This window comes from Phocoena phocoena, chromosome 11 (assembly GCF_963924675.1).
Source record: "Phocoena phocoena chromosome 11, mPhoPho1.1, whole genome shotgun sequence".
In the NCBI taxonomy this organism is placed as follows: domain Eukaryota; kingdom Metazoa; phylum Chordata; class Mammalia; order Artiodactyla; family Phocoenidae; genus Phocoena; species Phocoena phocoena.
Window position 1 is genome coordinate 92,922,007 of NC_089229.1, and position 121,896 is coordinate 93,043,902.

The window sequence follows — 121,896 nt, forward strand, 5'->3', positions numbered from 1 at the left end:
GCGGGACGGGCACTTAGCGACAAGCTGGCGGCGGCTGCAGCAGCTGCGCGTGCAAACTCCGGGACTTACCTTACTGTCATCCATCTCGGCAGACAGGCCAGCCCGGCCGGGCGCTCCCTCCCCCGGCCCTCCCCCGGCTCAGCCGGCCTGGCCCGGCCCGGCCCCAGCCCCGGGGGAAGAACGGGATAAGGTTCTGACTGCCTCCTCCTCTCGCCTAACAGTTCGCTTCCCTGATGCCACAGTCACGGGGACGAGGGACCAGTTCAGGGATGGCAGAGCGGACCCTGGAGGCGGCGCAGAACGCCTCCCTTCCCCGCGGCTGCCTCCTCCTCCCCCTCCATGACAGGCTCTGGCTGTGTTTACAGACGCCCTGGAGAGAGGCCCGGACCGGAGAGAGGGCGGCAGCGCGGCGCGCCGATTGGCCGCTTCGGCTGCCGTAGCACCGCGGCATTCTGGGGATTGTAGCTTTCGTTACCGCGGTCTCTGCGCGGCGAACCAAAAAGGAAACTACGATGTCCACAGAGCCTCAGAAAGACGTCCGTTTTCCTGCCGGCGAGCGCTACGCAGGAGGGGCCGAAACTACGTTTCCCACAATGTTTTGGTCCCTGGGTTCCAGCGGTCCAGGCGTAGGGAGGGGACCCTAGAAGCCCCGCAGAGACGGACCTGAAGGAGGGCCCCTGGGAGCAGGCCCTCATAGACACCGAGGAAACCTTATTTTAAAAATTCAACCCCCCCCAAACAAAACAAAACAAACAAACAAAAAACCTAAGAATGCACAATGGTGCAGCTCCTTCTGGAAACCATTTGACAGTTCCGATATTAGACATCGAGTTACCATATGGCCAGCAATCCCACCGGAAATGACACCGTGTGTCCCCACGAAAACTTGTGCAGTAACGTTCTGTCCTAAAGGCGTTATTCTTAGTAGTCAAAAAGTGGAAACAACCCAAGTGTTCAACAGTGGATGAATGGCTGGCCAACTGTGGTATTTATATTGAAAGGAGTATTATTCCTCAATGAAAAGGTATGAGGTACTGATACATGCTGCAGTGTGGTTGCGCGAGGATGAGCCTTGAAAACACACACTGAAAGAAGCCAGACCCAGAAGGCCACATATCGCGGATTCCACTTATAATGAAATGTCCGGAATAGGTACATTTAAAGAAACAAAAAGCTGGTGAGTGGATGCAGGGGGGCTAGGGTTGGGGAACAGCAGGGAGGGAGGGGGGCCAGGAATGGGGAGTGGTTTTTAATAGGTACTGGGTTTCTTTTGAGGTGATGAAGCTGTTCTAAAATTGATTTAGGGATGGCTGCACAACTCTGAATATACTAAAACCCACTGAATTGTATACTTTAAATGAGTGAATATTATGGTATGTGAATTACATCTCAATAGTAAATAACAAAGAATGTCTTGGCATCCTCCTGATCTAGTAAAGTCAGTGAGCTTGTTGTTTTGGCCTGTGTTAGGCCATTGAGAATTTGACAAAGATTGTCTTATTAATGTTATTCTGGAGAGCCCCTTTGACTCACTCCTTTTCAGACTCCTACAGCGCTTTGCTAAACCTTTCCAAAGTTCAAATGAGGTAGAGTTCCCAGATTTAGCAATAAATATACAGGGGCTTCCCAGGTGGCGCAGTGGTTGAGAGTCTGCCTGCCGATGCAGGGGACGCGGGTTTGTGCCCCGGTCCGGGAGGATCCCACATGTCGCGAAGCGGCTGGGCCCATGAGCCGTGTCCGGAGCCTGTGCTCCGCAACGGAAGAGGCCACAACAGTGAGAGGCCCGCGTACCGCAAATAAATATACAGGACACTCACATTTGAATTTCAGATAAACAAGTACCTTTTTAGTATAAGTATGTCTCATACAATACTTGAGACACACTTTTACTAAAAAAAGCATTCATTGCTTATCTGAAAGTCAGATTTAACTATGTGTCTTCTATTTTATCTGACAGCTCCAAATTGAGGAAGAGTAATAATAGAAAAGCAGAATTGTCTCTGTCCGATCTGTACAACGCTTCAGAGGAACTAAAGCAGGTCAGTCCCTCAGAAGTAAATGCCGCCTAACCAGGTCATCATGTGGGGTTGCAACTTTCGGCCCAGCCAGGGTAGGGGGGCATCTGTAACCTCCAAACTGCATTCCAGGCAGTCTCAGAGACGTCTAGCCGCATCCTCTCTTATGATCAGGGGAGCAAAGCCTGTGCGCCTTGCAGGATCTTCTCTTCTTTCCTCACCTAATACCCCTTTTCCGCGCCCAGTAAGGCCTCAGTCCTCCTCCCCAGCTATGCCCTTGCCACCACTAAGCCCTCTTTTTCGGGGTGGAACTGCCTTTCCCCCCGGGGGTTAGTCCTCTGTCACTCTGTCTGCATCCCTGCTGACAAAAGTGCGCCGGGCCCTCAGGAAGGAGGACTAAGACGTTTTGAACCAGGTGATGGAAATTTAAACACGTGCTAGGGAAGTAGTATGTACACCAACTTCAGGAGAGTGGTTTTCTCTAGGGAGGGAGAGAGAGAAATGATGGAGAGGGTCTTGCGGTGGTTAGCTGTAGATTTAACTTTTTTTTTTTAAAGAATGGTAACATTTTTATTTATTTATTTATTTTTATATTTATTTTTGGCTGTGTTGAGCCTTCGTTTCTGTGCGTGGGCTTTCTCTAGTTGCGGCGAGCGGGGTCCACTCTTCATCGCGGTGCGCGGGCCTCTCACTATCGCGGCCTCTTTTGTTGCGGAGCACAGGCTGCAGACGCGCAGGGTCAGTAGTTGTGGCACACGGGCTTAGTTGCTCTGCGGCATGTGGGATCTTCCCAGACCAGGGCTCGAACCTGTGTCCCCTGCATCGTCAGGCAGACTCTCAACCACTGCGCCACCAGGGAAGCCCTAGATTTAACTTTTTTTTTTTTTTCGGTACGCGGGCCTCTCACTGTTGTGGCCTCTCCCGTTGCGGAGCACAGGCTCCGGACGCGCAGGCCCAGCGGCCATGACTCACGGGCCTAGCCGCTCCGCGGCACGTGGGATCCTACAGGACCGGGGCACGAACCCGCGTCCCCTGCATCGTCAGGCGGACTCCCAACCACTGCGCCACCAGGGAAGCCCTAGATTTAACTTTAAAAGAGATGAAGCAAATATGTGAAATATTGTGGTGGAGTGTAGGGTGTATTGTTTTCTTCGTATTTCTGTACATTGAGAAACTATAAACATCCTCACTTTAGAAAGTGTGGAAATACTTTAAATTATTTACTAAAAATTTAATTTATAAAAACAAACAATCACATCATAAAATAAGACTTGGTAAAGGGAAGAAAATCTTATGAAGAAGTATTGTATAGTCATATGTTAAATATTTGCTGAGAAGTACCCAGGATTGGTAACAAAGGGGTGAGGAAGAACAGAAGAAAAGTATTTGCTTCTGTAAATTTAAATCCTCAAGGAGCCTATAATCCAGGAAGGAGAAATTCACACATATGGGAGACTAAGAACAATCACTAAACGATACAGACCAAGTTTCATATCTATGTGCTAAGTTGTTCAGAGTGGGTAGGGAGAGCCAAGCATCAGGCTGATTCATGGGAAAGGAAAAGTGAACACAGCAATTTTTTTTTTAAAGGAGTGGGAGGAAGCTTAGATGAAGAATATAATCTCAGGGTCCTGGACATATTTTGTATACATGGTTTTCAATCTTTTCTCCCTATATTGCCTTCTCGAAAGGAACCTCCGAATCATTCAGTTCCTTTGAAAAATGCATATAATTTTCTCCTCCCTCCCCTCCCCACCTTTCCTCGCCAGCACACACAAAGACATTTCATGTGCTCTCAGACACCCCACATAGAGGCACTGTTGGCCTGTGATGCGTCAGGTCTCTGCTGTTGCTGTGGAGTTTCTTGTAGTGAATTCCTAAGCAGCATGGCACACACCCACTCCTTCTTGATCTGCATGCCTTCCATGCCCTCATCTCTCTCTTTCTCCTGCTCCCCTTACTGCTTGGCTAAAAGAGCACAGGTGTCTAAACAGAGCCAAGATGATCATGTTACTCCCTGGGCCACATGGGTCTGCTTGGCACTAGCCCCTGGGGAACATCAGAGAGAAAGGAAGCTCATTAAAATAGCTTGTTAGGCTCCAGCTGGCTTTCCATTAAGTTTGACACATAAGAGTCTAAGAATTTAAAAATTATCCAGCCCTTTCCAAACGTTCAATGGAAATGAAAATTGGTTGATTCAATTCTGCCATGCAAATTTGTGCTAGACTCATCTCCAATCTAGAAATAGCAATAATGAACAACAAAACCTTCCAAGAAAGAAACAAAGGTGGCCGTGAAATCGACCACGGTAACTTCTGACCCACCTTAACACACACCATACATTTGGGGAAGAAGGTATCCCAGAGTCACCCCAGAAGTGACCCGTCATTACTTCTCTGTCCCTGGCCTGTCTTCTCAAAGAGTTGATCATCTGTGGCTGAGTGATAAAGATTTTTAAAACGCAGCATGGTTGTACAGTGAATTTGTGGATGGTCCCGATTATGACACAGAGACAGGGAAAGAAAAGGAGGAAAACTATTCAAAGAAAAAAAACAAACCACTGATTGAAGAGAGGTAGGGGGTGGCATAAGATTAAGAGAGGAGGGTAAGGGAACAAAAATTAACCTTATTTAGAAACCACAAACAAGGGGAACAGTACAATATTCTACATTCAAGAATGCCATGGCTACATTGATATGTAAATTTGGCACTAGAACAACAGAGTATTATTGCCGCTGATATGGTAATCTTCAGAGGTACAGAGAAAAAGTGGGTGGGTCATGTGAAATTCATGAAATGCTTGAGGTGAACTCACTGTTGAAGTTTTAGTCCTGTTTTGTTTTTTGTGTGTGTTTTTTCCAACGTACTTTATAGATAAGTATTCCTCTGTCCTTTTTGTTTCCGAAAAGTTTAGCTTATTGTCATGAGGCTATAAAATATTCCATTTCAAAAGTTTGGTTCTGTTCTAAAGGCATTTTGCAAAATGCTCCCCCCCACCTTTGCCTACACGGACAAATATGCCTACATTTGCATACAGCACAGTACCTATTTACTCTGCATTGGCTAGAAAGTTCAGAAGCAAGAGCCTAAAGGAACATTTTCAGAACGAGCACATAATTCAGCCTCCAACTTGTCAGCGGGAGCAAAAGAAATAAATGATGCCGCAAAGGACTGAAACAGTCTGTTGCCGAGGAATGAAAAAAGATCTGATCAGCATAAAAATAAGGAAGAGAAAATGAAGCTCGAGGAACCAAAACCTTCCACGTTCAAACTTTCCCTTACCTCTTCCCCTTCACCAATGTACTGAAAGTGTCACCTCCAACTCAGCAACAGCTCTTCTCAGTATCCTCCCAACTACCGTTTCTACTGAAAATACTAAGCCTTATGTACCTCACACTGTAGGAAAGAATGAAGTGTGCCCTTGCTTAAGGAAAAAAAAGGGAAATTATTTGGCCAATAAGCAACTGTTTAAAACTAAACCACCCTTCATAAGAGATGGCTTGTTAAGCATCACTATTAGTCATTTACACTTTTGTATGAATGTGCTTCTTTTTTTTTTTTTTTCTCTCCTTGTATTTGCTACCTGACGATTAGGTTTAGGTTTGGGAGAAAAGAGGAATACACATATGGGTTTGAAGGACAGGTGTTCTAAGAAGGGGAGAGATCAGTGTAGATCTGATTGCTGTGCTGGAGCTTTGAGCATTTAAAGAGCAGCCCAGGGCTTCCCTGGTGGCGCAGTGGTTGGGAGCCTGCCTGCCGATGCAGGGGACGCGGGTTCGTGCCCCGGTCCGGGGGGATCCCACGTGCCGCGGAGCGGCTGGGCCCGTGGGCCATGGCCGCTGGGCCTGCGCGTCCGGAGCCTGTGCTCTGCAGCGGGAGGGGCCACAACAGTGAGAGGCCCACGTACCGCAAAAAAAAAAAAAAAAAAAGAGCAGCCCAGTAAATGGTGGATGCCCATGAAGGTTAGGGCAGGGGAGATAGGAGACAGATGAAGAACCAACAAGTGACCAGGTACCGTCTTTCACAATTCTTCTGAGGGTTTACCCAGCAGACACACGTAAGACAGGCACATTTATTCTACTGACTCAGACCTGAAGAAGCTTGAACTTACCACGGCACTTGTGACGGAGGAAGTAAAAAATACTCAGCCTGCATGTTTGCTTAGGGACATTTTTTTTTTTCAAAAACAAGCCTCCTTTCATCAAAGTTCACTTTTGAGGTTTTTTCCAGTTAAGTTTTGGTAAACCCAGAGTTGTTTGCTGAATAGAAATCTGACAGGGCTCATCTTCCAGATCTTACATTGTTAAGGAACAGAAGACTGGAATCCTGGGTTATGCAGGAGAAAGCATGGTTTTGGTACCTGTGACTTCAGGAGAGCAGCAGGGGTCCTATTTCTTATTTTATGAATAGCCTTAAGTCCTCCAAATTTTGCTTCAATATTCTCCATTTCTAAGAAAAAAAATGCAACCTAAAATTTACTATTGGGACTCTATCAGACTTACTTATGACCGTCAAGATGTTTTCAAAAAGCTCCAAACAATATTCATGAGAATTTAAGTGTTAATATTTCCTGTCTCTAGGTGTTATCTACTGCTAGATGTAAACACCTTTGACTCTTTCTGACATTACTTTTAATATTATGGATATTCTGATTTTTCTATTTGGTATCACATATCTTCATTTATTTTTTGACTCGTTTACATATTCAAGAATCTTTACAGCATATTTTCAATTCCCTTAAAGGCTTCCTCATCTGCATAAGAAGCCTTCCATTCCAGATACATCTTTTTTTTTTTTTTTTTTGCGGTATGCGGGCCTCTCACAGTTGTGGCCTCTCCCGTTGCGGAGCACTGGCTCCGGACACGCAGGCTCAGCGGCCATGGCCCACGGGCCCAGCCGCTCCGCGGCATGTGGGATCTTCCCGGACCGGGGCACGAACACCGCGTCCCCTGCATCGGCAGGCGGACTCTCAACCACAGCGCCACCAGGGAAGCCCCAGATACATCTTTAAACCATTTTACTTATACATTAGAATTGTTTCCAAAAACATTTAAGCCTGAATATGGTTAATGTCAGTCTTCTTTGGTCAATACAATGGTGCTTGAATGGTATAGCACCTCATATTTTGTGAGATAAAATATAATATTAGTAGTAGTAATACCACTCAGTTTCCAAAAATGTTTGCATGAAATTTATCACGTAGGAATTAAAGGATTGCCACATGGAATTTGACCGATTGTGCAAAGGGTATTTTTGTCACCAACAGCAGTCCTTTGGCAGAACGGCATGGTTGTCCTTAAAAGTTAGATAGCATCGTTCTGCTGAATAGCCGTTTCTGTCTCTGTCATTCATAAATGTGTCCAAGTCATTAAAGATTTTTTTTCTGCTTGCTATATGAAATAGTTCTTTAAAAATATGTATTATAAATGTATCTCAAACAAGTTTCACAGGACATCCTTTGATCCTTGTAAACAAGCCATGGTGATTGTGCCCTCACTGTTTCTGGTCTTCAGAGAGTCACACCGTGCTATTTCTCAGCTGTCACATATCCAAATGAAATGTACTGTTTTAAAAAGTCCCCACACCTGAGCCCTGTCAAGTTTTGCAGTGGACTCTTCTGAGCGGTTTCTGACACCATCACCTCTCTTTCCAGGGACAGTCACAGAACTGCCTCAGTACCATCTCCCATGGGTGTGGATGTGTGTGGAGCAACCACGGTTCTGCTTGTCTGTGTTTTAATCTGAGTAAAAGAATTATTCTCTTTTCATTTCTGTTCCAGACTTTTTGCTGCCCAACATTTTCTGGGGCCTTCTAGAAATTTCAGGGGATGGATTAACCACAGCGATCTATAGGAACTTTGTATAAGCATATACATATTTTCCATGCAATTACTAAGCTCTTTGTGCCCTTCATTTTTTCCCTTTAAGTCAGATCTTTAAACAGCCACTTTGTCTCCCTAACAAGATAAACCGTATTATCAGAACTGAGAGTTTATACAACTAGCTAATTTTGTTACAGGGCTCATTTTAGAGTTCAGTGTAGGCATGTAAGAGTCTAGTTTGTTGCTGCACCTCTCCCGACACACCTGCTGCTCTCACGATTATGAGATTCAAAACACGAGTAGCAACCCTCTCCTTCCGCTTTCTACCAGGAGTACATACATACATGTCATTTCGAATTTTACAGATTCACTTTACATTTCAGCTCTAGTCTCTAGATGTTTTTCTAAATCAGAAAAGAAAGTCATTTTGTCTTAAGTGATGCTGCCTGCCTCAGACAAGCCTCTCGCATGGTACCATGGCCAGTTCAGGATGGCCTTGCACTGGCTGATGCGCACATCATTAGAGGTTGTGCAAGAAATGTCACTTTTGCCTCAGTGTCTGGCACCTCTGACATCACCGTGGACTCTCTGACCCTCTCCTCTGTGCCTCACCCTTTCCCTTTTTTTCACACGGTTCTTGCCTTGTGCTCTGTTCTTCTTGTTGTTTTGTGTTTTCAGACAGCAAGTCCTGGGAGGCGGTTATCCTTTCCCTAAACGTAGAGGATTTTCTCCAGTTTGTTTTGTCTTAGAAAACTTCAGGTCTTCTGCCGTGTTTCGCTTTGATAGCCTCCTTTCCCACTCAGCATGGAATGTGTCTGTTGATCAGCTCTGTTCTGGCTGCTGCAGGTGAGACTCAAATAGAGGCCATCTCCCTTCCTGCTCGTCACAGCTTCCAGACAGGATCACACCTCCCCTTCCCCTAGCCTCCCATGTCCCCCGCAGGGTCCCAGAGGTAAGGGGGGAGTGGTCCTGGCTGCACTTGCCCGGTTTCCTGCCCTACAGTTGTGTTTCCTCCTCACTTCCCATCCCTTCTCTCCCTTGTTTCTACTCCTAAGCCAAGATGCACTTCTCTCGTCGCCTCTGAAGCAGGGCTTGATACCCTCTCCAGCTCTGCCCTCCTTCCAGCCAAGCGAAGGGCTAGGTACCCGCACTGCTGTACTCGTTTCCACAGGTGCTGTTACCAAACTCAGAAGAGGCATTTTCTTGCGGGATTGGAGGCTGGTGATGGAATCCCTTGGGGGGGCTGCCTCCCCAGATTTCCCTCTTTAATGTCTCCAGCAAACAGGTGGTCACTCTACTGGTAGTAAATTCCTGGGTATTTTTACCCAACACCCCATAAACAAAATGGCAATGTTATTGGCCATGTCATATAAGCAGGTCTATTGAGTAATGTCCCCATTAATCAATTTGCCAAAGAAAGCAGGTTGTTATCTCAGCTTGTTCGGAGGGAGGCTAGCTATGGGAAGGAAGAAGAACTCAGGCATCAGGCTTACAAGTACGCGGTCAAGATTTAAATGATACCTAATCGGTGACTTGGTGCGCTGTGAAGTGAATCTTTCCCTACGCAAAACTCCACTGGCAGTACCGTTGATTCTCTCGTAATTGCTACAGGAACCTCACTAGATTCCCCTGGGGAGAGCCTGTTGCCCTGGGACTGAAGTAGCGAGGAGATAGAACCCAAGAGAGATGCAAGTTTTACCAGATTTGTCTCAATATTAAGAAATGTTGTACTACAAAGAAATCCTTCGGCTGGAGGATGACTGATTCACTTTTTGATCCATCCACTCATTCATAAAACACCTTGAGCAGCTCCTTCTCCCCAGGCATCGTGCTTTATGCTAGACACACCAAGATTCACGAGGCAGGGTCTCTGCTCTCAGGGAGCTTACACACTGATGGGGGATTCTCTAAGTATGTGCAGGATAGTGTGTAAAGTGTGATAATAAAGCTACACATAAAATACAGAGGGGATCTAGGGGAAGTCTTTCCTGAAGGGCTTATTTCTGTGCCAGGTCTCAAGGGATGAGTACAAGCTTTTCAAGCAGGCAAGAAAAGAAATGTTTTCAAAGGCAGCCTGGTGTGAAATTACAATGGGAAAGCGCAGATAATTTGGTTTGGGTGTAACACAGGCATCTCAGGAGATGGGAGGAGCAGCGTCAATAGCTAAGGCCGAAGACATACACAGGAGCTAGATGATGAAGTGCACTGAATTCAAGCGGGGACTTAATTTGAAGCTGCTTGGGAGCCACTGAGAGTTTAAGCAGGAGAGTAACAATTAAATCTGGGGGAACTTGGCTCTTTCACATGCAGTTGGCAGCTCCTCAATAGCTTTTCCTTTATTTTGTAATGTTTTATTATATTATGTCATGCTTGTAATATACGTATGCTATACAATGGTATGGTATGTGGGATTTACCATTGTAGTCTAAGGGCCTGGCGTCTAGTATGCTCTTACTAATACCTGATGACTGATATAATTTCTGACACAGTCTCTGACCCTTGCTTAGATGTCGGTGGTACCGGCAGGTGGTACCGGCCACACCTCTGGGCTCCCTTTCCCTCCAGGCTCTTTCTATCACCCACAAGCAACAAGTGACAGAAGAATGGTTGGGATGTCTCCATGGGGGTGCATTGCTGCTGCATGACAGTGCCCAATACATATTCTAGAGATTATCTCAATCCCTCCATCACCCAGAATTTTCATTCAACCAATTGTGACATCTCTGGGAAAGAACATTTTCAAAATGTTAGTGAGACGTGAAACTCACTCTGGAGTGAGCTTTTATTTTCAACTTTCTTGAACTATGTCCCTTTTGCAAGGTGACAGACTAAAATTTCTCAGTGCCCTTCATTTTCCCCACACCATGCCTGTAACAAATATCACCAAGAAGAGATGGATGGGCAGATGGAGTGAATGTTAGACAAAGAGACTGAATTTAGAATCTTCCATTTATTCAATAAAATTGAAAATATGTTATTTAAGAGACGTGGAAAAAACCCCTCAATGTTGTCTACAGAAACTTTCCTTAAACAGATAGAATTTCTCTTTTTGATTTGTAAAAGTAACAACAACAAAAAAAACAGTACTTTTTATTTCAGAAGTAATATGTGCCCATGGTAAAACATTCCAACAGCAAAGAGGCTCATAAGGTAAAAAGTAAAACCTCCGGACTCACTCTCCAGAGTTAACCACTGTATAACCTTCCAGAAATGTTGGACGCACTACAAGGAGTATGGGTATCTCCCTCTCATTTTTACACAGATGGTATTAAATTACACACACTGGGGCTTCCCTGGTAGTGCAGTGGTTAAGAATCCACCTGCCAATGCAGGGGACACGGGTTCGAGCCCTGGTCCAGGAAGGTCCCGCATGCCGTGGAGGAGCAACTAAGCCCCAGCGACGCAACTACTGAGCCTGCGCTCTAGAGCCCATGCGCCACAACTACTGAGCCTGCGCTCTAGAGCCTGCGAGCCACAACTACTGAAGCTCGCAAGCCACAACTACTGAAGCCCGTGGACCTAGAGCCCATGCTCCGCAACGAGAAGCCACCGCAATGAGATGCCCGCGCACCGCAACGAAGAGTAGGCCCCGCTCGCTGCAACTAGAGAAAGCCCGCACGCAGCAACGAAGACCCAACACAGCCAAAAATAAATAAATAAAATAATTTTTTTAATTATTAAAAAAATAATAAATTACACACACTGTTGTACATTTTTTTCAATTAAAAAATATGTACTGGATATTATTCCATATCATTGTATACGTAACACTCTCCTTCACTGTTGTTTTTCTTTCCTTTCTTTCAGAATCTACTATTTGCTTTACTTTTTATTTTGACTAGCTAAACAATGCAGAAATATTCACACAACTTTGGTTATACATCTTTCGGTTCTTGTGTAACTTTATCTATAGGACAGATTCTTAGAAGGAGAACCTCTGGATGAAGTACATACACCCTTGAATTTTGGCAGATATTGCCAAGCTTTCCTCCAAAACAGTTACAAAAGATGTATTTCCACCAGCAGTGTATGTTTCCCTAGTTGCCAGACAGCATGGTTTGTTACCAAACTTTTAAAGCTTGGTATGTTAAAAATGGTATCTGGTTGATATTTCAATTTGCACTTATTGAATTAGCAGCGAGATGGGGTATTCTTTGCATATGTGGTGGGGATTTCCTTTTTTTTTTTTTTTCTGAACTACCAGTTCATATTCTTTGCTCATTCTTTTATAGGTGGTTGGCTTTTTTCTTATAGATTTCTGAAAGCTCCATATATATTAAAGGAATTAGTGCTCTTATCATATATATTAACCATTTTGCCCAGATTGTTGTCTGTGACTTTGTTGATTGTATTTTTTATTCAGAAAATCCCATTTTTCAGTAGTCATATGTATTCATCTTTTCTTTATGACTTCTGGATTCTATGTCATACTTAGGAAAAGCTTTCTCCATGACAAGATTATACAAAGATTCATTGTTTTATCCTAGTACTTTTATAATTGCATTTTTGTATTTAAGTCTTTTGTCCACCTTGGATTTATTTTTGATGTGCAGAGAAAAATAGAGCTCTGCTTTTATTTTTTTTTTTCTAAAAGACTAAACCTTTATCCCAACACTGTTCACTGAATATTTTTCCTACTGATTTGGAATGCTCCTTTTTATCATAAACTTACCTTGTTCGCACTTGGGTCCATATCTGGACTGCCTACCTTTCCGCACTGACCTGCCTCTTTCAGCACTATACTATTAATTAGTGTGCCTTTAGAATGTATTTTTAAAGATCTATTGGCTTTGGGCTTCCCTGGTGGTGCAGTGGTTAAGAATCCGCCTGCCAATGTAGGGGACTTGGGTTCGAGCCCTGGTCTGGGAAGATCCCACATGCTGTGGAGCAACTAAGCCCGTGAGCCACAACTACTGAAGCCCGTGCACCTAGAGGCCGTGCTCTGCAACAAGAGAAACCACCGTAATGGGAAGCCTGTGCACGGCAACGAAGAGTAGCCCCCGCTCGCCGCAACTAGAGAAAGCCCACGCGCAGCAACAAAGACCCAACACAGCCAAAAATAAATATATAAAAAATAAATTAAAAAAATTTTTTTAATCTATTGGCTTTAAGGCAGTGGAAATACTCTACGTGATATTATAATGATGGATATATGTCATTATACATTTTCCAAACTTATGTAAAGGTGAACCCTATGGTAAAGTGTGGATGTTGAGTGATTATGATGTGTCAATGTAGGTTCACCCCTGGTTAAAAAAAGAACCGTTCCAGCGAGCAATGTTGATAATGGTGGAGGCTATGCATGGGTGGGCGCAGGGATATATAGGAAATCTCTGTACCTCCCTTTCAAGTTATAAACCTAAAGCTGCTCTAGAATAACAAAATCTTTTTAAAAATAAAATAAAAGAATTTTAAAACTAATAGCACTAATTTCCCTTCGTCACTCTACTCTCATTCTTTTTTAAACAACTTTATTGAAGTATAGTTGATTTACAATGTTGTGTTAATTTCTTCTGTATAGCAGAGGGACTCAGTTATACACATACATATATATACAATCTTTTTCAAATTCTTTTCCATTACGGCTTGTCACAGGACATTGAATATAGTTCTCTGTACAGTAGGACCTTGTTGTTTATCCATCCTGTATATAATAGTTTGCCTCCGCTAATCCCAAACTCCCAATTCTTACCTCCCCTCCCCACCTCCCCCTTGGCAAACACGTCTGTCCTCTATTATCTGTGAGTCTGTTTTTGTTTTGTATATATGTTGATTTGTATCATATTTATTTATTTTTAAAGATTTTTTTTGATATGGACCATTTTAAAGTCTTTATTGAACTTGTTATAACATTGCTTCTGTTCTATGTTTTTTGGTTCCTTGGCCACGAGGCATGTGGGATCCCATCTCCCCAAGCAGGGATTGAACCTGTACCCCCTGCATTGGAAGGCAAAGTCCCAACCACTGCACTGCCAGAGAAGCCCCTGTATAGTATTTTAGATTCCACATATAAGTGATATCATATTGTATTTGTCTTTCTCTTTCTGACTTACTTCGTTTAGTATGATAATCTCTAGGTCCATCCATGTTGCTGCAAATGGCATTATTTCATTATTTTTGATGGCTGAGTAATATTCCATTGTGTATATATATATATCACATCTTCTTTATCCATTCATCTGTTGATGGACATTTAGTTTGTTTCCATGTCTTGGCTATTGTAAGTAGTGCTGCTATGAACATAGAGGTGCATGTATCTTTTTGAATTATAGTTTTGTCTGGGGATATGCCCAGGAGTGGGATTGCTGGATCATATGACAACTCTACTTTTAGTTTTTTGAGGAACCTCCATACTGTTTTCCACAGCTGCTGCACCCATTGACATTTCCACTGACAGTGTAAGAGGGTTTCTTATTCTCCACACCCTCTCCAGCATTTGTTGTTTGAAGACTTCTTAATGATGGTCATTCTGACTGGTGTAGGGTGGTACCTCATTGTAGTTTAGATTTGCATTTCTCTAATAATTAGCAACATCGAGGATCCTTTCATGTGCTTTTTGGCCATCTGTCTTCTTTGGAGAAATGTCTATTTAGGTTTTCTGCCCATTTTTCAATTGGGCTGTTTGTTTTTCTGTTGTTGAGTTGTATGTGCTGTTTGTGTATTTTGGAAATTAAGCCCTTATCAGTCACATCATTGGCAAATATTTTCTCCCATTCTGTAGGTTGTCTTTTTGTTTTGGTTATGGTTTCCTTTGCTGTGAAAATGCTTGTAAGTTTGATTAGGTACCACTTGTTTATTTTTGTTTTTATTTCTATTGCCTTGGGAGACTGACCCAAGAAAACATTGGTACGATTTATGTCAGAGAATGTTTTGTCTCTATTCTCATTCTTATATTTCCAGATGATCTATACTCAACTACCAATAAAAAATGTAACTGTATGCTCTGTTTGCATACAGTGACAATGGCTGGTAAGATGACTTAAGGGCTCAATAGCCACTATAATTTTATTGTTTGCATTTCCAGCATTGCAGTATGAACAGCATCGATTCATATCTATTCTACTGATTTGTTCATATGTATTATAATTCCTTCTTGTGCTTCCCCCAAATAAACTTTCGACTAAGGACTATTTGACAATCTCCCAGTGTTTACTCAGTCACTATACTGAACCCTTTAAAATGCACAGAAACAGGGAATGCTTATTGAAAGCCGAAAACACTAGGCCTGTGCTAGAGTGTAGGTAAAGAAAGTTCATGTTCATCCTACCTCTTCTCCCACAATCCCAATAAGAGCAGGATCCCAGAATCAGCCTCTACTATCTTTTCCTCCATACCAGGTATCTCCCATCTATGTATTTAGGGATGTAACTTTTCAGTCTTGGAAAAAGAGAGATTTGCCAAAAGCGTTAAGGATGCATTTGGAATCTTAGTAACTGTAGTCGCGGTGGCTGAATTCTAACCCACATGTGGTTTACCAGAGGGTACATCTTCCCTCTATCTGTGCCTCCTCCTCCTTGAAGTCCACAGGCATTCTGAAGGTCTCTCGAAACCTCTGTGAGTCACAGGTAGAGGGTTTAAAAATGAAAAGTCAGAAAGTTTGGAAATTAAATCCATAAGGAAGGAAATGACCACTGGCTTGTCGGTAAGCTCTGTCCTTCCCCATCATCATTTTCATTACCACCCCCTCTCCCTGACAAGATCTGAAAGTTCAAAGCTAGACATCACCTCTACAGGACCTGCCAAGAGAATTTCTCAGTTAGGCTCCCAACTACTAACTCTCCATCTTGAAGCTGCAGGTGTATTATTTTAACCACCATTCACAGAAAACCTGGGGAAACAGGAACTGACAGACTCCCTCATGAAACAGAATAATAAGGGGCTTTGACTGGTTTATGTGACCATAGAAAAGTTCAGAGCCGGTTACCTTGTGAAGACATGGGCTCTTCCTTTGATGACCTTCTACCGGGAGGCCTTAGATAGACTTCCTGCATTGGGCTAGAGATTGGACTAAATGATCTTTGAGTTGGGCTGTGTATGAGTCATGGAAAGTTTCCCCAAGGAGGTGGCAGCTGAGCCAAATCTAAAATGAGATTAAAGAGACACAAAAGGGAGAGAAGAAGAGAAAACAGCATTCCAGGTAGAGGGAAGAGTATAAACAAAGGCATGGAGATGCGATGATACAGCATAGCAGGAGATAGATACAAATAATTTAGTACAGTGTTTTCACAGTATTCAATGCCAGGTAACAGGTGGCAGGGGTGTTGTTGGGGAAGTAGGGAGTAGCCAGGTCCTGGGGGTCCTGGTGTCCCATGATGAGAAGCTTGGGTCTTATAAGTGTTTGCAGGGCTTTGAAGTAGATGAATGACATATGGTAACTGGGATAGCCCCATATATAAATATCATAGTGATGACCTTACCAAAAAGAATACAAGGCAATTTTGAATTTAACCTAATTGGTGAAAGCTGGTGAGAATCTTGCTATTTATATGCTATGGGATCATCATACCTATATTTTAAGTTTGACAAAGGTCGTCTCCATCTAGCTTCTTAAACTGGATTGTGACATAATTGGACTCACATATTGGAAAGATCATCCTGCTAGTGTTGCAGGAAATCATTTTAAGGGTATTGAGACTGAAAGAAGAGAAATAAGTTCAAGTGCTTTTGGAATTGTCTAGGTGAACGATGACAGAGGCTTGAACTAGGGCTGCAGGTAGAGACAGCTGTTGAAGACAAAATCAGCAGGTTTGCTAAAAGAGTTGGTTATATAATGTGGCAGCAATGAAAAGGTACCTCCCAGAATGGGTCACAACTGACTGATGACCCCAGCTTCTCTGCTCTGAAATCCATCCCTGATTCTTACTGAGGTCATGTTTCCCAAAGGCTGCTTCATGACTGAATGTGTGTGGCAGGGTTGGTGGGGGGTGTTGGTTGCTAAGAAAGGCCCACTCCTGGGAAATGTGGCACTTCTCTGATGGACAACTTTAGCTCCAAGATATTCCATCAGCTTTGCTGGACTTTCTTAGAACTGCACTGCAGTCTAAGATTCTTCGACTCCACCAACCTTCTCCCCTTCCTTCCTCCCTTCCTCCCTCCCTCCCTCCCTCCCTTCCTGTCTTCCTTCCTTCCTTCCTTTCCTCCCTTCCTACCTTCCTTCCTCCCTCCCTTCCTTCTTTCCTCCCTCCCTCCCTCCCTTCCTTCCTTTCCTCCCTCCCTCTCTCCCTTCCTCCTTCCCTCCCTCCCTTCCTTCCTTTTTTCCTCCCTCCCTCCCTTCCTTCCTTCTTTCTTTTTATCCTCCCTCCCTCCCTTCCTTCCTTCTTTCTTTTTATCCTCCCTCCCTCCCTTCCTTCCTTCCTTCCTTTCCTCCCTTCCTTCCTTTTATCCTCTCTCCTTCCCTCCCTTCCTTCTTCTTTCTTTTTATCCTCCCTCCCTCCCTTCCTTCCTTCCTTTTTCCCTCCCTCCCTCCCTCCTTTCCTCCCTCCTTTCCTCCTTCCCTCCCTTCCTTCCTTCCTTTCCTCCCTCCCTTCCTTCCTTCCTTTCCTCCCTCCCTTCCTTCCTTCCTCCCTTCCTTTCCTCCTTCCCTCCCTTCCTTCCTTCCTCCCTTCCTTTCCTCCTTCCCTCCCTTCCTTCCTTCCTCCCTTCCTTCCTTCCTTACTCCCTTCCTTTCCTCCCTCCCTTCCTTTCCTCCCTCCCTCCCTCCCTTCCATGATTCCTAAGGGTCAGAGCCACTGCATGGTCCGACGGTTCTTGCAGAGAACCTTGACTGAGTAAGCTTTGGGGCTCTGGACTCACAATAACCTCTGTGCAAATCTGGCCCCACCACTCCTAGATATGTAAGTTCAAGCAAGTAATTTAATCTCTTGGAAGTGTCAGTCCTCTCATCTGTAAAATCATGATACTTGTCGTGAGGATTAAATCAGTCAGGCTTATAAAGTACTAAGCACAGTATGTGGCACATAAAAAGTGCCTGATAAATGTTAGCAATTCTTATTATTAGATATGGGAGATGAAAGAGAGAAAGAAATCAGGGGCGATTCTTAGGTTTCTATATACAGTATATAAAGTAATCATAAGTATCTCACTCAAGTTAATTCTCCTTTTGCGTACAGCAGATAGCCTTTTGAGTACAAAAGAGATTAGGAAAGCCTTCCTTTCTTTCCTCCCCTCTCCTACGTTTCTTGACCCCTCTAGCTTTCATGGCTAATGGAGGATAAACTATAAGATGATCCATCAAAATAGACATAAAGAAGACTCCCCGACTCTGTGGTTTAGAGGGTGGCCTTTCACCACATTACTTCAGGCTCACCAGCTTCCAGCAGGAGACAAGCTCTGAGAATGTTCTTCTGCCCTGTGGAGGACAGGCCCACGCTAGAGCACCTTCTTGTAACGAGGGAGAAAAGCTATCTACCTTCCCCGAGGATCTGAAAAACTGGGTGGAGGTATTCCAAATTAAATGCTTTTTATAGAGTTTTATTTAGAACAGTTTAGCTGTTAAATATGCACTAGCAAGCACACGGCAAAGTGTGTCCTAACGCGCGATCTTCCCCTTCCCAAACACACTTACAGAGCTCAAGGCAGAACCAAAATCCAAATCATAGAATGGAACATGGAGGTATAAAACTAGCAAAATGGCATAGAAAGGGAAAATGTAAGTGCCTGAACAAAATTTTAGGAAATTTGTACAGTAAACCTGGGATGAGGAAAATCTAGCTGAAGCCCTTTGTGTGAAAAGTGCCGTGGGTTTTAGGTGATCTGCCAGCTCCCTGGACTCAACAGTGCGATTCTTGGCTTGTAGAGAAACGGGTGTGATCTCAGCCTGCGCAGTAGAAGTACAATATCCAAGTAATGGGAAACCTCAGCTTCCTCATCTGCACATTTAGGGCCTGGATGAGATGATTTCCGAGTCCCATACAGCTCTGAGATTTTATGAGTCTGTGACTCTCTGACTTTACAGTTCTAAACTTGAACTCCTGCATTTTCAGGAAATGACCACAGACAAGATATATAGGCTTGATGAAAGCAGATAATTCATTTCTCTGCTTAACTCTCTAGCCTGAATTCTCTCCAGTGCGAGAAAATCTTTTTGCGTGCTGATGTGCCCCACGGAGACCTCCCGAAGCGCACGTGACACAGGAGCAAAATTGTGTCTGTCTGTTTCACACCAGGTCAGGCTTTGCACAAGACTACTTCTCTTGAGGTGGCAAGCTTGAGCAACCAGTTTTTCCTGAAGTTTGCCTGATAAGTATGTTTATGATGAGCTGTACTGTCATTCTTCTATCTTGCCATAGCCTTGGAGGGCCCCTCCCAAGCTGACTGGCTGTCTAGTGACATTGGTAGTCAAGGATTTGGGATGCAGAGATCAAGGTCAACAGGGGACCATGACGGAAAGGACTAGAGAGCCCTAGGACGCAGGCCCCTTACTAGGCTCTCCTGCCTTTGGGCTGAGGGAGGGCATGGAGTCCAGTGTAACGGGAAGCCTGTGATGGTTTTGTGGGCAACCAGGGAGCTTGCCCCCTCCATCACTGTGGCTGCCATTCTCATCTGGACCCCCTCATCTGGCATTTTCCAGCACTTTAAACATCTTTTGAGACAAGGACAGCAAAAGAGAACAATCATGGGGAAAGCCAAGCTTTAATAAAAATAGAATTCCAAATATTTCAGCTGGGATCTCTTTGTCTAGCTAAAAGAGATTTAGAGAGTGGATCAAAAGACCTGCATCTCCTTCTTGTGCTGCAGTTACCCAGGTGTATGCCTTCGGGCAAGCCACTCAATAATCCTGGGCCCTTGTTTCCTCACTTGTAAAATGAGGAGAAAGCCCACCTGGCTACTTTCAAGAGTGGAGGAATCCTTTTAGCCGACCCTGGTTCACGGAGGCCCCCTGACTGAGGACCAGGTCATATACTGAGCAGGGAAGGAGTTGTGTATAGGCTTGCAGGTGAACTTCGTGTAGCCCATTAGGAGGACCCTAGAACAGAAGTGTTTCAGGGGCAATAAGCAAGAACTGAAATCCCAGGACTGCCGGGTTCCTGCCTCAGGTAAGTCCCTCCCAGGTAGTGGTTGAGTTTGTCCAAGTCTCACTTTCTTCATTCTGTCGGGCAGAAGAGGCCACAGAGAGGGGGGCTGTGGCCACCAGACCATGTTCTGTAAAAAGAGAGAGGTAGCAGAAAGGCCAGAAGAAGAGTAACCCCACAAATGGACCACAGCTGACTACCCCATTCTCTTCCCAGATGGGAAGGGGCCTGGGAGCCAGGGGCATCCCTGGCTGCCTGGGTTCTTTCCTCTCCTAGGCAGCACAGCTACTAACTGGGGCAAGGAAATCGAAACCTTGGACAAAAAGGGTAAGTCTAGGAAATGCTAAATTAGATGGGCTTTTGGAGATTTTTGTGGGATCTGTAGGCATTTATATTTTCAGGGGAGAGTCCTTCCTATTTTATTCTGGTACAATATACAAAACCTAACATTAACCATCGTAACCACTTTTAAATGTATAATTCAGCGGAGAGGCCCATTTTGATGACTTCAGCTCTCTCCCTGTGCTGAGGTAGATTGTGTAGTCTCTGCTGGCAAAGTTCTTGGTTGGCCTGTGGGGTCAGACTGCAGGGTCCTAGTGGTTAAGGTGGGTCTGGCTCCTGCAATAAGGAAACACCCCAAAATACCACATACACGACGGGAAATTATTCAGTGGTCATTTCTCCTTGATATGGGTGAGATCTCATTTGCTACCGTGTCCCTTTTATTTTTATCTCTGTTGTGGCCCTAAGAACTCGGCCAGACCCATGGCTTGCCTTTGGGCCTGTTTTCTTTTGTTAGGCTACATTTTTGTTCTCTGCAGACTCCTGGCTTATTCTGGCCATGAAAGACCTATTCTCCCTGGGATCTGACTTGCCTGTCCCTTCAGGGGTCCTGCATTGCTTCTGTGTCAGATGTGATGCTCAGCTTCTGCTCTCTACCTGAGCTCCAGTCCCATGTCCCTGACTGCCTACTCATCATTTCCTCCGGAATGGGACGCTCACTGTTCTTCCGAGCAGATTGTGACAGGTCCAAAAACAACCTTCATTTTTTTTTTTTGGCCACAAACCAGCTGTTCCTGTAACCTCTCAGCCCTTGTCAATAGCCTAAGTCATTTAGACAAGAAGCAAAGTCCTCTTTGATCTAATCTCCTTTCTTTGCTCTCAGCCATTCAGTCAGATGGCTAGGAACAATCAGATTTTCTTCCAACTATTGATCGTTTCTATTCTTCCTTTCCTCCTCTGCTCCCCACGGCCCGTGCCCATTTCTAGGTCATTACCGCCTCTAATGTCATCTACCGCTCACGTCCACTCTTATCTGATTCGACTCCCTGTGCCAGGCTGATGCCAGACCTATCTTCCTTCATCACGTCATGCCTGTTCGAAACTTGAAGCTCTTCCCTAACCCTATCTATAGGCTTCTTGCCCTTATCCGGCTGTTAAATTTCCCCTAATTTGATCCCAGTCTAGACAATTCCTCTGCCAGGCAGTTATATTGTAATGGAAAGTTTAATGGATTTGCGATTAGTTGACCTGCTTTCAAATCCCAGCTCTGGCCTCAGCAGAACTCACTGACTCTTGGAGCCTTGGATCCCCATTTGCAAAGTGTCATAGGGAATGTCACCAGGATTTAATGAGGTGTGTGGAGGCAAGTTAGCCTTGTGCTCAGAAACCACATTTGAGCTGACCGCCTTGGCTCAAATCCAGGCTTTCTCGCCTGGCAACTGTGTGACCTGGAGCAAGTTCCTTCATGTCCCTGGGCCTCCTCTCTTGCAGCTGTAAAATGGAGATACAACCAGTACATACCTCAGAGGTCTGTGGTGACGATTCAGTGAGGTAATGCATGTAAAGTGCTTAATACAGAGCCTGGCACAATGTAAGCTCCACTGGGCATAAGCTATTATTATGTGCAAGAGACCTGGCGCAGTGCTTGATACCTGCCCGGCACTTAATAAATGTTTGCTAGGTTTGCTGATGAATTCATTTTATCCGTGTGATCTCATTTCCCACTAATTCTTGCTCTGCACGTTCTTGTGCCACTCTTCCTCCAGACAGGCTGCCTGCCTTGGCTTTTCATGAATACATTTCCCACTTTTCTTGCCTTTGGTTACAGCATGCCTCTTTTCTAGATTGTCATAATTTATTTTCCCTGCCTATCCAAAGTCTTCCCACTCCTTTTTTTTTTTTAATTTATTTATTTTTGGCTGTGTTGGGTCTTCGTTGCTGTGCGTGGGCTTTCTCTAGTTGTGGCGAGCAGGGGCTACTCTGTGTTGTGGTGCGTGGGCTTCTCATTGCAGTGGCTTCTCTTGTTGCGGAGCACGGGCTCTAGGCGCACGAGCTTCAGTAGTTACGGTGCACGGGCTCAGTAGTTACGGTGCACCAGCTCAGTAGTTGTGGCTCAAGGGCTCAGTAGTTGTGGCACGTGGGCTCAGTAATTGTGGCTCACAGGCTCTAGCACACAGGCTCAGTATCTGTGGTTCACGGGCTTCGCTGCTCTGCGGCATGTGGGATCTTCCCGGACCAGGGCTCAAACCCATGTCCCCTGCATTGGCAGATGGATTCTTAACACCTGCGCCACCAGGGAAGCCCTAAAGTCTTCCCACTCTCTAAGGTCCGTCCTACACCCTGCCTTCATGAAACCTTCCCTCGTCACTTCGGTACATACTGATTTCTCACTTCTCTGAGCCAGTTACCTTCAATTTAGCATCTGGTACACTTAGATGCTCTCTCCTGTGTATTTGTTTTATGTCTTCAACTAGTTTGGAAAATATTCCTCAGTCTAGCATTGTTTCAGAGTACACAGTAAACGTAGTGAATATTTAAACTACTAGACGACCTTATCAATTCCCACTATCTCTCGGGATAGTTTGCATTCCCAGATTGTATTGAGGGTGAAATTTGGAGAAAGGGACAGAGAGTGTCTGAGGGTGAGGAAGGGTCTGGAATTCTGAAACAGCTTTTCACACCTAGAGTCTCTTATCAACAGAGTGGCACATGAGGGTGAGGAGATGGGGGGGCAAGGGTCTCCTAGTAGGTGGGCCAAGGACCTATGGCCTCTGGGCCAAAGGTTTGGAGAAATGCTTAAGCCCAGGTGAGGCAGACCATTGCTGACACAGACAGCAAAGTGTCCCTATTCGAATCTGGTTCTTGCTATGACAGGTTTTGCCTTTACCCAGTTTCTCAAGCCTCTTACATCTTTGCACAACATTTGCCCTATTGAGAAACCGGTTTTGCATGAAACCTCCCATGGCTTGAAGCAAACATCCATGATGGTGTTTGCATACCATTGGGGTTTTACTCCTCCCCTATGTGCCAATAAGGGTGAAGTGGCATTCAGATGACGTGATCTGAAGGACATCACTGCGGCCTCCAAAACTGAGAATCTTTGAACTATGTGAAAGGTTCCTACCAGGATTTCACAATGACAGAGAAGGCCAGGAAAGACTAAGTCTAGGAGGCAAGGTTAAGAACATTGTCTTTACATCAGTTTTCACGAAGCCTTCTCAGAGTACAGCAGCCACATTGACCTCCCCGCCTCTGGATCCTGTAGTCCATACCGTCTAGACTACACAGTTCAGTCCTGGTTGTATATTGTCTTCTAGAAACTGCTTTGTGTGTTAGTTGCAAGTTCCCTGAGAATACAGACTATCTCTTATACTTTTTTTTTAAATTAATTTATTTTACTTTATTTATTTTTGGCTGCGTTGGGTCTTCGTTGCTGCGTGCGAGCTTCCTCTAATTGTAGTGAGCAGGGGCCACTCTTCATTGCGGTGCGCAGGCTTCTCATTGTGGTGGCTTCTCTTGCTGTGGAGCACGGGATCTAGGTGCGCGGGCTTCAGTAGTCATGGCTCCTGGGCTCTAGAGTGCAGGTTCAGTAGTTGTGGTGCACGGGCTTTGTTGCTCCGCGGCATGTGGGATCTTCCCAGACCAGGGCTCGAACCCATGTCACCTGCATTGGCAGGCAGATTCTTAACCACTGTGCCAGCAGGGGAGTCCTCTTATACTTCTTTGTCGGCCCGTGTGGAGCCTCTCAATACGATTTAACTCAGTGCTGGGCACGATAAGTTTCTCAACAATAAATGGTGATGAATTTGTTTTTGGAAATTCAAACGCATAGAAAGTGGCTCCACAGAGGAGAATTAGAAGGCCTGTTTCTTCTTAAAGTGGTGGGTGTTGGAGCCCCATCGTCTCTGGTGTCGTTGTCAGTACCAGCAGCCTCCTTTCTCAGGTCAGGGAGTCATGACAGTACAGGCAGGACACACGTTTCCTGTGCTTTCCCACGTAGGAGAGAAAGATGTTTTACCCAGTGCCTGAGACCCCTTCCCGATTCCGCTTTCCCCTCCCAACCATGAAGGCCATACAGTGAGAGCTACGAGGGGCATCAGAGATTGGCTGACTCAGTTCCTTGATTTTGTAGATGAGGAAACTTGGGGCTCAGAGACGAGCAGTTGAAGGTGGTGGAGAGAGGATGTATAAGCTTTGGAGTCAGGTGGAACTGGACTTGAATCCCAGTTCTGTCCCTCTTCTGCTGTGTGATTGTGGGAGCATCTCTTCACATCTTGGAGGCTCAGTTTCCTCATCTTTAAAATGGGGATAATAGTGCCTACCTATGGGGGTCGGTGTGAGAATTAAGTGAAATAATGTGTGTAAATATAGTGCTTGGCAATAGAGATGCTCAGTACTTGTGGGCTCTCTCTCGTTTGCTTCTCTAGAGTGTCCTGCCCAAAGTCATCAAACAATTTAGTGCTGGCCTCTCCTGTTATTCAAGCTAAATATTCTTTCAATTACATACTAAGGCTAGCCTCTTACTAGAAAATTAAGATCAAGCATTAAAAATTTTTTAAATTACTTTCACTGGGGAGGACTTCCCAAGTGGTGCAGTGGTTAAGAATCCACCTGCCAATGCAGGGGACACGGGTTCGAGCCCTGGTCCGGGAAGATCCCACGTGGCACAGAGCAACTAAGCCCGTGTGCCAGAACTACGGAGCCTGCGCTCTTGAGCCCGCGAGCCACAACTACTGAGCCAGTGCATCGTAACTACTGAAGCCCGCTCACCTAGAGCCCGGGCTCCACAACAAGAGAAGCCACCACAATGAGAAGGCAGCGCACCTCAATGAAGAGCTGCCCCCGGTCACTGCAACGAGAGAAAACCTGTGCGCAGCAACGAAGACCTGACACAGCCAAAAATAAATTAATTAATTTTTTTAAATTGACAGTTTAAGGCAAAAAATCATATATTTACAAATAAAAATTACTTTCACTGGGGATTTGGACCAATTTATTTTGAGCTGATTTATATGCCTCAGAGATAACTTAAAAGACAGGAATACTGAATTTCAGAGTGAAATTCAAAGGTGTTGAGGTTTTAGCCATTTCCAACTACAGTGTTTGAACTCCTGGTACTCCTAAAATAGTACTGATGGCCTTTTACCCCTTTAAACAAAAGATTCCAGTCTCTGATATATGTACATGCTTTGCTTTGCAACCTGATCTTTTTCACCTGTCTTTCTCAAGACATACTCTGCTGTCCATTCATCACCAATTGGAGCTAAAACGAAAACACTGCTGTTAAAGTTCTTTTAAAAAAATTTTAAAATGTATTGGTAATGATCATGGGGGACTTGTGGGGTGGCTTAGTCTCAGAAATGAAACGGACATTTGTATCTTTTGTAAAATTTAAGGATTGATGATAAACCTTTCTTTCCCAAGCTGGAGAAGATTCACTGCGATCATTATTTCTTTGAAAATTTGTAGTTAGCTAATATTCATTGTGTTTGGCTGCAAATATATCTTTCAGTATGGAGCAGAACCAGGATTAGTCCAGAAGAAAAATCTTGGCGTGAAATACCTCCTAATTGTGACTATTTATCAGTCTCCAATTGTGGTTGACAGCTCATCATTTCGTGAATCATTTGGGTCCTGCAAGGCAGAGGGACGAAGCAGGGGCAAACCTCCCTGAAGTTTCCTTTGTGGAAGGTGTGGTGGGCAGAATAATTGTCCTTCAACGTCCTTGTCCAAATGCTCAGAACCTGTGAATGTTGGGCTACACTGCAAGGGAGGATTACAGTTGCAAATTAGCAGATTTAACAAAATGGGAGTATTCTGTGTTATCCAGGTGGGCTCAGTGTAATCACAAAGATCCTTAATAGGGGAAGACTGGGCAGAGAAGAACCAGGGACACGGTTGGTGATGTGAGAAGAACTCAACCCACTGTTGCTGGTTTTGAAGATGGAAGAAGGGACCACGAGTCAAGGAATGCAGGCACCTCAAGAAGCTGGAGAGGACAAGGAGATGCATTTTCCCCTAGAGCCTCCAGAGGAGAACACGGCCCGGCTGACATCTTGACTCTAGCCCAGTGACCCCCATTTTAGAATTCTAGAACTGTAAGATAATAAATTTGTGTTGTTTTCAGATACTGTTTGTGGTCATTTGTTTACAGCAGCAATAGAAAACTAACACAGTCTCTCCAAACAAAGGTTAACAGACCATCTTGCCCCAAAGGTGCTGCCTGGCATTCTGGGATTTCACGCAATCATGGGCAACAAAATTCCCAAAGGGACTGAGACACAGGGGGAGACTGAGAGCCATACGTGTTATTTATGTCACATAATTTATAAAGAGTTTCACTTAATATTTCCATTTAATCCTCCCATAAGTTCTATGAGGCGGAAATTTTTATTATTCCATTTTGTAAACAAGAAAGCTGAAGCTTAGAGAGTTAATTTTTTTTTTTTTTTTTTTTTTCCTGTGGTACGCGGGCCTCTCACTGTTGTGGCCTCTCCCGTTGCGGAGCACAGCCTCCGGACGCGCAGGTTCAGCGGCCATGGCTCACGGGCCCAGCCGCTCTGCCGCATGTGGGATCTTCCCGGACCGGGGCACGAACCCGTGTCCCCTGCATCGGCAGGTGGACTCTCAACCACTGCGCCACCAGGGAAGCCCCAGAGAGTTAATTTTTCTTTCTTTCTTTGTTTTCTTGGCCACAACGCATGGACCAGGGATCAAACCCGGGCCCTTAGCGGTGACAGCGCAGAGTCCTAACCCCTGGACCGCTAGGGAATTCCCTAGAGTTAATTTTTCTAAAGTCAGATAATAGTAAGTAGTAGAGTTGAGATTCACAGATGTGGTTCCAAACTCAAGGTGCATCACTACTTTGATATCTGTCTTGCCCGGAGAGCCATTCAACTAGGAAGTCGATACTTACAGAGATCGCTCATTAGTTCAGGTAATTTCTCGAATAAATGGAGGTTGTGGGGAGAGGTGCAGATAATACTCTGCAGGGGGTGTCCACTCTCCATATGTCTGCTTCTTATGAAATGTGGAGTCTTCCTAGAATGTACCTGTTGTCAAAAACATCACTGGCCAGTGGTGGCTACTTGCTGAATATTTTTAATTCCCTGTCCACCATGAATGTAAATTTCACATGGCTAAATTATAACTCAACCCCACCTCCCTCACCTCAATCTGACCTCCACCCTGACTTTGCTATTTCTTTTAAGAATTTCATCATTAACCCTGTCACCTAGATTCAGCAACTATAAGAACAGTGACAGCTAACCCTTATTGGGAATACATTCCAGTTATTGTGCTAAGTGGTTTAGACGTCATCCATTGAATCCTCCCAACGACCCTATGAGGAAGGTACGATTATTAACCCTATTTTATAGCTGAGGAAATTGAAGCTTATGTAAGTTGCCGAAGGTGACACCTTAACATCATCTTTTTTTTTTTTTTTTGTGGTACGCGGACCTCTCACTGTTGTGGCCTCTCCCGTTGCGGAGCACAGGCTCCGGACGCGCAGGCTCAGCGGCCATGGCTCAAGGGCCCAGCCGCTCCGCGGCATGTGGGATCTTCCCGGACTGGGGCACGAACCCACGTCCCCTGCACTGGCAGGCGGACTCTCAACCACTGCACCACCAGGGAAGCCCAGCGTCATCTTTAATTACTCATCTCCTCCGCCCTCCAGAGCACATGAATCACCAAGTTCTCTCAGTCCTTCTCTGTACTGTTTCTTGCAGTTGTTTCCGTGTCCATTGCCACTGTATCAACCTTGGCTCTTTTTGAGTTATGCCTCAGTTATTGCTAGAGCCCAATACAGTCTCTCTTGTTCTATGATTCCCCTTCCTCAGATCTTTCTAATATGCTTTGGTCAGACTAAGCCACCTAAAATCCCACTTTTATCCCATCTTTTCTGAGTTCAAACCTTTAAACTAGAGAAGATACGTCCAGATGTCCCCAAAGGTTATCTTTGGACAGTGTGACGGTGGCAATAATTTTTTGAAAAATTAAATAACTTCATTGTATTAAAATTAAAAGGAAAAACTGTTACAACTATAGGTTGAAATTATAGGGCCAGATACATAATAAAGATAAGCAAACATTATACCCTATAAGTTTGTAGGTCAAACTTCATTTGTTCCAGCATTGGGGAGCTCTCATTGGTCATCTGACCATTCCAAACATGCAATTCCACTTTTTAGAAGCAAATCTTTGCATTAAAAAAGGTTATGTAAATCTTCTTAGTGTCTCCATATATTTATAAACTTCATTACTAGTGGTAAGACAACAAAGGTATATGGTAAAAGAAAAACTGAGTCAAAATACTACCAAAGGATATAGCAATAAAAAACTTTTATCTCTCTCCCAAGGATAACCGTTGAATAAGGTGATTTGAATTTTCTTCTTTACACTTTACATGTTTCTGTAATTCACAGACTTTTAGCAATGGACATGTATTGCTTTATGATAGAAAATAAGACCAATAAAGCATAATTTTTAAAAAGGAACCAAATTATTGATCATTCCCTGCTACTTATAATAGAAAAGCTAGTTTTTTTGGCTGAGGCCCTGTGTAATCTGGCCCCAAAACACTTTCCAGGCTTATTATAAACTGTTGAATACAAATGTTCTGCTTCAGTTAAACTATTTTAAACACCTTTTCCCTGCTGTGTCTCCAACTGTGTGTTTTCTCTTCCTGGAATGAGCTTCCCCTTCTCTTTTAATATCCCAATTCAATCTATTGTTCACTATCTAAGTCTGTTCTACATACAGCCCTTCCTAAAAAGGAAGGAATCAGTATGTAGTGAGTATTTACCGTGTGGAATTATGCATTATATTTGATGCTTTCCTTGGTAGTCATTTGAAACCCACAACAGCTCTGGACGGTTGGTGTTAACAACCTTCATACTGAAGATGAGGAAACGAAGTTTCCCACAAGTTACGTAGCCAGTATGCGGCAGAGCTGGACTCTGGAGCTGGCTGTTCTGCCCCAGCTCAGACAGCCCTCATTTTTTCCAACTTCTGTAGCTTTTTTCCAACTTCATTATTTATCTAAGTTTGACCCATAATCATAAAAGTTCATTCTAAGAGAGTGGCATTGCTTGTAGTACTACTTCGAACTACTTATATTTTGTATTTTCTTGATCTTCTCCACGAAACCTCCTGTAAGAAAACTTGGGTTGAGTTCTAACTTGCGATTTCCTAGCTCTGCATCTCTGAGCCAGCTCCTTAAACTTTCTCAGCCTCAATTTCCTCCACTGTAAAATAGAAAAGAAAATAATAATACCTAACTCTTCTGGTTGTTATGAGAGTTAAAAACCCAGTATATACCTTGTACAAAAGAGCTGAGTGTTTCTGTGTTGGATTTAACATGGTGATATTAGTTTATTTTCAAATTCCATTTAATTATTAGTTTCTTTATAGTAGTGTTTTTTTCTTTTTAACATCTTTATTGGAGTATACTTGCTTTACAATGGTGTGTTAGTTTCTGCTTTATAACAAAGTGAATCAGCTATACATATACATATATCCCCATATCTCCTCTCTCTTGCGTCTCCCTCCCACCCTCACTATCCCACCCCTCTAAGTGGTCACAGAGCACTGAGCTGATCTCCCTGTGCTATGCGGCTGCTTCCCATATAGTAGTGGCTTGAGATAGTCCTAAAAACTCAGTGATCTAAAGAGAACTAGATGTTTTTCTTCAATACATTAAAACACTGACTTTACACAAATTTTAAAAAGTACTTTTTAATCAAAATAGTATTTTGCTGTTTGGTCAGAATATACTATCTTGCTGTTTAACCAACGTTGAATAAGAGGTTCTGTTACTAGTTTAAGACTGTTCCCAAAGGTAATGTTTACATTTATAAACATGAATTATTATTGAACGTTGTCATTTTTAGTCCAGAAAACCACTGAGCACTTCGAGAGCTACACTTACTCAGAAAATGGAAGAACCATTTAAAGATCACTGGTCTTCAAAAACAGACACCACTTTTTCATATTCTTTATATCAGAGGAAGAAAAGGACATCACTGCATTCACTCCAATTATTTTCCTTTAGAGTCAGATGAAAAGAAGCGAAATTCACAAATAGTTTTTAGCTTTGATTTACTTTCCCCCCCCACGACCGCTATCATTTATAGAAGAACTTTTCAGCCTTTTGAAAGATAAATACATCTGATGTTAGATATGAGAATTCTTTTATTCTTAATACTTTATTTCACAGTTATTAAAAGACTTGTCAAAGCAACCTTGACAAAACCCCCAAATGTGTGTTCTACATAACATTGAAAATCAAGTTTGGGCTGTAGATAGAAAAAGTCCATCCGCAACTCTCCTAAGATTGCGACTGAGAGATTCTCATTTCTCAGGGCGCTTCCCGAATACCTGTTTGTTATGAATCGTTTGATTAAAATAAAACAACCAGGGCTTCCCTGGTGGCACAGTGGTTGGGGATCTGCCTGCCCATGCGGGGGATGCGGATTCGTGCGCCGGTCCGGGAAGATCCCACATGCCGCGGAGCGGCTGGGCCCGTGAGCCATGGCCGCTGGGCCTGCGCGTCCGGAGCCTGTGCTCCGCAACGGGAGAGGCCACAGCAGTGAGAGGCCCGCGTACCGCAAAACAAAAACAAAAACAAAACAACCAAGTAGTCTGGTTATCAGGTCATTAGGATCTTTGTAGGATTGAAATGTCCTACATTTGCCTGAAGCTGGGCAGGATCTTTTTTTCTCCCCTTGATACGCAATCTCCTTGAAAAAATAGTTTCTATTCCACTGTTTCTCATTCCCTGGTGAACTCACTGCAATCTTGCAAGACTGTCTTTGGTGAAACCACCCTCTTCACGGCCACTTAATTGCCAAATCAAGGGAAGCTTTTTAGACCTTATCTTCTCTGAGTATTAGTTCACTTGAAACACACTCTTTCCCTGCTTGAAACGCTTTTTTCTTAGCATTCTGAAACAGCCACGTCCACTGCCTTTCTTTCTGCTTACCCGTGTCTCCACACTCTTGACTCAATCCTGGGATTACCTGGCTTTTTGTTTGTTTGTTTAAAGAATCAATTATATATTTATTTATTTATTTTTGGCTGCGTTGGGTCTTTGTCGCTGCGCATGGGCTTTCTCTAGTTGTGGCGAGCAGGGGCTACTCTTCGTTGTGGCGCGCGGGCTTAGTTGCTCCTCAGCACGTGGGATCTTCCTGGACCAGGGCTCGAACCCGTGTCCCCTGCATTAGCAGTAGGATTCTTGACCACTGTGCCACCAGGGAAGTCCCATACCTGTTTTAAAAATCTTTGGCTAATTGATAAATGAAAAGTCATCTAGTTTTTGTAATTTATTGTGTCTGTTTACATATTTGCCACACAAAAATCAGACATACGCTGATAACAGGGTTGTTGCCATTTATTCTTTCTTGGTTGTACATCTTAATTTGACGTTGAGGCTTTTCATCTCTTTCAGAGAGGGGATTGTATGTTTACGAACACCTTCATCTCCCTCCTTCCTTCCATTTGCTTACAAATGAGCATGTATTTGTTTAATTTAATTGAATGGAATTGAACACTTCATTCCCATTAGACTTTTAAGCACTATACTTGGTCCAGGTTCTTCATAAACCTTCCAGTGAGGAGCACGGAGCACTGTACTGAAAGATGGGAGGACCGTTTCTAATCCCAGTTTAGTCCCTAACTAGCTGTGCATTCTTGGGCAAGCCACTTAACCTATCTGGACCTTCGCTCCCTTTTATGTAAAGTGAGTGGGATGGCATCAGATAACGTCTTAGGTGTCTTCTTGTTCTCACGTCACAGAGGTAAGATTTTCTTCCAGAAACTTCCTTCAGAGGCAAACTCTTAGAATATTGCCTCCTACTCTGCCAGAAGAGTGCTCTCCTCCAACATAGTGTCACCTCTTTGAGGCAGAACTTGGTTCCTTCTAGAGCTGTGATTCGTTTGTATGGGACCACGAGCCCTAGGACAGTAGCAGCAACTACCATCCAAAAAACCCAGCCAAGACTTAAAGGTAAAGTAGGTCTTATTCGTTTTGTGCGTGTATTGAAAATGCTTTGAAAACCTGTTGAAAGCGAGGGACCCAGTCAGGAAAACACACATAAGCATATACGTACAAAATTTTAGGGGGCTCCTAGACCGTCTGAAGCCCGTCCACGTACTCTCTGGAAGCCATGAACCCTAGGCTAAGAATATTTGATTTGGGAACATTAATGGGATCCCTGGAGATAAAACAAAAATATCAGAAATGCTTACTTCCCATTGGAAGAGGGAGCTGCTAAATTAAATATTTATAGAATATTATCAAAACTCCCGTTTCAAAACTAAACTCTTATGCTTACTTGTAAATATCTTCTTCATAAACCAGGTCATGTGCTAACCTGCTTAAATCTTGCAGAGTAGAATGTAAACTCCTTACCGTGCATTGTAAGGTCCTGTATGGTCTGGCTCCTGTTCGCCATCGCTTTATACTTTTGAGCTCCACTGGCCTCCCTTTTGCCCTGGGAACATACCGACTCCCTCCCTACAAGTCACTCTGTTTCTGCTGAACAGTCTCAGTGACCTGCTGCCCCTGCACAGACCACATCCCTGCTGGCATTCAGGCTTCAGTTCAAGCGCCCCCTCCTCAGGAATGTCTCCACCAACCACCTTCACCCCACCCTCAACAGTGCGCTCTCACAACACCCAGTTTTCTCCAGTAAAACTGATCTTGTTACAGCCCTGGCTGTTTTTGCCTTCTCTCCCCATGAGAATGTTAGTTCCATGAGGGAAGGGGCCTTGCCTCTCAGTTATAACCGCAGTCCCAGAGCCAGGGACAGCGAAAAACCCTAAGGGGGACTTCTCTGGTGGCGCAGTGGTTGGGAATCCGTCTGTCAACGCAGGGGACACGGGTTCGAGCCCTGGTCTGGGAAGATCCCACATGCCGCAGAGGAACTAAGCCCGTGCGCCACAACTACTGAGCCCGTGTGCCTAGAACCCGTGCACAAGAGAAGCCACCGCAATGAGAAGCCCGTGCACCGCAACGAAGAGCAGACCCCGCTCGCCGCAACTAGAGAAAGCCCACAAGCAGCAACAAAGACCTAATGTAGCCAAAAATAATTAAATACATTAACAAGCAAACAACTTAAGGGGGTCTCAGCACTAAAGATGGCGCTCCTCTTCCATCTTTAATTCTGACCAAAAAACTTGGTGCGCCTTCCTCATATTAAACTCTAACTAGAAATAGTACTAAATCGTACGCTTACATGTACCAAAACAAAAATAGCTTCTTTCCAGATGATCTGATTGTAAGACCTTGGAGCCCCTGCTTTGCTGGCGCCCTAAATACATGAGCCGTTTGTCTGCTTTTAGGGAACCTAGCACTCATTCAATCCTTTAAACATACTGGAAGCAGTTTTAGGTTAAGCTGGCCTATGCCTACCAAAAACACCTTGCTGGGATTACTGATAGGAATTGTGTTAAATCTATAAACCGACTTGGGAAGAACTGACGTATTTACTATATTGGGGCTTCCAAGCCAATTATTTAGGTCTTCTTTAATTTTTTTTTAATCAGCATTTTATAATTTTCAGCATACAGGTCCTGTACACGATTTGTTAGATTTATACCTAAATACTTCATATTCTTTGGAGCAACTGTATCAATAAATGATACCGTTTTACATTTGTTCCTACCTGTTTGTTGTTGGCATATACAGAAGCTCTTTTAGTAGAACAAGGAGGAATGTACCCTTTAGTGAAGTAAACTTGTTCAATATTTATTTGCTGGGCTACTAACAAGCTATGTATCCTACCATTCATGTACCTCTGCAGTGTGCCTCTAAATCTCAAATTCAGCCTAATTCTTGATTGCTACACCCCAATCTCTACTACTGTTAGAAGGGTCTACTCATCCCTCACCTGAATACCCCTTATGCATTCCATCTCCATGTCTTCACTCCTGCCACTTCCCCTCTAGAATCGTCCCTCAGCTGAACCCTCTTACCCCAAACTAGATCTTAACTATCAAACCCCAGCTGACATCGCTCCTTTTCTCCACTGGACTCTTTTAACCAATATCGTAGGCCACTCAATCATTAATTGAGTTTTTCATTAGTTTTAATCCATGTCTCGTTCCCTAGTTAGATGATATGCACTGGGAGACTCCCATAATAGCTATCATAGCACCACATACATGGAAGGTGCTCCAACTTAATTGTTGTTTAAATGAAGAAAGTCGAGAGAGGTTTCAAGACGTGTCAGAATAAGGCGCCTGGAGCTGCAGCATCTAAAGAAGAAGTCTTCAAGATCCATGCTCTCCACCTCCAGGACAAGGATTCTCTCTCTTTTCCTTCCTTCCCCCAAATCCCAACTCCTCCAGCTAGTCAGACTGGAGATGCAGATCCTCTTCAGCAACCCCTTTGAAACCGTTCTAGAAACAGCAGGTCTATATGCGCAGTCGATTTCTAGAGGTTTTCTTTAAGAGCATAGGCAGTAATCCCACTGGAGCTGCAGTAACAACCCCTGGCCACCAGAGGGCAGGGCGTCGCGGGAGAGATAGCTTCCCCTCTGCAGAAGTCTTAAAGAGGTCAAAGGCAGAGGCAGAAAGTCGGCTCCGCATCCATGGCCTTCAGGCTTCTTTTACTGACCCGAGTGCTCAGCGCTCTCCCCCTCTCCAGATGGGCTCCTTTTCCTCCTGTAAAAGATGGGCCGGAAGTTCCTAGAGGCTTACCCTAATACTAACCTTAAATGATTATAATAACGAATGCACTTAAGCTGCAGGATTTAAAGGCAGAAAAGGACTATGGAGATGTTTCATCTTTTGTTAGATGAACCCCAAACCTGCTTCTCAGTTCTTTTACCAATCAAAAACGAAAACAGAACAACAGAAAGCCCCAGGTAGTGTCCAAACGGACATTCCCCAACAAAGATTGGCCTTTAGGGACCAATGTCCCAAATCCAGTACATTGTAAATGGAATATTTCAGGAGCTACTATTCCTACACACAAATTCTGGCTCATGGGGCAGTCCGCTCGCAGTGTGCTTTTCCGTCATTAATCACATCTTTGTTATGTGATATCCACGTGAGTACTTCTCAGGAGCAGCAGCTTCATGCTCAAATGCTCAAAGCACACTAGAATAAAGCTCCGATTGTCCTGTTCAGTGATTCCAAGTCCTGGTTTGTCACCACCTCGGGTCTCTAGTTTCCCAAAGTTTGTAACGTAGTTCCAAAACAAAGCTATTTCAATTAATCCAAATAAAAAATGCACGAAGTGTGTGAAGTTAAGTCAACGGGGTCTTGCTCTTGCACTTCGCAAGAGGCGGTGGACCTCTGGTCTGTGCTGCCCGATACAGAACACACCTGTGAAGAGCATTTTAGCCTGCTTGTGCTTACTACATTTACAAATGTAAATAGAAACAATAAGTAAATATAAGCACAGTAAAGTAACGAATGTAGGAGCATTCAGGTGAGGGCTTTCAACGGCAAACACACAGAGGGAGCGGAGCGCTTGACCACCTGAGTGTGATTTTTTTCTTAAAGTACCTGTAGCTTCTCTTTCCTAAGCGACGGCAGCGCCCTGCGTTTTAGATTCGTCACTTTTTAAAGAGCGATTGTAATGCTCTCAAATCATTGTTGGCGTTTCTTCACGCTGGGGAGGCAGCTGGAAACAGCCCAAGGAGGCGGAAAAGGCTCTGCGCCTCGCTGGGGCGCCGAGGGGCGGGGGGGGACACCCTGAAATACCTGTTGGGGCGCAGCGCTGAAGGCGGGGGGCCGGGGGTCGGGGATCAGGGGCCACGGGGGCGGCAGGCGGGCGCGCGGGCGCAGAAGGAGGAGGCCGCGGGGCCGACTCCCCGGGCCGCCCGGCTCCTCCCAACGGCGCCCGCGGAACCTGTCCCGGAGCCGCCGGGCCCCGGAACGGAACGGGACCCGACCCCTCCCCGAGAGGCCGCGACCAGGCGCCGAGCCGCGCTCCGAGCTCCGGCGGGCGCACGGCCCCGCCCGGCGCCCACCGCCCTGCCCTCGCCTGTCTCCTCCTTTCCCCGGGGCTCCGCTGAGTTCATTCACTGGGATTGGTTTCAAGTGACGCCATCTCTTTATTTTTAAACCAATGACCTCATCCGCGCTTGAAGTTTCCTGACCAGCGACTCTTTCTCTTTCCCCCCAACCCCCCACCCCCAGCCCCCCGCCTTTCCCCCTCTTTCTGGGTATCCCTGTTTGGGGGGCTCTGAGCAGTTTTCAAACGACCACCATCACCTCTCCCAACCCCCTCCGCGTCCCCGCCGCCACCTCCACCTCCCAGGTTCCTCGCCCCTTTCGACAGTGTTTTTTCAAGGCTGATCGGGGGTGGGGGGGTTAGAGAGAAAGAGCGAAGAAAAGTTGCAAACGGCTCCGCGCGTCCCGAGCCTCCCGCCCCCCGCGCCCCCCCCCCGCCCCTCCGAGCAGGAGAAGATAATATAGCGAAAAGAAGAGGAGGAGGAGAGCGCGACGGGACGGACGCGAGCGGGAGCGCAGCCGCCCTCCCGGCTCCGTCGCGGCGCCTCGCGGGTCCGGGAGGCGAGGGGGCCCCGCGGGGAGACGCCGTGACGACTTTCGTTCCCCCCCCCTCCCACGAGGGAGCTGGGAGGTCGGCGGCCCCGAAAGTAAGTGGCCGCGCGGACTGCGGGGTGGGAGGGCGCGGGCCGGGCTCCCGCCGCGCCGGTAGCGTGGACGCTCGTCCGCGCGCCCCGCCGGCGCTGCCCTCCCAGCGGCCGGGCCCGGGGTCCAGGGCGGGGTTGGGGGGCGACCGCGGGCCGGAGCGGCGCGCGCGTGGGAAGCGGGGGCGGGGGGGCCCTGCGGGGGGGCCGGCGCGGGGGGCGGGGGCCTCTGGCCGGACGGCCGAGCCCCGCCGCCAGGAGCCGCCGCCGACGCGGTCCCTTCGCGGGCGAAGCTGCTCACTTCCAGGCGCGACTGTTACACAACACGCCTGCCAAGTGGGGCCCCGGCCTGACGGTTCCCATTATCCCCAGCTCGCCTTTGGCGTAAGCCGCGCGGCCACCGGGGTGGTGACGGGGTTGCTTTCTTCAGTCAACTCGCTTTTCTTCCTGGGACCCCTGAGGCCCGGTGTTGGGGGCCCGGCCCGGTGCGCCAGTGACTCCTTTATTTACACCAGTCGTAAAACGTGAGAAAGGAAAAAGCCCAGGGAGACGACCGAAGGTCTGTGTTTATCATGTGTAGTTTCACGGAATGAAACACAGGGGAGGAAGATATTGGTGCAAAACTGAAGTTTTCAGGTGTTGCTGGGTTTATTTCCTTAAAACGACAACAGCAGCAACCCGGTAATTAACTCGAGAAAATGCAAGTAGATCTTAAAATGAATGGATCCTGCAAAAGCCTAAGGAAATGTATCAGACGTCAGCTGCAGAGATCCTAAATCAAGTCCTGGGTGCCTCAAATCGTTTGGAGAAAGCACACCTCCAACCAGCCTGTGATTAATAAAGTAGAGAGGAAAAACCTGTTACATAATCTCATTTGCCCTGGGGTTTGCAGTGCCGTCCCCTTGAATCAGGGGGAAGTGAGTTAAGATGCAGGGTTTTTAAACCTCTCTGAAGTTTTTATTTACCCAGTGCTCTGGCTGCCACTTCTGCTTTAAAAGATTGTAAGTAAATACTCTGCTCTTACGAGGGAACCAAACCTATCAAACCTGTTTAGAAAATGACCAGGTATGTTTCTTTCCTTTCCTTCCGGTGTGTGTGTGTGTGTGTGTGTGTGTGTGTGTGTGTGTGTGTGTGAAATTTACCATCCATGAAAGACCTTATGACTAGTATTTGGGGAACTTAGACTGTCAGAAAAATGCCTCTTTAAGCCACTCATCTTATGAGTGCACATAGGTGACAACTGTTTCCTCAAAGGATTTATGCTATTCTGAAAAGAAATTTTTGAAGTCGAGGTAAATTTTTAAAAGAAAAAAAGAATTCTTACCAATTGAATTAGTCACTTGTGAATTATTTACCTTTGCTTGAGAATCGTGTGTATTGGATAAACAGCTGGGGAGGCCGTAGTTAATTGAGACTTGTGGAATTCTGTGTTTGGTGAAGGCAGCAGCCTGGAGAAGGTAAATTAAAAAACTAAAAATCTGGGGCTTTGAATGGGGATTTTAGTCAAAATGTGACTAGGCACTGTGAAAGTTTTTTGTTTTTTAAGTAAAGTTCTGGAATTTAACTGAGTTTGATGACTGTGTGAAAGCTTGTTAAAACGGTTTTTGGGGGGTTAACATTTAACATCTTATGTAAAAACTTCGCCTAAAAGACACCAGCCCAAAAGTTGGCTTTTAGGTAAAAATAATTTGTACTTATCAAAGTTCTACATGGGGGGGAAAAGTAGAAATGAGTTTATTCTTAATTCTGCTGGTAGTATGGTGAATAACATGAAAAAAAATAGGTTCAAGTTCTGTAAATGCGCATTGGAATGTAAAATAATTGAATAGCTGCAAAGTGAAAACGGTCATGTAAAATTAAGGATTAAGGATCTCTTTGAACAGAAGCTTAATGGCAGTAACTGAAAAGGGGGCAAAAGAGAAGATCCTGTTAACCTAGTTCTTTCCCTTTTTCTTAAACATTAGAAACTCATTTGCGACAGTGAGGCTGAGATCAAGTCTGAGATTGGTGCAGAGTTTAGGCTGGGGTCAGGAGAAGGGCCAGGGTTGATGTGTGAGTTTGTCTTTTCTATAAATGCCTGTATCGGGAATTTAATTCTATAGAGTTTTTGGCCTATGGGATTATATATTGATGAAGCTGACTTACATAGCTGTTCAAAATTAATGTTTTTCTATTTTTCAGCCAATCGTAATAGCCCACTAAATATAATTTGCTAGCATTACCAGTGTAATATATCCTAGAAACCCAGCTTTTCCTGGAGTATCAAAAAAAAAACAAAACAACAACAGAGTTTTCTATCCGGTGTTATTTGGGCTGAAAATTTCACTAGATGTGTAATGTTTTTATAATGCTTTGCATTCTCAAGCAAATGGTACTTTAAATTAAAGAAGTAAATTAATATAGGGTAAGCTGATTTGGATCAGAAGCCCAAGAACAGGGAAGAAATAAATCAGGGGAAACAGAAACCAGATTTTATGACAGTTTTCAACAGATTGAAAAAACTAGTTAAAAAGGCTTCATAGGAAAACCCACAGTTGATGTTTGATTGGCTTTTTAAAAACAATTAACTGTGTCAAAATTTAAAACCAAGACAGATATCCACCATCATAAAAGAAAATGTTTCTAACGGTGGCTTAAGCAAAAATATAATTAAGAAAGTAAATCTTGCCCAAAGCCACATATGATATATTCCAAAGCCAGATGTCACATTTTTTCTGATTATGTTGTGTTGTGGATAATCTGATATTTTTGTACATTTCATTTAGCCCAGGTGACCAAGGGTTGGTTGGCTTTGTGAAAGGATATAGGGTTCATAAAGTTTGGCCAGATTTAAAGAAGCAGGCTCAGGCTTTAAGAAGGCGCCAGTCTCATACACAAACTGAGAAGTTTGAAATGTAATCAAATAAATGACTGAAGGAAACAGGAGTGGCTCAAAAAGGAGGATCTGAGGCAGATTACCAAGGACAGGTACAAAGAAATAATAAAAGCTTGCCAGGGCTATGATCAGGGAAGAAGGAAATGGGATACATCTTGACATGAAAGGAAAAAGGCATGAAAAGAAAAAATACCCTCCAATACCTCAGCAACAGGAAGAGAGTGATGAAACTTTACCTCCATCTTGATTGGGGTTAGATACCTCATTGTAGGTATCATCAAAAAGTCACAAGATTTTTTTATTACATACAAAAATTAACCTTGGGGGAGGAGGATGGATAAAGTGCATTATGAGTAGCTATAGTTGTGTATATGAGAATGTAAAGCTTGAAATTGACAAAGATAAATTTAAAAAATAGAGGGGCACCCCCTGCAATTTCAGTTGAGTTATTGAAAAGGGAGGGCTATGTTATAAAATGTTGAAACTCTTAACTAAATTGATTTCTGGACTGACTACAGATACGAATGAGTCAAACAGAACGTTTATTGGTGGTGTACTCTTTACACATCCTGAGGTGGATACCAAAGGTTAGGGGCACGGGTCCCTGCCCAGAATGAGGATTATGAGAATTTTAAAGGAGCTATATACATATGCAAGGATAAACAGTTATCAGACAGCTGGGAAGTGCCAAATTCATGGTATGAAGGAGAAAGAGACTGGAGAATTGGGGACCTAGTCTTCATAGGGATAGTAGAGTTTGACCCTGGCCTCAAAGGATGGTTAACATGAGTATGGAGGAAAGGAAGTAGGGGAGGTGAAAGGGAGAGGCCATTCATCCATCCATCTCTTCATTCAGCGGATTTGTTTGGAACCTCTGCTGTGTGCTAGACACTGTTCTCCGAACCTGGAATAGAGTGGAAAATAAGATAAGGTTTCTGCCCTTATGGAATTTACATTCTAGTGGGAGAAGACAGAAGGGCAGTAAACAAGTAAACGCTACATGGAAAATCTGATGTCAGAGAGTGATGTCTTGTGAAGATAGTAATGAACAGAGTAGAGGAAATTTTACAGTGTTCTTTTATAGCCCCACTTATTCTGTGAATAACCTATTTTGCCTGTGATATCCTGGTGGATAATGTTAAGGATATAACTTATTTGTTTGCAGTCCAAATCGACTTGAATAGACGTCTACACGTTAATTGACTTCATCTTTAACCAATTTTTAAAAAGAAACCTACGTAATATTTTGTAGATTGAAGCATGCACGCTTTGAGTTTTTAACTCCTTGTTAACAATTTGTATGCAATTCTTCTGTTATTTGCTAAGAACCTCATGTTTTTACAGTGAGGTTAATGTCATTCTTTACAGTTTACTTAGAGTTGTATGTATTGGGCTGTATACTTAGGTAAGATTCTCCATTAAGAACGGTAATCACAATAGTGCTATAAAGTGAAGCTAAACTCCAAGGACAGTTTGTTTTGATGGTACCTTGTATGAGAGCGCACAAAACAAAAGATGTACAGAAACTACAAGTAAGCTCTTCAGCTCAGTTACCAGAAAATGGGGTCAAGGGTGACACCCCCTCCAGGCCTCATCCACATGGTGCAGGAATCCGATGGTAAATTTGGGCTGTGTTGCGCTCTGTGTGGTTAATCATTCTCCTTACAGATTGATAGGGGAGTTAGTGGTCTCACCGGAAATATTATTTTAAACTTAGGATTTTTACTGTTTTTCTACAAGTAGTAGACCTGATACAAAAGTGTCAGTTCTGAAATGGGGAAGTCTGGACTCTGTAGCTGTCTGACTGCCAGGTTTTACTGTTGTTGTTGACAAGATGTCCTTTGTAGTGTCAGCTAAAAATTTCTTAGTGACTCGTTCATGTTTTTGGACACATTTATGAAGTACTTCTCAAGCATTTTTAAAGAAATGTGTTCTCTCACTCGCCATTCTTTCTGTAGTTTTAAACTTAAAAAAAAAATTATAGGTGGAACTGCGGTAAAGGATTTTCAAAAAGGATTTATATTAAGTGTATGTGCCTATAGAACCACATCTTGAAAATTGTTCTGTATGCACCTAACCAGTTTTCATCTACAATACATTCTGACACGCTTGGAATAAGCTTATGGAAAATAAAATAATTTTCATAGGAAGTGGGAGATTCTTTAACATTTCCTTGATTTCCTTCTAAACTAGATACTCCATTTAGAAAAGAACTAATTGTAGTGATAAATGCTCGGGGTCTGTGATGTGTGTGATCAAAGCTAATGTGACGTGTACTCTTCAAACATGTGGGAAGGACAGTAGAAATCAAATTTGTTTTAATATCTGGGTGATAGGTGGGCTAAACTTCAGTTTACAGAAAAATATAAATTGTAATGGTATATGGCAAGGTAATTAATATTAAATATCTCCATTCTTCCGCTTAAAATTAATAGGGAAAGTCATGTGTAGAGACATATACTGCTCATTGTTTAACTGCTCAAAAAATATAACTCATATCTTAGGATAGTGCCTAGCTGAGTTCACTTTTGACAAATGTTTGCTGAGTAAATTGAATTCTCACAAATAGTTACTTTTTTTTTTTTTGTGGTACACGGGCCTCTCACTGTTGTGGCCTCTCCCGTAGCGGAGCACAGGCTCCGGATGCGCAGGCTCAGCGGCCATGGCTCACGGGCACAGCCGCTCCGCGGCATGTGGGATCTTCCCGGACCGGGGCACAAACCCGTGTCCCCTGCATCGGCAGGCGGACTCTCAACCACTGCGCCACCAGAGAAGCCCAATAGTTACTTTTGATGGTGGTTGCATTCCCTCTGTAGCTTAGAGCACTGATTTTTGAGCATTGAGTTGAAGCCTGCAGGTGGTTGCCTTCCAGCCTTGGGCACCCGGCTTGTTTAAGCTTTATGCTCACTCTGGGACCTGGACCCTGACCTCACCTCCAGCCTGCCTGACCCTGGGGCTGACCTGACCTCATCTTTTCTGAAATGGCAGGTGGTGGTTTCTTACAATTTCTTCCCTTCCTGAGCAGCTGAGCTATGTCCTCTTCTGGTCACTTCTCAGAATACTCAAGTGTCCCCAGTCTGGCCTATTTTGTAGTGGGTTCCTCTTGTTCTTTTTGTTTGTTGTTTTCTTGGAGGAGAAGCACATTTCTCAGGAAAAATAGTTCTTGACTTTGTTTTATAAATTGTACATGGTATATAAAGCATGGTATTATTTCTTCTTCCTTCTCAGCTTTAGCTGATAATCTTATATTCACTTGTAAATTAACTGGTAAGAATGATATTTTGATGCTACAAGACAACTAAAAACTAACAAAGACTCTTTTTTGGAGGCAATCAGGAAATTAGAACATGGAGTGTGTATTAGATGATACTTAAGAATTATAACTATGAAGTTTTTATCTATATTAATGGTATTGTGGTTATGTTAAAAAATTCTCATCTGTTAAAGATACATATGGAAGTATTTCCAGGCAAAATGAAATGATGCCTATTATTTGTTTTTAAAAACTTCAGGATAGGCACAGACACACACAAATGGGAAATGAAACAATATTGACAAATTTTTGATAATTGTTGAGGGTACATCGGGGTTTGTTACTATTTTCTGTACCTTTGTGTGTATTTGGAAATATACATAATAGTTAACACACATTACCAATCATAACTGTAGAGGATGAAATTTGATACAGTAAAATTATGTGGTTGGACGTTTGACCTAATTGACCAATCAGAAACTCTCCCCTGTGCATTTTCTGTAAGTTCTGCATTTAGTAAAAAAATAATTTTTAAATAGGGATAACTTTGTAGAAATATGGTCACAAGGTTAAAACTCTTAACTCTGAGATCTTATAATAATAATACACCTGTAATTTATAAGTTGTTTTCACGTATTTTGTCTTTTATCCTCTGAACAGGACATGAATTACCTGTTTCACAGATGAGGAAACTAAGACCTTAGAGAGACTAATTTATCCAAATCCCAAAGCAAGTAAGAAGTGGCAGCGGACCTGGAGCCGAGACCTTCTGACTCATTCTCAGGTGCCCATTCTGTTATGTACACATACTTAAAAGCACTCTTTTTTGTGGTGTTAAAAACCAGAGGTTTTCTTACATTTTAGTGTCAGGACACTTTTGCATTCTTAAAAATTACTGGAACCCCAAAGATCTTTTGTTTATGTGGACTATATCTGTCAATATTTAGCATATTAGAAATTAAAACTGAGAAATGCTTAAAACACTTATTCACTTAAAAGTAACGAACACATGGAAGGTTAACGTAAATAACATATTTTAATGAAAAAGGTATTCCAAAACAAAAAATGTAGTGAGACTCTCTCTAATGCATTGCTACATAGAAGATAGCTGGATTTTCATAACTGCTTTTATATTGTCTGTTGTGACATGTTGCTTTGTTTGAAGTACATGAAGAAACCCCCGCTATACACAGATACAGAGTAGCAAAAGGGTGGGGTATTTTAGTGTCTTTTTCACATAATTGTGAACATTCTTCGATATATCAAAACTCAGCAAGTGGCCGATTCTTAAGGGTTAGTTGCAGCGTTGAATCTGAAACCTTATCCATGAATTTTTTGTACTCTGTAAGGTAAAAATCTATTGGTCCACCTTGCACTTCAGATGGATCTTTGACCTGTGTGTGATTTTATAACATCATACATTGGTCATTTGAAAAATAACAGTTGACTGAGTGTTGACACATTTGATTACACAGTATTTAGCAAATCACATTCATTAATATGACCATGAATCTCATCCAAAAAGTCTTTAGGAAGTGGGAAGCAGTCAAGATTTTGGTATGCAGTTCAAGTTTTCCAAAATTCTGGTTTTTTCTTGAAAGCTCAAATTTTATCATCAGCAGCAGATATTGTTCGTTTCTTTCCTTGAAGCACCAGGCTCACTTTATTTCCTTTAGAGAAAATACCAGGTACCTAAGTCTAAATAATTGTATATAACAGTAAGTTGTCTGCCAGTCGTTCTAAAAGAATGGGGTCTGTTACTTTTGCTAAAAGCAAAGATGGTGTTCTCTGGACAAAGTGTATAATTTAGCTCACAGCTCAGCTGCGTAAATGCTTTTCCTCAAGACGGCCTATGTATTAGGTATGTAGAAATGCTTTTCCTCAAGACGGCCTATGTGTTAGGTATGTAGAAATGCTTTTTCTACATGTTTGGTATGATGAAATGCTCACATTTCATCACACAGATTATTAAAAAGACCACGTCCTCAGGAGTGAGATTCAATAAAATTAATAACTTTTACTGTTTTATCAAAGGCATCTGTGAAACAGGCTTTTTCAAAGTGATCGATAGTGAAGAGTATGATTACCACCGGTGAAGTTTTGTGCCCTTGCCGTGATTCACGCTGAAGTGCCAGCAGTTTTGCCCTCCATTGCTTTTGTACCATCAGAGGAGATACCAGCATGGTCGTTTCAGGGTAAATCAAGAGATTCGTAAAGTTATTTAATACTTTGAGTAATTCGGCAGCCCTCGTATCTGTTGCCAAGCATACACATAAAAGAAGCCCTGCGATGATTAGTTGGCATGGATACTGGAATAATAAAAACAAAACTAAGTCCACCCATGTCTGCAGATTTGTCCACTTATAAAGCAAAAGTGCAGTGCTTAAGGAGAGGTATTAACTTGTAGATATTAACATTTAATTTGATGAGCTGCTGCATCGTTGGAAGTGCCATTGCTGTGATCTCTTTTACGGCCCCTTCGTCCAGCAGACACTCAGTAGTGTCAGCGGGGCAAAGCTTTCTTAGTTTCTCAGCTATCCTGTGCACCGCTCCAACCCGTGCATTCTGATCATTTACTTTTATGATGCTTTTTCATTTCTAATTTGAAAACAGTCTTTTGCTTCTGAAGAGCTCATCATGTCAAACTTTAAAACATTCCATTTCTTTTTCTTTAAACCCTCAATGAATTCATTGGAGGATAATGAGGTAGTGGAGATGATAGCCGATATAACCAAAGATTGCCCTTGCTAGGAACATAGAGGTACTGAGCACACACTGAAAATTTCTGAAAACATGCATATTTATACCTTAAACTTATACCTTAGAACATTCTAAACACAAGAATATACAAGCATATGTTTCCTTAGCTGTCAGAATGATACATTATCATCGCACACTATGTATTCTCTGGATTCACTGTTGTGAAAAAGGCAGGTAACATCTCTGTATTACTAAAAGGAGTTTTGACATCGTGGATCCCCTGAAAAGGTCTCGGGGACCTCACGCCGGGGCATCTCTGGATCACACTTTGAAAATGCTGATGTAAACTGGTGCTCTGTCCTAACATATTCTTAGAGGAGTCTAACATAGATATCTGTATCAATAAAGTAATGTTTCCATCTTAGCCGATTAATTTGTCAGCAAGAGGGAAATATGTTAGTGTGTGGGACGAGCCGTGTGGTCCGGAGATCGTAGTGGTGGAAGGTGGTGTAACCTCAGAGAGTGGTGGGTGAAGGGTAGACAGAGGGTGGAGTTGGTAAAAAGTGCTTTACGACTTAATGAAAAATGAGCATTTGTTCTCTCTGTATTTTTTTTTTAAGCTAAAAAAGCACTGGGTCTACATATATACGTCCATACTCATTTGTATCTATGCTCAAAATCAGGATACTCAGCCATGTTTCTCCTTGAGTGACAGCAGGGGAGAGATGCTAGCACACCTGAGAGGAAAACAGGTGTTCACGGCCATTGTCCGTTTCTTCCAACCAGGGAGGCTGTGAATGGAGCAGACGTTAGTGATGACGGGCGGCGCTGCAGGCAGAACTGGGCTGTGGGCAGAGATGGAGATGAATGATGGGGGGCAGAGGAAGACTGTGGGGTGAACACAGGGAGAACGGGGCCCAGGGACATACAGAGGTGGATGCAGCTGGAGTCGTGGAGATGAACGTATATTTGAAAGATTTCCATCAAAATACAGTTAAAATAACTATTGAAATAACCGTACTGGGTAGTCTGACTTCGAACGTCTTACCAGTGTTCAAGTTCTATTATTATAACCTGTGCAGGAGAAAACAGCAGTGCCGTGAATTTGGTGTGCTGCTGGTAAGTCTCTAAGCTTCGGTTACAGGCATCAGTATGTGAAAATATTGACTGGGCCAGGTTTGGGGCGGCAAATTCAAGAATGACATTTTAATATTTAATTTTTTACTAACAGGCAATTATGATTAAAGGAGACAGAAGAATTTAGTTCAGATAGATATCATTCATCAGTTTGTTATGGATGTGGTGCTCGTTTCCAGAAGGGATTTGAGATGGCAGAAGGAAGGATCAAAGTCAGTAATCAAGAGCAAACGTGATTCTGAGTCATGTTTTTTTCCCTTGTGTTTTATCTACTGGTGACGTTTATTTTAATAGGGTCATATCGTTGAGGTGCTGTAACTGTAAAGTAATTAAACCGGGCTCTGTTAACTCTGCAGGAGACATATAATCTTGTCACTTTCTAGTTGCATATGTGTAAGTACAGTATACATTTGTAATGGGAGTGCTTGGGCAGGAGAATCATAGGGCACACAAAATATCTTTTTAAATTCAGTACTGCTTTCAGCTGTAGTTAACAGAAAGCCATGGGCAGAAGCTTAAACCATAAGCTATTTATTATTATGCAGTTCACAGAAGTTCAGAGGTAGGTGGTCTCAGGAGGTCCAGCTGCTCAGCAGTGGCCTCAGGGCCCCAGGTTCTCTGCCGTCTTTCACATGTTCCCTTACTGCCACCAGGTCACAAAATGGCTGCCTCAGCTCTAGGCATCACATCCCCTTTCAAGGCAAGAAGGAGGAAGTAGAGCAAGCAGTCCCTATTCCTATGCTTGCCTGACAGAGAACAAAATCTTTCCCAGAAGCTTCCATCCAGTTTTTTGCCGAAGTCTCTTTTGCTTGAACTCTTTCACACAAGACCGCCTCCCCTCACAGGAGATACTGGGCAAATGAGTGTAGGTACAAGGGGAATGGGTACCAGGTTTGGTGTAACGCACATCGTGTGTCATTTCTTAGGCTTAGACACATTGCTTGCTGCCCAGGAAAAACTGGGACTCAGCCATTAGAGGGGAGGAAATGTCTCTTAGGTGGCTGGCTGTGTGTCTGTCACAAATATGCAGAAAGGAAAGCACAGAGTATTCAGTAGCTCAATACATCGACTTTCCTTTAGTTCGGAGACTATTTTATGTGTTTCCTTCTTTCTTACACGTTCCCTTTTCTTTCTTATTTTAGTGGAAGGTTACACAGACCTGAATCCCAGCTGGTCGTAGAGCTAATTTAGAGACGATTAGGTCTCAACTTCCTCAACTGTGAAATAAGAATATTGTATTAGATAATCTCTGAGGTACCTTCCGCTTTAAACATTCTTATCTCTTCTTTTGTTCCTGTCTTTTGAGATCATTTCACATTTCTATCTTTTTAATCAAAAAAAGTGGACAGGGGAATTCCCTGGAGGTCCAGTGGTTAGGACTCTGCACTCCCACTGCTGGGGGCCCAGGATTGATCCCTGGTTGGGGAACTAAGATCCCACAAGCCACACAGTGTGGCCAAAAGGAAAAAGAAAAAAAAGTGGACAGGATTAGAGAGAGGATATAGAAGGGTTTGGTGTTTTATGGTCATCTTGATAGCTGGGCAGTGTCTCTAATAAAGATCTTGATGGTATAGAAGGCTGAAGCTTAAAATTAGGTTTTGGGTTTTTGGCAGTTAGGTAATATGATATTATTTATGCCCCAAATTTCCACTGAAAGTGGAAAACTAATAGCATTTTTATTTTAATAGGGGAACATATACATATACGTGTAATATATGTATATACATATACGTGTAATCTGTAGTCTGTAATCAAAATAGCCTCAGTACTGTGTTCTGAGAAAATGCCATCTGACCCGGCAGAGGAAGGATTTGAAGCACTGCAGGTTGAAGCCTGGTAGGACACCGCCTTTTGTTTGTGGGGCATTTGTTCTTATTTGTTAATAGTGTTTGCACTGCGTATTTGCCTTAGATAAAATTAGAGGACAGCTAAAGGAGAGTGATACCCTTCATGCGTTGTAACAACTGAACTTGACTCGAATGAGGCAGAACCTTTGATGTTTCAAATGTCTTGAAATGGGATTCTACTTGTGTTTCAGAGAGAGCGGTGATCTGGCTCCTCCCACAGAATCCCGTCAAGATTATATGAATTCGGATATACAGTGAGTTGAAAATCATATTTCCGATTCTAACAAATTACCAGGCAATTACACTGCTTATAAAGGAGGCTGTTGAAATGTTAACCTAAAAAGGATTAGTCTTCTATCCAACAAAAATCTTATAGAAGGATCCCAATGCAGTTTATTGTGTTTTATCAGTATTGGGAGATCCTGGAGGTAAACATTATTAACTCTGGCATTCAAAGGGGCCAAAAGACATCTGCAGTTTGGAGTGTAATTTTAAGAATAAAATGGGGGTATGTATATATATTTAACAGCTGTTTTAAACAGCTTAGGGGCAGCGTCTAATTTCATTACTGTAGAATATCCAAATAACAGAAACTTTTCCTTCTACTGAAACCCTTTTAACTATATAATTAAAGCAGTTGTTTTCATTTTTCATTGTGTGAGTGACTAAGAGCCTTGTTAATGTAAATATTCAGGAAGCTTGATTTTATAGCTTCTTGGTTTTTTAACCAACAATAAAAATCATGTCCAGTGGAAAACCCCTTCTTCTCTTGAATACAGTCCTAGCTGAAGGACAAACTCAAGCAATTTTTTCTGGCAAACGAATGACCTGTTTGGCAGGACCTTAGATGCTGCCAGTGGCTGTCTCATTATAGAATGTAATTAACATGATGTTAAGGTGACACAGTATATGGTGGGGGGTTGGACTTCCAGGTACCAAGTGTTAGGCAGTATCGTATCCACTTGCCAGGAAAAAGTCGTTTTACACAAGTTCTTAATGAAAGTTATTGTGAGATCAGTGGAGATTTTTATGACCTTAGTTCATTTGTTACAGTGAGCACTTGGACTTCTGAGTCTGGTAGGCTTTTCTTCTGGACCAAAGATCCATTCTTTTGGGTAGTGGTCATCGGCATGTCACTGTTATCAGCATGAACAGGTATTACTGAGTGACGTCTAAGAGTGAGGTATTAGAAGGGATGCAAAGAAGTGTAGCCTGTGACCTTGGTCATCCGGGAGTTTATACGTGTTGCTAGCACCTCTTGATTATCTGCTCTTCATGGTTCAAGCAAATCACTATGAAACACGTTACTCTTTGCCCTAGGGGCTCTTCATCCAGGGGTCCAGCACATCAGTCTCCACTCTCCTAGGCTGAGGGGTGAAGTCACAGTCAGAAGTGGAGGTCAGTCCACCTGAAGTCCTCTCCTGGCCGTTTCCCCCTCTCACCTGTGACTGCAGAGCAGCCCTGCTCGCTGCATGTAGGATCCGAGTGCTTGTTGGCTGCTACCGTAGGCTAGTTTAGGGGAAGGAAGACAGTGTCCTGGAGCAGTTCTCGGCCCTCTAGGTATGAAAGATTGGGAGGGACGCAGCAAAAAAAGAGGGAAGAGATCTATTACCATTTTCTTTCTTTTCTTTTTTAAAAAAAATTGTGGTTAAAAACAATGTAAAATTTCTCATTGTAACCATTTTCAAGCTACAGTTCAGTACTCTTAAGAATGTCCACAGTGTTGTGAAACAGACCCTTAGAACTTCGTACATCTTGCAGATCTGAAACTCTATACCCGTCAAACAACAGATCCCCTTTTCTCCCTCCCCCAGCTCTGGTAACCACCGTTCCATGTTCTGTTTCTATGAATTTGACTGTTTTAGATACCTCGTATAAGTGGATCGTACGGCGTTTATCTTTTTGTGACTTAGTTCACTTAGTATAATGTCCTCAAGGTTCATCCATGTTGTGACATATGTAGCAGGATTTCCTTCCTTTTTAAAGCTGAGTAATATTGTATTGTGTGTTTAATCACATTTTGTTCATCTGTTGATATTGGGGTGGCTATTGTGAATAATGGATGTACAATTATCTCCTGGAGACCCTGCTTGTAATTCTATTGGATAAATACCCAGAAGTGGAATACCTGGGTCACATGGTAATTCTATTTTTAATTTTTTGAGGAACTGCCATACTGTTTTATACAGCAGTTGTACCAATTCACAATCCCACCAACGGTGGACAAAGGTTCCATTTTCTCCACATCCTTGCCAACACTTGTGATTTTCGTGTTGTTTTTTTTTTTTTAATAATGGCTATTCTAAAGGTGTGAGGTGATACCTCGTTGTGGTTTTGATTTGCATTTCTCTGGTGATTAGTAATGATGGGCACCTTTTCATCTCCTTTTTGGCCATTTGTGTATCATCTCTGGGGAAGTGTCTAAGTCCTTTGCCCATCTTTTGATCGGTTATTTAATGTTGTTGACTTGTAAGATGCCATTTTCTCGTTAAAATATGAATTAGCAGAGTAGAACCGCTCACAGATCAGGTGGGCTATAGTGCAGGATACAGAAATGCAGCGAGCGGAGCAGAGGAACTGCAGTAACTGCAGAGGAACTCCCCCATCTTTAGCCGCTGTCAGTGCAGCTTGTTTAATTGAGGGCTTTACTCCCAAAGAGCATTTGAGGCCTCATTCATCCTCCTCTTCCTATCCCTCCTCCTCCTCCTTATTACCTATAAAACCAGGGGGGTGGACAAGGTGATAACTGAGGTGTGTTCCAGATGTAAAATACCGAGTTTTGAGAGTATTGCTTTTTACCAACTAACCTCTAACATCTAAAGTTCCCTTGGAACCTCAGTAATATGCGACTCCTAGACTAAGAAGTCTTTGTTGATGGCTAGTAAGAAGCACTCCACCAAAGTCCTATTGGATCTTTGGTTTGCTAACTTTTTATTTTATATTGTTTTATTAATTTTTTAATGCATTTATTTATTTATTTATTTTTGGCTGCATTGGGTCTTCGTTGCTGTGTGTGGCCTTTCTCTAGCTGCCGTGAGTGGGAGCTACACTTCGTTGCGGTACGCGGGCTTCTCGTTGCGTGGCCTCTCTTGATGCAGAGCATGGGCTCTAGGAGCATGGGCTTCAGTAGTTGTGGCACGCAGGCTCAGTATTTGTGGCTTGCCGCTCTAGAGCGCAGGCTCAGTAGTTGTGGCGCACAGGATTCCTGCTCTGCGGCATGTGGGGTCTTCCCGGACCAGGGATGGAACTCTTGTCCCCTGCGTTGGCAGGCGGATTCTTAACCACCGCGCCACCAGGGAAGCCCCTGGTTTGCTAACTTTTAACTCCTTTGGCTCTTTATAGTATGGTGTCACCTCCAGATCCTGGGCCTACAGGTCAGTTCTTTAACTGCCACCTCACATGAGTCCTCACACGTGGTAGAGTGCTTGAGCTTGGGCTTGGACTTCGCCCTGGAGAAATACAGCAGTTGTTATTTTTTAAACCTATTCACAGTCATGAGGAAATAGAAGCCAAAGTTCATTGGAGAGTGTATTTGTTGTTTTGAACACATAGAACAAACAGAACTAAATTCAGTGAATTCTTGTTTCTGTAAAACTAGCTATCTTTTTGTGTTAAATGCTAGGTTTAAAGAAATCGTACCCAACTGATTTGTTTATTCCCTGTCCATGGCTTTCATAGTGATATTTTGGTAATCTTTAAAAAGTGATGTGATTGTGGTGGTTGATGTTGAAGGTTACTGTGGACTCTGATAGGACATGCTTAGAATTACTTTTAGATTTCAAGCACTTGGTAGTTCTGATTTTTTGCATCTCACAGATACCGTCTGACAGATAAGCAGTCTTTAGGGAGCTCATCTTAGTTATATGGAGTTACGTTATCGCCATGCGGCGCTATGACTTAAAATGCTCTAATGCTAACGGTATTCAATGAGGTAATAAGGTAAACAAGCAGAATCCAGTAAGCCCCATAGGAATAGGTGAGGAATATGCATGATGACTCAGAAAGAGCGAGTTTCCGGTCGTGCTCGCAGTAGAACCCAGGCTATCTAGTCCAGCAGTGTCTTTGTCCTTGGCCATCCGAGGCATCTCCATTGCCTTCTGGCCTGTTGTCAGGTCTTGATGGAATATTGCCAGTCCCTTCTTTTGCCAAAATGCTAAATATAGCCAGTGTGTGAGCAGGGGAGGGGTAGTGCAGGGGCCGAGGCAACTTCAGAGAGCTACATCGTGAAAAGCTGCCCACATGTTCAGAGCCACCTGATGTCATCCTTCATCTAGATTATACAGTCCACTCAAGGACTGAAGATGCATTTGGTAACATGGTGATTTCATAGCAAAAGATTATCGAGGCCCTGTGGGGCTCCTCGTCACCATCCCTCTGGTCATATGTTAGTCATTTAATTATGAAAAAACATAACCACCAGAACACAGGTAAAGTGAAAAGGCAAGACTAACTTATGGTTGGTAATTAGTAGCCCAGAATTCATCAATGTCAAAAAGGTGTAAGGTTTCCCCTCCAAATGGTAGCATTTCATAAATTTTATAATATATAAAACTATCACGTTTCCATTTTTCATCCGTTTATTTATGTTGCATGGGAAATGTAACTTCTATACATTTTGGTTTCTGGTTTCTAAAAGTATGTGATGTTACTATTATTACAACATCAATATCATTTGTAATGGGAGTTCTTTTTCCTTTTGGGTGATTCAGAATCTAAATATTAAACATCACAGGGGTACATAAGGCTCTCAGACTGTGATTTGGTCATCATGCCTCTGATCTGCTTTGTATTTGGGGGGAAATACTTGCTAGGAAATGTGACCGAAGGGATCATACAGTTTTGGCTAGGTGGTAGGATTTTAGAATATCATTAGTGTTCATTTATGCATGTACCTTCTAACCTATTATTAGAGTAACAAGATTTGATCATTAAGCTTTTCTAATTAAATTGGGAATGTACATGTAAAAATGTTTTGATAGTATTAAAAAATCAGTTAATATAATTTACCACATTAACTGTAAAAGGTAGAAAAATCATATGACTGTCTCAGTAATTCAGGCAAACTATTTGTTAAAATCTGGTATCTGTCATGATAAAAAGCTCTTGGCAAACAAAAATAGGAACTTCCTAAATGTGAACCAAGTTCTGGTGAGGGTGCAGAGCAAATGGAACTTTCATATGTTGCTGGTGGGAGTGCAAAATGGTATGGCTATTGCAGAAGACAGTTCAACAGTTTCTTATGAAGGTAAACATACACTTACCATATGACTCGTCAGTCCTGCTCCTGGGTATTTACTTAAGAAAAATGAGAAATTATGTTCACACAAAAACCTGTCCTCAAATATTTATTCAGTTTTATGAATAATCACCCAAAACTAGGAAGAACCTAAATATCCTACAGCCGGTGAATGAATATACAAATGGTGGCACATTCCTACAAACTATTGATAAATGCAACAACAGGTATGAATCTGCAAGCCAGTATGTTGAGTCAAAGAAGGCACTGTCAGAAAGTGATACACTCTATGATTCAATTTAAGTCATGTTCCAGAAAGGCAAAGCTGTAGGTGTGGAGAACAGGTCAGTCAGTGTGCAGGGTGGGGAGAAGGTGCTGATTACAATGGAGTGGCATGAAGAAATCTTCTGGAGTGATGGAAGTGTTCTGTCTTGGTTGTGGTGATGGTTATATTATACATCTGGTCAAAACTCATAGAACTATACACCAAAAAACGTGAATTTTACTTTTTATAAATTAAAAGTAATATTTTTTAAAAAGTAAGTTTAGATACCGGGTCAGTATGTGAAATCTGTATTTCTGTATAGCAGTAGTAGTCAGAAAATGAAGTTTTAAGAAAGATGATATGTATAATAGCATCAAAAAATATCAAATACCTAGGACTAAATCTAATAAACGATGTCTAAAATCGTTACACAAGCTGATTCTGAAACTTATATGGAAACACAAATGGCCAATTAGTCAAGGTAATAATGTTGAAGAAAAACAAATTGCAGAATTTACACTATTGTATATGCAGCGTAGAATAAACAAATAGATCAATGGAATAGAACAGAAACCAGAAACAGACCCACAATTAATATATAAAAGTATGTGTGTATTTATAAGTAATACATATATTTTATACACACACACACATATACACACAATTTATGATTAAGATGGCGTCATACAGCAATGTGGAAAGAAAAGTCTGTTCAATAAATAATCCTGGATCAGTTGCTTATCCATATTGAAAAAAACTAATTTTTCCCCCTACCTCGCATCATACACACAGAAGAATTCCAGGTCAATTGTAGATCTAAATACAGGAGGTTAAAAAAAGCTTATAGAGGTGCTCAACACAGTAGTTATCAAATAATGCTCAGTAAAACTAGAGTGAATTATCCCTGCACACTGACCAGAATAGCTAAAATTTAAAAACAAGTACAGCAACAAAAAACTTGACAATATCAAGTGTCAGCAAGGATGCAGAGCACCCAGAACTCTCAAACACTGATGGTGGAATTGTAAATTAGCACAATTGCTTTGGAAAATTGGTAGTATTAAAGTTCTACACACTCATTGTGCCTCTGACCCAGCAAATCCAGTCCTAGTTGTATACCCAACAGAAACATGTGTGCTTATGTTCACCAAAAGACGTGTACAAGAATGTTCGTAGTATAATTCATAATGACTCTGAACTGGAAACAACCCAAAAGGTCCATCAATAGTAGAATGGAGAAATATAATACATCGTTGTATATTCAGTGAAATACCACAGAACAGCAAACAGGAAAAACTACTGCTACTGACAACAACATGGGCTCGAATATAATGTTGAGTAAAAGAGTTCAGACACAAAAGAGTTCAAAAACAAGGACACTAGGACTTCCCTAGTGGCGCAGTGGTTAGGAATCTGCCTGCCAATGCAGGGGACACGGATTCGAGCCCTGGTCTGGGAAGGTCCTACATGCCACAGAGCAACTAAGCCCGTGCGCCACAACTACTGAGCCTGCACTCTAGAGCCTGCGAGCCACAACTACTGAGTCCGCGTGCCACAACTACTGAAGCTCGCGTGCCTGGAGCCCATGCTCTGCAACAAGAGAAGCCACCGCAATAAGAGGCCTGCACACTGCAATGAAGAGTGGCCCCCACTCGCCGCAACTGGAGAGAGCCCGTGCGCAGCCACGAAGACCCAATGCAGCCAAAAAGTTAATTATTTATTTATTTAAAAATACAAGCAAAACTAATATATGGGTAAGGAGTCAGGATAGTGGTTACATTTAGGGAGGGAGATTAGTTGATGGGATGGTATATGAGGCCAGCTTCTGGAATCTTCTAGTACTTGATCAGGATGGTAGTTATATGAGTATGTTAACTTTGTAAAAGTTCTTTGTACATTCATGATTTGTATGCTTTTTGGAATATATGTTATATTTGAATTTTAAAAGTTTGTTAAAAGAAATATTTTGAGTTAACCATAGGAGTGAACGGCATCCAAGATTATATTTGTTTTCATTAGTAAAGTTCATATTATCAGTGTTGTAAGAGAGAAAATTATTTGTATCTACAGATACAAATAACTAGCTCCATAAATAAATATAGAGAACAGGTTTAAATTCTTTCCTGACTAAATCAAGACATTCCTAGGCTTCTTGAGTTTTTATTTTATTGCTTTTGTGGCTAGGGATAAACCCATTCTTCCTGTATCCCTGTTTTGTGGTTTTTTTTTTCCCTTCATGAAAGAATATATTGTTGGAAACCATTTATATCAGTACGTATAGATAGACATCTTTCTTTTTAGAGTCATGTGGAATATAATATATTCAGACCATTTATCATTCATTGACATTGAGATTGTTTCTGACTTTATAATTACAAAATGTTTCAGTGAACAGTATTTCACATAAAATGTATTTGAGCAAGTATATTTATACAGGTTAATTTATTGAAAGAAGTTTTGGATCTTACAGTATGTGTAAATTATTTTAAACTTTTTGTTTGGAAATAATTTTACACTTAGGGAAAAAAGATCAGCATCTACTATTAATAGTTTTCTCTCTTTGCTTTATCACTTGCCCTCTCTCTTCACATATATACATGATTTATTTCCCCATTTGAGAATAACTTGCACACATCATGGTCCTCTGTCCCCAAGCACGTCAGTGGGTCTCCAAAGAACAAGGACATTCTCCTACCCCCAGTAGGGCTGCTAAACCCAGTAAACCTAGCCTGGATTTAATACCTCTGTTCAGTCCACCATTTGTATTCCCATCTTGTCAGTCAATCCAACAACATTCTTCATAGCATTGTTTCCCTCTAGTACAGGATCCAGTTGAGGATCAGATATTGCATTTACTTGTCACTTATCTTTCTAGTTTCCTTTTCTTTGGTGTAGTTCCTTGGCCTTTCTTTGTCTTTTTTAAAAAAATTACTGAAATGTAATTCACTTACCATAAAATTTATACTTTTAAAAAAATCGAGATAAAACTCACAAGTATAAAATTTATCCTTTTAAAGTATACAAATCAGTGGTTTTAGTATATCTACAGAACTGTGCAACCATCACCGCTGTTGAACCATCACCCCAAACAATCCTTTTACACATTAGCAGTCACTCCCCATCTCCCTCCTCCCCGCTTTTGTGTCTGGTTTCTTTCACTTAGCTTAATGTTTTCAGAGTTTATCCGTGTTGTCGCTGGTATCGAATCCGTTCCCTTTAATGGCTGAGTAATATTCTGTTGTCTGGATATAGACACATTTTGCATATCCATTCATCAGCTGAGGCACTTCGGGGCCATTATAAATAATGCTGCTATGAACATTCTTGTACAGGTTTTTGTGTACATGTTTTTAGTACTCTCATATCTAAATTCTGATCTAGGCTTCATATCTCACTGTAGTGCTCTACAGAACTTTCTTGGACATTGTTTCCTCTAGGATTTGTAATGGATCACGAGTACAGTTTCCACGTGCAAAACCCACAGACGTGGAGGGCTGACTGTATTCACTGTGCTACGTCATTTTATTTAAGGGACTTGAGCATCCTAGGATTTTGGTGTCCATGCGGGCTCCTGTCATCTATCCCTGTGGTTACTGAGGGATGACTGTAGTCAGAGAAACAGTTGTCAGGGAGACGTGGACCAGGCAGTTTTGTCGTTCTCAAGTGGTGTGTAGACTGAAAAGCCTGAGGACCGTGGGTCTAGACAGCTAACTTCTACTGTCTACAGCTATTTAGATGGCCTGGCTCCTGAGAACTTATGCCTTTTGCCTGCCTTACTGGGCCTTCCAATAAAATGGACTAATTTTAACGAGTTCCTCCTTTGTATTCTTCCTGCTTACACTTTGCAAGAGATGCTGCTGGGCAGAAGTTAAGTCAGTGTAATCTTGTCAGATAACTGTCAGAGTTGTAAAGCGGGTACCTGCCTTTCATTCTTCTCTTTTTTGTGTTTGTATTTGTCTTGGGGGAGGGTACTGTGCGTACCTGGGGTCTGAAGGAAGATGAACCTCCTTCCCCCTCCCCGCCTTCCCCTCTGCTAGGTCAGTGCCACAGTGACAACCAGCAACCTGTCTGCCTCCTGAAGATGAGTCTGTGTTAGGTGTTGCCTGGCAGGAAACAGCCACCCTTCAAGGACCAGATGCACAGAGGTTGCCTCCAGAATTGGTAGAAGGTTTTGCTGGCTGGTGACGTCCCCGCTTCCTCCGGACTTGCCTTGGCCAGAGGTTGTTCGTGAATACAGGTTGTGTAGCATCCTCGGAGCTGGGGTAGGAGAACATCCAGAGGGACATATGTGCTGGTGAGATTCATCGCCGCCCCCCCGCCGACCTCCAGACGCCACCCCTGGAAGTCCTCCCTTCTCTTACTCTTGGAGACCTCCCGTCCTGCTGAGCCTGGCAGATGGCCTGGGTACAGATTGTATTTCTATGGTATTGTCTTAAATTGTGTCCTCCCGAGGTACTTGAGCAAAGAGGCTTGCACAGACAGGATGTTCAAAAACTGTTGTTCAGTGAATGAGCCACGGGGAGACCCACTGTTCGAAGGAGACAGCCTTTGAACACTTCCTCGTCTAGTTTCTTCTACTGTATGTTAATAAGGTGTATTATGAATAAAAACTCCTGACTTTGGTTGAATGCCACCTTTTTTTTAAGAAATTGCTGGCACAACCTTGAGAAGGGTGGGGATATCCTTTATTTAATATAATATAGATTGTTTGGCTGGAGGCCCAAATCTTGGTTTCTGTCATCAGCTTATTAAATGAAGTTTTACAGGATTGGACTAGAGAGAGGAATTACAAAAGATTGTCTGCCCTTGTAGTGGTGATTTGCCCTTAGTAATGGGAAATTCCTGGGCGCAGATATTTAACTTGCATTTGTTTGTACACAGGTGAAAACTGAGCTCTACCTTGTCTCCTCCCAGCCTTTTAAAAGCCTTTTTTTTTTTTTTTTTGATACATCTACCTCTAAAAAACAGTGAAAACAGATTGGAAACTGGGTTGCTTCAACCATAAGCTGTTTGAGTAAGCCACAGTGGGGTTCTGTGACCCAGCATATCCTTGTGGCCTTCTGTTGGGTGTCATAAGTGAATTGTGCTCCTTTATTATTATTGGAATTAGAGAAACTGCGACACTGAGAACTTGATCCATTACCTGATAATATATCCAGAACCCCAGGCTTCCAGCAGATGTTATAAAACACGTACCTCAAGAAATAGGGCAGACGAGTTACAGCGCTGTGTGCATCACCAGATTTCTCCTTTGCTCCCTTTTAAACTCTGCCTTGCAAGTGGCCTGTCTTTTGTGACCCTTGGGAGGAGGTAAAGAATCCACCTTTACCTGTTTGGGTAAAAAATACTGATGCCTGGGGCCCACTCCCCAGGGATTCTGATTGGTCGGTCTGAGGTACTTCAGGATATTTAAGAGCTCCCCGGGTGACTTCATATGCAGGCAAGGTTCAGAAATACCGTATTAGCCAAAATACTTCCCCGTTCATCCTGTGTTATTAGCTTTTCAGTCAATGTTCCAATTTGCAAAGTACCGCTCTTCCACATACTTACTGTGTTCTCACAGTGACTCAGTGAAGCAGACCAGCTTCTGCTCCCAGGGTTCCTCGGTCTTCGTGAGTGTTCTGTGAAGGCTTGTCGCCTCATCGCTTGGTTCTCTGCTTTGTTTGTGGCTATTTGTAACTGCGTGGCGGGCTGGCCTTTTGATGAGGCCCCTCCTCTTCACAGCCACACGCATCAGGCGTTTAAAAGGGTGTGTTATTTTTCATCTTTTGAAATCTGTTGCTTTCTGTGCCTTTCAGGAGCCTATTAAAATTTGCAAAATGTTTGGTTAAGCTCTGTAGGGTTATGGAAAGCACTGTTCATAGAAACTCTAGTCTCTGTTCCACCACTGACGAATTGTGTGACTTTGGGCAAATACTTTGCATTTTGTAAATGGATATTATTAACCTACCAGAAGGCATGCACTAGACTGAATGGACGTCCTGCTTCAGCTGTGAGAGTCGGATGGTCTCTGGCTGACTGCCCATTCCTCCATTACTGGCAGTTCCTGTTGCCATTATGTTCAGTTCAAACAGCTTTCACACCTTTCTGTCCTCCAGGTGAGAGAGACTGAATATCAGTAGGTCTTGACAACTCATTGAATGTGAACATTGAGAGACCCCGTCGTGTCTTTTTTTTTTTTAAATAAATTTATTTATTTATTTTTGGCTGCGTTAGGTCCTCGTTGCTGCGCGCGGGCTTTCTCATTGCAGTGAGCGGGGGCTACTCTGTTGCGGTGCGTGGGCTTCTCATTGCGGTGGCTTCTCTTGTTGCGGAGCACGGGCTCTAGGTGCGCGGGCTTCGGTAGTTGTGGCAGTTGGGCTTCGGTAGTTGTGGCTCGCGGGCTTAGTTGCTCCGCGGCATGTGGGATCTTCCCAGCCCAGGGCTCAAACTCGTGTCCCCTGCATTGGCAGTCGGATTCTTAACCACTGTACCACCAGGGAAGTCCCCCAAATGTGTCTTGAGGGCATTGTTTTTCAAACTTAAAGATGTACTTAAAAATGACCCTAAGAAACTTCTGGAGCATTTGTCAAAAATACAAATTCACAGTCTCCACTCCATGCTCTAAGAATTGATCTTCAGGGGTGGGGCCTGGGTGATTATTTTTTATCAAGTTCCTAAGTAGTTCTTGTGATTAAACAAAAGTGGGAAGTTGCTCTCTAGGGAATTGAATATAGTAGGCACTCAGTAAATGAACACATGTCTATTCTACTAACCCATTTCATTTTTCTTCCTGTAGTTTTACACATTAAAGTCCACAATCCTAGAATTCAGAAAAACAAACACTATTTGCAGGAGAAAAAACTAAACATTGGCTGCCCTGTACTTAGTGCTCTGTGATGCTTACATGTGTTGATAGCAAATGTGATAGGTTTCTTTTAAACCTATTTGGGAATCTAGGCAGAGGGATAAAACAGTAGAGCTGTATGAACATAATTCTTAGGCTCTATGCCATGGGCTGCATTTTAGGTGAGATGGTGAAATTGGATATTTTGGTTTTTAAGTCAGTGAGTTACTTAATAGACAGTCCTGTGGTCTGCTTTATACTAAGTTCACTTGTGGCAGGCATACTGTATTTGTAATCATTTCGCTTTTAATTTTAATTTTGAATATATGGTCTTTGATACTGAAGGTTACATTTGGAAAAGGCGCATTGCCCTGTACGAAACCATATATACTTACACTGCTTTGTCTAGAATGCATTCGCATGCCATGTGCCTTGGAGCATGGTCGTCACAGGGATGTGTAATTACATTTTAAAAATCTCTTTAATTTTTTCAGACTACTAAGTCACTGTTGGATAAATCCCATGATTCTGTATTAAAACGTATTTTGGTTAATGATTCCTACAAAATAATTTTTACTTAGCTAATGCAGAGAGTAGGCCCCAGTACCTCGACTTCCAAATCTCCTTTCCTTCTCTGAACAGCCTGAGAATGACATGAGTTATGACTGATTAAAACTATATACTTTTAATTTCCTGTTGCAAAAGTTTTATATACATATACACTCATATATAATGGAAAATTGGGAAATTACTGAAAAATAGTCAGTATATAGGAGCAAGTCACCCATAATGCCAACATCGGACTTCGCCTCTGCTTACGTTCTGCTTTGCGTAATTTTGACCTTCTGCTATGCCTAATTCTTGTGGTTTCTCAACAGGCCCTGACCAGTAAAACTTGAACTTGTACATGTTGCTCATTCTGCTTGATATTGGTCCATCTGAAGCAAGGGCAGAATGGGTATTGAGATGTTTTCAGACGGTGTTCTCGTGGTGCAGTAATTTAATACTGAAGTCTCTGCAGCCCTTGGCACGGGCGCTTTCAGTCAGGCAGTGCGCTATTTCATAAAGGTGTTTTGTGCCCGGCGTGCTGCCTTGGATTTTGACCCTCCCAGCCTCTTGGATCTTTCTTTTCCTGTCAGATCTTACAGTCACCCTCCTAGGCAGAGCCCATCCTCAGATACCTGGAACTGTAGAGGTGATAACTGGTTAGTCTCCTTTCTCCTGTTTTCTCCTTTCAATCCATACAAGGCTCCCAGAGAGACATTCCTCTGTGATGTTCTCCTGTTCTGTTCCTGAAGCTCGCGGTGGCTTAGACGGCTGTAGACGTCCAGGTGTGTCAGCAGCGGCCCTTCTACTTGACCAGCTTATTCGTTACTCGCCGAGGCAGTCTGTGCTCTGGCCGGGAAAAGCTGCGCACGGCCCCTCCCTCTGCCTTTGCTCCTGCGTTGCCTTCACCTGCACTTTTCTTCCCTCTTCTCTCTGGCACTTCATGTCCCCGTTTTCCTTCAGAACGCCGGGAAGCCTTCCTCTCTGAGTTGCTGTACATCTGCCAGCACGTTATCATTTTGTGTTTGTCCAGATGTCATTTTTTAAAACTATTTACTCAACCAATTAGCATCAGGGACCTGCCATCTCTTCTGTGTTGCCCACAGTGCCCTGCATTGGTTTAGACATCTAAGTTAATTTAACTTAAACCAATACAGACTTTGGTATTTTTCAGAGAGGGAAAGTGAGGCTTTGGTAGGAAGGTGTTCCCTGCTGCATGCGGCATGCCGGAACCCGACCGGTGTCACGCCAGAGTTGATGGAGGGAGTTAAGATGACAGAACAACGTATTAAAAAAGAAAAAAAAAAAGCAAATAGAAACACCGTCCTCTCAAACTTTCATCATAGAGCAAGTGTTTTGTGAGAAATTTCTTTTTTTTTTTTTTTTTTTTTTGCACTCATGGTTATTTATTCTGTGGGTTATAATCCATTACTATTTATTTTGCTATTCAAATTGTGCGGGAAATCCTTTTTTAAAAATTAGCCAATAGAGTCACTGGGAGCAGAGATAAGAGGCCGGCCGTTGTTTAGGTCTCCGCTCTGCCTTTTCTTCTTCCTCTTGGAAGGTCCTCGGGCTGGGGTTTGTGCTCACCCGAGGCTGGGGGTGGAGGAACCAGGCAGGGTGGGCAGGGATGCTGCTGACACAGGTGCCGGCAGACTCCGGACGAAGACAGCTCTGTCCACACGTGCAGCGCTTGCTTCCTGCTTCAGACCCAAGCTCTCCGTTACAAAATAACTCAGATCTTGTTAGTTTCTAAATAATCTGGTGGGAAGACACTGAGCGTTTGTATTGTCTTCCTCTGAGGTTTAGGTGGGGATTTAACTTTTAGTGTCTAGATCATCAGGGCATTTGAGGGCTAGTGAAAACGTAAGATCCCGAAGTAATCATCTCTACTCAGTATGACCACGTATGAAATAACCTCACTGGAAAATTTTACCTCTCTCCTCCGAAATAAAAGTTTTTATTCTAAGGTAACAAGTAATCAAAAGATTTTAAAGGTTGACACAACACCTGAATCCACGGAAGTGTGGGTCAGAGCAGTCTGGAGCAGTGATGACTGTTCACTGTAATAGCAACACATGTGGGGCCTTGGCAGTTCCCCCCGAAAAGGAGAATTAATGATTAATGATAAGCGGTAAACCTTAGAAGGGAAGAGGCTCTGTTTTAATACCAGGGAGAGAAATTAAGGTGAATATGAAGGGAGAGAGGGAGTGAGAAAGAAGCATCAAGGCATCTGAGCACCGGTAAGGGCACAGAAGTTGCCATTTGGTGACGTGTGTTAGAGCCAAATTATAGGACAAAGATAGAAGGTGGAAAGGACAGAGCGGAAAAAGTAACTACAGGTGAGGACAGGACACAGTCGGGCTCCCATCTCGGGAGCATCTTGGGCTGCTCTGCGGTCTCCTTCTATCTTGTGGCGCTATGATTCTTCGGCCCAGGTCCTGGCCCTGTCACCCACTTTGCCCTGTGGTGCACCCTCCCGACACCAGTGACTCCCCGGGCCTCAGAAGGGGAAGCGTGAAGACAGATGCCGTGACTTAAATTAGCCCGGGAGCCTGGAGGGAACAGCCATGCTGCCGCTGCCCCTTCCTCTGCCCCTCCTCCGACCTCCCTCCCTTTCTTTCTTCCTTACCTGGTAGCGTAACAGTCCCAGAGGGGAATCCTGCAAATTCTGGGGCTGGCAGAGAAGTGGGAGTCATTGTCTTGGAGCAATGGAAATCCTCCACCACAAAGGAAATTGTCTGCTCACCATGCTTTTTGCGGAGCCATTGTCCAGGAGTTACGTTTTAACTTGTCTGTTGGAGGATGCAGACTGACTCCTCAACGTGACTGCCCGATGATCACACCCGCCCTGCTACTCTGTCCTTGTCAGGGCAACTTGCTAAGACCTGAGATGCGCTGACGGCGATCTCGTCACATCCTTAGATAATCCTTAGATGTTACGTGATCACAGGTGAGGAAACAACAGGCTGGAGGATGTGACTCTTGCCGTGACAGTTTTGCATCTTCGTAGAGGAGCTGAACTTACGAACAAGGTCTCCTGAGTCTTGCTCCACAGGGTTTTTTTGTTTTGTTTTGTTTTGTTTAAACAATACACCATAAAACCTTGCTTGTTTCTAAGTTCCTAGGGTTGGTTTTGGCATCAAGGGGAAAAGAAACTGAGCCGGCCTAGGATGGAGGTGGTTGGCACAGAGAGACAGACAGGAGCCTGTGGTGGAGGATTTTGTGCTCGTCGAGCTTCGTAGCTCCCGCTTTCACTGTCAGTGGAGCGGAGCAGGGGGCCGGCAGCTACCCCTGGCCTGGCTGGTGTCCCATTTTTGAGGCCCCAGGGTTATTTTTAGCCTCAGGGCCTTGGAAGCAGGTGTGGTCCAGGCTTGAAGGCCACGCCTGGAATCTGTTCAAGTCTTGTGCACGTCTGTTTAGGAGCTGAGGACAGTGACGGGGCCGCTTAGCGACTCTGTGAAAAGAATTTGTGCTTTTCCAGTGAGAGGAGTAAAAGTCGCACGGTGTTTCATTTGCGATGCTTTAGGTAGGTTTGTTTTGGAAACTTTATAAATTGAAATACATTTTAAGAGTGTTAGGGAATATATTAGAAAGCTAGCTACGAGTCCTTTGTATACAGAAAAAAAACCCTTCTGTATTAAAAGAGTTACACCTCAGCTGACCCTTTTTAAAAGTCCAGGTTTATAGTCACAAGTGTGTAATTTAAAATTTAACTTTTCTCACCCCCCCAAACGTTATTGTTATTAAAATAATCCTTTGTAAGTCCTTTTGTGAAGTAGAGATTCAGCTTTTTACCTTGAGGGTAACCATCAGCTTCCCTATATCGTGTTTGTTGATATTCTTGCTTTGCCCAAACGCACACTTTTTTGTCGTCGTTGTGTGTGTGTGTATACATTTCTTTTTTTTTTTTCTTGGCCATGCCACGCGGCTCGCGGGATCTTAGTTCCCTGACCAGGGATCGAACCTGGGCCCAAGGCAGTGAGAGCACCGAGTCCTGACCGCAGAACTGCCAGGGAATTCCCAGCCCACACTTTTCTTGACAGCGCTGTTGAGGAGGGCTAGAGCCCCCAGGACCCGGGTCTGCGTGGATGTCATGCCCTTTCTCTAATTTTTTTTTGCACTTTCCAAGATTATGGGAAAGAAAAGAATATAATAAATATTACCCTTACCCAAGCAGAGCTATTATGACATTTTTGAATATATATGTCCGTGCGTTTGTATATATGTGGCTGTTTGAGGTTCTGCTTTGCCTACTGTTCTGTACTTTGATTTTACCCTCTTGATTATCTTTCATTGTTGGTCATGTTTACTTTGGTCGTAATATCTTTAGTAATTTAGCTCTTTGTCAGGAAAGTACACCTGTTAGGTAGTGGAATTTTGCTGTTTGGGGGTAGGTGGGCTAACTGTGGTGCATGGATAAAGATGATAAGTTTATATTAGCATTACCTACCCCCCTGAATATAGTAATCTCTCTTACAAAGGCCTTGTGGTAAGGATTCGATACACCTTCTGACAAGGAGAGCTCCTTGAAAGCATTTTTCTTTATTTTAGTGTAAACCTCCTTTAAATGATTTCCTTGTTGTATAGCTCTACTCAAGCGTGCATCTTGTTCAACATGTCTTTGATGTTTTCCTACATTCTGTGTTATAAAGCCAAGATTCTGTTACGAGGTACTACGCATTTGTGGAGTCGGAAGAATCGTATTAAATTAGCATTAATAGTAATCTTTCTTGTTACAGTGTATCTTTTTATTTCTTTGCCAAGTAATGCACTAACACGGGAACCGCGGCTTCTTCCTTTGTAGCTTTAAGGAAGCAACTCTACTAAACTTTCTTGTGTGTTTGTATATTTTACGATTAAGTTTCAAGTGACTAAAACTGCTTCATTTCCAAAAGATATGACCGTAGTTCTGAAGGAAGACTGAACACCTGCCACATCTTTTCCTGGCATTTGCCCAATTCAGCATTACCTTGGTCAACATATTCATTGGCCTCAAGCCCTGACATAGAGAACTAGTCTCCCAGGCGTCCACGTAGCCATCTTCCACCTCCCTCGTGGGCTTTACTTGACCATCAGAGCAAGGACTTCTCTGACTACTCTGTTTAAAACTTGAACCCCTCCACCTCCGTTCTCCTTCTCCTTTCCCTGCTCAATTTTTTCTCCACGGCACTGGTCACCATCTCTCCCGCGACACGTTTCGTCGTTGTAGCTGGTCATTATGCATCTCGTCATTCAGTTAGAAACTCCAGGAGGACGAGGGATTTTGCGTCGTTCATTTTGGTTGCATTTCCACAGCAGTGCCTGACACTTATTAGGTGCCCGATAACCATTTGTTGGTTGACTGAATGAGCTGCAGTAGGCCTGACAGATGCTCAGGAAAACCAGGGTGTACCAGTTATTCCCCAGCTAACATTCTGAATCTCTCCTCCCCTGCCTCCAGCCCAGCTTTATTGCAAATATCCTTGCCCAGCAGGTTCTCCTCAGCTCTCAGATTAAACCAGCCTCTGGCCACATTCCTCTTGCCAGCCACTCCATCCAGGGGTCCTTCATTCCCACCCCCTCAAGACTACTGCTTCTGGGGGGTAGAGTCCGTCGTTGTCAGGCAGGGTGCCAGGAGGAAGCTTTAAATGCAGAAGGGTAAGTGAGGGAGCCCTGGGGCAGGAGTGTGTCAGGGATGGATAACTGGTGTGGAGGCAGGAAAGAGGAGGGGGGAGGGGGTGGAGTGGGGCGGAGAGCTCAGGTGGGTCAGGGAGGCGGAAGCTGGTAGAACAGGTGACCATAAACGGGAGGCTTCCGGTGAGCCAGTTCCAAGAGCGCAGTGCCCTTCCTCAGCAGAAACTTGGGGAAGGCTTCTCCCAGATCTAGACTCTGCCTGGGCCGGTCTGTGTCTGCAGCAGAGGCCTTGTATCGAGTCTCTGAAGGATGGCTACTCTTCCAGCCTTTGTGGATCCTTGAGATGCGTGTAAACAACCTGAGCCTCTGATAAGAGCGGGTTCTTCCTGCGGTGCTGTGAGTTGCTGAGAGGCGGTTGTTGGATTTTTCCAGTGCTGACAAATGTTGTCTCCATGCCTAGCTCTGTCCAGACAGTGATTCAAGCAACCTCTATCCCGTTATCGCCACCACTCGTCAGGTTGCGTCCTCTATGCTGGGGTAAGAAAACATGGCCAAGGCAGGAATAGGTGACTGAGAAGTGCATTAAGCTCGTGTAGCCCTCTTGGCTTTGGTGAGGATGGTTTCGGGTTTGTTTTTGTTTCTTTACGACATACGTTTTACCAAATACCAGACCTCAGAATTTCTGTCAGGGTTAACCCGCAACGTGTGAGGCAGAGACGCGTTAATCAACGTAGGATTAAAATGGTCCGAGGCCCAGATGCTCAAGCTTCCAGACATCACGGCCGCCTTTTTTCCCTTTTGATTTGTTGAGTTTTTCTCTCATTAATACTCTGTGTGTAAGGCTCTGCTGAAAGCCTGTTTGGTGTATCCTGTTGCCTATTTCTTCAGTTTTACTGGAGGAAAAAAAAATTTAAGACTGGCTTGTAGTTTAATAGCTAAACAACAAGCCAGTCTTAAACTTCTCACTGATTATATGCTTTCCATAAATTCTCTGAGAATCTGAACTTGAGCTGAAGCCCAACCAGACAAGGCTCGGTCACTGTCCTCAGCTTTGGGGTCCTTTCCCCTTTCCTGGGAATTCCTTTGAAAAAGGAAGGTTTTAAAATGGAACTGGGGGGTGGGATGGGGGGCAGCCTGTGGGCCCTGATGTGGGCACCGGGGTAGCTGTGCCGGCGACAGCCCCAGAGGGAGAATCGTGTGCGAGAAAGGGCCTCACCTCTTTCCTGGTGGGATAGACCCAGTGCAGTGTGACCCGCCGAGAAGCCAGGATCATATCTGGGAAGTCGAAAAGAATAACGCCTCATCTGAGAAGAGGAGGGAGACGCTTACCAGGCATTTAAAAACGACCTCAGTCTTTAAAAAATTTGCTGGTTGGACACTAGCTTTAAAGGCTACAAGTCAAGTAAAGGCTGCAATCGAAGCAAAACACTTTTCCTCTCAGCTAATTACTCTAATGGCAAATACTGGTTCTTAGCCAGCTGAGCTTTATTACGTTCTTTTAATTAAATTGGTCATCAAAATAGTCTTAGACTTAACAGTTCTCCCACATAACTAATTCAGTGGTATTCTTTAGTCCATTGATACTCTTGCGAAGTTGGATGTAGAGTGAGTTTGAGCAAATAACACTCTCCTAATTTCCATTATAAAGTCATAGATGCATTTCCATAGGTAACCGAATGGAATCTCAAACGTAAGTTACACAGAAAAACTTCAAATATTGTATGTTAGGGTGGAAGTTTCTTACACAGTTTATGTCAGTATTAAATGTTATAAAATAGGAAACGTAAATTGTTTGCTGAAATGTAAAATATACCACAATTGGCCCCTCTTTAGGGGATCTGCCCACGTTGTTCCCTGATGTGTGTATTTTGTTATACTGATATATTGCCTCTCTCCATCTCTTCATAAATAAAGTCTTTTAAATCCTTTATTTCTGAAACTAGGATACTTTGTAAATATTTGTTCAGTGGACCTGGTTAAGGTTGCTAGTCTTCGGTATAATAAATACTGACCTTTTTAAAAACTTAATTTTATTTAATTTTTTATTTTTTTAACATCTTTATTAGAGTATAATTGCTTTACAATGGTGTGTTAGTTTCTGCTTTATAACAAAGTGAATCAGTTATACATACACATATGTCCCCATATCTCTTCCCTTTTTTTTTTTTTTTTTAAAATAGAAAACTCTTGTATGTATATAGAAGGGTTATGTCGCTGTCTTCTGAAGGCCGGCCGCCTCCTAGATTTCCTCAGTGGTGGACTGGGACGTCCCATCACCCTTCTCTTGAGGAGAGAGTCTCTGCTGCCCCAGCCCCATCTCCTGGGTAGCACCGTGGTCCAGGGCTCCCTCAGCACGATCCCCAGGCAGCCCGGAGGGCGGCCCAGGTGGGAGACCTTGAACATCGCTCTTGAGGTCTTCAGGGACAGGGTGGCAGCAGAGTGACGCGGCTGAAGGCCTTGACCTTCAGCGGCCCCATGGCCTCCATACAGGGAACTTGTGGTGCCGCCCTCTCTTTGGGTGGGAACAGCTCAGGTTGCAGCAGGTTGTCCTTTAAGAGATAAATTTCGTGCTTCCTTGAACATGAGTGTCACATTTTAAATTTCTCTTGAGTCAAGAGTAGCTCCAGAGGATACTCTCCCATTAGGGCGCCATGAAGCAGCTCGCTGGCCCTTCAAGCACATTGTCATGAATTACTCCTCAGCCTTTTGGTCCTCAGGTGAACAGCCGATTGGGTGTAATGCCAGAGGAAAGGGGGAGCTGTCTTTTTTTTTTTTTTAACATCTTTATTGGAGTATGATTACTTTACAGCGGTGTGTTAGTTTCTGCTTTATAACAAAGTGAATCAGCTATAGATATACATATATCCGATATCTCTTCCCTCTTGTGTCTCCCTCCCTCCCACCCTCCCTATCCCGCCCCTCTAGGTGGTCACAAAGCACTGAGCTGATCTCCCTGTGCTATGCGGCTGCTTCCCGCTAGCTATCTATTTTACGTTTGGTAGTGTATATATGTCAGTGCCACTCTCTCACTTCGTCACAGCTTACCCTTCCCCCTCCCCGTGTCCTCAAGTCCATTGTCTAGTAGGTCTGTGTCTTTATTCCTGTCCTGCCCCTAGGTTCTTCAGAACCTTTTTTTTTGGATTCCATATATATGTGTTAGCATACGGTATTTGTTTTGCTCTTTTTGACTTAACTTCACTCTGTATGACAGACTCTAGGTCCATCCACCTCACTGCGGGTAACTCAGTTTCGTTTCTCTTTATGGTTGAGTAATATTCCATTGTATATATGTGCCATATCTTCTTTATCCATTCATCTGTCGATGGACACTTAGGTTGCTTCCGTGTCCTGGCTATTGTAAATAGAGCTGCAGTGAACATTGTGGTACATGACTCTTTTTGAATTATGGTTGGGAGTTGTCTTTTAAGGTTAAGTATTTCCACACGTTTCATTTAGATTTCCAAAAGTGCATGTATGGGAGACCCATGGATATATAGGTTGTATTACATTCTAATTAAATTTGGAAAAAATCAAATTGGAGTATTTTAAGTGAAAGAAAAAGCAGGATGTGTAACAGTACTGTGTATCCAGTTGAACAGAGAAGGAAAAGGAAAAGAATATATAGTGTTTTATTCTATTTTCATTTAAAAGAAAGGAAAAGAATATATAGTGTTTTATTCTATTTTCATTTTAAAAAATCTTTGGAAGAAATCAGGAGAAACTATTAGCAGTGTTTACCAGTTAGAGGGCCAGGGAGGACCTGGGCAGGTGGAGGACGAGGGCGGGAGAAGGATTTTCAATGTGCTCGTTTTTTTCACTTAAATGTATTTGTTGGACTTTGAATATAATGGCACTTTTAACAGCTTTATTGAAATATAGTGGACAAACATTGGATGGATAAAGTATATGTATTCATAGTGTGTATACAGTTTTCTATTTTTAATTTTTTTTCGAGCCATGTGACTACGTATTAAAAATAGAAAGAAATTAATTAAAACTTTTAAAATTGTCTAAGAAAATAGGTAAATAGCAGAGCTGGCCTGCCCTGGGCTTTGCTATGTGCACTTGGGCCCCCGTGTTCCATCTAAAAATTTGTATGCCTTCTGACGTCTTGAAGAGATTTTGGGGTAAGATGAGCTTGTTGGGGTGCCAACTATCAAATATTCTCCTGTCATCTCTTAAATCCTACTTGATGCAAGAGATTCCGAGAACAAAACTATCACAGACGCGTCCCTGATCTCAGCGTGTTGACCTTCGTCGGAAAGAACAACGAATGGAGAGAAATTTCTAAATTAGAGCTGTCGCCTAGGATGCGGTCTTCCCCAGAATTCTGTAGCTGCAAGGGAACGAGGCTTAAGGCTGTTGTTACCTCACCTTCCACAGCCCCTTGGCAGCCTCGGCCTCCTCTGTAGCCACCTGGGACCTCAGAACATCAGATGTTACGCATGAAGGTGCTGTCAGAGGGCTCCAGCTGGCTGCAGGACAATGTGAAAGGAGTCACTTTATCCTCAGTTCACCTTCACTGTTTTGTTTCAGCTACATCCTCATGTCAGGGTCACTTAGACCAGGCCTCTTCTTGGTCAGGGAAAGGGTCTTTTTCTATCCGGAACGACCGACTCTGGTTCTCTGGGGAGGAATGACCGTTTTCTTCCCGGTGGACCTGTTGGCCGCAGCCTGCCTTGGGTTTCAGTGATCTGGGCTTCTGAGAGTTGGCTGGAGGGAAGCAAAGATGAGAACTTTCTCACTCAGCTTTTGCATGTTTGCGGTCTTCTCCCTCCCTTTGTCCCTCCATCTGCTAACCCAGATAACTGCTTTGTCCTGCCCGGTTTGCACCACTGAGAGGAGCCAATGGGGCCCAGAGACTCAGGCCATTGTTGGCATCCACTTGCTCCCGTTCTCGGGTTTCCACTTTCTGCGCTGCCCGGGCTCCCGCGTGGACAAGTCACGTCACTCTGTCTCAGTGCAGCTTCATTGTGGGGACAGGTTCTTAGGAAAACAGGGTAACCCGGGAGTGGGAGCCCCGGTGAGGGAGTCAGGCCATCCGAGCCCAGGACCTTGCGTGGCTGTGAACTGTGTCACCGGGCAGTCAGGACTTGAGTCAGAAATACCCTGGGTAGGTGCTGTGCGAATGTGCATTGGTTGATTGAGTAGGACAAATTCTCTGCTCTGGTTTCTTCAGTCGAAGGTAGGGATGACTTTTGTGCTTCATTGCCATTAAGCTGTACTAAAAATAATACATCCGTATAATGAAGATACGAAATGGAAAAATAATGTATTATGTGGAGCCGATTTGTGATGTGAGGCTAGACGAGATGGCTTCTCAGGTGCCTTCTAACGCCGTGGATGTCTGGCTCCGTGAGAAGCGGCACAGCCTGGCTGAAGCCGGAATGTAGCAGGATGGAATTGCCCCGTCTTTATCTGCTGAGGGATGCCTTTCAGATTCCAGATGCAAAGCAGCTCTGTTCACCATTGGCGTCTTTACAGCATTTTTCCTCCTTTCTCTGTGTGATGATGACTAGTTGCTTTCTGACTTACTCTCTTTAGATAACTGACATAATTTCATCCTCAAAACAAACTTTGTGAGGAGACAAGGCCAATACTATATGTACCTTTTAGAGATGAGGAAAGTGTGGTCAGAGAGGTTAATATGATTTGTCCCAAGTTATGTAACAAGTAAAGGGCGAGGCCACTCCTCTCTCTATCCTGTCTACTCCTACTTCTCCATGCTTCAGTTTCTCATTTCTAAGTCTGAAACTAGGAAACAGGACCCCATGATGTTTGAGGGGGTCTGTCATCCTAATCCAAAATCAGTTAATCACATATGAATTATTCAGTATCTTAAATCATTTTTGGAACAAGGAGGATTTTACTAACTTGTAACAGTGTAAATTGAATATCTTATGTGCAAAACACTGTGGAAGTAAGAAATACAATACAAAACGTCTGCCATCAAGTAGTTTAACCTCTAGAAGTCGAATGCCAACAGTGGACATCTAGTTTTATGTAGTAGGGCATTTCCTATAAGCAGAGATGGACTGGGGAGATAGGAACGTGAGAATATTGAAGGTCCGGGTGCGGGCTTAAGCTCTGGGTACAAAACTCCAACTAGCGTTAACTAGGAAATGGTCTATCTTAGGAGTCTGGCAAGAATAAGTAAGCATCAGGTCCAGTATTAAGGGCTCTCGTATGCCTGGGTTGCTGACCTAGAGTCCGAGGTCAAGGTGTGAGATTTTCTGAGGCTGGGAATCAGTGAGTCTCTTAAAAATGAGGTACAAGAAAAAGAGAATGGAAGCGGAGGCCCGGCCAGGATCTTAGCTGTGAGTCGGCCTGGGGTGGAGTGGATGCCTCACAGGCCCCCAGCGGCTAGTTCAGCACTTGGTGTGACAAGTACATCAGTCATTGCCCCTCCTCTTCCTTAAAAGGCAGCCGAAATTTACAGAACCTCCCATTTTCCTGCCTCTTCTTCCTGAGGGTAGTTTCAAGGAATGCTCACAGCACACACACTCCATTTACCATAATAATTCTCAAGCCATCAGGAAAGATTTTTATGTCCTGACAACGTCAGATTGCTAACCTGCTCTTAGGTGGTTGTTTTCTGTGCTATTTTCAAGAAATAAGCAAATAAAATCTGGAATAAAAATGCTTGGACTGGCTTTTTACAGCTCTTTTCATTTCATACTGTAAGTCAAGCAGTTCTGGGCCCCCAGGTGATTATACATAATTCATGACTCTGTCTTGTTTTGTCATCTTTGAGTTTTTATATTTTGCGGTGAAAGCGAATCCTCATTAGTGTGTTTCCTGAAGCCATACCTCCTTGTCCTTTTTGTTTGTTTGTTCAAAGGAAACAGTGCATCAAGTATGGAATTAGATTAATGGGGTAAATATTATGAATCATACACTCCCTCTAATCCGATGCTCTTTCTCTTTTTGACCCCCATGTTTTGTTTTCCGTCTGTCCTTCTCTCTCCATGTAGGCTTTTCAGCCCCATGTAAAGCTGTTGGAGCGAGGGAACAGAGGTAAAGAATGATGTAACGCACTGGCTGCCCCAAAGCATCTTTTGTTGGAATGGTTATTCCAGTCATCTCTTTATGAATCAAATGTGAGGGGCTGCTTTGTGGCAGGAGGCCTCTGCGAGAGCACATCAACGGGAAAGAGAAAGAGACATTCACTTGGAGGGCTCTTGCTGAAAATGGGTTTAACTCTCCTCTTGCCAGTCGCCACCAGCCTGACCTCATACATTTCAGTACAATGGAGTGGCTGAGCCTTTGAGCACACCACCATTACATCATCGTGGCAAATTAAAGGAGGAGGTGGGAAAAGAGGACTTATTGTTGTCATGGCCCATGAGATGATTGGAACTCAAATTGTTACTGAGAGGTTGGTGGCTCTGCTGGAAAGTGGAACGGAAAAAGTGCTGCTAATTGATAGCCGGCCATTTGTGGAATACAATACGTCCCACATTTTGGAAGCCATTAATATCAACTGCTCCAAGCTCATGAGGCGAAGGTTGCAACAGGACAAAGTGTTAATTACAGAGCTCATCCAGCACTCAGCCAAACATAAGGTACCTGCTTGCTTTGTTTTTCCTCTTTAAAATAAATGGGCCTGCTGAATGGGGAATCATTTTAAATGAAGCCTCCTTTTTAAGGGGAGGAAGTAATTTGAGGAAGTTTTGGTTGCTTTTTCTAAACGTTGATACCTTATGACACCTCAGAATAATTCACTAATTGTAGACACTGTCACACCTGAGGATACTTCTAAGCTACACAGAAAGCTTAACTTGTTTTTATTTGATCCAGTGCTATGTTTCCCTATTAATGCTAAAAGTTGTTTTATTAGTTGAACACAAAAGTTATGTCTAATACAGTATATTATAATACTCAATTGTTAGCAGTTATATGATAGTATATAATATTGTTTGTATATTATTAGTAACTAATACATGGTTTTATGTTGTTTACAAATGTACTGAAAGGAAATCATTCTTTTCAAGTGCCTTGACGAGAAAGTAGAAACTAATTAGATTACAAGTGTTTTTTATTTGTGGGAAGTTAAGGTAACGGTCAGAATTTAAGGATCTTCAAGGAAAGTTTTTCTTAGGATTCCAGACTGTCAGCTTTGTGGTAGGTAAGGCTGTTTGTTTTGTTCAGGAATAAAAATGAGTTCATGCTTTAATCTTACGAAAAGCTGATTTGTTACTGAGCAGAAACCATTTTAAATGTTTCTTTAGTTCGGGGGATCGGGATCGTTACGTTTATTTTGCGTATTATTTTGTTGTACATGTTTTTACCCTGTTACCGTGTGAAGGATTTAAAACTAAGGAGTTTTGAGCACATTTACACAGAAATAGCATCAAGTTTGCCTTGTAAATGTTGATTTTTGCAGACATTTAAACCGTGCGTATGCTTGGTTTATCCAGTACATTTGACATCTCATTTTTATTCAGATTATTAAGGAAAACAGGAAGTAGTTACTTGCTTCAGCAGCAGAGGTGTATGGGATTATTTTCCTCGCTTTCCTCCCTGACAGCCTCACGTTTGCATTTTAGGTCGACGTTGATTACAGTCAGAAGGTTGTAGTTTACGATCAAAGCTCCCAAGATGTGGCCTCTCTGGCCTCAGACTGTTTTCTCACTGTACTCCTGGGTAAACTGGAGAAGAGCTTCAGCTCTGTTCACCTGCTAGCAGGTAAGGCTTGTGGTACAACTGTGAGGACTCGCAACCTCCTTGAGCCTGTGAGTAAGCAGGGTTCCACAACGAGCTCGAAGCACACTAGGTGGACGCAACTTTGAGGTCACTGTGTAAAATGACTTATTTATAGGCTTCTGATTGACGTAACTGTTCTAGTTAACCTGAATGCTGTTGTTCTTCCCCATTGGTCAGTGTATTTTTGATTTCGCTCAAATGCCTCTTCATCTGGTATTTATTAGCCAGAAGTGCCGTGTAGGTCTGTGTGCCCGTATAGATCTACAAACACCGAATGCTCTGCATTTCAGCTCGCTCTCAGTGCCCACCCCCAAGGAGAGGACCCGCCCAGCATTCAGTGTGAACCCCTGCTAAACATTTTTGGTTGAAGTGGACTCCAGCGATAAGATCACCCCTCCTGGACGTTATGTACAATGAGATAGAAAGAGAATGTGTGCGGGATATTTCTTCCAATAATCAGAGGGAAAATTTTAAAACTAACTTACGTATTTTTGTTTTGTTTTCACAACTGAAAAAAGTCTCAGCTTGCAAATGCTAAGCAACCAGCTGCCTTTGTAAAGTGCATGGAAAGGACTATTTTATATCTGCCCTAACGGAGGGTGGTGTGGGAGTTCCATCTCATCAGATTCCAAAGCAGACTGTTCATCCTTTGCTTTCCCTGTTTGGCAGGCAGTACCGAAGCCCTTTCACTCGCTCTGGCTCCCGGGGCAGGGAATACAGTTTGACAATGTGCAGTAACCTTTACCACAAAGCCGCTGTGTCCAGCAGATTCTGCCACGGTGATCGGCAAGATCACTTTTAAAAATCTGATCTAAGAAAAACAAAATATTGACAGATATTGTCACTTTCGCACCTTTCGTCTTTTGTTGCAGGGAGAGTCCGGTGAGCTTGATGTTACTGGCAACTGATCGTTAGACTATGGACATTTCAGTTGGAAGAGAATAGGATGAATCAGTTGTTGGTTTGTTACCACATTTAAACTCTCTGAAGGTTTCAGTGAGACTTCTGTGTCTTCATTTCTCCCTCGTCAGCTTTTGCTCCTGGTTTCAAAGAGTAAGCATAGTTACCTGTCACTTTCAGGTCGTCTGTTGGCACACGTTTCATCTATGCTGCAATTCTGTCCTGAAGTGAAGCCAGCTTGTCTCAGAACGTAGCTCTCAGAACTCGGTAATGGGGAATTATAGCATTAGGTTCTGTGTCTCTGGGTAGGCATGGTCTTTTACTGGGAGTGTAACTGTGTTAAACCTGACAACTGTTATTAGAGTTCCACTCACCTCGGTTGCTGAGTTTAGGAATGCAGTCCTGCTTCTTGGAGCCACTGTGAGGGACTTTACCTTGGAACCCTATCGACGGAACCAGGGTCTGTCTTAAAGAGGGTGCACCCAGAGGGAAGGTGATTATCCCTCTTTGCTCTTGTTTGAGACGCTTTTCTCTACGGGGGCTCTGACCCGACGGCTTGGCCAGGCGGATGCTCCTGGAGGAATGAGCTCATGTCGAGTTTTAGTTACTGAGGTCGTTTCTCCTCTTTCCCGAGGAGCTCTCCCTTGTTATGTGGAAGGTCCTTTCCAGCCATGTGCGGCTTTGGGAGGGGTGCTCACTGGGCAGTAAGGAAGGAAAAGGACTCATTCTGACCATCGAGATCAGCCCTAGGGATACGTGGGATGGTGCTGGTCAGAACCCCTGGCATCCCCACTTTGTACGGGAAATGGGTCCTAGGCCTAAAGGAAAGCCCATTGAGGCAGCTCCGAGAACCACATACGTGTATTCACAGCTCCGTCTCGTCATCCACACCCCAGAATCCTGTATTTCTTTCAGCTTACAAGGTGGCTTCAAGGACTGAATGACCTTGTTTGGGAGCTTCTGAGCAGCGAGATTTCTTAGGACACCTCAGAGAGGGTTCCGGGTGATGAAAAGCCTCTTGGCCATCCCAAAGCTTCTGACCAGTTGGAAATTCCCTTGGTTAGTGAGCCTGTTCCTCAGAGTGGACAGAAAAGAGAGTTAGTAGAAGAAAGAGAGTGCTGGGGAAGGCGTGACCATCAGTTCTCGGCAGTGTTTTTTTTTTGTTTTGTTTTGTGCTTTCGTTTTTTTGCCAAGTTCCAGCAGCTGCTCTAGAGGACGTCCCAGGGATGTGGGGTAGAAGGACATATCAACACGTGTTTCTTAAATATTTTGCTTCGGGGAAAATAACTGACCTTGGAAAAGCATGCTAGCGACCCACAGGTGCTACGGGAAATGACAGGGTTGCTGGAGACAAGTTTCACTACAAGCTGCCCCTGATGCTTTCAGCAGTTACACAGATGCTTGTCGACCCTGGGGCGGATGTGATAATAGAAAGACAAAGTGGTTTCTTGGAGTGATTTCTCCATTACTTTAGAGCTTTCAGTTACTTTGAGATTGACGGGAAGAAAGTGTTAGATACGTCAGATGGTTTTTTTATGGTCATTATATCAGTATATGGAGTGAAGAATTATGGCCCGAATTCCATTCACCTTCTCAGGGCCACCTTACCTAGGGAGCAGTGACTCTGGAGAAGGGGAAGAAGAGGACCTCCCCAAGGAACTGATAGAGGAAGCATCTTAATAAGCCCTTTTCCTCAAGCAAGAGGAGACCCAGACTTAACCTGTGGGACCTAGTTACATGGACACTAACAACGAAGACTCCGTTTCGGGAGAGGGTTGGATGCGGGGAAGCTGCACTGGAGCTCAGTGGGCTTAATTCTTCCCTGTGGAACAGCAGGTTCTGCTCTGGGACAGGCCAGCCTGGTAAACGGCAGCTTCTGCCAGGGAAAGTGGTCCTGTTAAGCCACTTTGACAGCTGGTTATCAGTGAGACCGGGCTGCCAAGCCTTCCAGTCCTGAGACTTAGAACCTGGGTCTGCAGTGAACTCGGCCTGTACTGGCCACATCTGTGGGCCCTACTCAGCTAGTGATCTTGACCCCTGACTGATCAACTTTCCCTCTTTTTAAGCCCAGCCAGTATTCTAAACCAAGTGATTAATATTTGATAGCCATATGCCACATGCGAGTCTTCGATTGGTATCTTCAAATCTTAGTTAAACTTACGTTGTCATGTATCTTCTTCATTTGTTAGCTTAACCCCCCTCCTGGATTCTCTGTTTTCAAGCCGAGGACTGTGTCTTGTTCATCCCTGTGTTCCCCACAAGGCCTAGCACTTCTTCAGTTTTCAATGGATATCTGAAATATAAATGAGCTTACATGTAGGTTTATACCATTTGTGTTTCATATGACTTACTTTATTCATTTAGTTTAATTTGTAAGTGATTAAACAGCGATGAAACTAATCTGAAAGTGTAGCGAAAACGAGGATATTTTGACATAAATGATTTGCAAGTTGTCTTCGTTCAGGTAGAGCAAAAATATAGCTGCTATGGGAAAAGTATCTAATACGAAAATGTTTCCATCTATTTAAGCAGATTTCAACATGATTTTAAGATCTAATAAATACGCTAGTACAGGGAATCCCCCGGCGGCCCAGTGGTTAGGACTCTGAGTTCTCACTGCTGAGGGCCTGGGTTCAATCCCTGGCCGGGGAACTAAGATCCCACAAGCCACGTGGTGTGGCCAGAAAACAAAACAAAACTCTAGTACAGTTAAACAGGGCTTAAATCCTGAGCTTTGATGAGGAGCTACGAGCTCTAGAAAACCTAGTGCCACTCATAGGTGGATACAAGCCCTTGAATCCATATGAATTGAGAACAGTTGAAAGAATTTTTTTTGTACTTTAAAAGTAAATTGAGGGACTTCCTTGATGGTGCAGTAGATAGGAATCCACCTGCCAGTGCAGAGGACACGGGTTAAAGCCCTGGTCCAGGAAGATCCCACACGCCGTGGAGCAACTAAGCCCGTGCGCCACAACTACTGAGCCCGGGTGCCACAACTACTGAAGCTTGCGCGCCTAGAGCCCACGCTTTGCAATAAGAGAAGCCACCGCGATGAGAAGCCCGCGCACCGCAGTGAAGAGTAGCCCCTGCTCACCGCAACTAGGGGATGCCCACGTGCAGAAACCAAGACCCAACGCAGCCAAAAACAAATAAATAAATTTATTTAAAAAAAAATTAAATTGCCCATCCTGCTTAGCCATTAATAAGTCTCCCAGTAGTCTCCCAGTAACCAAGCCAGATTAGACCATAGCATTGTTTCACCCCCAGGGATTAAAGGGTTTTACTATGAGTTGTAGCCTCATCTTAGCCAAAAAAGAATGAACTTGGATCCCTTTGGAAAGTTGTCCCTCATCGTTGATGGATATAAACAGTTGCCAACCTTGACTCATTGATCAACTTTTTTGGTCTTGTTAACCTTCAGAAAACTAGTTCTCTCTAAAAAAGAATCTTGTTTCTTGGCCTTTATTCATTATATTACTTTATTTTACTTGCCTTCGTCTATTATCAATATATTTCTAAGGGTGCCAGATTGAAAACAAATATATTAGAAAGAAAGAAAAACCACCGAATCTAGACTTTTTTTGCGTGTGCTGACATAGAGAAAACAGAATAAGTGGGTTCATTTAGTAGAAACAAAGATTGCTGTTCTATTATTTTCTTCTCTTTCCTCGCTGTTGTAACTCTGAGTAAAAGCAAAAGGGACCCGCGAAAGTTTGCTAATTCTGCAGCACTCATTTCTACCCTGCGTGGAGGCACAGGACCGCCCTGCAGCAAAAAACCCTAACTGAATCACAGACCTCAGCCCTTTCATTTACAGACGAGGAAAATAACAGAGCCCTTGCGTGACTCTCCCCAGCTCTCAGTCTTCTCACCGTGCGCCCAGGCCCCTGTCTGCAGTAATTCCTGAGTCGTCTGGAATTCCCTCAGGAGGCTAGACTGAGAATCGGGGGTGCCCACTTCAGATCAGGCCTGTGCTTTTGTGGTAGCTCTCTCTCAGCCTCTTTTTTTTTTTAAACATCTTTATTGGGGTATAATTGCTTTACAGTGGTGTGTTAGTTTCTGCTTTATCTCTCAGCCTCTTTGTGGACTTCAGAGTCATATTCTTACTTCACATTTTATGGGAGAAGCAATGTATGAAAACAGACTGTAATAAAAATTTTTAAGCATTAAATTTTTTCAGCTGGGGGGAATCATCAAATAAAAGTCTACTCTGTCCTGAGCTGAAATACCACTCCGGATAATGATAGAAGATACCACTGGGGTTAGTGTCAGGCGCAGTGCTGAGGGCTCTTAGAAACATTTTGTCTCCAAACACAGCTAAGGTCTTAGATTAATGTCTGCTGTGGCTAAAGGCCAAATACGTATTTCTTTGTTTTGAGTTAGAGCTGCTACTGTAGTTAGAGCTAGGAGTGAATAAAAATGTATTTGACTCTTGACACATTTTCAGTTTAACAGGAATCTAGATTCAGTCAGCAGTTCTGTGTGATAAACGTGCAGCTTTGGTTTAGTGGAGCCAGTTCCCTTCCTAATGGAAGTAGGGCAGAACCCGGTCCTCCCGCTTACAGATTTGCTGTGCGCGCCGTCGTCATCCGTTCTCTTATCCAGTGTGGCGTTTCTTCTGTCCTTGTGTCTAGAGAAGGGAAATCTCCAATCATCCCATTTCAGATCCTGTAGTAGCTGGTAAAAGAGATTGACGTTAATGGATTCCAGTCAAAGTACTGCAGTTATTCAGGAATTGGCTCTTCTTGTGTTTAAAGAGCTGCGGTGAGAGCCACTGAAAACAGACTAAAAATAGGTACCGTTTCGCCCACTGGTTGCCGTGTAGTTGCTGGCTCTACTTCTCAGTTTGCATGAGGTTATCTAAACTGGCCCGTCTTTTCTCCAGTTCTTACCTGCCTGTGTGGTAACAAGCCAGCTCTGTCACTCCCCAGCTACCGGTGGCTAAGACATCATGCCTGAGGCTGTGTCTGTTTAACAAATGGACTGCAGACCAGGCTCGAGACAGTCCCTCACCCTGACATTTGGCACAAGCTACACAGAAGCACCCTGGGTGACAGTGGTGACATCAGTCTTCCCCTGCCCTGGTCATGTCATTTGTGTCCTGTCCATTCAGCTGGCCTCACTCACAGTGTTCGAGGGCCCCCTTGGGTGGGCCCCGGGGTGGGCCTGGGGGATAGGGTACTGGAAAAGTGCACGTCTTGCGCCTGCCCTGGAGACCCCTCGGTTAATTTGGGGCAGCACGTCTGGAGAGGATGAAATAGAAGCAGGTGACAGTGTGTCGAGCCGTGTGTCACAGTGAGAAGGGGTGACTCGGTGTTGCCTGCAGGAGTTGGGGAAGGTTTGAGGGCGGCGGTGGAATTTTAATCGAACCTTGAAAAATGAGTAAGATTTGGGTGGGGAGGGTCCTCTGTGGACTGACATCATTAAAAATGGCAGGAGTGAACACAGATTTTAGGAGGCAGCCAGGAGACTGAGTGGACTTTTTGTGACGGGAGGAAGGGGAATTGAGAGGAAGTGCAGTCAGGCTGTGCGGGCCCTTCAGCCTGGCAGGACGAGTCTGTGCTTTGCTGGGCTGGCCTGGGGAGCCCTTGGAGACTCGGTGACACCTGTCACCTCTTGGCCATCAGACCTTTCTTCTGGCCTCCCCGCGCTATGCTTCCAACTCAGGCCCACATCAGCCCCTCAGACCTGCCCTGGGACCCTCCTCCCTGCTCTCTCACCCTGTCTTGCTGCCTCTCTGCCCTTTCCTCGCACCCTCGCCAACGTTACTTCTCTCTTTGATATTTTCAGCGTAACTGTGATTATATCACTCCCCAGCCTAGTCTGCATCAGTGCTCTTAGGGAAAATTCCAGAATCCTTCCCCGACTCCGAAGCCCTGCAGTGGCGGCCCCTGCCTGCCTCTGTGCCCTCATCTCGTGCCCCTCTCCGTCCTCAGGTTGGGGTGTGTGTGTGTGTGTGTGTGTGTGTGTGTGTGTGTATTTTAGCACTTTAGCCTCAGTTGCCTGAGACCTGCAGCCCAGAGGCACCCTCCTCCTCCTCCAGGTGTCCCCCTCTCCCCATGTACCTGGGTGCCTCCTTCTGGATTCACGGTGGCCGTCAAGCCCCCCCCCGGCTCCCAGGCAGAGTTGGGTGTCCTCTGTCACACGCACTCCTTTGGCCACCCACCATAATTAGCCAATTATTCATCTAATTATCTGGTTGAAGTTTGTCCCACTGAACTGTCAATTCCAGAGAGGGCCTCTGTCGTGGTCATCGCTGTCCCATCAGCCAGCGCCGTGTCCGGCTCGCAGCAGTGCCCACGGCACGGCTCGGCTCTGCACCCTCCTGTGGATGCCAGTGGTCTCCAGGGTTGTTTGGCTGACAAACAGGGACCCTCTCCTTCCCGCTGCTCCGCCACATCTGCTGGGAGGCGGTGCGCTTGGCCCCGGAGGAGGACGGCTGCCAGAGTGGACACACCCCAGGGGGTCCCGGGAGGGCCTGCTCGTGGTGGATTAGGAAGCCTGAGCTTCACGGGAAAAGGCCCAAGAAGTGAGCTGTGTGGTGACCCGTACGCAGTTCACACGTCAGGCAGATTGGACTCCGAAGAGCCGTCCTCCGGAGGCCAGACTCCTATTCGCTTTTCCTCGGGACTCAGAGCATCGTCTCCCGATGGATAGTCTCATGAGGCCTTGCCCCCGACGGTCACCAGGGGCGCATCCGGCAGCCATCTCATCCTTCGCCGGGGTCTGATTATAGTTGGTCCGGTTCGTTTCCTGAGAGCTGTGCCCCTGGTTCCCTGAGTCCTGGATGTCGTACCGGACTCTGTCGTCCTGAGCCGCCGAGGGAACCCACCTCTCATGGAAAGTTCCCTGGACGTGATAGAAGCACCCTGAGGACTCACTGGGGCTTCTGGATGATGAAAGCAGCACTTACCAATCTCCCTTTTTAACCTTTCGTAGCAGAGAAATGTTTTCCTTGCCCTGTGCTGCTTCGCTCACCCTGAGGGTCCTCTGAGGCCTTGTGGTCAAGGAGTGGGAAGCAGGTTCTGGGCTCACACCCAGGACCGCAGAGCTTTCAGCTCTGAATGGAATCAGGAAGTTGTTTTTTTTTTTTGCGGTACGCGGGCCTCTCACTGTTGTGGCCTCTCCGGTTACGGAGCACAGGCTCCGGACGCGCAGGCTCAGCGGCCATGGCTCACGGGCCCAGCCGCTCTGCGGCATGTGGGATCTTCCCGGACCGGGGCACGAACCTGCGTCCCCTGCATCGGCAGGTGGACTCTCAACCACTGCTCCACCAGAGAAGCCCCAGGAAGTCCTTTTGAACACCCAAAATACACAAGACTTATGTCCATCAACAGCTATTCATTGTATCAAGGGAGGATTCAATAAACATTTAATTATGTGCCAAGCACTGTGCTAAATGCAGAGGTGATTGCAAAGGAGTGTGAGACACAATTCTTATGCACACAGTTCACAGGGTATTATAGCCGGAGAGGTAAGAGGTCACCACACACACACACACACACACACACACACACACACACGGAAAGAGAATTCACAATTACCAGGTTAATTGTAAATTCTTACTGCCGTGTGATGGCTCTGTGTGTGTGTGTGTGTGTGTGTGTGTGTGTGTGTGTGTATGTTTTGGCTGCATGGCTTGTGATATCTTAGTTCCCTGACTAGCGATCAAGCCTGTGCTTCCTGAAGTGTACGCACGGAGCCCTGACCCCTGAACTGCCAGGGAATTCCCATGGCTATACCTTTTATAGAAGTTCTAAGTTGGCAAGACCATATTGAAATACACTGGTCAGGGAAGAATTTTTTTTTAATACAGCAGAATTTAAAAAAATGCAACAGAATAGAATTGAAACTAGAGGGACTTCCCTGGTTGTTACCAGAGGCTGGAGATGAGAAAGCCCAGGTGTGGTGGGAAAACAGTAAGAAGATGAATGGGCCTGGGCCATGGTGGTGGGTAGAATAGGGACAGTGAGGGTGGACAGTAGAGTGGGATCAGGCGATGAAGGGCTTGAGTGTCTGGTCAGGAATTTTGAATTGTATTCTGTGGGTATTTGGGAGCAGAGGATACATCAACACTTCATCTCAGGACCTTAATCTGGCCGCAGAGTGGAAACAAGTCGGGAAAAGGACGGACAGATCAGAGGGAGCTGTTCCTGAATTTATCTAACTGCGGCATGGAGCTCGTGGGCTGGCGGGGGGAGGAGGCGGGGACAGACAGACGGACATCCCAAAAGCAAGTCCGAGTGTTGGCATACCAGGGGGCTGCTGCTGAGGTGACCGGGAGAACGGGGCAGACGCGAACAGGGATACAGAACCAAAGAGAGCGAGATATTGGCTTGGAATTTATTTTAGAAGTATCGATAAGTCTTTCAAGTGAAAATGACCAAAAGAGGATTGAAAATGTTAGGCTGGAGTTTGGGACCTCAAGCCCCCAAATGCAACCTTGGAAATCTTTGATTTTCAGGTGAACATGAGCAAAGGGGATCTCCTTAGTAACCTCCTCCTTGCATGCTGATGGAAGCAGAGGCCTTCTAGGTCCTTCCTCCTCAGGAAGCCCCAGGCTGCTGTTCGCTTGGCTGTGGCGTCACGTCTTAAAGTCACTGGAGGACCAGTCGGGTGGCCTCTGTGAACCTCTCTCCTGCTTATAGAGCTTGTTGCCTTTGCTTAGCCAAGGGTGGGTTCTGGCCGTAATTCCTTTTGATCGGTCGTTCTGGTTGTGCTGTTCAGAACAATCTTTGTTTGAAGGCAGGTATTGAGAGCCCTGCCTGGCTGTGCGTGTGTGCGTGTGTGTGTGTGTGTGTGTGCGTGCGTGTGTGTTGAAGAAGAGCCTCTGGGTATAGTTACGTATTGCCAATTTGAAAGATCAGTAAGAGTAAAAAATATCCCTCGACATCTTCTGAGAACTCTTTACTAAACAACGCTTCTGGATTTTGCCAGTCGAATTGATCTAGATAACGTTATCTTGAGGAATGTAAGATTTAGACATTATGAGACACGAGAACTCTTGTAAGTTGCATTATTTTAGTATTTAGTGCTTTTTTTTACGCTAGTATTTTGAAAATTTTTAATCTGTTCATTGTGTGTTTGATAACTGTTAATCCAAAAATTAGCTAGAGGGCTTCCCTGGTGGCGCAGTGGTTAAGAATCCGCCTGCCAGTGCAGGGGACATGGGTTCAAGCCCTGGTCCGGGAAGATCCCACATGCCGCGGAGCAGCTAAGCCCGTGCACCACAACTACTGAGCCTGCGCTCTAGAGCCCGCGAGCCACAACTACTGAGCCCGCACGCCACAACGAAGAGTAGCTGCTGCTCACCGCAACTAGAGAAAGGCCAGCGCGCAGCATTGAAGACCCAACGCAGCCAAAATAGACAAATAAATTAATTAATTAATTTTAAAAAAGGAGAGAGATGGGATTGTTTTGTTTAAAAAAAAATTAGCTAGAATGTCCCATTCCCCAGCTGTGCCAGGTGATAGGTTGTTCTCATACAGAGTGAGCTTTTTTGGGGGTGTTATTTATGGGGCAAGTTTTACGAGTCGGAGGCTACTTCTCAGGTTTCCTGGAGGATCTCCACAGAAATGCATGTCTGTCCACCATCCTCTCAAGTGGTTGGAGGAGATGGAATGAGAGTTTAAAATGAACGTTCCACGTCCTTTGGGATTTTCCTCTTCTGTGCTGCTCAGTGGAGAGTTGACTAGCTAGGACATAATTGCTGCTGATGTTGCTGAGGAAAGCGTGCCATGCTCTCTACCCTCCTGCAAACGCTCGATCAAGCCTGTGTGGTCGGGCTTACCCAGACCAACCTATGTACATTGGAAAAGTACAGTTACATATTTTTGTTTGCTTTCTTTGGAGGTACAAAATTATGTTGCCTTTCCTTTGCCTTTTATGTCAGTAGTTTCAGCTTTCCATGTATACAGTCCACTGACCCTGGGAGAACTGTGACCATGCTTGTGTGTTTTTAAATGGTTAGAGGGTAAAGTTGCCTGAATCAGTCACTTCAGACTAAAGTGCAAAATAGTTATTCATGAGAGCAATTAAAATACTTGCAAAATACACATTTCAGCATTTCATTGTTTAATATTAGGGTTGTCTCCTTTGTGTAATAGCAAAGCCCAGATTTTATTTTCAGTATGGAGAGAACTGTTCTCTACAGGTGCAGGAATACTCCACTTAAATCCTTCACATAGGGCTTCCCTGGTGGCGCAGTGGTTGAGAGTCCGCCTGCCGATGCAGCGGACACAGGTTCGTGCCCCGGTCTGGGAAGGTCCCACATGCCGCAGAGCGGCTGGGCCCGTGAGCCATGGCCGCTGAGCCTGCGCGTCCGGAGCCTGTGCTCCGCAACGGGAGAGGCCACGACAGCGGGAGGCCCGCGTACTGCAAAAAAAAAATTCCTTCACATACATTCTAGAATAAGTAAATGAATGGGTCGTATTTATGTCCCCCAAAGGGGGTCTTTGTTTTACAAAAGGGTTAAGCTGCCTGAGAAGTATATTTAAAAGCTGAAATTATATAAACTGTGAAAAGGGTTTAATGTACAGAAATGAAATTTGCATATGACTTTAGAAAAATATCTTTCGTAAAGTAGAGCTTTGTGTAAATAGATTTCTGTACATAGCCATGGAACTCATCCCCAGTATGGGAAGGGGCTACCTTTAATCCCCCTTCCCAGTTTAGGCAGCTCTGTCAGCTGATAAAGCTCTTAGGACTTGCTCCCCATTTGAACTGAAGCATAAGTGAGCAGCCCTCTGTTTCTCCCTGCAAGGAACTGTCTTCAGAGTCACGGAATTGACATTTATCTCTGGTTTGACTAAAAGGAGACAGAAACATTTTGAGAATTTGCGTCTTAAAATTAACATTGCTAATCTGTAGTAAAGTGCTACTTTTGTGAATATTCTTTTATTTTAAGAAACAACTCTGTGATTTATAACTGCAAGGGTCAGAGGGAAGAGAAAACCGACCAGTTGGAATTGTTTAGTGGCATCGTTTTAAGTATTTTATTTTACATGGCAGACTTTTTTTGCCTCTGAAAATGGAATGGTGGTTGACATTGGCTTTTATAGAAAATTATATTTATGGTTCGAATTGTGAAGGAGGTACTCTTAAGGGAAGAAGTATTTCTTGGCTGAATGAGAAGAAAGTGATATACAAATTATGAATGGCTTTAAGCTGTACCAGGTGTTTTCTCCGTCCAAAGTAATATGTATGTTTTTATTTATAAATATGCATTCTACAGGTAAATTTGTGGAAGACTAACAGAAATATGGATTTTTAACATTGCAGTTTGTCTGCCTGTTCATCCAAGTGTGTAGAGGCCAGTGGTGTCCGTATGTCTATCCGCTGGTCTCCCCACCCCCATTTCTCTACAGGCCAGGGTGTCTGCATATGTGTCTTCCGTTCTCTTAAAACAAACACTCCTAGCACAAGGGGCCAAAGCCGGTACAGCATTCTGAGATTGAGGTCTGTCTTAGGGAAGCACACGTGCGTTGTTCGACTTTCTATTTTCTCCATTCCTAGACAATAAGCAGCATAAGATCTAGGGACAGGAGAGACTTGGCAAGATTGGACGGTGAGTCAGATACTCGAACGACTTTAAAAAATATTTTTAAACTTTTTCAAGAAGCGTGTCAGTTTCTCAGTGCTGCTTTCACAGTAAACAAGCGGAGATCATGAACTGGTGTTGTGTCTTCTTGTCATGATAGAATCTAACTCAGGGTCTGGGGACAGCAGAGTTGGGACAAGGGCAGAGGTGACTCTTGATTCTGTGTCTGTCAGCCATTTGTAACAGAAAGTTTACGTAGATGAATCGTACTTTTCTTCTTGTAAGAGAAAGAGGGACATTTCAGACATGTTTCAAAACTGAGTCGCTGACGAGGCTACAGATAGTTTCTCGAGGGTTCGGGTAAGTCGGGCAGTGTCTCATCTGTTGTTAATTAATGAAATGAAACTGGGGTCACTGGAGTCCAACGATGAATGAAAGGTCAGCGGATGGAAAAAACTGTCAATAAAGGAGGATGTCAGCAGAGTGGAACATTGTCAGAGATAAAGATCAGGGAGAATGTACTCTTTGGCTGAGGTAGTGTTGTGTGGAAGTTACCAGGAGTCCTGGTTTGGGACATTGCAAGCCAGCCTGAGCACTAGATGAATGCTCTGATTTCGCAAAATCTGTTAAATATTTTAAGGCTGTTTGGATTCGTGCTGCTAGAAATTAGTTGAAAAAATTTGTAAGGAAAAAAACAGTTTCTGTTTGTTTTATAATGTGTTATTGCTGTTTTGTTTGGCTTTGGGGTTTTGTTTTGAGGCTGAATAGTGGCTGCTTTCTCTCGTTTTTTGGTTTTTGTATTTTCTGTTTTCTTAGAATTTTCTAGAGCCACACTCACATTTTACTTGTTAGGACCGCCAAAGTTAGAAGCGATTTAGGATAAAATGAATGATAGAGCTGCACTTCAAACAGCCCAGGCCGGCCGGCCTTCAGTTTACGACTGTTGGAGAATTTGTCCCCTGTGAACGTAGTTCGGTGGAGGACGGGCTGAAAGTCACCGAGATGCCGCAACCGTCTCACCACCGATTCACAAACCGTGATCGTAAGCCGGCCATGACCGTGTTCTTTGTATCTCCCGCTAGTTCTTCCTCAGCTTTGTTACTGGTCTCATGTGACTCACACTTACAGAGTTCTTGTTTCTCTGGTCAGGTCAGATCTCCTTCCCTTTTTCTCTCCCTCATCGAAGTTTTCGAACCATGTGGCTTGGGGGAAACAAGGCTCTTCCGTGAGTTTGGGAGAGGCCCGTGGCCATTTTCAGCCAGGTGAAATGAGACTAAAATGAGGGCAGGACCCCAGAGATGTCAGCAGGCTGTCCCCACATCCTAGAGAGCGTTGCAGTTAATTCCGTGGTATTTAGAGACACGGCTTAGCAGAGCGAGTGAGTACAGTCTCGAGCCGGGCTCACGTCCAGCTCTGTTGATTATCACCCGGCGTCTTTCTGAACCTCTCTTTCCTCATCTGTAAAATGGGAGTAATCGAAGCACCTACCTCATGGGGCAGTTGTAAGGACTGAACAAACCCTTGTAAAGTGCTTAGAGCAACACTTGTCACATAGTAAATGTCCAGTAACTCTGGGAGTCCTTACATTATTTATAAATAGGATGACATAAGTTTCAGATGGAATTCAAGTGGAGTTTCCTTGGATTGCCTGGTTTCTCGGTTCTCTGAGAACATTTACTGGACTCTCGTTTTGTTGGATTTAAGTGAGAGAACATCCCATGAACTGTTTCGGAAACAGAATAGGAAAAAACATGAAAGCAGTTCTTTAGAGAAACACCAGAACAACAAAAGTTAATGGAAGTTAAAATTTAAATTATAATCAAAATAGTGGCCGTCAGTTATCGCATTGGGTAGGTGTAAGATAGGCAAATAATGTATAGACTCTTTAACATCTATTATTACAAGAACTGCTTTGAGGGAAAAACTCACCTTAAATAACTGCATTATGCAGTTAAGAGACTGAAAAGGACAAAACATTAATGAAATAAAATGATAAATCCTAAACAGTGACAGGCACATACGTATGCCAATATTAACTGACCCCTTTTTTGAGATTGCCGTGGCTTATACTTTAGGTGTAGGGATTCTAATTTACTTCATTTCAGTAGCTGCGACAGCCCTAGCACAGCATTTCCTTGAGTGTGAGTTCCACCAGCTGAGATTTTAAGAGATTTTAGGGGGGAAAATGGGAGGGGAAATTCCATGGTCAAATAAGTTTGGGACCCTTAAATTAAATGAAAGTAAACTAGTTTCCTTAGAGATTTTTTATCAGAGCTTTTAATACGTGTGCTGTGAGTCTCCCAGGGAGACGTGATATGCAGTGTTTCTCTTACTTTTTGGACCGGTATCCCGTCTGTCAGCTTCCTGCAGGACGCCAGCGCCCTGGAGCGGACTCTGGGAAATGCAGCGTCAGAAGCATTACTGTTTTCGCTTTGTCTCAGGTGTATCCTACCGAGGTGTAGCTGCAGATCAGGGGTGGAGGAGGGGGCGGCCCACAGATGAAGCTGGGACCTCGATGTCGGATCGCTGTACCACGGGGGGCTCCCTCTGCGCAGGCACAAAGCACTCACGCATATGAGCTAACTCAGTCCTCTGACAGCTCTGTGAGGCGGGTGTGATCATTATTCCCATCTTACGGACAGGAAACTGATAGCCAGAGGGCATAAGTCACTTGTCCAAACAGCCAAAACATGGTGAAGCCAGGACACAGACTCAGGTACAGGGGCCTCTGCCCGCCCTCCCTCTGCTGTACGGTCGCCGGACTCACGTGTGTGTGGCTTGTATGCTGCGTGTGTGTGCACAGGGCGGGCCGGTGGTGGTGAGGGAACAGCATGAAAGTGTGAGGTGACAGTGAGTTTTGTGTGGCTGGAGAGCGCAAGAAATGAAACCTTAACGCTGAACAGGTACAGGTCCCCAGGGCCTCATCGGTCCCGCAAAGGAAGGTGGGGTTTCTATAATGGAACCCCCTGCTCTTTCTATCAGGTTACCTTAAGAACTTTAATAAGCAAACTGCTTAAGGGTAAAAACAGTGCAGACACTTGGCTTGGAGGCTAGGATGCACACCTACCTCCATTTTGCAGGTGGCGTGGTTATTGTCACCGACTTGCTGCTGTCCCAGCTTGCACTGTGCACCCCATGCTGAGCAGACGGTGGACGCAGGAGTCCAGAGGATCATGCTTGCGTTGAACATAATACAGGGGATGAAAACGGGTGACACCTCCCCCGTCAACTCCCTGCGCTTCTGCAGTTTTTGAGGGCATATTTTATATGTTTCTGGAAGCGCAGGAAAGGCTAATGGAATGTAGCTCAAGGAGATGGAGATAAATGTTTAATGAGATTTTAGGGTCCTTTTTAAGATTTTATCTTTTACTGGAGTATAGTTGCTTTACAACGTTGTGTTAGTTCCTTGCCGTATAGCAAAGTGAATCAGTCATATGTATACATATGTCCACTCTTTTTTAGAGCTCCTTCCCTTTAGGTCACCACAGAGCACTGAGTAGGGTCCCCTGTGCTGTACAGCAGGTTCTCACTAGTTCTCTGTTTTATACACAGTAGTGTATATATGTCAGTCCCAACTAGGGTCCTTTTTAAGGCTTGATTAAAGAGGTAAAAATGAGGCTGCTCTGTCTTCTTAACAAGTTAATTGTTTTTTAATTTAGTAGTATTAAAAATATACACATATTCCCTATAATCCAAATGTCTTTGGTTCCCAGTTTAGATGTAGTGACTAGGGAGGGTCTGGATAGTGAGGGATTCATCTGAAAATGTATCAGAATGTATTCAGTTCTTGGGTTTGGATTTGGATAGCAAGGAGTCTTTAGATTGGAAAACCCAGTGAAGATCTTGTTCATCTTTTCTTGTCTGAAAGGAGGTGAGAGTGTCTCCTTAGCCAATAGATTTCTCTTCATTAACAGGTAGTGAGACTGTGACCTAATGAAGATCATAGGGTAGGTCATTATAAGGACGGGACTGGAAAACACTGAATTCCTCTGAGTCCAGAAATCTTGCCACAAGGCGTCCATGTAACCTGAGCAGTTAGGGTCTGTCGGCCCTTCCTCACAGTGCTCGGCCGATGAACGGGAGACCCCGGAATCGGGGCAATTATGCGACCCTTGATATAGAGAATATTTGTAAGAGTAAGGGGAGTATGTGGTATCTTTGAAATATAAAACTTATACAGTAGGAAGATTTAAATTCATTCTAGAAGGAACTTCTAACTCTGTCAATTTTATTTTGAAGAAGTCACGTCTGGCCTCGGTTCATGTGTTTTTGTATCCGCATTTTGCATCTGTCTTGGCTTGGTTATCTGCTACTTTCAGTCCTCTTTAAGTCACACGAAATAGGACAGGGAGCAGGGGGAAGACGTAGGATGCGCGAAGGTGAAGGGAGTGAGAGCAAGGGGGGGTGAGTCACTAAGTGCCTTCAGGGCCTGGGGTCCCTTTCGTGGGCTTGCAGAGCCGGGGCTGGTGCTGGATTGTACCCCAGACGGAGCAGCTGTGGACGGGGCTCCACTTCCATCTGTGGGATCTGATTGTTCTTTTCAGACAACTGTATTTGAGTAGTTAGCAGAAGGCTGGTTTTCATCTTTATGCACGGCGTAACTGTACCCTGTCTGTCCTTAGGTGGGTTTGCCGAGTTCTCCCGCTGTTTCCCTGGCCTCTGTGAAGGAAAATCCACCCTAGTCCCCACCTGCATTTCTCAGCCTTGCTTACCTGTTGCCAACATTGGGCCAACCCGAATTCTGCCCAATCTCTATCTTGGCTGCCAGCGAGATGTCCTCAACAAGGTGGGTGCTTTGAAAATATCCTTCGTTGCAGGGTTTCTTGACAGCAGCTGGAGAAGCACTGGGCTGCCGGTGGGCTGTCCTTTCAGGCACACGCACCCCGTGTTCTTCGTGCAGCTCCCCTGTGAGCAGCCCAGCGGCCGTACCATCCTCCCCAGTGCCGTCTGCTGTGACGTTCTGCTCGCTGTAGGAAGCCTAAGCCGTTGTCAAGGGTGCTGTTCTTACAGGTCCAAGAGACCTGCGGTTGGGCACACCCAGGAAGGCTGATGCCGCCTAGATGATTTCACATATAGAGATGTATTTATTTACTGCAGCAGCTAGAAAGGGAGGTTGGCTTGGACTGAGGAAGATCTCATGATGACTCCTGGCTAGAGGGGCGGGGAGGGGGGTAAAAGGATGGTGAGGACCAGCGCTAAGAAGACGCGCTGCGGGCGCCCCGCCTGAGGCCCCTTGGAGCAGTTTGGTTGAGAAAGAAGAGGGAGGACCATAAATAACTGGATGAAAAGGATGTGAGCCGTTCTGAACAAGGTGTATCCAACGGAGGAGCCGTGTTGATTGCTTGAGGCCATTATATATCACGGTACACACATGACAGCGGTAGAACTAAGATCCGTCTGTCTCCACTGCTTATATGCTCTTAACAAGCGGTGCTAGAAAACAGTGCTCTAACTGCCTGGAAAGTGATTTGTCTCTAAAACCTCTTGTTTACATCACCTCTAATTGAAAAAGCAATCAAAGATCTTAATTCGACTGCTGGTGATCTGCAAGTGCTGCTTTTTGGGTTTTTCTGCTTGAGGAGCTGAAAGAATTGGGCTGACCGTAAAATAAGCTTCCAGGTGGGCTTGCTTTACTTCAGCACGTGGAGAGCAAAAACACCCTCTCATTGGGCAGCAAGGAGGCATTCTTTCTGCTCTTTTTTTCTTTTTTTGTTCTCAAAACTCCTGCCTCTTCAGAATTTTGCCTGGACATTTTTGCTAACATGTCTGCTCGTTCTGTGAGGTATTTGACATTTGATAGCTTATGCTTGCACTGAGCCTTTCTGGTGGGGTCACGATGTCTTTGAACACGTGAGTTTTATTAGTTCTCTTTGAGAGATAAGCAAACTATGTCACAGAAAGCAAAATTAATTTCCTAAAGTCACATGCAACCCTGGGGCAAACCTGGAGATGCTTTATTTAATCCTTAGATCAGCAAATAAAACAAAATGAAATAAAATTCCTAGTTAAGGACCCTGTTCAGAATTCCCCCCAGTAAAACTTAACCGGTCACTGGCAGGTGATTTGACAAGTAGTTATGTGACAGGTCCTTTTTGTTGCTTCTGACGTTCAGTGCAGTGGTACCTTGATTTTGCTGCATACCTTTTCCAGGTTTAGCAAATGTGTCAGTTAACAGCTAAGTGAGGCCTGCAGGGTGAGAGCAGTTAAACTGGAACCTGAAGTTGAGGTGTGCCGGGGGCTGATAGTTTTCTGTTTTTAATTGGCTTCTCCATGTCTGTGTGCTAAACAGGATAGGCACATAGATGCCTTGAAAGGAAATGGTTGTAGGGGGAGAATGGGTCTATGCAAGCTCATGGCGAAACAGGTTGAGCAAGGAGTCATTGGGGAAGACCGTGAGAAAGCTGCTTTGGGAGCTACCGAGGTGCAGACTAGGGAGTGGTGAGAAGAGTGCGTGCTTTCAAGGTGGTGAGTAGAAATTTCTATGTAGGTAACCTCTAGATTCACTGTTGAGAAGAGTCCTAGTGCTGGAGGGGATCTTACAGATCATTTAGTCAGCCTCCTTCATTCAAAAATGAGGAAATCGCAATTCCAGACATGTTAAATAAATTCCACATCACCCCGCTGATGGGTTTTAGAACTGGATGTGCCTCTCTTTCGAAAACAGCATAAACTCATCTCCCTGCTCCACTCTCTGGTTTAAACTTCCCAGGAGAAATAATGTGCTCTCTTCTTCTGGAAGATCTCCAGAGATGAAGATTTTACAATCTCCCCTAATAGTACGTTCCTTTTTAGTCAAACTTAGAAGTTTCTAAGAACAGCCACCACAAGACCACTAATCTTATTAGTCACCTTCCTATTTATTTATTTATTTGTAATAAAGTGCCACTAAAATATGTTAAAAGCATGTCACGGAAAATTTCTGGGGAGGATAATAGTGTTTATCATTTAAAATGCTAGGCTCTTTGTGTTACTGCATTTAACCCTCATAATAGGATTTGGAGGTAGGTTGGCTCTGAGTTACGTCACTTACTTACCCAAGATTTTGTGGCTAGAAAGTCATTGACCTCAAAGCTAGTGAGTGACAGAGACATCCTCAAACCCAAACTACTCTGGCTCTAAGTCCTGTGTTTGTAGAACACCAGAAATCCTCATCGTCTGGAAATTGAAATCTCTGTAACAGGCTGTCACGAAGGACTGACAAGTCTTAACAGTCTGTTGAATCACAGCTGAGATTTGTTTCCTCCTGCTTTTTCTACAGCATGTTCTATACCAGCACCATCCCACAGAAGTATAATGCAAGCCACGTATATAATCTAGAATGTTCTGATCGCCTTATTTAAAAAGTTAAAAAAAAAAAACCCAAGTGAAATTAATGTTAATAACATTCATCACCATATGTCTAGAATATTATCATTTCAACACGCGATCAATATAAAAAATTATTGGCACTCTACAGTTTTTGGTACTAGGTCTTTGAAATCTGGTGTGTGTCTTATGGACTCTGCACCTCTCACTGTGGACGTGCCACATGTGCCTGTGCTTCCTCGGATCAGATGGTGCAGGTCAGTACTCTCAGCATGTGATTGTTTTTACTTAGGTCTCAAAGACATAGCCCTTCTGTAAAAGACTGTAAGAGGGCACTGGCAGCAAAAAGAACACACTTCCTTTCCCCTCGCATCTGTACTTTGTTTCCCACAATCTGTCCTCCTCTGGTCTTTGAACTGGAGCTGTACAGCTGTTACACTAAAGCAGTTTGCTGGTGCCCACAGTTCACATCTGACTGAGTGGGACTTGAAGCAGAATCTCTAGTTATAATGGGACAGACAGACGTTCCTGATGTTTTTTTCTCCTTGACCAGTTAACATTTCAAATGGACTTTTGTTTCCCACTTACACACGGGGTGTACGGTGGAATTCCCTACTGCGAGTCGTTCCTGAGCCGGGACCTCTTCGGCTTCTTCCCTAAAGCTGCCGTGCCCGCGCTTTCCCCATTTTAAACAGGGTGCAGTCAGCTTTTTGGGGGTAGCTTCTTACTTCAGTCTTCCAACACGCACAGTTGGCTTTCCTGGGCTGCCTTGCTGTTCTGCCCGTCACCAGGACTACTGCCACTTTCTCTGGTGTTTTCGTACGAGAGTTAGGCTGTAGCCTGGACACCGTATAGCCAAATACTGCTTTCAGGTTTCTCTGTGATCTAGGAAGACAAAGGCTCATGTCGTCAGAATGATCAGTAAATGTATTTATTCAGGGTCCACGGTGTGTAGAACGCCATACAGAGTGCAGGTTGGTTAGACAAGACCTGTTCCTGAGACGGTAATTCGCAAACAAGGTGATTCAGGCAGGAGCGAGAGCCGGCTCCGGACCGGGAGGATTCGCATGCCAGGTCTTCGCCTCACCAGCCGGAGCCACGGGCCCGAATCTGCTTCTTCACCTGCAAACTGAAATGATTCCTGCCCCCTAGTGTTCTTGTGAGGCTCCTGTGACGTGGCCTTATGCCAGGCACCAAGAGCAGTTCCTGGTTTATAGGGACACTGTTATCGTCACCACCGGGTGGGGTGTACAAGGGTCCAGGGTGAGTGATGGGCACATTGGGCGTGGCTGGCTGAGGAAGGCTGGCTGGAGGAAGTAGGTCAATTCTGAAGGCAAGGGGAGTGGCAAATGCAAACTCACTCATTAAACTGACTTCAGAAAGAAAAATTACAACTCCTTTATCTACATTTGTAGTGCCTGTGTGATTTAATGGGACCTCTGTCCTCAGCCTAAATGAACATGGGCAACTTGACCAAACAGAGCAGTTGTATTAAAGCTGTATTCCATATATTACTCCACGGTCTGTATCAACAGAGTATAGAGCCCATATTTAGAAATTAGTCCAACTACAGGGCAAAGTTTATTTCATGGTTTAGGAGAAGGAAACAAAGGGGGAAGGAAAAAAAGTGATTGCAAATCATAGCAGTAAAATTAAGATTTATTTTTTGACTCACAAAAATTATTTTTGAACACTTTCTTGATTGTGTTTTGAAACCAGAATCTATTTTTTAATTTCTTAGGGGGTAATCTTTTCTACTTTACAGCTGAACCCTTTTTTATACCCAGCCTGCTGCATTCAGTGTAATTTCCCTACTTGAGGCCAATTAGGAAAAAGGACAGTTTGAATTAGTGAAAGATATACATTACAGGCTGGGGGGTGGGCAACAACTTTACTGAGATATAATTTATATACCATGTGATTTATAAGTTATTTTTAATTGAGATATAATTGACGTATAACATTATATATATAATGACGTATATGTTATACATCATTATATAATTGGCATATAACATATTTCAAGTATATTAGTTTCAAGTAACATTATATCCAACATTCAATATTTGTATATATTGCTAAATGATCACAATAAATCTAGTTAACATCTACCACCATACATAGCTACTCCTTTTTTTTCTTATGATGAGAACTTGTGAGATTTCTCTCTTAGCCACTTTCAAATATACAATACACTACTATTATCTATAGCCGGCATGCTGTACATTACATCTCCATGACTTACTTGTTTTGTGACTGGAAGTTAGTACCTTTCGACCACCTGTACCCCTCCCCTCCACCACCTCTGGCAGCCACCAATCTGTTCTCTGTACCTAGGAATTCCGTTTCTGTTTGTTTTTTAGATTCCACATGTAAGTGAGATCATACAGTATTTGTCCTTCTCTGTCTGACTTAGTTCGCTTAGCATAACGCCTTCAAGGTTCATCCTTGCTGCCACAAATGGCAAGATTTCCTTCTTTTCTAAGGCTGAATAATATTCCATTGTATACATAATACCACGTCGTCTGTATCCATTCATCTATCAGTGGGCACTTAGGTTGTTTCCATGTCTCGACTTTTGTAAACAGTGCTGCAGCGAACAAGGGGGTGCATGTGTCTTTCAGAGAGAGTGTTTTGGTTTCCTTCGGATAAATACCCAGCAGTGGAATTGATGGATCAGATGGCAGCTCTATGTTTAACTTTTTGAGGGACCGTCACACTGTTTTCCATAGTGGCTGCACCAGTTTACATTCCCACGAACTATTATTTTAAAAATAAGGTAAGGTAAGGGAACTAACATTTATTGAAACTTCTTGTATATTATGTGCCACTTTATCCTCATAACAGCTTTACAAAATAGAGATCATGAGCCCTGTTTTACAGGTAAGGAAACTAAAGCTGAGGGAGGTCAGGTAGCCCCTCCAAGGTCATTCAGGTAGCGGACAGTCACGTGCTGAGCCGGCCTCCCAGTTTTCTGGGACTGGTGCCCGTGTGCTTGTCCTGCACACTGAGTTCGCCCACAGTAACAGGAGGAAGGAGGGTTTAGAGGCACGTGTGCTGGCAGAAGGGGAAGTGGTGGTAGAAGTTGATCAAAACTTCCTTCTGACTGTTTCTGTTTTCTCAGTGTAGATCATCCATGAGCAGAGAGAGAGGATGAGGGAGGACATATGGAGAGTTTGAAAAGAACGGGGAAGGGCTGGAAAGGCATCCAGGCTAGAGGCCAGGTGAAGACCAGGGGCGTAGAGTGCCCGCTGGGGAGCGTGGCTGGAAGGGGGCCCTGCCGCAGCGTTGCTGAGTGTTCTCGGGCCACGTTCAGCTGCCAGCGTGCAGATGCAGACTCGGTGGCGAGCCAGGTTCATCCGGGGCTGTGATCTCGCCAAGTGAGTGTGAAGAGGTGACGGAGGGACCCAGTAGTTGAGGGTGAAAGCGAGGGAGGGATTCCAGGTGACCCTCAAACAGTGAGGGGGTTAATCCTCGTATCGTTTATGGTCGGCCCTCCCCCTCCGCAGGGCCTCTGCCACCTCAGAGTCAACCAGCTGTGGATCCTGTAATACTGTAGTGTTTACTGTTGAAAAGCATGCATGTATAAGTGGACCCGCACAGTTTAAACCTGAGTTGTTAAAGGGTCAACTGTGTAATGACTGGCCACGGAATTTAAGCCGGGCCAGGAAGGAAGGACAGACGTCATGAGGATGAAGGACAGAGAGGAGGCTGAATGAGGTCCTGGGGGGACTGAGGGACGCCAGGAGTGGTGGTGGAAGACGGGAAGCTGGAAGGAAGGAGGCGGCGTCCTGCAGCGCGTTGTGTGAGCTTATGGTTGCTGGTAATGGCAGAGACCGGACCGGGCCTCGGGAGGGAGCGCTCAAGGTGAGGCGCTCAGAGAACCCAGAGGCCACGGTGTCGGAAGGGTATTTGAAGGCCGGAGAAGAAAGATTATGTTACCAGTAGGAAGCACGTGTTAGCCGACTGGGCATAAAGTCGAGCCAGATATGAAACGGCATGAAGGCTCTCTGGAAGCCTAAGGATTGCGGTGTTTAATGACGGGACAGAGTAATACTGAGTCGTGTACGCTTTACACAACACACTGAAACAACGCTGAACGAATTACGTAAATTCCTTAAAATGTGGTAGGAAGTCACAGACCTCCATCTCTGAGTAAAAGCAGTCATGATTCTATAAAACAAACCCGTTCTTCATACTTGTGGTTCCATCCCAGTTCTTGCTGTCAGGAGCGTTGACATGAGATGCCCTCTCGGCCACTTATATGCCCGGCCATGAACGTCAGGAGAGAAGGGAACAGAACGGTCACGTGACGCCTTAGCTGACTGCCGCCCCCGCCCACCCCTCTGCTCTGCCGCCCTCGACAGGTGGGCGCCTGTCTCCTGGCAGCAGTGGGCTCCGGGCCGTCGCAGGGCTACTAACCCCATTTGAACAGTTTACTCGCCAGGACGCAATTGTGTTTGTTCTCGGACCTGTTTAGGCCAACGTACTTGTTATCATAACGATGTACGTTAGTTAAAATGTTGCATACACGGATGAAATATGAATGAGGAAAGAGAGTTGTTTTTCTGTGACCTAAGCTAAAGGGTTTCAAAAGATCCAGGAAAGGGACTTCCCTGGTGGCGCAGTGGTTGGGACTCCGCACTCCCAGTGCAGGGGGCTGGGGTTTGATCCCTGGTCAGGGAACTAGATCCCGCATGCATGCCGCCACAACTAAGGGGCCCACGTGCCTCAACTGTGAAGCTGGCGAGCCACGATTAAGGAGCCCACAAGCTGCAACTAAGGAGCCCGCCTGCCGCAACTAAGACCCAGTGCAGCCAAATAAATAAATGTTAAAAAAAAAAAAAAGATTCAGTAAAGACTGACTGCTCTACGTTTTTTTCTGTCTTACTAGGCAGGGGAAGGCAGCCGTAGAATATTTAGGGGACAGTCATAATCTAGATTCTGTCCTGATTTATTGCTTTACTAGTTCTTGCTCTTTAAAGAATGGAAAGTATAAGCGATAGATGCATTTGGTTGTGATTTTCTTAAGAACTCCAGTCAGCTAACCTATTTTTAAAAAAACACCAAGAAATTAGTGAATTAATGTACATTTATTTGTTTTGAGTTAAAATGTTTTACGTATATATGTAACATTTTTAACGGTTTCCTCTTTTAACTCATTTTTTCCACTGATGTATAACTGCCATTTTTTTCTCATTTCATTTTGTGGTTAAATTATTTTATTATCACTCCATTTCAACACATTAATGTCCCCTCCCCCCTTACATCATAAAGCTACTACTTAAGTGCATCTTTTTGTGGCACACCGTTTTATATGTGGAGAATATTGCTGAGACATAAACAGCGTCGTAGGCTTGGATGACTGATGTTTCTTACATGAGGTCAGAACTGCCCCTCTTTCGTGTTTCCTTTCCGTCGGGCCATGACCATTGGGCAGTGGCAGCAGCGGCGTGAGGCTGGGGGACGTGCACGTGGGCAGCCAGGCCTCAGCCGGGAGCAGCAGATGCCAGTGTGAACACGGCAGCAGGGCCGCGCTGTGATGCCCGTGGCTGCAACTGAGGTGACAGTCGGGGAAGAAAGAGGTAAAACGGGACTGACTAGTCTCCTCCGGTAGCCATCAAGTGTCCTGAGTTGCGTCCATGCCCAGAGGGGTGCGCCTTTATTTCCTAACTGGTTACAGTTAAAAAGGGTGAAAAAGGATGCAATTAAAACTTCATATTCTGTTACTTCATTTGGTTAAAAAGAAAGTCTGTGTGTCGGCTAGTTACTTTATTGCTCCATCTCATTTGCTTTACAAAGAACTTCAGTAGAGAATGGCAGTTAAGAGGACAGATTCTGGAGATGAGAATATGCTTGGATCTGGATTTCTACTCTGGACCACTTGTTAGCTGTATAACTTTGGAAACATTCCGTGAACTCTCTAAGCCTCCGTTTCCTCATTTTAAAAATGAGAAGAATAATAGTATCCATCTCAAAGGGTGGTTGTGAGGATTAAATGAGACGGTCCATGTAAATGTTTAGCGCAGTCCCAGGTACACAGTAGGCACTCAGTAAATGTTAGATGTTGTTTACTAATGTGTACCATAGTAGTATATTGTTAATATAACATAGCACCTGTAGCAAAGGTGCACAACACATTTTTTATTGAATTTAGGTTTAAGTGGTCATTTCTACAGAATGTAGACTATTAGGCTAATTGTCAGGAGTGTACATTGTTCTAGACTTTGTGTGGGGAAATCACATTTGATGCTCGCTACTGACTCGTCTCAGGTTAGTGTTGTCATCTGTGAGCATCGCCTGTGGTCTTTTGTGTAGAGTAGGTAACGCTGCCCGCGTCAGCCTCTCTCCTCAGAAACTCCTGTGTCTTTATTATCGTACTACTTTTAATTGAATAAATCTTTGTCACACTGTTGATGGAAAGGAGATGGAAATGTAAAAAGGTTCCTTTCTTTAAGGAGCGTTCATGAGAGAGGCCTGAAAGACTTTTATCTCCAGTAACGCTGCCGTTCTTGTGTGGGAAACGCTGTGGTGACCAGACAGTGGTAGAAAACAGTGTGACCTTCGCTTGTGTACAGACGTTTAAAAGTTGTCAACACCACTGAGCTCTAACGGGAGCCTACGAGACCTTCGGAAGGCGAGGGTCAGTCACGCTAAGAAGCTCGCCCAGCTGCACAAGCTGTTTCTTGACTCTGTCATCTGATAGCCGAGAGGGCTGCATACCTGGTCTGGATTTACTCAGTCTACCTTTTCTGTAAAACAATATATTTATTGCGCTGAATGTGGTAAATGAAGGGGTGAGCGAGTTGGCAGGAGGCTAAAATAGGGAGAAAATGACCAACTGTCCTTCGGGGAGTTGGAGTTGGAACAGATCTGTGGAGGAGGTAGCATTCCAAGAAAAGGAAGACGTGACCAGAGCTGCTTCGAAGTGAATGGTTTCAGGCCAAGAACATTTCCTGAGAGGCAGCAGTGGATGACTAAATGAAGTGGGTTATATAGGCTTGCCTGGAAAATGGTGGACTAATGGGATGTTAGCTGAACAAATACGTACTGAGTGCAGCTATGTACCTGGTGCCGAAGGGAGAAAAACAGGCAAGCATCCGGCCAAGACCTCACTACTTCACTGCTTAATAGGAGAGACGAGGGAATCTGCTAATGAGGACACGGTGTGCCTGGTGCTTTACTAATAGCATGCCCAAAGTCCTTTGGACGGGCAGAGAACAGAATGGTTAATTATGCACCAGTAGGAGGGCTTCATAGTAAGGTCAACTTAAAGTAGAAAAGTGGAAGAGTCATCAGGAAGAGGAACAGGGCCTGCTGAGCTCAGAGGCGGTGCGAGCAGCATCGGGGAAGGGGGATGCACGCGTGATGGGGATTTGGCGATTGTACGGAAAAGGAGCAGGCAGTGAGACATGATGAAACTAAGTGTGGATGAAGCACGTAGCTCGCGTTTAATTACAGGAAAGATTACTCCAGTTGTTGTTTGGAGAGGAAAACACCGCAAACTTCAAGAGCTCCCTGCGGGCTTTTTTGCTACCGTGGTGAGTGCTTACCCCTGAGCAGCGACTGGGAATAGAGAGAAAAGGTGGACGGGAGAGGTGATACCAGGAGGGTTTGGCAACATTAGGATGGGGGTGGTGAGGAAGAAAAACGGGATGAAGTGATCCCATTTTCTAGCTCCCATTTTCTAGCTCAAGTGTCTGGGTGGATGTTATTACCAAAAACCGGTTTTGGATTACAGAGAGGAAACAAGAATTTGAGGCAGAGAAGGGAGAAAGAGAATGTGCTGTGTTTCTGACATTTTGAGTTTGAAGGTCCTGAGGAACATCCAAAGAGAGGTACCAGGAAGCGGCTGGAAGTGACGTCAGAAATTAAAGAGGGCGCGTGTGTGTGTGTGTGTTTATTTAAGAGTCATCAGCCTGTAGAGGTGATAATTAAAACTACGGAGGGGGCTTCCCTGGTGGCGCAGTGGTTGGGAGTCCGCCTGCTGATGCAGGGGACGCGGGTTCGTGCCCCGGTCTGGGAAGATCCCACGTGCCGCGGAGCGGCTGGGCCCGTGAGCCATGGCCACTGAGCCTGCGCGTCCGGAGCCTGTGCTCCGCGACGGGAGAGGCCACGGCAGGGAGAGGCCACGGCAGTGAGAGGCCCGCGTACCGCAAAAAAAAAACCCCAAAAAACAAACAAAAAAAACCTATGGAAACAGAGTCAGCCTTCAGAGAGAGTATTTACAGCCAGAAGATGGCCTAGGACTGTATCTTAGAGAACAACCAGCAGGTTCAGTTTGGGAAGAAGATGTTCTCATTGTGTGTGCGTATATGCTGAAGTCATAGCACAAAACAAACAAACAAAAGTATTCTAGCACACTCCCAAATCTTGTAAATCAATGCACTTATTCATGCATTTTGGGGGTTACATCTAACATGGTCATAATAAATTTACATAGTTGCCAAGGAGGGGCAAGTCATAGTAAACTGCCGCGGTTTTATTTTCTGTTCTTTGTTCCACTTCTCTCTCTAGTACTGCAGATAATAGAGAGTTGACTATATTAGTGATGTGTGATCTTTTAAACCACCTATTTTGCCCTTAAAAAATTCTGCTTTAAAGCCTCAATAAATTTAAGAAAACTGAAATCATATCAGGCATCTTTTCCGACCACAACGCTATGAGGCTAGAAATCAACTACAGGGAGAAAAGAAAACTGCAAAAAACACAAACACGTGGAGGCTAGACAATATGCTACTGAACAATCAGTGGATAACTGAAGAAATCAAAGGGGAAATCAGAAAACACCTTGAGACAAATGAAAATGAAAACACGATGATCCAAAACCTACAGGATGCAACAGAAGCAGTTCTAAGAGGGAAGTTTACGGTGATACAAATTTACCTCAGGAAACGAGAAAAATCTCAAATAAACAACCTAAACCTTATGCCTAAAGCAACTAGAGAAAGAAGAACAAACAAAACCCAAAGTTAGTAGAATGAAAGGAATCAGAGCAGAAATAAATGAAATAGAGACTAAAAAAACAATAGAAAAGATCAATGAAACTAAAAGCTGGTTCTTTGAAAAGATAAGCAAAATTGATAAACGTTGAGCCAGACTCATCAAGGAAAAAAGGGAGAGGGCCCAAATCAGTAAAATCAGAAGTGACAAGGAAGTTACAGTCTACACCACAGAAATACAGAGGATCATAGGAGACCACTGTGAGCAACTATATGCCAATAAAGTAGACAACCTAGAAGAAATGGACAAATTCTTAGAAAGATACAAATACAATCTCCCAGGACTGAACTAGGAAGAAACAGAAAATATGAACAGACCAATTACCAGTACTGAAATTGGATCAGTGATTTTAAAACTCCCAACAAGCAAAAGTCCAGGACCAGATAGCTTCACAGGTGAATTCTACCAAACATTTAGAGAAGACTTAATACCTATCCTTCTGAAACTATTCCAAAAAATTGCAGAGGAGGGAACACTTCTGAACTCATTCTATGAGGCTACCATCACCCTGATACCAAAACCAGACAAAGATATCACAAAAAAAAAAAAAGAAAAAATGACAGACCAATATCACTGATGAACATAGATGCAAAAATCCTCAACAAAATACTAGCAAACCGACTCCAGCAATACATTAAAACCATCATGCATCATAATCAAGTATCCCAAGGACTCAAGGACTTTTCAATATCCACAAATCTGTCAGTGTGATATATACCACATTAACAAATGGAAGAGTAAAAATCATATGATTATCTTAGTAGATGCAGAAAAAGCTTTTGATAAAATTCAACATCCATTTATAATAATAATAAAAAATACCTCTTCTGAAAGTGGGCATAGAGGGAACGTACCTCAACATCATTAAGGCCATATACAGTAAACCCACAGCTAAGATCATACTCAATGGTGAAAAGCTAAAAGCATTTCCTCTAAGATCAGGAACAAGACAAGGATGCCCACTGTTGCCATTTTTATTCCACATAGTTTTGGAAGTCCTAGCCACAGAAATCAGAGAAGAAAAAGAAATAAAAAGAATCCAAATTGGAAAAGAAGTAAAACTGTCACTGTTTGCAGATGACATGCTACTATACATAGAAGACCCTAGAGACGCTACCAGAAAACTACTAAGAGCTCATCCATGAATTTAGTAAAGTTGCTGGATATGAAATTAATATACAGAAATATGTTGCATTTCTATACACTAACAACAAAATATCATAAAGAGAAATTAAGGAAACAGCCCCATTTACCATCACATCAAAAAGAATAAAATACCTAGGAATAAATGTACCTAAGAAGGCAAAAGACCTGTACTCTGAAAACTGTAAGACACTGGTGAAAGAAATTGAACACAACATGATGGAAAGATATATATATGTTCTTGGATTGGAAAAATCAGTATTGTTAAAAGACCATACTACCCAAGGCAATCTACACATTCAGTACAATTCCAATCAAATTATCGATGGCATTTTTCACAGAACTAGAACAAAAAATTTTTTTAATTTGTATGTATGGAAACACAAAGACCCCGAATAGCCAAGACAAGCTTGAGAAGGAAGAACGGAGCTGGAGGAATAAGGATCCCTGACTTCAGACTATACTACAAATCTACAGTGATCAAAACAGTAAGGTACTGGGAACGAAAACAGACACACGGATCAACAGAACGGGATAGAAAGCGCAGAGATAAACCCACACACTTATGGTCAACCTATGACAAAGGAGGCAAGAATATACAATGGAGAAAAAGTCTCTTCAATAAATGGTGCTGGGAATACTGGACAGCTGCATGTAAAAATATGAAATTAGAACATTCTCTAACACCATATACAAAAATAAACTCAAAATGGATTAAAGACCTAAATGTAGGACTGGAAACCATAAAACTCCTAGAGGAAAACATAGGCAGAACACTCTGACATAAATCACAGCAATATCTTTTTCAGGCCGTCTCCTAGAGTAATGGAAATAAAAACAAAAATAAATAGATGGGATCTAATTAAACTTAAAAGCTTTTGAACATCAAAGGAAACCATAAACAAAACAAAAAGACAATCTACAGAATGGGAGAAAATATTTGCAAACGATGCTACTGACAAGGGATTAATTTCCAAAATATACAAACAGCTCATACAGCTTAATATAAAAAAAAAAAACCCAATCAAAAAGTTGGCAGAAGACCTAAACAGACGTTTCTCCAAAGACGACACAAAGATGGCCAACAGGCATATGGAAAGATGTTCAGTATTGCTAATCATTAGAGAGATGCGGATCAAAACTACAATGAGGTATCACCTCACACTAGTCAGAATGGTCATCATTGTAAAAATAAATGCTGGAGAGGGTGTGGAGAAAAGGGAACCCTACTACACTGTTGGTAGGAAGGTAAATTGTTATAGCAACTACGGAGAACGGTACGGTGGTTCCTTAAAAAACTGAAAATAGAGCTACCTTATGATCCTGCAATCCCACTCCTGGGCATATATCTGGAGAAAACCATAATTTGAAAAAATACACGCAACCCACTCTTCATTGCAGCACTATTTACAATAGCCAAGACATGGAAGCAACCTAAATGCCCATCAACAGATGAATGGTTAAAGAAGATGTGGTGTATATAGTATAGTGTAATATAATATAATATAATGTAATATATAATGGAATACTATTTAGCCATACAAAGGAATGAAATAATGCCATTTGCAGCAACATGGTTGGACCTAGAGATTATCATATTAAGTGAAGTGAGTCAGAGAAAGAAAAATATGATATCACTTATATGTGGAATCTAAAAAGAAAAAAGGATACAAATGAACTTATTTACAAAACGGAAATAGACTCACAGGCATAGAAAACAAACTTATGGTTACCAAAGGGGAAAAGTGGTAGGGAGGGATAAATTAGGAATTTGGGATTAACATATACACACTACTATATGTAAAATAGATAAACAACAAAGACATACTGTATAGCACAGGGAACTATACTCAGTATCTTATAATAACCTACAATGGAAAAGAATCTAAATATATATATATGTATAACTGAATCACTTTGACATACAATTGAAACTAACGCAACATTGTAAATGAACTATACTTCAGTTTTAGATTCTGCTTTAAACTTGTCTTTACATGTCATTTTATTGGATTTCACTGATTGAATGTAGTCTGATTGTTTCAAGGAAACTAGTCATTTTAATCATGCTAAACTTTTCTCTTTAAAAATGATCATGCTAGTATGTTATTAGTTACTTTAATTGCTCTTTCCCTCCCTAGGAGCTGATGCAACAGAATGGGATTGGTTATGTGTTAAATGCCAGCAACACCTGTCCCAAGCCTGACTTTATCCCTGAATCTCACTTCCTGCGAGTGCCTGTGAATGATAGCTTTTGTGAGAAAATTTTGCCGTGGTTGGACAAGTCAGTAGATTTCATTGGTAAGTAGCTCAAGTAATATTACAAGCCCTTTGGGTTATAGTCTCATATGTAGAGGTATATCCCTCCCTCCCTTCCTCCCCTTTGTTTTCATTAGAGAAAAGGAACCTATTTCATACAGTTCAAAAGCTTGAAAACACATGATGCTACGTATCTCATTTAGTGGCCAAGGAGATGTGTGTGTGCCATGCCATGCCTAAGGACTAGCCTTGTGACATCCTAGCTAACTTTAACGCTACCAGGGTTAAGCCTAATGGGAACTGTGATTATGTATTGGCAAGTGTTTGAAAATCGGTTAAACTTTTGGGATTAAACTTTTTACCCACTTCGTCAAATCCTATAAAAGACTTTTGGAAACTGTGGTGGCATTCCTTAAACTGTTTATGCCTTGTTGCTGTTTTCCCCAGAGAAAAGTCAAATCCTGTGAAAACAAATCCCATTACATTTTAAGTCTTTATGTCACAAGATTCCTAAGCCTCAGTCCGTGTGCCAGTAATTTCTAGTAGTGGATCTAATGAAATTCCAACACACACACACACACACACACTCTCTCTCTCTCTCTCTCTCTCTCTCTCTCTCACACACACACACACACACACACACACACACTCTAATACTTGTGTGGTCATTCCTTGGCGTTGTCTGTGACAGGGTCTGGTCCACACCGTACTTTGTTCTGCTCACTGGGCCCGTCAGCCCTGGAGCCTCCCTGACTCCCAGCTTCTGGTGCTGTTGTGACATTTTGGTGCCTCGGGATCAGATCTGCTGGTAGGAAATCGATGATGTGTATTTGAAATGTGGTTTTGGTGGAAAGTGGCTAAACCAAGGAGACGTGTTCTTTGCTCTTGACCAACACAAGAAGGTGTGACTCTTGATGTCTGTGTGAAGAGTTTTCATTCGTTTTCCCCCTAGTCACACAAGTTTGAGCACCCTCATCCATAATTAAATACTCTGAATTGGTTACTGAAAGTTTAAAAATAAAGAACTAGTTCCTTTTAAACAGTGAAACTATGTACATTAAGCCCCTCACTATATTCTTTCATCTGCGAGAGGAATTTTCTAGACAGTGCTTTTGGAACTTCGGGTAATTCTGAAACAGATCTCTTTTTTCAAGATTTCAGATTGCCAAGTCGTCTCCTCTTTAATTGGCATGCATTCTGTGAAACACCTGAAGATAAATGGCTTGATAATTCACATTAAAATAACCACAAACAAAAGTCCCCAAATTAATCCTTCCCACCATTCTACTTCTAGGAGATATTCAGCATATCGTTCAATGTTTGCCTCTTTATTTATTTACTTATTTTTTCCAGTACGCAGGCCTCTCTCTGTTGTGGCCTCTCCCGTTGCGGAGCACAGGCTCCGGACCTGCAGGCTCAGCGGCCATGGCTCACGGGCCCAGCCGCTCCACGGCATGTGGGATCCTCCCAGACTGGGGCACGAACCCATGTCCCCCGCATCGGCAGGTGGACTCCCAACCACTGCGCCACCAGGGAAGCCCAATGTTTGCCTCTTTAAAAGACGACAGTTATAGTTAATGTTCCCATTGCATGTCACATTGATCCAGAGATGATTGGCTCTAATTTCAGCTACAAGTGCGATTTCAGAATCTATTTAGAATAGAACCTGATTCTGTTAAGTCATGGCAATATCTAAGCTTTAGGAGGTTGGTAGAAAAGAGAGAATATGAATAACTTTGCCCCACCTTACTTCTTTCATTGGAGCTCTTGGACACTTTTAATTCCTGCAAAAGGAATTTTACCATGTTGCTGGTTGGTGAAATACCCACCCAAATACGTATCGTGATTTATTGTATATCTGAAGATATTTTTACTTACCAGTAGTTCACTTGCTTGGCCCTGTTTACTGTTAGGGCCACCATCCTTTTCCCACCCAGACAATCCAGGGCGACACGTCCAGCCCACTGTGGAATTCAGCCCATGTTCGCTACAGTTGCTAATCTCGTTAGTCATGTCAGAGAATATAATTTGAAGACATACCCTCATACCAGGACTTACTAACATATAGGCTCATACTTTTTCTTTTTATTATTCAGGTTAAATTTCAGTAAGTTTGTTTGTTCAGTAGAGTTTGTTGGAAGGACGCAGTTTTCACGGGGTGTTGCCTTTACTTCTCGTGGACGCAGGCTGTAGCGGGCGCGTTTGCCCGTCAGCGCCCCGAGTCACCGACCAGGGCCCCCGGCCCAGCTGGCCACTCACACGGGCTCCTGCTTCACTCGGCCGCGCAAACTCAGGGCTTCTGTAGGCAATCCAGGGAGGTAATTAACAGCATGTACTTTGGAGCCAAACTGTATTTGATTATCGGTTAAGTGACTCCAGGTGAGTTACTAAATCTTCTGTGCCTCGGTTTCCTGATCTGGAGACTAAAGATAATGTTTCTACCTTTTAGGGATATTGTTCGGATTAAAATAGATAATGCATGTAAAACACCTTGCAAGGTGCCTGACTCATAATTGGCTCTAATAAATAGTAGCTGTCGGGCTTCCCTGGTGGCTCAGTGGTTGAGAGTCCGCCTGCTGATGCAGGGGACGCGGGTTCATGCCCCGGTCCGGGAAGATCCCACATGCCGCGGAGCGGCTGGGCCCGTGAGCCACGGCCGCTGAGCCTGCGCTCCGCAACGGGAGAGGCCACAACAGTGAGAGGCCCGCGTACTGCAAAAAAAAAAAAAAAAAAAAAAAGTTAACTGGTTTAAAAATTACCTAAGTCCTTTTCTGTTTTTCCTTGGAGCTGTGCTCTGTCACCTCAGTTATTTCTTCCTTCTTTTTAGCCTCTTTAACTTCTCCCCGTCACTGACTCCCTCTTAACCTATTGCATTTGTTATCCCTTCTCTCTTTTTAATCCTAGAATTGATAAAATAGAAAAAACTGAAAAATAGATAAAATTGAAAACATAGATACATCTTGTTTAACTCCTGGATTGCTGTAGTGGCAGCCTGCTTTTTTTTTTATTTCCAGTTTTCCCCGTCAGTGCCTTCTTGTTGCCCCCTATTCAGGAACCTGCAGAGGCTCCTTAATTGCCTCGAGTCCCTAGCCCAACATTCCCAGACTCTCCAACACCTGCTTCCCACCTCCGAACCCTCCTCTCCCGTCACTTCCCGCCCAGCGTGCACCAGCCAAGGCTGTTTTCTGAGTGGTGGTCCAGCCCCACCATGGGTCTTTCTCAAATGTTTCCCTTCTCCTCTCCTCCAGGTCGACAGGTATTACTTCCTTTGCCTTTAAGAGATTCAGTTTAGCACTCAATTCTGCCAAGAAATGTGTTCTGATGAACCCCACTTCAGTGTAATCACTTTAGTTAGATTTTTAAAATATATCATCAAAGCAGTTGTAAGAACAGTATAAGTACCACGTGTGGAACATTTGAAAAAGAAACCTGTAACCTCAACATCCTAACACATCTGTTATCATCATTGCTTTATTTCCTTCCAGCCTTTTTCAATTTTTTTTTTTTTTTTTTTTTGCGGTACGCGGACCTCTCACTGCTGTGGCCCCTCGCGTTGCGGAGCACAGGCTCCGGACGCGCAGGCCCAGCGGCCATGGCTCACGGGCGCAGCCGCTCCGCGGCATGTGGGATCCTCCCGGACCGGGGCACGAACCCGTGTTCCCTGCACTAGCAGGCGGACACTCAGCCACTGCGCCACCAGGGAAGCCTCAATTTTTTATAAAGATTACCTTTTAAAGTATGTATCGGTCAGCCAGCCAGTATTTACTGGGTTCACACTATGTGCTCAGTGTTAAACGCTTTGGGGGAGTGTTAGAAGCACGACCCTTCTCAGTCCTCCTAGTCTAGTTTCGTGATAATTATTAAAAATGATGAGAGAGTACTGTCAACATTAAAAAAAATATTTAAAGCCAGCCTACTTCCAATAAGAATTTGAAGCAGCTTACAGTAAGAGGTTGGGATCAAAAGATAACACACATTCACACACGTACCCATTAAAGCGGGACAGAAGGGCAAGAACCAGGTAATATGGGACTAAGAAAGGCACAGTAAAACCGGAATTAGTTATCTCTTGAAACTGAGGGAACACCTTAGCTTTGAGCTTCTTAGCAGCCAAGGTGAAAGAGGAAATACTAAGAGCAGTATAGGCTAAACACTGAATAGTTGAGAGGAGGAAGAGAGCTGTGTAGCCCAGGAAGGCTTGGACTTTACGTACATGTGTTTATAAACTGTTAGGTTGTATAGCGTGTCCTTTTTTCTTTGTTTCAATGTTGTTTTGTGTTCATTTGTTATTGTTTTATTGTGTTTGATTTCCCTGTCTAAAGGGAAGCTGCCTGATTGTTCACGTAGTACCTTAAAGCTCTACGGTGTTTTGTACGTAACAAACAATAAGTCCTATACGTTGGGAATTTATTATATGTATAACAGAGGTGGTGAGATTGAAGTATTACTGTATATTGTATTACTCAGCTGCCAGAGCAGATTCCCTGGATACCTTGTTAATTACAAGAACTTTAACATAAGGTTTGGTAAACTTTTGGTGGTTACCAATGAAAACAAGGATGAAAAGGGAATAATTTAGCTCATGGCAGCAGCATGTAGGTAAAGGGTAAGCACATACGTAATTGTTCAGATGTAAGGTAGTCACTGTACTGGCTAGAATGGTAGTTGCTTCCAGGCTGTGGGATAACTTCATCCATGTCCACGAGAAAGCTTTTAAAGCTCATCTACAGTGAGAGATGGCAGTACCGTGCGATCAAATTTCCTTGGTTCTTGGTTCTAAGTGTTCACGAGTCCTTCTACCATGTTATGGGGAGTTAGCATGACACAGTCAGACAGTATCTCCTGGATATCAAGGAAGAGGTCAGAGTTCCCTTGGTCCTCATTAAGGTGACCTACTGAAATTGACTCATGGCACACACATGGCTTCTTCTTAAATTCAGCAAGTAAAGTGAGCCACTTTATGACACAGAAAAGTCTCCCAGAGAAAAATAGGGAAATTATGGGAAGGTGGATTCGGAGTCAGCATTTTACAAATTGCTTGACTTGGCGTCTCTGCGTCATGATGTGGTGTCACTATGATTAAGTCTCTCCCCGTCCCCACCTCCCTGCTTTTTACACAGTTAATGTGTCACATATGTTTAAAATGGAAAAAATTTTTTTAATTTAATCACCCATATATATCAAATCATTATGCCACACACCTAAAGTACAATGTTATATGTCAATTATATCTCAAAGCTGGAAAACATGTAGTATCTCTTACATAATTCGAAAAAAACTTAAGTATCAGACAACATAGGTAAACAAAATATTAGCTAAATCTTAGGATTTTGGATGTTGTTTTCTTTATACTATTCTGTATTTCTGAAGTTTTCTACACTAAACAAGTAGAATCACGTGATCACAATGTGTGATTTATACTCAGGGTAAGTTATTAAAATAATAATGTAAAAAATACATGGTGAAAAGTACTGAATAAGAGGCAACCTGAGTTAGGGACACATTGCTTATTAACACATGTGGACCTTCATTGTTCTATATGTAAATCGTGGGGAAATCATCTTCCCCTACCTCCTTAAAAAAATATTGAAAAATAGGTAAATAGATGGGCTTTACTTCGAGTTGCCAGATGCAAGCCATTGTGTGAGTAAATGGAAATAAGATTTCACCGCTGAACAAAGTTGTCATTAATGACCCTTTCTGAATTTGGCTCATAGAGAAAGCAAAAGCCTCCAATGGATGTGTCCTAGTGCACTGCTTGGCAGGGATCTCTCGCTCTGCCACCATCGCCATTGCCTACATCATGAAGAGGATGGATATGTCCTTGGATGAAGCTTACAGGTGAGGACAGGAACATGCCCTGTGAGACTGGCTTCTCCTTTGACCTGAATCATGAGAAGACATGGTGGGTGGGGGAGAGGGTGGTGGTGACCACGTTAAAGCAGATCATGATGATTTTAGTTATACTCTTTACAGGTGACTGGATTTTTCAATGGTTTTTCAAAGATTGGAGAAAAATGCATTTTTATAATTTAGCGCTAATTCTGCCCTCACATATATCAAGTTCATCCTCAGCTACTTTTTAAGTTTAAGGAAGAGCAAATACAGAGATCTCCATCCTGTTACTTGAGTTTGTATCTTTGCCTAGTTGGGGAAATATCATTTGTTCTAATTTACACACGAGAAAGAAACGCTCCAGGAGAATACTCATTGTAGAATTCCTACCGTGCTTCAGATTTTGTGTGTCTTTCACTGAGGAAAAATCCCAATATATGCAAGTATAAAACCAAATAATTGTCAAACTCCATTCGTTGAGTAGAATTTCCTGCAATCTAGAGTTGCTTAGATTTTGTAAAGAATGTTATTGAAGTATATAGTTGATTTACGGTGTTGTGTTAAAGTTTGCTATACAGCAAAGTGATTCATTTATACATACATATATTCTTTTTCATATTCTTTTCCATGTGGTTTATCACAGGATATTGAATATTGTTCCCTGGGCTATAAAGTAGGACCTTGTTGTTTATCCATCCTAGATATACTAGTTTGCATCTGCTAACCCCAAACTCCCAGACCTTCCCTCTCCCCGCCCCCTCACCAACCACAAGTCAGTTCTGTATGTCTGTGAGTCTATTTCTGTTTCATAGATATGTTCACTTGTGTCGTAGTTTAGATTCCACATAAGTGACATCATATGGTATTTGTCTTTCTCTTTCTGACTTATTTCAGTATGATAATCTCCAGGTCCATCCATGTTGCTGCAAATGGCATTGTTTTTTTATGGTTAACATTCCAGTGTGTGTGTGTATATATGTGCCACATCTTCTTTATCCATTCATCTGTCGATGGACATTTAGGTTGTTTCCATGTCTTGGCTATTGTGAATAGTTCTGCTGTGAACATAGGGGTGCATGTATCTTTTCAAATTATGGTTTTGTCTGGGGATATGCCGAGGAGTGGGACTGCTGGATCATATGGCAACTCTAGTTTTAGTTTTCTTGAGGAACCTCCATACTGTTCTCCATAGTGGCTGCACCAATTTACATTCCCACCAACAGTGAAGGAGGGTTCCCTTTTCTCCACACTCTCTCCAACACGTATTATCTGTAGACTTAATGATGGTCATTCTAACCTCTGTGAGGTGATAGCTCAATGTAGTTTTGATTTGCATTTCTCTAATAATTAGCGATGGTGAGCATCTTTTTCATGTACCTATTGGCCATCTGTATGTCTCCTTTGGTGAAATGTCTATTTAGGTCTTCTGCCCATTTTTTTGATTGGGTTTTTTGTTGTTGTTATTGAATTTTAGGAGCTATTTGTATATTTTGGAAATTAAGCCCTTTTTAGTCACATCATCATTTGCAAATATTTTCTCCCAGTCCATAGGTTGTCTTTTTATTTATGGTTTCCTTTGCTGTGCAAAAGCTTGTAAGTTTGATTAGGTCCCATTTGTTCATTTTTGCTTTTATTTCTATTGCCTTGGGAGACTGACCTAAGAAAACATTGGTACAATTTATGTTAGAGAATGTCTTGCCTATGTTCTCTTCTAGGAGTTTTATGGTGTCATGTCGTATACTCAAGTCTCTAAGCCATTTTGACTTTGTTTGTGTGTGGTGTGAGGGTGTGCTCTAACCTGATTTGCACATGGCTGTGCATAGAGTTGCCCAGACTTTGAAGTATATAATTTTGAGTGGGTTGCCTCCACCCCCCTTTCTCCAGACAGAAGGCGGCCAGTGACAGCAGCACCAAGGACTGGGGTTGTGTTCAGGGACGCCTGAATCGGAGTCCCCTGTGTATCTTGCTGGATAGAGGCGGTTAGTTTGCCTGTGATAAAGGATCAATAAATACAGGCACGTGGAGCCAGGCCTGCTGTAACAATTGGACTTTCTTCTCAAGTTGGAAAATCTGGAGAAAAGAAATGAGCTACCTGAACAGCTCCTCACTTGAGGAAGGAGCTGAGGCGGTGGGTCCTCCCTGTGTCCGCACCGCTCCGCGTCCTGCAGTCTGGCTGCTCCCTAAGGTCCTCCTGCGCCCAGTAGAAACCAGCAGGAGAGGCGCCCTTACATCCTGTTACTGGGTCTCATCGCGAGGGTCCTGCATGTACACTTGTCACAGTTGAGGCAGTTGTTTCTGGCTTCGTTAATTTGCTTTAGGTTACTGATTTCCAAGGAGTTTATTTATTTTTTTTTTTAAATGTTTTCTTTTTTTTTTTTTTTAAGAGGATGTTGGGGGTAGGAGTTTACCAATCAATCAATTCATTTTTGGCTGTGTTGGGTCTTCGCCTCTGCGCGAGGGCCCTCTCCAGCCGTGGCAAGCAGGGGCCACTCTTCACCGCGGTGCGCAGGCCTCCCACCATCACGGCCTCTCCCGTTGCGGAGCACAGGCTCCAGACGTGCAGGCTCAGCAGCTGTGGCTCACGGGCTCAGCCGCTCCGCGGCATGCGGGATCCTCCCAGACCAGGGCTCGAACCCATGTCCCCCGCATCAGCAGGCAGACTCCCAACCACTGCGCCACCAGGGAAGCCCCAAGGAGTTTATTTTTGATTCTTCTGTTTTCTTCCGTATCCAAATATAAATTTTCAGTGTAGTTTCACTCCTGCATCTTCTGAGAAGTGGCCTTAAGGGTCAGGGGCCACTAAAGAATATATCTACTATTTCTAAAGAGTCTCTGTTTCTACAATGAAACAGAAAAGCTGTTTATAACTAGTTTTGATCCCTTGATGACTCTTTTTTAAACAAGGTGGTTACAGAAATGAAGCCAGACATCAGACCTGTTTTCTTTTTTAATATTTATTTGGTTGCGCTGGGTCTTAGCTGTGCAGGTGGCCTCCTTAGTTGCGGCTTGCTGGCGCCTTAGTTGCGGCATGTGTGCGGGATCTAGTTCCCTGACCAGGGACTGAACCTGGGTCCCCTGCATTGGGAGCGCGGAGTCTTAACCACTGCGCCACCAGGGAAGTTCCTAGACCTGGTTTTGAATCCCGGCACCGTCCTTTAGTAGCTGTGTGATTTAGGGCAAGTCACCTAAGGACTGTGTGTACCTCTGTGATGGGGGTAATTACACCCACCTGACAGAGGGTAGTTTTGAGAGTTGAACGAGAGAACACCCCCTTTAGCGTTCGCATAATGCTTAGCAGAGACCACTGTGTAGCTGGTTACTCTGTCACACTGAATCCAAAGGGAAGGAACTCGGAAGTGTGTGCTTCGATGCCCTGGCCATCTGATACTCTCTCTTTTGATCGTTAATTAAAAATGTGCAACGTCTTGAAGTGGCTGTGGGGCCTTTGATGCTGGGAAGCTGAAGGTGGCGCATGGCTGTTAAGCTGTACTTCTGATGGCAGCACCGGTGGGGAGGGGCGGTGTCATCCCAGGTGGTGAGGGAAGAATCATCTCTTACCAGTTGCACTGGAAGCCTTGGGTCCCTGGAAATAAGGAGGCTCAACCTAGAACTTTAGGGGCCTGGCCCCCCGCTTTCTAGCACCTCCGGCCTCAGGCTGTAAAGCTCCCCGATGCAGAGGCCCTCATCTCCTCCTTGACCCTCTGCCCCAAGTTTTAAACCAGCCACCTGACAAAGGTCTTGGAAGGGTCTCTCTGATGATTCCCTGCCGCAGCTCTTCACTTGCCGTAGCTTAGTAACATTCTTACAATAACAGGTAGTCGTCAAATTCAAGCCTTTTTGGTTTTTTCCTCTTTTCATAGATTTGTGAAAGAAAAAAGACCTACTATATCTCCGAACTTCAATTTTCTGGGCCAGCTCCTGGACTACGAGAAGAGGATTAAGAGCCAGACCGGAGCGGCGGGGCCCAAGAGCAAACTGAAGCTGCTGCACCTGGAGAAGCCAAGCGAGCCCGTCCCGGTCGCCGCCGTCGCCGCCGCCGCCGCGGAGGGCGGGCAGGGAGGCCAGCCGCCCCTCGGGCCGCCCCGCGCCCGCCCCGCCGCCGCTCCCCCCGAGGCGTTGGGGCCCCGGCCTGTGCCCCACGCCGGTGCGCCCGGCGCCCAGCCCTCGCCTCCCGACGACGGCCCCCTGGTCCAGGCGCTCAACGGGCTCCACCTGCCCGCGGACCGGCGGGAGGACAGCGGCCGCCTCAAGCGCTCCTTCTCCCTGGACATCAAGGCGGTGTCGCCGTCAGCCGGCGCGGCCGCGCCCCTGCGCGGGCTCTCCTCCCCGGAGGCGGCCCCAGAGCCCTACAAGCCCTCCTCCGCCCTGGAGGGCGCCGGCAAGCCGTGCCAGTTCTCCCCGGTGCGGGAGGTGTCGGAGCAGACGCCGGAGGCCAGCCCGGAGCGGGAGGAGGCCGGCCCCCCCCGGGGTCCCCAGCCTCCGAGGGCCCCCGAGGGCCAGGGCGCGCGGCCCCGCGCGGGGAGGCCGCTCCTGTCGCCCCTGCCCCGCAGCGGCAGCGTGGAGGACCACTGCCAGCCCCGCTTCCTCTTCGGCCTCTCGGCCAGCCAGCAGCACCTGGCCCCGTCCGCCGCCGGGCTGGGCCTCGAGGGCTGGCACTCGGACATCCTGGCCCCCCAGACCTCCGCCGCCTCCTTGGCCAAGAGCTGGTATTTCGCCCCCGAGCCCCCTCACTTCTACTCGGCCTCGGCCGTCTACGGAGGCCACGCCGGCCCCCCCGCCTTCAGCTGCGGCCAGCTGCCCGCCTGCGGCGGCGACCCGGGCCACTCCGTGCGCCGGCGGCAGAAGCCCAGCGACAGGGCCGACTCCCGGCGCAGCTGGCACGAGGAGAGCCCCTTCGAGAAGCAGTTCAAACGCAGAAGCTGCCAGATGGAGTTCGGCGAGAGCATCATGTCCGAGAACCGGTCGCGGGAGGAACTGGGGAAGGTGGGCAGCCAGTCGAGCTTTTCAGGCAGCATGGAAATCATCGAGGTCTCCTGAGAAGAAAGACACTTGTGACTTCTATGGACAGCTTTTTTCTTGTTCACAAAAAAATATTCCCTGTAAATCTGAAATATATATATGTACATACATATATATTTTTGGAAAATGGAGCTATGGTGTAAAAGCAAAACACGGATCAACACCGCTGCTCTCTTTTAATATCCGCACTTGAGAGAGCAGCTAGTATTTCTCTCAACACAAGCGGAAGAAGGGCAGAGGCTAGCTTTCCCCCCAGGCACGTGAAACAGTTCTATGCAGTGGACTGCATATCCTCTCGTTCTTACTAAATCGAGTTCTATTTGGTGTCAGAGGACAGAAGCGCCCACCATTTTCTTGTCGTGCTACAAAGAGATCTCACATACTAGTCCTGTCCGGTCCCTTCCATAGTGCACCTTAGTGCTGAGACTGAGCCAGCCTGTGGGTCGGGCGGGGAGAACCTATTAGGAACAGAACCTAATGGTAAATCCAAGAGAAATGACCACATCCAAAGCTGATTCACAAACCCAAGCGCACCTGACAGCCGAGCGATGAGCGCATCGTTCTGACCGACCGTTAGGGGCCTTGCCAAGATCTACTATAGAGCAACCCCAGTACCTCAGACGGAAAGTCGGGGCTTTCACCACTACCAGGTTTGGTGGCCCGTTTTCTAGGCATTGTGAACAGGCAGGTAGCTAGTCACCCCTTTCAGACCAGTTCAGACGGTCTCTGCACACATTTCCAGTTGGGCCCGGATGGAGGGCGTTCATTTGTTCATTCTTCTTCTCAGCTTTGTGAAGAAAGAAAGGAAGGAAGCGATCTAGGATCTTCTAACAAACAGCCAGGAATCTGGCAGCATCACGATTTAAGCTAAGGCTGGGAGGCTAAACAAGTCTACCTCCCTCTCTATAAATCAAAGAGTTGATCGAGATGGGGTTGTCAACCCTTTCAATGAAGGTTAATTTCAAGCCAGACGTGAATTTATTCGGTAGCAGAATGGCAGCACCGTCTCGTCCTCAGCCGCGCTAGACGGCTTCCATTTCGGGTTCATCGCACAGATACATCTTGTGAAGATGGAACGGTAAGGTAGAATTTTATAGGAAACTACTAAGAGGCAGAAAACTGCGGAAGGATTAGAGAAGGTGGAATTGCTGAGGAGAAGCAGGAAACTGTTATTTTCTCAGTGGTTTTTTTCCCTTAGCATGCGACCAAGGTGGTATTTCTGTAATTAGACTTTCATACTGATAGGGCTGAGAGAGGCTTTGGTAAGCAACGAATGTTCAGAGAGAAACAGTGTAGGAAGGTGAGGACAAGGCGGTTGAATTTTGCCTCGTTGCGAGCAGAGCGGAAAGACACAGCCAAGCTGTTCTCAGAAACTAACCCCAGCATTTTTTAGTAGAACGGACATATCAAAGTGGAGCGGGACCAAGTGGTCTCCGTCCGTGACCTACAATCACTGTGTGGAATCAATCCTGGCAGCTGAAAATAGGAGGTGATTAGAACAAGTCCACAAGTGACAGTACTTACCTGCTTTTAAACTTCCTGGCTTGAGTTTTGTCAGCTACAGTCTGGTCCTGTTTCGAAGCCTTAATTCACGTCAGCAGCTTTTTTTTAGGGTGGTGGGCGGGTGTTAGCATTGTTCTTTACTGTAAGTGTAGCTAGTTGCTGACTCATATCTCAGGTTTTTCTACGTGTGAGAAATGGACAGTCCTTTGAGTTGGATGTGACTTCATGTTTCCCATGGTGACTGCTAAAACCAGCACAGATGACATGATTCAAAACTGACTTGATTGTGGCGATTATGAGCTTCATAGAACACAACTGGTTATGCACAAATAATGGGCTACGACATGGGTGTTAAATGGAGAGAGAACTGCGTAGGGAGTGCGTTGTTACCATACTGGAAAAGTTCTGTTAAGAGTGATTTAGCTTTTCTATATACATGTACATTTTGGATGTAATCAGATATTATCAAGGTTTCACACAGTAATTTTTGATGTGTTATGTACACATGCACCAAACGTGTAACAGCTCCCTGCTTCCAGAGCCTGGTCACAACTGTGGAACGTTTCTGAGAAATGAAATTCATGGCTCCAATGCTGTATGTTTCAGGAGGGTTGTGGGGCTTGATTTTAATGCGATCTTTGGGCGGAATTGGCCTTCCATCATTTGGGATTTCTCTTGGCCATGGTCCCCTTCCTTCCCGTGACCAATGTGGTCCTATACTACACCCTTTGGTCCTTGATCACTAACATCGAGTAATCAGCCCTTGGAATGGAGACTGCCCTGCCGAAGGGGCAGCCTCTCAGGCCAGCCCCAGAGCCACGTGCGTGGCCGAGGGCCGGGCAGGGCGGTGGCTGACTCTTTGCAGCGTGGAATCCGAGGGGGAGCCCTGGAGCCTACCAGATGATACGGGATGGTGATTTTATACGACAGAACTAGACCTCTACGTGAGAAATGCTGGAAAATGGTTTAGGACATTTGTAAAGCTAGGTGGGAAGACTGTGTAAGTGTTTAATATGAATATAGTGTTCTTTTGTAGTAAGGCAAGCTGTTGAACGGTTGAATTGTGCACTTCCCATTCTGATGTGTCATGAATGTTAATATGATGAAATAAAATCAGAACTGGTACCTGTTTATACATAAGTATGAGAAAGGACCTCTCTCTACGGCATGTCCGAGTGGTGAAGGAGGCCTTGGTGGGACCCGACCTGCTGTCCTCCCGCCGGAGGCATCAGCTGTGTCACGGGATCCATCATTCACAGGGAACACGCTCAGGCGCTAACAGTCTATGGCCATCGCCTTCATTCTTTAACGTGTACGCCAGACGCACACTGTGGTGTAGAAACCTCCGATGACCTCAGGTTTGGTGACTGACTGAAACCAGAATAGGTACAAGGTAGGAAGAAAAAGACCAGGTAAACACTTGTGGCGCATTTGAATGTAATATGTGGACGGTTTTATAATCCTTATAGGAAAAACAGGGAGAGTGGTTATTTAAACGGTCTGTTCTCCATCCCTGCTGCGTGCGTCATGCCCAGTGTCGCATAATGCTTGTAAGTGACACTGGGCACGACGACTTATGAGAACAGAAGCTCAGCCTCATCAGGTTGTTAGTAAAGAATTAGGCATTAAAGGAATAAAGCGCTTACC

At 44.2% G+C, this 121,896-nt stretch overlaps 1 protein-coding gene across 1 annotated transcript; it reads left to right on the forward strand.

The window, feature by feature from the left end:
* Nucleotides 1–74,374: 74,374 nt before the first annotated feature.
* Nucleotides 74,375–118,764, forward strand: DUSP16 (dual specificity phosphatase 16). Its single transcript, XM_065887657.1, has 6 exons — nt 74,375–74,602; nt 75,587–75,725; nt 92,805–92,968; nt 107,775–107,934; nt 113,610–113,733; nt 117,588–118,764. The coding sequence occupies exons 1-6, from the start codon at nt 74,375–74,377 to the stop codon at nt 118,762–118,764; spliced, it is 1,992 nt and encodes a 663-aa protein (XP_065743729.1).
* The last annotated feature ends 3,132 nt before the right edge of the window (nt 118,765–121,896 follow it).

Excerpts from the sequence above, each read along its gene's own strand:
- DUSP16 (XM_065887657.1), top strand. The coding sequence starts at position 74,375 with ATGGCCCATGAGATGATTGGAACTCAAATTGTTACTGAGAGGTTGGTG. Across the intron at positions 75,726-92,804 it reads CTCTGTTCACCTGCTAGCAG|GTGGGTTTGCCGAGTTCTCC; the intron begins GTAAGGCTTGTG and ends GTCTGTCCTTAG. Across the intron at positions 92,969-107,774 it reads AGCGAGATGTCCTCAACAAG|GAGCTGATGCAACAGAATGG; the intron begins GTGGGTGCTTTG and ends TTCCCTCCCTAG.